Raw genomic sequence first — 144,179 nt, forward strand, 5'->3', positions numbered from 1 at the left:
GTGTGTGTGTGTGTGTGACACAGGCTATGTATGTATGTATATATGTGTGTGTGACAGGCTATGTACTGTATGTGTGAAGGAACAGGCTATGTGTGTGTGTAACAGGCTATGGCCCTCATTCAGGTTGGTTCGCTCCCCCGCACGTTCACACAGGGGAGCGATGTTGTGCATGTGCAGCCACTTTGTGTGAGCGGGCGCGGCAAACCGATTATTTGCCGCCCCGATCGCATGCAGCGGTGTGGACCGAAGCGTGGGGTGGTGGATATGGGTTGAGCCCATGGGAACTCCCATGACGTGGGTGCCGGGGGAGGGCAGCTGATGTCACCGGATGTCAGCTGCCCACCCTCTTCTCGTACAGGAGCGCCACAGATCTAAGACAGCAGAGACTGACTTAGATCTGCGAGCGCTTGAGAAATGATTTGATGGTCGGCGACCGCACTGCCCTGCACACAAGCTGCAAATCGATGATGATGTAAAACATCCGTTCGCATGCGTGAAATCTGAGGTATTTAGATGACCCGCAAAGCTGCAAATTTTGCAGCTTTGTGGTCAATCAGAATGACCTCCAATGTGTGTGAAGGGAACAGGCTACATGGGGCCCATTTATGACGGATCATATATGGAATGCGATCTGGGTGGGACCATACTGCGCAGGATCACATGAGATTAAAGAGGTTTAATGGACATAATCCCCCCTCTCCCTCCAGGTGCACATACCGCTGGCCATCACAATGCAGCTGCTCTTGGCGCCAGATCTGTAGCTTTGGGGGACACAGCAGATACCGGCAGCTCTGCTCGGCGATACTGCAAGTAGTGGCATCTGCTGCTTCTTGCCAGCAGGTTGAAAGAACTGTTGCCGCTTTCCCTGCTGCGTGTGTGAGCTTGGGATCCTTATACTCCAGAGGCGGCGCTTCAAATGGGGATGATCGTGCCAGCCACAGATCTTGGAGAGAGGAGCCGTGGGCTGGCCACCCCTGCTGTATGGCATAGGGGTCTGGGCAGCGCAGGGGGGCAGAGTGTCCCTGTGACGGATGGGCAGACAGCAGTGGGGTCCTTGCGGAGGATGGGAGCTATTACCAAGTTCCCATCCTCCGCAGGGACCCTGCCGCTATCTGCCCATCTGTGGCCACGACCCCTTACTCCCATGGGCGCAACCCATATCCACCACCCCACGCTGCTGCATGCGAACGGGGCGGCAAATAATCGATTTGAATTTTGGCTCATTCTGTGTAGCATAATGTGTAAGGGGAAAGTATAAGGGGTCTACTATTGTTTTGCATAAAGGGTATATGGTGTGGTACACACCCCTATATCCTTTAATGGCCACACCTCTTTTCTGTAGCTCGCCACTCCAGGGGGGCCCCATGACGCTGCTGTACCGGGGCCCAGGATTTCTCTTGGCAGCCCTGGGCGTGGGGTCCCTGGGTGAAGAAAGAAGATGCAGTTTAATAAAATATTTTGGTACTCTTTACCTAGCACGGCGCCCACGATCTTGATCGTGGGCATCGTGAGGTAAAAAATCGCGTCGGTCGCGTCGTATGCGGGCTAAAGATGCCCGGACGCGACGCGACCGACACGATGTACACGATTTCCCCATTGAAAACCATGTTAAACATGGACATCGCGTCGGTCGCGTCGCGGCCGGCCATAAATGTGCACACGATGGCCGCGACGCGATGCCCACGATTTGCCATAGGAATCAATGTTAAAAGGCCCGATGGACACGATTTTCATGTTAAATGGCTCAATGGACCCGATTTTACCATAGGAAACAATGTTAAATGGGCCTTAGAGCCCAAATAGTTACCCTGAACTCTGAAATGGCCCCCCCAATTGTTTACGCCACCCCACGATCAACGTCAACCCGAAGCGTGGCGAGCGCAGCGAGCCCGCGAGGGGCGGCGGTACGCGTCCTCCGACCTTTTTTATACCCCCACTATCCACGTCGGCGTGAAGTTGAGAATAGAATAGTGTGGCGAGCGCAGCGAGCCACCGAGCCCGAAGCGTGGCGAGCGCAGCGCGCCCCGCGAGGGGACGCGGATACCTTCACAGGTAAACGCGTCCCTTCGCGGGCTTCACAGGTGTCCGCGTCGCCATGGACACCTGTGAAGCCCGCGAGGGGACGCGTATAGCTGTGAAGGTATCCGCGTCCCCTCGCGGGGCTCGCTGCGCTCGCCACGCTTCAGGCTCGGTGGCTCGCTGCGCTCGCCACACTATTCTATTCTCAACTCCACGCCGACGTGGATAGTGGGGGTATGAAAAGGTCGGGGGACGCGTACCGCCGCCCCTCGCGGGCTCGCTGCGCTCGCCACGCTTCGGGTTGACGTTGATCGTGGGGTGGCGTAAACAATTGGGGGGGCCATTTCAGAGTTCAGGGTAACTATTTGGGCTCTAAGGCCCATTTAACATTGTTTCCTATGGTAAAATCGGGTCCATTGAGGCATTTAACAGTAAAATCGTGTCCATCGGGCCTTTTAACATTGATTCCTATGGCAAATCGGGAGCATCGCGTCGCGGGCATCGCGGGTACATTTATGGCCGGCCGCGACGCGACCGACGCGATTTCCATGTTTAACATGGGTTTCAATGGGAAATCGCGGGCATCGCGTCAGTCGCGTCGCGGCCAGACATAAATGTACCCGCGATGCCCGCGATGGGCGCCGTACTAGGTAAAGAGTACCAATATTTTAAAACCCCTGTTTCTGTTTTTATTTTATTATTTCCTTTACAGGGGGGGGCTATAGGTACCAGTGGGCCTTTAAGGCCCCACATGCTGGTGCCTGTGGTTCTCCCAAGTACCAGCATGTGGGGCAGGCTTAATGGAACCTGTAATCCTACTGTAAAGGACAATATTACTGTTTAAACCAGCTATCAATCGTGCACCCACCGCCCAAGGGTGCCCGTCAAGCATGTCCCCTGGCTATAACATTACAACACCTGCTAGTGGAGCCTGGTGCTGGTCCACAAAATACGCCCCCCATATTTTGGGAACCAGGGCCGGCTCAAGGTGCTGATCCCTAAATTACAGGGGACATTCACTCACTTTGTCTGCCATATTTTGGGAACCAGGAGCCTGGTGCTGGTTTCTTGAACATAGGGGGACCTTATTTAATTGTTTTCCCCTGGTATTCAAAAAAGCAGGGCTGGCTCAGAGAACCCGGGGCTGGCCATGCTCACGCTATTTTTTTTACATTATTTATTTTTCTATTATAGAAAAATGAAGATGACACTCCCCCAGGCTTTATTCCAACCCATTATTTAAATTTGAAGACTTTTTTTGTCTACGGTCAGGTCTCTGATAGATGCTAACACAAAAAAGCTATTGTATTATGACAAGCACCCCGAGGTTTTCCCAACATTTAAGAGACACCACCTGGCTTAAATCCAGGCTTAACACTACGCAAATGAGGTGATTCGCCATTTCTCGGAGACTGACTGGACAAACACCCTGGATACGATGCTTAAGTCTGGGGTTGCGGAAAGAAAGGCTATATCAATACATTATAATTTTCTCAGACGAATCTTAGATCATGATACTATTAGCACGGGGATGAAGGCTTGGACTCTGGCGATGCCTTCATTGACTTGTGATCGGCTGTCCAAGGCTTTGTTACAATCTAGGAGACTACTTCCCGAAATTCAGTACCAAGAAATGTTCTTGAACATTTTCCACAAAGCGTACTTCTCCCCTTGCAGGCAGTTCCTCGCGGGAATGACCCCTTCGGCTGCCTGCCCGAGATGCCACGCTAGCGAGGCAAACCTATACCATTACTTCTGGAGCTGCCCTATGCTTAAATCATTCTGGTTCCGGGTCAGAAAATTTACCCTAGATCACTTAGTGAATTATGTGCCCTTTACTGATCAATGGGCCTTATTCGGCATATTGCCCGAAGACCAGAGAGTAAGTAGAGGAGGCCGATGACTCTTGTTAATAGTCAGTGCGGTGGCGCGCAAAGCCATTTTGCAGACATGGATCGAGGCTACCACCCTACCTTGCAGCTATTTCGGACCAAGTTATTCCATGTTTTTAACATGGACTGGATTGAATGTCCATTGAACAAAAATACTCGTACTAAGAAATTCTTCGAAACATGGGAGAGCTACATAACATTGTAACCACTGGAAATGAGAAGTAAGCTTCATAACTCATTTAGATACACCCAGTGGTACTTGACGAGAACTCTACTGGGGGATCCTCCGATTGAACTAAACAACTGATGGGAATAGGACCTTTCTTGTCAATTTGAGGTGAGGTGACCCTGAGACTTAATAGATTTAATGAAAGTATTAATATTATTTGTGATTAATTAATGTTTTAGTGTTTTTAATCGATAAATTCTTGCTATTATCTTTATTGTTATCGATTCATTATTGTTATTATCTTTATCATTCTTTTTCATATATTTAAGTAAAAATGATATTTATTTGTTAACACATGTCGTCATTACTGTCTCAGTATGGCTGGTGTGAATTTGTTCCTAAAACACCCCCACTATCAACGCCACCCCGAAGTGTGGCAAGCGGTGGCGGAACACATCCTCCGACTTTTTCATACCCCCACTATCCACGTCGGCGTGGAGAGATGGTCGCTGATGAAAGGGAACCTCTGCCGCCGGTGCCGCAGAGGTAATCAGCTGGTCGCAGGAGCAAGCTCCTGTGACCAGCGATTAGAAAGGGGCTGAAAACAGGAGCGCTCACCCAGCGATTTATCGCCGGGGCACACTCCTATTACTGGCAATATGGTCGCCAGCGACCATATTTCCAGCGATTTTAGCCCCTATTGCCCCCGTGTGTACACAGCTTTAGAAATCTTTATTCTTGGCAGCAAGCCTCAAATGAGGCATAGGAAATAGCCTGACCCTAGTTATTTTTCAGAGAACTTTCTACACCAAATGTCCCACAACAAAAAATCTGGATTATTTGTTTGGTGGAAAAGGGTATATACTTACATTATAGATTTAGATCCATTAAGCAGAAATCATTAAACCCCCTAAACAATATATTAGTCTCAGAGGTAGAGAGCGGCACATAACTGTATGGACATTGGTAAGCAGGGGTTAAAGTGGGGGGAACTGAGTTCCACTACCACCTCCAACTAGTTCACCTCCACCACAGCCCTGCACAGTAATTCCAACAGAAAACCCTATTCCAGTTGCTTCCTTCTCTGTGGGATTTTACTGTGGGAATTATGTGTAAAGGGCACTACTACCATGAGAATTGTGTATAAGTGACACTAATGTTTGGCATATATGTAAAAGGAGAACTACTGTGTAGCGTAACATATATTGAGGGCACTACTGTGTGTCATAAAGTGAATAGGGCACTACTATGTGGTGTAATATGAATCAGGCTCACTGTATGCGGTCTATAGATATAGGGTGAGATGAACTAAGCTTCAAAAGTGATAAAACATTTTTCAAACACTGTGACATGGCAGGTAGGAGCTGATTGGTTGGTGGTTTATCACTCTCCATTTTATCACTTTTGAAGCTTAGTTCATCTGGCCCCTAATGTGAATAAGAACTGTGCTAATTTGAATTGGGGGTACTATTGAACGACCATGCCCTTCCTTAGTGCTCCTTCTTATGGGATCAGCTGTATACGGCTGATGTTAGTAACCCCCCCCCCCCCCCCCCCGAGTCCATCTTCCGGATACCACCAGTTTTAGGGCAGAATTAGGGCTATACATAACCATTTCATCACAGGATTCCCACAGTAAAATCAAGGAACATAACACATCTGTTAAGACTTTGAAAATAATTTTATTCACATTGTGTTACATTTATACTTTGTCACATTGATTTATTGCCACTTTATGCGCCACTTGATCATGTTAAGTCTCACAGGTGAGTCAGCCTACCTGGAATTTAGTGATAACTCATGAGCTAATTAAGGGGGTTAGTCTGGCTGCGAATTCGTAACCTTGCAAATCCACCAAACCCTGCCTGGCGAATGAACGCCCCCCACCCCCCTCACAGCGCGGGTTCGCCCGCATATGCTGCGAATGGATGTTTAGCATAAACATCCATTCGTATGCCTGCGGGTAACCTCCCACATCTTTCGATGGTTGGAGACCATTGAAAGATGTGGAAGGTACACGCATATAAGTGACTTTTAAGTCACTTACATATGCGTGCACACTGGAATGGATATGGGCGCCCCCCCCCCCCGCACCTGCGTCACGGCCTCATTCCCATGAGAACGCCCAGCATTCTCATGGGAACGCCCATGGAACGCTGGGCGTTCTCATATGGTAATGAGGCAGCCCGGTGCCCCCCGGCCCTTCTCCGCCCCCCCACACGCCGTCATGGGTGCGTACACCCAGCGAACCGAAAGTTTGCCGTGGGTGCACTCACCATACATCTGCACATGCGCAGAAACCCGCCTGCTCATGTGCAGACGCACAACATCGGTCCTGCGTGCGAATGGTGGGGCCACACAATGTTGTGGCTATGATTGGCCTGCTACTTAAATCCGTCCCTGCCACAAGCGTGCCCGGATAAGAGGTGTGACCAATGACCAAAGATTAAATAGCTGTTTACCATCCGATGTAGCTGAGTGGCAAAGCCAATATAGAAGAAAGTTTGGGAGTAGGTGTCTAGCTATAGCATTGGTGCAGCAGAGTCCCTGAACACTAGTCCACACACATAGGGCCTAATTCAATACCATTCGGAACGGGGAGATATCGTAATTGTAATTAGGCAGCCGTTAAATGATGCATGGGGCTACATATTGTGAGCTGTCACAATGTATGCAATATTATTGTATTAAAACTGTACTTAATGTAATGTGCACTGGGTTTCTTGTCAGGCATACAATACATTACTGAACCTGAACCTGTACTTTGTATTTTGTAGTGCCATATCCATTCGTGCACTCTACTGTAGTTTTCATTAGTGGAGCAATCACCACCCAGTGGCTGAGCTGTGTAATTACATGTTTTCACCATAGTATACCTAATATAATACACCGCCGCAAAAACCTGGGTTTTTCCCTTGTGGACCCAGGTCAGTGGGGGTGTAAAAGGGATTAACTCGTGCCTTTTTACCCGGGACTTCTACGCAGGTCCTGACCAGGGTAAAACATGGGCAGGACCTGGGTAGAGGGCAGTGTAAACGGATACACCGGGTCATCCGACCAGGCTGCCGTTTAAAGCAATGGTGAAGCCGAACCTCCAGACAGCAGCATCCTGCGGTCATAGACGTGTGCAGCACATTTTATTAGGGGGTGCACCGTCAAAGAGGTGTGCCTAGCACTACCTATTGTGCATGTATAACACTGCCCATTGGGCGTATCTAACATCGCCAATCAGGCGTGTCTACCATCATCTATTGTCACTCGCTACAATATAAAACTCTCTTAGCCACACCATAATCTCCCGCCTATGTCAGTTTTAATATTCTAATTACTATGTGTTACAGTACATGCACATGTAGTGAAAAAGATATATGCATGACACAGGTATGTAGTGATATGACAATGGTCTAATACAATTAACAATGCAAAACACACATAATTGATTGAAGTGCGCTTCTTCTAATGGAATACAGTTCTAAAAAGCAAATGTCTTTGGTAATAGGTATTGCTGTTGTTGCTAGCAGCAAGGAGGTGTTAAAAAAAGTGGGCACAGAATTAGGGTGTGCCTGTGCGCCCCTAACACTCAATGTGCGCACGCCTATGCCTGCGGTCAACATGGAGGTTGGGCGGGGGGCGCACACAGCCTCCGCTGCTGTCTGCTGTACTCTGCAGACAGCAGCGGAGGCAGGGAGGAGTTGAATGGATGCCTGTGTGCAGCTTACCTGGGTGCTGGGCTTGACCCCAGACCGACTATCAGCGGTCCCGGTGGGGTGACCAGCTTCCTGGCACTTGGAGATGATGTCATCTCCAAGTGCCGCCCCCATTTACACTTCTGGTAGGCGCCTCAGTGTAAACGGTGCAATCCCGGATCCGACTTGGCTTGGATCCGTGTTCCAAATGCCAGGTCAGATCCGGGATTTGGGTGTAAAAGGAGTATTAGTGAGCGATCATGGCAGCTCATTTTGGATAACTTTTAAAAAAAAACTTATAGACTGTAGCTAGATCATTCGTTGTTCTCCTTTTGTTAAATCTTTCAGTATTTATGCATCACATCTTTTGTCCAGGACACTGGGGAAGCTCAAGGGAAATTGGTCACCAATGTATTTTAGTGCATACAATGGGGTTATTCTGATTAGATCTGTCCCCCGCACATTTGCCCAGGGGACCGATTTTTAGCGTCTGCGCATGTGGTTATGCGCATGTGCAGATGCTTGGTGCGAGCGGGCATGGCGAACTGCATGTTCGCCATCCTGCTCGCACCTAGCTGTGTGGGAGGGGCATAGCCCATGGTAACGCCCAACTTTTAATGCTAGGCATTCCCATGGCAATGGCCCAGGGATGCAGGTGCGCAGGGCAGGAAGCTAACATCAGTGGATGTCAGCTTCCCAACCGCTTCCCGCACAGGGCGCTCGGAGATCTGAGACACCACAGGGGTCTCTCAGATCTTCGAGCGCTGGAGTAATCATTCGATGGTCGCGGGCCATCAAATGATTTCTCCCCTGCACCCAAAGCTGCGAATGAATGATTATGCAAATCATCCATTAACAGCGGATTACGGTGTGCGAGGGTGGGCGGCTGTGCGTCTGGGCCGACGCTGCGTCTGTGGGACCTGCGAAATTCACAGCTTTGCGAGTCAACCAGAATAAGGTCCATAGTCCAGTGTATATGCACCTTGAACAGTACTAAATTGTGACACGTTGGGTGCCCACACATGGTACGTTTTGGGCTTGTGATGCGATGCGCGCTCCCGCGCACATTGCATAGTACAAAAAGTATGTGCTGCACATACATTTGATACTAGATCGCATTGTATCTAGTTCAAAATGCAGAATGTTGTAGGGTATCGCATGCGTTCTGAACTAGATGCAATGCGATCTAGTTCAAAATGTACGGAGCACATTGCACAGTGTGTGGGCACCTTATTGCAATAAAGTTTACAAAGCAATACACTAGTAACATAATTGTTTTATTACAGTAGCAATTTGCTGCCCCAGTATTATTTTGTTGTAGTGTTTATCATTGAGAATATGTACAGTATGTAGTAACATGCGTCTTCAAGTCCATCTCAAAATAAAAGTAATTTTATTACCATAAAAACTGTATTTAATTTTAAATGAACCTAATTTTTGGAATTTTAAGAAGGTGATCTCTTTTCTAATTCCTTCTATATGGTCATGTAGTATAGAGGAGGGGGTGGAGAGCGGAGATGAAAGGGGAAGGGAATGGAGAGGGGAGGGGTGGAGTAGGCGAGCAGCAGCAGCAGCAGGCAGGATTCTAGTCGCTAGCTTATTTTGCAGTCTGTCTGATCACTGCACAAAGAAAATCATACAGGGGCTTTATGTAAGATTTGACAATTTAGGCTTTTAAAGCACCTATTGCAGCATTTTACCGTAAAGGATTGTACAGGGGACAAAATAAGGAATTTTGAGGTTTTGAACAGGAAAGACCAGGTCGCACCAGGGAATCCAGAGATTTCAGAGTGGAAACACCGATCCGCACAGCTGTAGCTGCTGCTTCGGGACAGAGGATGCGTGAAGCCGGGGGTGTGAGGTGACAGGAGGCTTGTGCACTGAACCAGGGCAATAACGCCGTGATAAAGGTATGACGTGAGCTTGTGTGCTGGATACATCAGCATCCTCCATCTATTCTTCTGCATGAGGGGTGGTGATGCTGCCTGTTATTCTGTGTCTGTACAACGTGCTTCTCGCCTTCTCCTATATATAGACATCCCAGGCACACAGCTCTGCAACAATGGCTCACTGTGGCTGAGTTACTGTGTGGTGTTGAAATACATGCCTGAGCATTTTATCCAATGCAATCACTAGTCACGCAGGATTTTTTAAATGCACATGGGGGGTCATTCAAGTGTGGTTGCATCTGGGCCCATCCTTGCAAAGTACTGATTTTCTGCGAATGCACAAATGGGTCCTGTGGCATAGTACGCAGGCCGGAAAATCAGAATTTCATTGAATGACAGTCTGTCATTTCGGGGACGGCAACAAGATCAATTTGGAAAAACAGAGGCATGTCGCTGCCTTTTTGGGGGTGGGATGAGGTCAGGATCTCCCTCGTAGGACATATATTCTTGCCCATGCGACTGTCAACATGAGTGGCATATGTGCTGCAAGCTGCCCAATGGCGGGTGCTTTGAACCGATGCTGCGATTTTGGACGCAGGTCGGGTTACTACTGCAACAAGACATATATAGCGCTTTAATTGCTGCTTCCAGTAAATGCAACTCTGGCTGCATCTGAATGACCCCCATAGTTACTTATTGCACTAAAATGACATCATCTTTATCCAGCCAATAAAAGCTTCTTTTTAAACAGCCAATCACAGCAATTTGTACAAATTTCCCAACAGCCAATCAAAGCCGCTATTACATTCCACACACTTGTTGGAAGGCAGACCATGGAAGGCAGTGTGAAAGGGGCAGACATGGGAAGTTCCCGGGTCTGAGGTGCAGTGTAAAGGGGGTCTGTTGAGCTGACAAGCTCTGTGCCCTGCCAAAAAAACGGCAAGAAAAACCCGGGATTTTGCAGGGGCGACAATGAGAACATGTTATTATGTATATTTAACCTACATATATTTTAATACTGACATATACCAAAGGTCTGGGCCCAGACTCTCCTGCTTATTTCTGTCTTGACATATTTAAATTGCAAATCAACCACATCCCCAGCAGCTAGAGGATGTCAAATGTCTTCCTCTTTGTACCTAACCGCCAAGAAATAACAACGGTGTCATTTCTAATTTATTTACGATATTGGAAAGCACCAAATATAAGTAACCTTTACTTCCAAATTTTCTTTAATAAACAATCTTTGCTTATGTGCTGATGTGGATAAAGCCCAACCCTCATGTTCTGATTCTCTCTCACGCCAAGGTACACCCAATGAGATCCATATAGTACTTCTATTTACATATAATATACAGTTTTTATTCCTAAAGTGCTTACACCCTGCACGCTTTAATGAGATGCATGATAATGATATATTGTACATATCGTCTAGCTTGTACGAATGATGGGCCTAATTCAGCATAGATCCCTCTGCAAATCCCGGAATATTGAAGAATACGGTACTTATGTAATATCTGGGCTCCCATTTTTCTTATGAGACCGCGTCCCCTCGCGGGGCTCGCTGCGCTCGCCACGCTTCGGGCACGGTGGCTCGCTGCGCTCGCCACACTATATAAAATCAACTCCATGCGTAGTTGGATAGTAGAGTTATGAAAAAATGGGGTGCATTTAACATGGGAGCCCAGATAATACATAAGAACCAAGAATACTTTACATCCGAGCAAATGTGAGTCAAGGTCCATACACACTGGGCGATTTTGCCCAGCGTGTCAGGACAGCGATGATCGCTGAAAATCACTAAGTGTATTCACACTGAGCGATATTTTTTTTTTCCTTCCTCTTTGAATGTCTTTCCATAGCAGGAGGGTACGGAAAGCCATTCAGGCTGCTGGTAGAACCAGCAGGCAGACAGCGGCAGCTGCGATGATGCGGGAGCATCATTGCAGATCGTTCTTCGCCTGCCCATACACACGGGACGGCTTTGGGGCTAAAAGCAGCTCTAACAACAAAACTGAGCTGCTTTCAGCTCAAAGTCGCCCAGTGTGTATGTGCCTTAAGTCTGAGGTTTCCATTAATCTGGAACAGATATCGCGCTGACGTCAGAGATCCACCCCAGGGAGCCCCTTGGCACGCCTGCGTTTTTTTAGACACACCCAGAAATCGCCATGTTTTCGCCCATAAAATCTGGCTTCCTGATGTTCAAAATGTGACTGCTATTTGCTGCACACGTACATTCGGCCGATAATTGATTTGAGTTTTCTGTAATTAGTGATCCATGCTGAATTAGGCCCTATATTGTCAACAGGGCATGCTTCCACTCCATTCTGGTTGTGTGGGCTCGGTAGTTATAAAGGTTTTTTGTGTAATACCCCTTTCGCATGGCAAATGCCGGGTCGTACCCGCACATGGGTCTGCCCTGGGAGCGACCAGCCATTTGCGAGGTGAAGCTGGGTTGCTGACATCACATATGGGCTTGGCGGAGTGGCAGGGGAGGAGGCAGTGCTCGTCCAACCCAGATAAAACCCTTCTTTTAACCTGGGTCTGAATGCCCGATTGCTGAACCCGGGTTTTTCCTTTTGGCGCTTTCACACTGCACAGAGACCCAAGTCAACCAGGGTTATTTGTATGGTGTGAAAGGGGTATAAGTGTGACTAGCTTTATTAATAGGACACAAACATCACCAATAGGACAGCTGTATTTGTTAAATGCTGCCGGAATGCCTTTTACTGTAAGCATTCTTATTTTCTGGGTTTGGTAAGTATAGGGGAGCAGGGGCTTAATTAGATATTTGTAGGCCCCATAGCAAAAGTTTGTAAGGACCTCCTATTTAGGCACTGATGGTGATAAATGTATGTAAAACAGCTCTGGGCCCAATAGCAGCTGCACCCCTTGCATCTATGGTAGTTACTCCCTTGTAGGGGAGGTAAAGATTAGGCTTTGGGGGCTTCAGGGTTAGGCTAGGGGGTTAGGCTGTGGGCAGGATGGTTATGGTTAGGCTGCTGTTGGAGCGGTCGGCAGTGGTTTTGCTCGTCAGGATGCTGCAGTCGGTATTCTGCCAGCATCCCAACCGCCGTTACCATCCCAGGCCAAGTCAAAGGCGGAACTACTATAGGTACAAGGAGAGCAGTTACTATGGGCCCCAGAACTGACAGGGGCCCATCTCCCTGTTAAGCATTTTCACTCGGGTGGTAGATCGTACCCTTACAAAATTTTGCCTTGGGTTCTACTATATATCTAGTTATGCCCATGTCATTTTCAATGCGGTATATAAAGAGTATTATAATGTTACGTAATATGAACTGGAGCGCTGCAAATTGGTAGAATATGAAGTGTCGGTACTATGGTATACCATAAGCTGTGGACAGCACTACAATGACATATTCAATGCCGGTGCGAGCGGCCGGCGAGGGGGTTAAACTGCGAGGATCGCAGAAAACCAGTGATCCTCGCAGTTTAACCCCCGCGCCGGCCGCTCGCACTATGCAACGTTCCGGGGGAATCCTCGCAGTCACAGAACTGCGAGGATTCCCCTAAACTGCGAGAGCCGCGGCTAGTGCAGCAAACTCGCTGTAATTAGCCTCGATTCTCGCAGCTTTTGGAGGCACAAAAAACGGAGGTGAGGGGGAATTTGCGTATGAGGGGGGTCAGTTGAATACTGACAGGGTGAGTGGTGACTGCGAGCAAAAAGTCCTGCTCGCAGTCACCGCTCGCCCACGGCATTGAATATATGCCAATGTGTCATAAGTGTGTCAACACTGTCATAATGTGAATGTGTGTAATGTTGCTATGGCGCCCACAAAGTTCTGGCTGCACCCCCGGCCTATGTTTTACCTGGAATACATAAGCTTGTATGCAATGCACAACATGGTGTGTGTGTGTGTGTGTGTGTGTGTGTGTACACTGTGTGATTCATTACATACCAAGGACATCTTTATCATATAGATAAATGAGCGCTCTAATCTCAGACATTCTAGATGGGTTCATTGCAAAGTTCTAATTACTTTTTACTGGGGCACAGGAAATAAGAATTCTGTATGTGCCATGCTTTATTGTTATAACTCTTATTAGTCTAAAAACTATCATTATTATATATGTTCTAAAGGCCCATACACACTGGGCGATTTTGTGCTGAAAGCAATTCCGTTTCACCGTTTCAACTGTTTTCAGCTTAAAGCTTCCCAGTGTATATGGGCAGGCGATGAGCGGTTATGCGCATTCCTGCACCATTGCCGGCATGTCAGATAAGTCAGATCTCTATAGCTAAATCACACAATTTGTTCATTCCTTTAAATGGTCACTTCATTATCTCCAGGTAATAGTAGCATTTGGATTGGATGTATCACTCAAATCACATTTTTAATGCCATATAGAATATACATGCAGACTTGTGAATATAAGAGCTGTCCTTTTGTGGTGTGAGTGCTTTTGGGTTTATAACCCAGGTGTCCTATCGCACATGTACGGGCATCAACCAGTACCTGAGCGAGCCACCACCAAAAGTTGGTATCCATCCATTTTGTGTTACAAACTCTTTAAACTTAAAGTATCACTTTCTAGAGCTTCATACTTGTCATACATTGCGTCAGATGCACTATGCTTCAAAAGTGATACAATGTAAAATTGATAAACAGCCAGCCAATCAGCACCTACCTGCCATGTCACAGACTGTGCTTTAAAAATGTCAGGCAGAAGCTGATTGGTTGGTTGTTTTTCACTCTCCATTTTATCATTTTTCAAGCTTAGAGCATCTGGCCCATCGACTTGTACTGTAAGTAGCTGTTTTTTTTTGTTTATGTGCTGCAAAACCTTTGTGACCATATAAATGTGGTCAATTTTTATGTTAGTACATCCCATCTTATTTGGTAAACTTGTTTCTCTTTCCTTTTGGACTTTGCTAGTGGTGTTCTCAGTGTGTGAACTCTTCAGGAGGCCTCTGCATTCATAGACATAAATAGCCCAGACCGAGAGACCCGTGTCCGCGCCTGGAAGTCAGGCATCAGTACATTTTAAAAACAGAAACAGGCTAATAATAATCAGAAGTAGCACTGAGCTTTGCTGTCACACTCCTGCACACAGACACCTGGAAGCAGGTAAAACCGTCTGTGAAGAAAATGCAAATTGTGTATTTCACCAGAGGTGTATTCTGTTTTATAATGTATGAGAGAGTGGTAGAACTATTACAAAAAAAAAACCATACACACAGAATTTGATGGCAGATGAGAGCTACTTTGCCCCTTTTTTCAACCTTTTGGGAACCTCAACCCTATTCGATCTTCATATGTGTACACCAAGCACGGACTTAGCCTTAACCACCGCTGAAGGGACAGTATTCCACATGTCTATTACCCTTTCTGTGAAATGTTTCCTTTAATTCCCCCCTGACCCTATCTCCTTCCAGTCCCAGCACATGTCCTTGTGTTCTAGTGTAACACACAGGGATAACGGCAGTGTTTACTGCTGTCGCTGGTAGTTACTTTTTCTAGCATATGGATGGAGTCTTACACATTTGTGGAAAGACTATATTGGGGCAATATGACACTGCACATGTGCACAGTGCCCCCGGATGGATGGTGGATGCAGGTGAGGAATTGTAACAGCCCTCTCCTGTGTATATTGCCTACCAACTCTGCCAAAATGTGGGGGCGTGGCTAGGGGTCGTGGTCTATGCTCTCGATGCTCCCATGAGGCCATGCTCCTGTGTTCGCCACTGTGGGGGCATGACCAGGAGCTCTGTGAGCTCCTGGCCATGCCCCCAGCCTCTCCGTCTCTGGGAATAGACACTGCGCGCATGCGCACAGCGTCTATTCACCGCTGCTTTGATTAGCAGAGCAGGGTCGGGCAGGGGGGACTTGCAACAGCCCCCCCCCCCCACCATCCCGAAAGAGGGATGTGGATGGCCTATTGTTGCAACATAGGGTCTAATAAACAACTTTGCAAAATACAGTTTACTACAACAGACCAAAAAATTTTTCAGCTTTAGTTTAGCATTAATATTTCTTGATGTACTGAGCTTTTGCAGGGAAAGATGGGAAGCAAATAGTGTAGGGTACCAATAGGTATTATAGGTACCAATAGCAAATAGGGTACCAGCTCAGTCTCATAATCAGTACTGTTATAGATTCCTAACACGACTGATAAACAGGTTCAGCTATAAAAGTGTTGGTATTATTCTCTGTTATTTAAGAAGGCTTCCTATCTTTATTTTTGTCTGTTTACTTGTGGAGCATCAGCAAGAGTTTTGTTATGTGTTAATCTTTATTTTTACATGTACCAAAGACTACTTTAGTCCTGTACTAAAGTGAGAAAGTTCTGAAAATAGGCTCTTAGATAGTTTTCCAAAATAGTAACCGCTACAAAACGGATTTCCAAGTACTATAATAATGGTACAAGTAAGTTGGAATAGAACTCCCCATACAGCAAGATTACAGCTAGTTATGACAAGTGACATTGCTAAAATTCCCTTTTTTTTTTAGAACAGTTGCAAATATTTCTATTTTTCTGTATTAAGGTCCATACACGATGGGCGACTATGCTATATGCTCAGGGCCGGCGCCACCACTAGGCAGCTCTAGGCATTTGCCTAGGGTGCCGGCACCTGGAGGGTGGCAGTTCGCCCCTCACCCCCAGCATATAGCTGTCGGCGTCCCTGTAGTGCTGGAGCGGGCAGGGGTGTCCGTGCCGCGGGGGTACCTGCGGCGCTGTCACTGTATAAAGCTGCTGGCGTCAGCGGGGTCCCTGCAGTGAATAGAGAATAACTAGCGCTATGCGCGCGACGGCGCGGGAAGCGCTTCTGGGTTTGAAACCACTTGCCGCACGCTGATTGGCTGAGATTCAGCCAATCAGCGTGCGGCAAGTGTTTTCAAAATCAGAAGCGCATATCGCTAGTTATTCTCTATTCACTGCAGGGACCCCGCTGCCGCCAGCAGCTTTATACAGTGACAGCGCCGCAGGTACCCCCGCGGCACGGACACCCCTGCGCGCTCCCGCACTGCAGGGACGCCGACAGCGTCCACCACAGGTACCACATCCCCCCCCGGGCACCGGGGCGCCCCCACCCCGACTCGCCTGGGGATCTCCGGTGCCTTGCACCGGCCCTGTATGTGCTATGCAAAGCCGTCCTCAAAGCTGCTCATCTGCTGATATAACCAGCAGATGAACGGCTTTCCCGTTGATGATGCGGGAGTGCGCAGCAGCGCTCACCGCTCTTTGCCGGGGCATACACACTGGGCGGCTTTGAGCTGAAAGCCACTCAAACCTGCTGTTTTGTGTGACTTTCAGCTCAAAGTCACCCAGTGTGTATGGGCCTTAAGTCACATACTGTGCACAAATAGGTGTGTCATGGTATAAAGGGTTGACATAGACAAACAGTAACATAGGGTTTTTTCTAGTTCACTCTTTCTGACAAAATCCGTCTTAGATGGTAACTATGCTTCAAAAGTGATATAATGGAAAGTGATAAACAGCCAGCCAATCAGCACCTACCTGCCTTGTCACAGACTGTGCTTTAAAAATATTGACCTTTTCCTGTGTCAACCATTGTCATGTCGACATTTTGGCCCTTATTCTGGTTAACGCGTAAAGCTGCGAAATTCACAGCTTTGCGTGTCATCTATGCACCGCCCCCGTTTGCGAGCCGAATATCCCCACACACATGCGAATGGATATTTAGCATAAACATCCATTTGCAGCCTTGCATGTAGGGATAAAATCATTCGATGGTCGCTTACCATCGAATGATTTTGCAAGCGCTCACTGATGTAAGACACCTCTGTGGTGTCTTAGATCTGCAGGCTCTCTGTATGGGAAGAGGGCGGGCAGCTGATATCTGCTGCCCGCCCACCGCAACCGTGTCATTGGCGCATTTACATGGGAACGCTCAGCATTTTCACTGGGATGCCCATGAAACGCTTGGTGTTCCCAAGGGCGCAGCCCCTTGCCGCCGCCCTCCCACACCCCCCTGCCCGCACTGCTAGATGTGAACAGGCTGGCGAACATGCAACTGACCATGCCTGCTCGCACCAAGCGGCTGCACATGCGCATAAAAGTTTATGCACATGCGCAGTTGCGAACGCGCAGGGGGCAATGCAATCAGAATAACCCCCTTTGTCTGATGTTGACTTTGTGCATGTTGACCATATGGCGTTGACTAAATTCCAAATAGGTGGAATTATTTAAATATAATGGCTAAGGGGGTATTCAATCCCTGCCGATTTAATTCCAAAAATATCTGCAGTTTTGCATATAATAGATCAAAATTTGTGTTTGATCTTTTCAATGTTTTCCAATTTCTTGCAACTTTCGGAAATAATCCAAACATCGGAAAAGTCATGGATGGCGAATTCATGTCTTTTAAGGAGAACACAGCCGCTAATTCCCAAATTTAGCGTATGTTTCTGCAAATGCTTTTAATGTGCCGGCATATCTCAGCTTCCCTCTTCCCAACCAAACTGTATATTACTTGCCTAACCACAATAATAAAAGGCGGCCCCTCCGGAAAAACCCTGATTTATTAAAAGGGATTAAAAAGAATTGTGTGCGGATCCACAACCTCCTCTCCCCCTTTTCCCTCTTATTAATATATCCTCATCACTCCAATTGACCATGGCATTTAGGGCGGGATGTATTAAAATACATCGCCGCCCTTCGCCCCCCCCCCCTGCCGCGATGCCGCCGCATATGTACTAACATATGCGGCTGGCATCGCAATGTGGTGTCGGAGGCCCCCTGCGATACCTGGAATGTGGTGTGCGGGTGGTCTCCGTCACCTCTCTGCCCCCTCCTGCATCCCTCACGCCGGGGACAGCTAAGCAAGCTGTCCCTGGCTGCGTCACTTGGGGGAGGAAGGCGTTACCTTCCGGGTCCAGGAGGACCTGGACCAGGTAAGAGAGGGAGGTCGGCGGGTTTTTCGGCGGAGGCGTCGGGCGGCAAAAAGAAGCCCATAGGCTTCTATAGGGTATCGCCACCCAAAGGTGGCGATACCCTACACTGCGGTGACGTGGCGGTCGGGTAATAGTACATAGGAAAATGCGGTAAAACAGGGGTTTTACCGCATTTTCCCTTTAGTACATCTCGCCCTTAAACCTCACAATGCTCAACTTCTAAAAAGTTACTGTGATGTTTGCAGTGTGCTGCCTGTGTGACCGGGGCTCTAGGTGCTGACATCGTCAAGGGAGACATGGGAACAGCCAATCGTCACCTTTTCCTGATTGCCGGGTTGATTACCCCGGCTCAGACCCTTTCAACACGAGTTTAACCCTGCTTTAAACCCGGATTGAAATGTTTGCTTGCTTGACCTGGGTTATTTCACTTTTGCACTTTTACACTGCACCTGGACCTGACAATAACCCAGGTTATTTTGGCAATATAAAATGGGTATAAAAGTGGCCATACACTCCTTCAACTTCTAGGAGCAGTATATGACCATCCGATTCCCCGTGAACTGCCCGGGACCTTCCTGGGTGGAGGATCACATGCAATACATTGCATACAGTCTTTTCACATACGATGTATCGCATTTGACCCTGTTTCCCATTGCCTGCCCCCCCTGTGGGTCCGAATCCAGTGATGATTTGTGTAGCACATATGATCTCTGGATTCGATCCGATGCACACATGGCCACGAATCGAATTGTATCGGTTTTGAAAACACATCCGATTTGGCCGGTTTTCATCCGATCCGTCAGATAATAACTGCCAAATTGGAACTGTGTATGGGAGCCTTTATTCTCAATGATCATGAACAGCTGCAATACAATAAAGCATACACCTGCTTCCTAGGAATGCAACTAATCCCCTATAATTCAAAAAAGGAAAACAGGGTGTAAATACATGTTAGCCTACATGCCTAAATAAATGGCCAAATTTCAATTAAAAATTACATTTTATTATTATTTAAAATTGCTTTCTAACTATAATAACAAAATGTATGTTATTCAAAGCACATTAATAAGAGCATTGTCCAAGACAACATACTGAACATTAATGAACTGCTGGTGAAATGAAGCCAAGAGACATTACATTATCCCAGCGGTAAATCAGGGACCGCTAGATGTTTATATCAGTCTTCCTTTTCTTTTGACATCGGCTCAGAAGATTTGTGAGGTTATAACAAAGCCTGAAAGGTCTCTGGCTCTATTAATAGAGATAAACTGAGCTTTTTTGTAATACCCTCAATCTGAGGCTGGTTTAAATACTTCTGCTTTTTTACTGGGAAGGTAAATACCTTGGGAACAACTGCAGTGGTTTATCTGGAAACAAAATGAGCATCCTAAACAAACTTTGCATTGTTATTGTTTTGAAAAAAAAAAAATGTAAATAAATATATAAATATCATACTTTTTACTGATTTGCGAGATTTGTAGTCCTTTTCTTCTACTCACTGAGAAATATTTACTCCCAACTGGTTATATATATTTGTAAACTGTTAAGGTGCCCGTACATTTATGTGAATGTTTTTTTTTTTTGGGGGGGGGGGGGGGGGGATTTCACCTGATTTTGATAGATTGGGCCGAGTAACCTTGTAAATAGCGCACAAATCGCATAAGTTTGACATGTTATACCAGCAGTTCTCAAACTGTTGGTCCCGACCCCAAAGTGGGTCCCAACCACCTAAGCGTGGGTTTACGACCGTCTGGCTAATATATCTTATGAGGGGGAAACAGGGAAAAACTCATTGAGTTAACACCCACTGCTTCCCTCTTCCATCCCTCTGTCACCCTTTTCCATTCCCCATTCCCCACTTTCTCCCTGTCACAATAACGGTCACTTTACTTCACTGACCGCACATGTGGCGGCCAATCTGTGGTAACTTGCTGGGGTGCTGTAATCATTTTCTATTGTCTGACGGGGTCTAGAGCAAAATGTTTTGTGAACCGCTGTATTATCTGATGCGCGGTCCTGTGCGGATAGGATCCGGAGATTGAACCTGCTGCACATAAGATAAATTAGATGTGCAGTCTTCATATCCCATGCAATAATGGCACATCAAGTGCCAAATGGGATGGAAGCCCACCCTGGGAGCTGCCGGGAAAGTTCAAGGGAAATCAGGTCCAACTTGTGCCTCAGAGAAGTCCGACTAGTATATGGGGGTCTTAAGATTGTCGACATAGTCAGCATGTTCATATGGATACTGAAGAAATGTTGACCTGCAAACAATGTAGATACTCGACGGTTGCAGAGGTAAGTAGTCTAATCCCAACCAGGGGGCTGTGGTAGTTGCTGGTGAAATTTCACTTATAAAATATCAACGTTTTGCAGATGTTAACTAGCAACATTTTAATGTTGACATCTTACCTGTTGACATTGTACTGTCAATATTATGAATATTGACACCGTGACCATAGACGTGACAATAAATATGCCATGCTTGGGTTCACCCATATTGGTACCAGTGATATGTATTCAAAACAAAGACTTTTGCTGTTGGTTCTAAAAATTATTGCTGCAAAAATGTGTTTATGCAGCAAATAAAAGCATATGGGGATTTTATCCGGATTTTGATAAAAAAATGTACGCTTGCAGCCTGTCGTCAAGGAACCCCAGTTCTCTGCAGGTACCTAACCTAGCATATATGCCCAGCTCACCATTGCTGCAGTTAAATGTTAAATCTCAGGGACAGATGGTAACCTCTATACAGGGGTGGGCTTGTGAGCCAAACCCGACCAGGCAGTTTATAGCCTTGATTAACCCTTTGAGTGACAATGGACGTTGTCAAAATTGCCAAGCAAACCTTTATATTAACCCTTTGAGTGTCAACATTGCTGTGAGATATCCTCAAAATATCCCTGAAAAATGCCAGCGCTACACAAATTGTTTGGGTGCAATAGTTTACTAAACTTCAATGGCATATATTCAATGCCGTGGGCGAGCGGTGACTGCGAGCAGGACTTTTTGCTCGCAGTCACTGCTCACCCTGTCAGTATTCAACTGACCCCCCTCATACACAAATTCCCCCTCGCTCCGTTTTTTGAGCGAGGGAGAATTGGCGTATGTGCCTCCAAAATCTGCGAGAAATGAGGCTAATTACAGCGAGTTTGCTGCATTAGCCGCGGCTCTCGCAGTTTAGGGGAATCCTCGCCGTTCTGTAACTGCGAGGATTCCCCCGGAACGTTGCATAGTGCGAGCGGCCGGCGCGGGGTTAAACTGCGAGGATCACTGGTTTTCTGTGATCCTCGCAGTTTAACCCCCTCGCCGGCCGCTCATACCGGCATTGAATACATGCCAATGAATTGATGATGCTGTATTTGTATTTATTAATACTAGAAGAACAGTCAATGAGAGCAATGCTGGTATTTTTAGCTGATATTTTGAGGTTCACTCCCTGCAACGTTGGCACGCAATGGGTTAAAATCATAATCGTATTAGTCAAAACTTTGAAACCACACAGAAGGGAAAAAGCCCTTGCGGAACCCATCCCTTCAACATGTATGACAGTCAGTGCTTATGCTCTTACAGAACACAATCATTTATGTATTCATGTATAAACAGAACTGCACACCTTGGGCAAGAAGGAAGCCTAATGCCCTGTACCCCACAGCCATCTTTATACATGCATTGTCTTTGCACCCTGGGGAGCCATGATTACAGCCCTGTGTAAGGGAAATGCAGACGGTTGCGAATCCTGCAATCTTTATCCTATATCCATTACTACAACATAGTAAGTGATTGGCACCGGGGGTATAAGTCATAGGGTCAACACAAGCAAAAGGTCGATATGAGGTTTTCACATTCACTCGCTCTGCTCTCCATTCTTCAGGCATGGTGCCTTGATGCTCCCGGCATACTATTGTATTCCCCCTCCATGTCCACTGTGATGGGAAAATATGAACAAATGCGAAAAACGCACGTCGGCCTTTCAGGTCTGCCTTTTTCATAGCGACTAATACTTGACGACCCTTTTTTAAATCGTCCTTTTAGCCATGTCAAATTATTAGTGTATTGACCTTTTGACTGTCGAGCAATGGTGGTCCACCTTTTGCCTGTCAACGTAGACACTGTCAAACTAATGACCACCTAGACATTTTTTCCTTTAGGAAAAGCATTTTAGTTTAATAATGGTTGATGTACTTATCTGTGGTTGTAATACAAAAAAGTCTAGCACTGCAGAGATAGAAACAATAAAGATTAGAGGTGGAATGTAAAAGGCTACACATTTTAAATGACTTCATTGAGATTTTGGCCTTGTGATGGCTCTCTAGAGGCTGAGAAGCCAAGCTACTGGAAACCTGCCTGTATGCTGCCTGTACACTGCATGTATTTTGAATGAAACAGTTTGATGTTGCCGCTGCCAGGCGAGACTGGCCACGTTGGTGCTGTCTCTAAAATATTTATTCTTTTTCTTTCCTTTTATTCAAATTAGGGGCCTTACCTGATATTTTGAAGCGCAACTGCTTTGCCGACCAGAGGACCTCTATAGTTTTCATAGATTTTTTTAATCATTTTTGTGACTTATTTAAATATATCGGCCTATAGATCATGCACCTTTGAAAAAGGAAAAAGTCAGGGCTAAAATTTGTAGGCTTCTTCGCCACACCCCCGCCGAGATGCCAGCGCATATGTACTAACATATGCGTCTGGCATCGCGGTGCAGTGACGGAGGCCTCACGTGATACTTGTACTGTGGTGTGCGGGGGGTCTCCGTCACCTCCCAGCCGCCTACTGCTCCCCTGCAGCCGGGACAGCTCAGTGTGGCTGTCCCCAGCGCCGCCTCCTCCCCCCCGGCTTAATACATCTCGCCCTTAGTATATTCAATCCTCTCGCATGTTTCGTGACATTAGTCTTCGTAGTGAGATTTTATCATTTTAATCTGTTGGTGATTTTATTTTTCCATTATTGTATTTTAGTGTAACCATAAAAAAAATTTTTTGTTTGCATTGTCTTAAACATCTAATCATGAATGGAATATTAGTGGTTACCTGGAATGATGCACCTGTAGCTAAAAACGTGCAGCAGAGCTTAGTGGTTATCCTTCTACCACCGTAGTCACTCAGAAGATCCAGCTGGAGATGATTTATTTTATACCTTGATCCTAGGGATGAGAAGCCTCATTCTCTCTGGCCTATGCTCAGGTGACCACCATCGGGACTATGCTGTATGTTTACACACAGGGATGCTCACCAACTCAAGGGCTGTCTGTACACAAAAGAAATCTGCTATTCCAAGTGTTTCTCAATAGTAATGTTTGGTGGCTGAATTAACTGTAGATTGAGCCACCCTATTACCTGTAGATGTAAGCTCTTACAGTAAGCTTTGCTGTTCCCCTGTGCATTCTTCTCTTTACTTACTTAGCCATCATGTCCTGCCCTTAGAATTAGTTTCCCCAATATGTGTGCTGAGGCCTTTATTTGGATTACAGGTTAAGCCAAAACTGGTTTTATAGTTCTAATGACTTTATTTACTTAGGTGACTAATGTCAGTTTTAAGAATAAAAAGAAATTGTATTCGACCAGAATACTATATTACTGTCCTTCTCATATTGTTCTTATGTGATTAATATTTATGTATGGCGTGAGGATTATGACTGCTGATATGTGACTTAACCACTTTATGTCACAGATATGATCATGAAATGTGTGGTACTGTACATCGCTCCCCCTATTTAACCTTTCCTGGTTTTGGTGGGGATGTAATTACATAGCAGGAATGTGAGCATTTACATCTGCTCCTGTTAGCCTGGCAGATGTTAGTAAAATCTTACAAATGGCTTCGGCTGCACATGGTCATTTACTTAGAACAGTCTGTAAAGAAACACTTTTACTAGAGTTAGGGATTATTCATACGGCTGACGGGAAACTGCAGCGTGGTTCAGGCTTTATGTGTACAACAGCATTCCTGTTATTTCTTTAATTACACCATGATGACTTTCTGAAGGTTTTTTGTTTTTGCATTTTATTTTATTAAGAGTAATACATCAATCATTGGTTACAAAATAGTACACTGCGGCCTGTATTCAGTTGTTATCGCCGCTGGCAGCCGTCTCCCAACAGAGCTATTCAAATGTAGCTCCTTTCAGACACATCCGGCTGCCCGGCCGTTGGCATTTCAGCTCGCTCTCCCTGCTGGTGGTGAGCTGAAATGCATGAAAAGTCACCTGATTCAGCACTGAAACGGTACTCTTCGCTGCATGCCCAATAGTGTGGTTGATTTTAGCTGCTATGCTTCTTGAGCCATGCTTTCTATACTTAGCCATCAATGTTACACAGATAACACCATTATTATGAATACATGGGCTTATAATTATAATTATCCAAATTTGAGTATTCTCCCCTTAACCCACACCCCAAGGGTAAGATTAGTAACATTTTGGAGAGAGCGAGAAAGAACCAGCCAATCGGCCTAATTGCAATTTTAAAGGTTGCAAAATAGGAAATTATGCGCTTATGTTCTTGGATATGTCAGATCATTTAAAATACAGAATACATGTGATCTGATTATCTCTATACCCACATATAACCGACAGAACTTCATCCTTTTTACAACACTTGAACCAGGGTTAATCCTTAAAAATGAACGAGAGAATTAAATAGTGCATTCATTTTTTTAAATTAAATATACAAAGCAAATACTGTATGAGTGATATTCCTGCATACAAAAAGAATAATTATGGATGGCTTATCTGGTGTAGTCCGATGTAAGGTCCCTGACTCACAGCTCTGTGCTGGCCAAGAGTTAATCAGATGTGGAGGATATACAGTAAGTATGTTTTCTGGAGGTCCTCAAATTCATTCTAGATTTTAGGTGATTTTAGGATATATCAGTATCATACAGAAGTGTGGAACTTCCTATTTTAGATTTTGCTAGTCTTTGGTGGGTTTGATATCGCCTTTAGTATTGCTAGCAGCTTTGGGTGTGGCATAGTGGGCCGATAGTCAGGATTCCAACGGTCAGTATAGCGACATTGGAATCCCGACTGCCGGTACTATGACAGAGGGCTTGACATGCTGTGGGCTCGTGCTCGCCACAGGTTTTATTCTCGCTCTATGGGGGTAGTAGATCTGACTAGATGTATCATGCATACATGATCTACATCGCTTAGGGTATACAGGACAATACTTCGAAAGACATTCCTATCACACATACTGTTCTGCAGCTCACTGGACACAGGTAGCAGGGATCCCACATACCAGCCTGTGCTCCCACAGGAAACTGGCATAAGCTGGAGGTTTCTAGATCAGACAATCTCTAGTCAGGCAGTCAATAGTTTGGCACCAAAAGTTTGACATGCATTAGTCAGACATTGACAAAAGTTAGATGTGCACTAGTTCGAAAAATGACAATAGTAAACTGACGACATGGAAGAAGTCGACACATACATAAAATATATATATAAAAAAGAAAAAAACAGACAAAAAAAAAAAAGACAAAAAAAGAAAAAAATACAAGTACAACTGGATTGAATACCTACACACTCCCCACCCCTCTCTTATCTTTCAACTCCTTTGTATGTTTTTTAAGTTTCTGTATTGATGTTCCGTGTGAATATGTATAAAGATAATCAGTGTGATACGAGATAGATATACCAAGATGGTGTACGACAATGGTATGTAAATGCACTGCTTGTACTGTGAAAAATGATGAAATAAAAAAAATGAATGGAAAAAAAAGGAAGAAGTCGACACAAAAAGGTAAAAAAAATTGTTCCAATGTCAACACCTGAGCACATGGACCCCCAATTAGTGTAGCGCTCCTCATGCTTTGTGACACCATTCCCAATTGAAGGCCACGTGGATGGTAAAGCATGAAAAAGTCCAAAAATAAAAGGAAAAAAATTGTGAAAAATTATTGTTTACCATTCCATGTGTCGACCTTTTAATTGTGTTGAACTTTTAAACCCTCTAACTATTGCATGTCTAACTTTTGGTGTTGACCTATTGATTGTCTAACTAGACATGGTCTGTCAGCCACCCGGATCCCGAATAGAGGAGCAGGGCTTAATATTTTAGAATGAACACTTCCATTTATATTCTGTAAACAAGGCTTAAGGGCTATGTTGCAGAGCGATGCTATATCGCTCAGCAAGATCGCTCAGCAAGATCGCTCACTACACAGCGCTGCATTTTCTAAGCGGTCGCTACGTGTGTAGGCCCCATTAGAATAAGTAATCTAATCAAATACATTTACATAAATTCACCCTCCAATTGTCTCGGTTTTTATATCTAGTATATGGGACATTGGACCTGATATATGCCAGGTTACATGTCTGCTTTGCCTTGCCCCATCCTGCTCTGTCTGCCCCCCCTCTATTTTAATGCTTCTCCAACCAACCACAGTGCTGCAGCTGCTCCTAGATTTGCCATATCTCTCTTTCTGTGAGAGCCATTGGGGTCCCAAATTCCATTGCACACACATTGAGGATATGGGAAGATGGGAAAATGAATAACTTTGTTGCCCAGGGAGGGATTACATGCTTGTTGCTCAGGGAGGGATTACATGCTTGTTGCCCAGGGAAGGGATTACATGCTTGCTTCCCTGGGGGGGGATTATTAGCTCATTGCCCAGGTAGATTATATGCTCGTTACCCAGGAGGGTGTATATGCTCATTGCCCAGGGGGCATTACATGCTCGTTGCCAGGGGGAGTTTACATGCTCATTGCCCAGAGCAGAGCAGGTGCACAGATCCAGGGCTTCTGTGCTGTGCCACAATCACAGTTGTCCCCCTAGAATCCCCCCCCCCTGTTGCCAGGCCTGCAATTGAGAGCTGTTTCTTTGGAAATTCAGGTGGAACGGTAGTACAGAGCAGCTCTCGGTAGGATAGCTAGAAGTTAGGCCCCTTACACTTTTGAGATTTCGTCAGATTTATCCCAATTAAAATTGATTGGGCCAATTTATCTGACAAAATCTGATGTGCCTGTCTGACAAAATCTGATGTGTAGGACCCAATGCACAATTCGGTGCGCATTGGAGAGATTGCTCCTCCTGCACATAGGATAAATCTCAAGTCAATCGGTCCAATTTGTTGGACAACAAGTTGGACAAGTGTAAGGGAGCCTTTACACTTAAAAGCTAAGCAGGTCGTAAGGAGAGTGATTTAATAACTCATGTGTTTTCTACACACTGTTAATATAGTAGTAAATTTTATTAGTCCCCTACATTTCCATAATCCATCAATTTAGTATGAGGGGAATTTAAGTAGGAGAAGTAGCATTGGAAGCGAAAAACTTTTTTCACAATTTATACTTATATTTCTCAGATTATTTCTCAGGTTTTACTGGTTGAGTGAAATCTGTGTGTTTTTGAAACAGCTGGCTTTTTTAAAGGATTTATTTTTGTCAAATTCTTTATACTTGTTTCTAGTGGATATTTAGGACTTGTTCCTATTATCTGCAATGTTCTCGCTGCTGTAGTTACAACACTGCTGAATTCGTTCATATTTTTTCCCCTGAAACCTAGACCGATATAGACCTGTGAGGTTGGCAGGTTCCTTATACTACTTTCGGGCCGCAAATGCCGTGTCGCACACGGGATTAGGACACTGGTCCCATCCCCAGAGCAACACAGCAATACGGTCTGAAAGTTCAGACACCGACACGGCATATTGCCGAGTCGGTGACGTCACATGGGGCAGAGCTGGGCGGCGGCGCGTCATCTGGGGCTCGGTAGGAGGCAGTACTTGGAGCTGACAGTGCTGCCTCCTCCATACTGTGAACGGGACACGGGTCGCTCGACCCAGGCACCCGTTCACACTGCACTTGACATAGCCGTTTTCAACCCTGGTCATTACCAGGGTTGAACACCCGTGTTGCTCGACCCATGGTGGCCTTTTCAGACCGCACCTTGACCCGTGTTGGGGCCGCAAGAACACGGCAATAACCCGGGTCTAGAGTGCGGTCTGAAAGCGGTATAAGTAATTGCTGGAATTTACACACGTGCCAGACTTTATTGTATTGACCCCTTAATCTATATTAAAAGATTTTTTGGTACTTATGTAGTATCTGGGCACCCGATTTTAAAATCGGGTCGGAAAAATCGCATCGAATCGCATGCGATTCGATGCGATTTTCCATAGGCTTCAATGTTAACATAGTCCTGTTCATTTCCCCACCATCCAAGTGGGCATAGAGTTGATTTTATATAGCGTGGCGAGCCACCGAGCCCGAAGCGTGGCGCGCGGCCGCGGATTACTTAAAATGTTTTCCGCGTCCCCTCGCGGGGCTCTCAACGCTTCAGGCTCGGTGGCTCGCTGCGCTCGCCATGCTATATAAGATCAACTCTATGCCCACTTGGATAGTGGGGAAATGAACAGGACCTTGTTAACATTGAATCCTATGCAAAATCGAATCGCATCGCATGCGATATCACATGCGATTTGATGCGATTTTGCCGAAAATTTTGTCGAATCGCATCTGATTGTATGCCTTAAGGAAAGGCATACAATCACAAAATCGGGCCCCCAGATACTACATAAATACAGATTTTTTAAATTGATTTGCATTAGAATAGCGGTTCTCAAACTGTGGGTCCTGACCCCAAAGTGGGTCCTGACCTTCTCAGCATGGTGTTGCGACTCCATGTTGTTGATCATCAGTCTGATGACTTTTCTAATCTCAGTCAGTAATTCAAGGAGTCTGAAATATCGGAGTTGTCTGTAATTCCTCCCATAATTTTGTGCCTCCACAATGCTGTCATGTATGTGCCATCTACTGACTACACATGTGATGTGATGACCTTCTTCAGTAACTTGCTGGGGTCCTGTAATTATTTTTATTGTCTAATGGGGTCCCAGAGCAAAAGAGTTTGAGGATCCCTGCATTAGAGTGTTTTGTGTTTCTGAGAGGTTGGTATAAGCATTGTGTTTTCACCACTTCCTGAAGAAGTTGAAGTTTGTGTTACTAAACCAGACATGTCTCCTAAACAATGGTCTAATAAACAGAGTTATAAGGGAATTTTGGGGCAGATTTATTAAGCTTGGTGAAGTGATAAAGTGTCTGGATTTTATCACCGGCTAGTAACTGTGAAGTTACAGGCTTGGTTTGAAAAATGACAGGTATGTGATGATTGGCCGGTGATAAAAACCAGACACTTTATCACTTCACCAAGCTTAATAAATCTACCCCACAGTTCCTTCAACTTTACGTGGATGATGATGACGACAACTGATTTCTAACCAATTCTAGAAATAGGGCGGTCAGGGCCTGTTTGTGACTTTGTATTCTATCTCAATGGTTAGTGTACAAGTCTAGGCCCCAGCCTGATTGACAGACTTAGGGCATTTGGGGTTGGTCAAGGGCAGGTGACCTCAGCACAGAGCTGTGTCCCCACCATTTTGTAGAAGTGCTAAAATCAGTCGGATGCAGATTTATTGACCTCCTCTGTGGACCTGAGGTGGAAATCTGAGTAACCTAACGATTATTCAGATGTCCTGTCATGTAGAGTGATCCAATGGTGCATCTTGAAATGAGTGAATCACCGAAGCAGACAGTAGGTGTCGATTTACACCAGGCACTTCCTGCTGTATTTGCATATTTGCAAATACCTCCCAACTGTCATGATTATCGCGGGAACGGCCTGGTTTTTGGGGACGTTCCTGCATCCCTCCCGGGGCCGTCAGTGTCCCGTGGAGCTGGGGTTATAGCAAGCAGCTCACAGAGCTTCTGAGTCTGCCCCCTCAGCAGTGAAAATGGGGACGTGGCCTAGTGAAAAGGTGGTGTGGCTTGTACTTGCCCCTTATAGCAAGGCCAAAAATGTATGCACGCACCTACGATGCACAAACTGTCCCTCGGTGCTGCATTCAAATGTTGGGAGGTATGTTAGCATACAGTATTGCACAGCCGCTTCCTTGTGATTGTGCAATGCAATATATTACTACTTTGAATAAGACCCACAGGCAGATATTCTGTACATGTGGGACCCATTTCAGCCAACTTGAAATGAAGTTCACCCCAAGGTCTCCTAATAAGTAGTCACTCCAGTGTCCTATTGTGTGGGGAGTGCAATCCTGATGTAGCCCATAGCAACCATCTGACTATAACTTTAGAACATGCTGGACCAATGATCACTAATTTTGGTTATTGCAATGAGTCAAGCCCCATACACACTAGGCAACCTGGCCGATGCCGATATAGGGTGGTCGATATTGCGTGTACACACTGAACGATATTGGTCGCCTATATTGTTCAGTGATGTCAATGAGACTCACTGAACAGGCAGGTCATTTGGCTTATTAGCCAAATTGACCTGCCTGTTCAGCAGTCATCAATCATCATTAATGATGTGTGGGAGTGCCTATCGTTAATAATATTGAGTGTACACACTAGACGATATAGTGAGCGATATCGCTCAGAAAGCCCTTTTTAAGCGATATATTTTACTGTATCCTCTAGCGCAGTGATTTGACCTTGCGGCACACTAAATACGATTTTAAAATTGCCAAGGCACACCATGAGATCCCCAGAGGGCAAAACACATTGGGCCCCCACAGGAAAAAAACAAACCTATTGGCCAACATATAAAAAACAAACACACTGGTAACAATATAAAATACATTGGCCTTTTACATGAAAAGAAGAGACCAGTAAATTGCAGTTGAACTGGTGGTGGCTGTAAACTGGTTTGGGCATCTCTAGATCTGGGGGAACAATTGAGAACAGCTCAAGGCACACGAGTGTGCCACGGCACAGTGGTTGGAAAACACTGCTCTAGCGTGTATCGGGTTTTACAGTGCGTTTTGTCCTAATGTTTATTCCAGATGTCCTCTGGTGTACTGTATATACTTTAACTCAAGTGCAGTACACATGGTAGGATGGACAGTAATGTACATTCAGATTGCGGCACATACTACAATGTGTACTGCACTTGATTAAAGTCTTCATGTTGTAATGTTTTAGGGAAGGCAGACAATATTTATTAGTACAGGCACAGCTGCGGCTCTGCCCATTAGAACTATTCAAGCATCAGCAGGGGGTGTTTATAATGGAACAAATAGCATAACAAATAAGAATAGACTTGAAAGGACTTAGATTTACTCTTGTACTAGAAGAAAATGTGTTTAATGATGGATCAAGCAGATGGAACGGAGAGTGTGCATTATGTCATCATGTAACTGTTTATATTCCTTTTAGGAACACTCTACACACTACATTTCACAAATAGGAAAAACCCCAGATTTAGTGTTTGTGATTATGTTATATTAGCCATTGTGCCTGGCTTTCCCTCCATTTCCACTCTGTCCCCACCCCCCACTTGGTTCTGTCTGCAGTGCCGTGTGCCCCATGGGGATATGGACAGCTGCCCTCCTCTCACAGCTCTTCAGCAACACACTGTATTAACATTTTATTTAAAACATACTATTTCACCAAGGGTAAACCATAACATGGTGAGATATGCACTATATTTCTATTCTAAAAAGCGAAAGCGAATGCACATTGAATGCTTTTAGCAGCATTCGATGCAGATACGATCCCAATGCGCGCTCCCATGTAGTGTAATAGAGCATACACACGGTGAGATATGCACTATTTTTCTGTTTGATTTTGCTTCTAGAAGCAAAATCGAATGGTTTTTCTACATTCGATGCAGATTCGATCCCAATGCGCGCTTCCGTGTATTGTAAATCGAATAGACAAATAGTCTTGGCAGCAAAGATTATATAGTGGAAATCTAATAGTAGATAGCTCAAATCTAATGTGTTGACTGCAGCATTCAATTTAATGTCCATCTCCTGCCTAAACCAGTGTTGATCTAATAGCAAATCTAATAGCAAATCGAATGCTCATCAAATGGAAAATCAAATAGAAAATAGTGGAATAATTGAAAAGGAGTAGAAAAAAACTTCAGAGCAGGTCAAATAGTCCATATCTAATGAAAATCGATTTGAAAAATGAATCAAACCGTGTGTATGCACCATGAAAAATTAGTCATGGCAGCCAAGGCAATGGGCAGTATTCAATGCTCCCGATTTCACCCTTTTTTGGGGGGCGAATCGGGCTGTTTTCACTCCCTGCGGTGAATCTTTTTCACTGAAAATGTGATTCAGCTTATTCAATGTTCACTGTTCACCGAAAGCGACCAGTGTATGCCGGCCAGTTCTCCGTTTCATGCTCGCTGCAATTCACTGGTGTATTTCAATGGGGTTTTCACTGGGATTCGCCGAGAGTGTATTCAATGCTAGGATGGAGAACTGCTTGCAAAAGATAGCGTTTCTGTGATTATCATGCTGCTAAAACCGATGGGTGCCCCCTCTATGGACATATATATATATATATATATATATTTCATTAAAAAAATTTTTTTTTTACACATTCTCCAGCAGGGGCCGGAGATCCGCTTATTAGATATTCACTTCACACTGGTCCCGCTCATTACATATGCATGTGTGGCTCCCTACCCGGGTCCCCTGCCAGCTTCTGCTGCCTGTGTCCCTGGGAGCCCTCCTTCCCCCCACACACATTCCGAGGGAGGCTTCTGTAGACACCTGAAGAGGGTTACCTTTTAGGATGCGGTGAGGTCGTGCTTCCCCGATCTGTCGGGTTCCAGTCGGGAGTCTTCTCGGGATACAGGATGATGACACAGAGCAGTCGACACAGAATTAGGTTGACCTTTTATTCTACAACGGCCACATAAAGCATCAACCTCTTTTACGTAGTGATGTAACAGTAATTTCACAATACAACAAATGCAATATAACCTATGCTAGGCAACAACAGCATTATCACATTCGATACCATACAAGGCCTATGGAGCTACCGGTAACTCTAAGTCACTCCGTACCCGGCCTATCACTGTGGCTCGGGGAGCCAGTACTAACCTCCACTGAACTGCGCGTGGGTACACCACTTACGTTTGACTGCAGTGATAGGTCCGAATGCGAGTGAACCTTACAACACACTGTATATTCACGACTTATGTCGGCAATTCACCATCGAATAAATACACAAGTTAACCTGAGAACCCGGGTGCACCCTCTGTTACCTAAGACCGGTCAGTCCCATTGTAGGGCCTATGCATAGGGCTTGAGGTACTTGATTACTTTCTTGCAGCTCCTATAGGGATCGCAATTCGAGTCTTGGGCCACTGGGTGGCAGTATTGTCCCAGGAAAGGACTTTCTCTTTCACTGCTAAGATTAGCAAACAAGGTGGCAAGGAGGCCCTTTTTGGCCCTTATAGTATCTTATGTTTCCTTACCCGGGGTGGCGGTTAGAGGGGGTATTAGTAAGGGTACTTTCCTAGCTCCAGACAGAGGCTACCTCAGCCGTGGTCACAACGGGGCGGCTCCTACTTGGTATGGCCGAGGAGTTGGGAAGCCTGACAGGCTACACAGTCAATACTACTGGGAGTGGTCCGTTTATGCTAACTCTCCCTTTACTAACACAGGAGCCTCAGCATTCAATGCCCCACGGGCAAACTCACGGTTTGTGGCAGATCCCGATGTACCCTCCTGGGGCCCGGCATTCGATCGGCGGCGTCTGCTGCTGGCACGGTCAGGCTGGCACCACGACTTCAGTTGCGGCTGGTGCAGCTGTCTGGGGCTGCTGTCTCTCTCTCTCTTATGGGGTTCTAGTGGTGGGCAGGATCACTCTGGCTGTCTGGGGAAGTGAGGGTGGGTCACACTGACCAGCGACCAGCCTCTGAGGGCTGTCATGTCCAGCTGGCTACGATGGTGGGGTCAGCGGGGTCACGGCTCTTGCCGCGTTCTCAGTTGCGGCTGGTGGATGGGGAAGGTCAGCGGGGGTCACGGCTCTTGCCGCGTTGTCTCAGTTGCGGCTGGTGGATGGGGAAGGTCAGCGGGGGTCGCCGCTCTGGCAGCGCTGAATGAGCCCGGCTGCCTGCGGCACTCCATCCACCCGCGTCTCCCGCTCTCCTCTAGGGGTCGGCGGGGGTCACCCTGACGTCACCCGTCTCTCTGCTGCGACTTCACCGGCGGGTGGTGGGCGGCCAGCGCTTCCTCTGACTTCGCGCTGGTGCCGCTCCCTTCTCCCCGCGCCAGCCTCCGCTCAGCACGTGAGTTCTCTCTCTCTTCCTCCCTGCACGCTGCTCCTTCCTTTCCGCCCCTCCCTCCTCCTCTCTGCCAACCAAATCCGTTCTCCCTCCTGTCAGTCACGCAGCGCCGGACCAGGGGGTATTAACCCCGCGCGCGCTGGAGTGTGCCTGCCGGGTCTCCAATTAACCCCTTCCTCTTCTGGGGCTTACATCCGCCCGTACTTTTTCGTGGTCGTGTCCTCACGCCACGTTACCGAAGAAACAAGCCCGAACTGTTCGAAGTTCCGAATAAGTAAAGTCTCTTTCCCAGTCCAACTTTTTCAGTAGAACAAGCAACTTGCAAATAGTTACAACCGTGCCATTGTAAACGAACAATCCACATATATATATATACACACACAATAACATGAGGAATGACACAATTCGATTACATTTATCTGAGTATGACTACGCTCTATACCACAACGGCAGCACCCCTGTTGGGAGGAATGTTGCCCACCCCCCATTCGGTGACAGCTCCACTGTACTCTGCAACATGCTCAGGACGAGATTCTGGCCACCATTATCGCTCACTTTGCTGCTTGACTTGAGGGGCAACTGGATTCGGTTGGGGTGTGACTTATGATGGTTGCGATGGATCCGCTGCTGTCGGGTTCCATCTGGATCCCCCACCTGGTAGCTCCTGGTTGTCGACGTAGGTCCCTTAGTGGCCATATAAGGGCGGGTTTTCCATTTAGGGTGTACTTCGCCTTGTGACGGGTCCTCTGTCATCAGCCCGTTCTGCGCTCGGGTATGAGAGTAGCGCTGGCTACATACATACGGCCCCTCCTTTGTGTCTCCTGCCACGTGTGCTGTTTTCTTGGAGTGCATACCATTCCCCTGAGGTTGGTCTTGGGGATGGCTGAGGTGACGTGGGTGGCTCCCATGCCGCTTGTTTCTTGACGCGTATCTGTTGCCTCGAACAGGAGTACCACCAGGGCCAGTGACATTTGCTGCTTGGAGGCCCTTCTCGCCTCTGACGATGTCAAATTCTACCATCTCGCCAGCCCTCAGGCTTCGGTATCATTTCCACGGGTCACTCTTCTGGATGGCGGTGTAGTGGACGAAGATGTCTCGCTTTGGGTCAACACACTCAACGAACCCATATCCACGTTGGACATGGAACCAGATAACTTTCCCTCGACTTTTCATGCGAACGGGAGGGTCACGGCCTAACCTGGCAGATAATTCGCTTACATTTATATGGCTCTGTCTGCCATAGTAGGTCTGCCCGTCTTCACCTGGACCTACTCTTCCTGTTCTCCCCGAGGTTCGGCCCTCACCCTCGGGGCATTGGAGTTTAAAGGATCAGTTGGACAGGCCCTTTCAACGTGCTCCACTTCTTGACACCGCTGGCAAATGGGTCGGTCTTGGTAGTCAAACGGATTGGTTGCCCCTCGACCAGAATCCCGAGGTGGCTCCCATTGGTTTCGGTTTGACTGCTGTCGTTCTGCCTTCCATCTGGCTCCCTCGCTGTCCGACGCAGTTTGCCGTGCTACCTGGCGCATCTCTCGCTGCATCGCGGCCATCTCAATGGCTAGGTCTTCTACCTGGCGCTGGAGGGACTGACCGGGGTCTCCCGATGACTGCTGGCTATGCTGTATGGCCCGGTCCCTTGGCTTCCCAGGCTGTTCTGGGTTTGTTGCCGCTGGTCCTCGAAACCCCACCATCTCCGGATACTCCTCCTCAGGGTCGGAGTGGTTCCCGATGGTGACAATGGCGGTGTTTTTAAAATCGGCAAAGGATTTACCCGGCATTTGCATCTTCAGGAGCCGTAGCTGGGTCTTAATGGTGGGGTTCGATACTCCTTCGATGAACTGTATGGTAAGGGCTTCGTCGCCATTGCGAATTTCATCTTTGTCAGCCGCTTGTATGAGTTTCAGGGTCGCCTGTAGACTCAGGGCGAAATCCCGGAGGGTTTCGCCCGGCCTTTGTTTCCGACCGTAGAGTTGCACCTTCAGCTCCGGGAGGGTGGCGGTCTCGAAGATCGTGGCCAGCCGATTCAGAATCTCGTCGGTGCCTGTCTTTTGGTCGTCGGCCCACGATTCGACCTCACTGAGGGCGGAGCCCGTGAGTTGGCCGATTAGAATTTGTACCCTCTGTTCTTCACTCGGGGTGTAGAGCTGGTGTATGGCCTTCAGTTGGTTCTTAAACGCTGTGAACGTGGCGCCCTTGTTGGGGTCCCCACTGTAGGTCAGCATCCATGGGGCCCCGAAGTAGTAGGGTAGGGTGATGGGAGCATGAGGGGTCGCTGCTGGAGCAGGTACTGCCAATGCAGGGGCAGCCTGTTGGTCGCCGTTGGAGGCCACGACAGGTGGCTGTCCACCCCCGACCTGTACTGCGTCCATCCTGGTATCAGATTATACTCCGCGTCGACTATATCCTGTTCGTGACGCCAGAGAACTGTAAACACCTGAAGAGGGTTACCTTTTAGGATGCGGTGAGGTCGTGCTTCCCCGATCTGTCGGGTTCCAGTCGGGAGTCTTCTCGGGATACAGGATGATGACACAGAGCAGTCGACACAGAATTAGGTTGACCTTTTATTCTACAACGGCCACATAAAGCATCAACCTCTTTTACGTAGTGATGTAACAGTAATTTCACAATACAACAAATGCAATATAACCTATGCTAGGCAACAACAGCATTATCACATTCGATACCATACAAGGCCTATGGAGCTACCGGTAACTCTAAGTCACTCCGTACCCGGCCTATCACTGTGGCTCGGGGAGCCAGTACTAACCTCCACTGAACTGCGCGTGGGTACACCACTTACGTTTGACTGCAGTGATAGGTCCGAATGCGAGTGAACCTTACAACACACTGTATATTCACGACTTATGTCGGCAATTCACCATCGAATAAATACACAAGTTAACCTGAGAACCCGGGTGCACCCTCTGTTACCTAAGACCGGTCAGTCCCATTGTAGGGCCTATGCATAGGGCTTGAGGTACTTGATTACTTTCTTGCAGCTCCTATAGGGATCGCAATTCGAGTCTTGGGCCACTGGGTGGCAGTATTGTCCCAGGAAAGGACTTTCTCTTTCACTGCTAAGATTAGCAAACAAGGTGGCAAGGAGGCCCTTTTTGGCCCTTATAGTATCTTATGTTTCCTTACCCGGGGTGGCGGTTAGAGGGGGTATTAGTAAGGGTACTTTCCTAGCTCCAGACAGAGGCTACCTCAGCCGTGGTCACAACGGGGCGGCTCCTACTTGGTATGGCCGAGGAGTTGGGAAGCCTGACAGGCTACACAGTCAATACTACTGGGAGTGGTCCGTTTATGCTAACTCTCCCTTTACTAACACAGGAGCCTCAGCATTCAATGCCCCACGGGCAAACTCACGGTTTGTGGCAGATCCCGATGTACCCTCCTGGGGCCCGGCATTCGATCGGCGGCGTCTGCTGCTGGCACGGTCAGGCTGGCACCACGACTTCAGTTGCGGCTGGTGCAGCTGTCTGGGGCTGCTGTCTCTCTCTCTCTTATGGGGTTCTAGTGGTGGGCAGGATCACTCTGGCTGTCTGGGGAAGTGAGGGTGGGTCACACTGACCAGCGACCAGCCTCTGAGGGCTGTCATGTCCAGCTGGCTACGATGGTGGGGTCAGCGGGGTCACGGCTCTTGCCGCGTTCTCAGTTGCGGCTGGTGGATGGGGAAGGTCAGCGGGGGTCACGGCTCTTGCCGCGTTGTCTCAGTTGCGGCTGGTGGATGGGGAAGGTCAGCGGGGGTCGCCGCTCTGGCAGCGCTGAATGAGCCCGGCTGCCTGCGGCACTCCATCCACCCGCGTCTCCCGCTCTCCTCTAGGGGTCGGCGGGGGTCACCCTGACGTCACCCGTCTCTCTGCTGCGACTTCACCGGCGGGTGGTGGGCGGCCAGCGCTTCCTCTGACTTCGCGCTGGTGCCGCTCCCTTCTCCCCGCGCCAGCCTCCGCTCAGCACGTGAGTTCTCTCTCTCTTCCTCCCTGCACGCTGCTCCTTCCTTTCCGCCCCTTCCTCCTCCTCTCTGCCAACCAAATCCGTTCTCCCTCCTGTCAGTCACGCAGCGCCGGACCAGGGGGTATTAACCCCGCGCGCGCTGGAGTGTGCCTGCCGGGTCTCCAATTAACCCCTTCCTCTTCTGGGGCTTACACTTCCATCTCCCTGACTGCTGCCGTCCCCCAGCGAGCCCCTGCGGTGTTGAATAGGGTGACAGGGAGGGCTGGCAGCGAATGCTCCAGCCCTCCGGAACCCTGCGAATGTGCAGCGTCTCTGGGAGTCCAAGGTTTCTTCATGCTTGTACTAATTTAACCAGTATATTTGTAGTGCTCCTCACCCCCGGCAGACTCACTGTGCAAGTCCCAGGGCTCTATCACATCCCATAGATCATGTTAATAAAATTAATAAATGCGTTGTACCGTAAGATAAATTATTAACAGAAAAAGTTTATAGGGGAAGAAACAAAGGTCAAGCTTCTTCCACTGTATTTGGGACAATATGACATTTTCAAAATGTCAGGCCTGTGCATCTCTGATACTATTACACATACTGTATCCATATCCCAGTGGTTTCCAAACATGGTGTGTCTGGGTACTTGCAGAGGTGTCCTGGGTTGGTTGTCCAGTTCTAATTCTAAAAATGTATGGTCAATGTAATTGGCAAAGCCAGTGCTTGTTACTTCCAATCATAAAATATTTAGACAAACAAGCAAATTCTATCCCTCACCACATAACTGAAAGTATAGATGACAATTTATTTATTGTAATCTTTTTCAGCAAAGAAGGTTTTGGCATATGGTGTACGATAAAAAAAAATCTGTGTCGTGAACATAGAAACAGAGAATTTGACCGTAGATACTGTAAGAACCATTTGGACATCATGTCTTTCCATTTCTGTATCCATTTTGTTACCTCAAACACTATTTGATTCTTATTTCTTTGTAAGGATATCCTTATGTCTATCCCATGCATGTTTAAATTGCTCTACTGTATTAGCCTCTACCACCTCTGATGGGAGGCTATTCCACTTGTCCACTTCCCTTTCTGTGAAGTAATTTTTCCCCAGATTTCCCCTGAACCTGCCTCCCTCCAGTGTCTATTCATGTCCTCGTGTTCTAATACTTCTCTTCATTGTAAGAATGGTTTCCCTCTTGGACCTTGTTAAAATTTGAATGTTTTTATCATGTTCCCCTATTCCTTCTCTGCTCCATACTATACATATTGAGATTTTTCAGTCTTTCTGGGTAAGTTTTGTGATGTAGGCCATGCACCATTTTAGTTGCCCTTCTTTGTACAGTCTCTAATGTATTTCTATTCTTCTGGAGATATGGCCTCCAGAACTGAACACAGTACTCTAGATGAGGCTGTACCAATGACCTATACAGTGGCATTATTACTTCTTTATTTCTGCTGCTGATTCCTCTTCCTATGCAACCAAACATTCCTCTCCCTATGCAACCGTAATACAATACTACCACTTTTCAGTGTTCAGGTGGCATTTATGCTATGGGATTGCACCCAGAGTGACAATTTTGCATATATATATATATATATATTTTTATAGATTTATTATATCTAAAAACCTTTACATCACTTAAGTCTACTGCGCCACTTGTATGGTCCGTCAATGTTATCTTATATTTGACATGATTTACATGATTCTAATCTTATCCATGTCACATATAAGATAACATTGCAATTGGAAACCGTGATAAACCAAACTGGGTAGTAACAGACCAATATTGAGGTAGGAGGGCCCTGCTAGCAAGCTTACAGTGTATTGGCAAGCTTACAATCTACTAAAGTCTAGATTAGGCAAGCCATTATTCTGGCCATACTGCCAACTTGTGTTGTGTTTACATATGCAAGATATCTGGATTCCATGTAGTACTGCTTTTCATACAATAAAGTGCTTGGCCATTTTTAGTTGCCCTTTATACTCAGACACCCAAAACACAGTCACCCCCCTTTCACCCATTTGCTAGGGTCCGTTGTGTCAGGATCACTGATAATAATTATGCTTTGTACACAGTTCATCTATTTATTGATCACTGAGCAGTACTGATAATGTCATTTTGCATTAGGCTCATTCACCCCCATGCTTAGCTGAGTTAGTTTATCCATAGGAAAAATGTACTGTAGTACTGTGCAAATGTTGCTCTTGTAAGTAGAATTTTTTTTATTTAGATCTGCATTTTGTATTTAACAAAAATTTAGTTTTTTCTTGATTGTGGAACTTGAGCTCAATCTTCTTTCATCCAGTTTGTTGAGCTACAGTACTTTTAAACTCATATTTTTGTGCTTGAAGTACAATCAGAGATATAAACGTTAATAAACAGAGGCTGGGTGAAGGTGAAATGCACCATAACTAAAAAGCAGAACTTGCGGTCACATTGCAAAAAATATGAATGCAGTCTAAGGGCCAGTTGGGGCAGTAACAAAGCGTTATGGGTAGGCAACTTGATGTTGGAGGGGGCACGGTCCGGACAGCGCAGGCATGTCCAACCCATTTGCAGGGTGGGCCGTGGTGGCTGCGTGACATCACACGCAGCCGCTGCAACCTGAAATTGGTGGCCCTGCGTCTGGCTATGCAGCTAGGGTGTTCAGCCAGGAGGCTACCAGTAACATGTGAGTGCTTTGCTGTATAGTGAAGTGCTTGCATAATAGTGATCGCATCGCGGGTCGGGACCCAGCATGCTGGCCGCTGCCCTCCCCCCCGCATGCCGTCTCCAGGGGATGAAGTTTTTGCGAGTAATCTCAAAACTACTACCCTTACTGAATCAGGCCCAATACCTCCAATAGATGTAACGTCTATGTATTGATTGATTTTTATATACTTTTTAGATTTATGTGTAATAAAAATACATACATTTTAAACTATATGCATGCTGTTTTTATATTATTGGTTTCATTACAATTTACTATCTAAAAATAGCCACACTACCTCTTTTTAGATGAGCAAAAATAAGAACTAATAGGGGAAGGAAAATTATATTAGGAGTTTCTATATTTGTGGACAGTTTAATCTATTTGTGTCTGCGAGTGAGAGTGGCATTAAGGTTCAGGGTAGATGTATCAGAACTTGGAGAGAGATAAAGTGTTTCTGTGGTTCCCTATAGCCTCAGCTCCCCCGCTGTCTCTGCAGCAACTGCAGGAGGAGCAAGGATCTTCTCCCTGCTCCTCCTCATGGCAACGGCAGCAGCAGTAAACAAAGCTCCTTAGCCTGGAGAGGAGACACTGATGAGCACTTCAGAGAGCAGGGACGTCCGGGTGTAATCAAGCCGCGCAAAATGACTCGATTTGTGTCATTTTATCCCCACCCCCTCCCCAAAGTGCCACAGTTTCCAGTATTTTTATCACCAGCCGAGAGGGGTGCTGTGGACCAGGAAGAATACTGGAGACATGCCCACCTTTCCAGATGGCCCATCCAATTATCGGGAGCCTCCCGGGCCAGGCATGTGTGATGTAAAGTTTGGTGGCTGTGAATGCATTTATGTACATCGCTGAATCATGCCCTCTGTACTTTAGTGGAGCTTTAAAAAAAAAAATTTGAATGCAGAGTGGCAGGATTGTGTAAGTGTCATGAAGTTGTGTTTAAGTTTCAGTGATTTGGTATGATTTACTGTACTGTCCAATTACACTTTGCTTCCCTTATGCTATACTGTAATAGGAATAAATGCTCCGTTATCTGTGTGAAATCACAAACTCTTCTCTGTAAGAAACACAGATAATGTTCTTAATGTTTAGCTACTTCCTGTTAGAGAGGAAGCCACAGAAGACATGTTGCTAAGGTGTGTACAAAGTAAGGCAGAATTAACCCCTTTAATGACATACTGTATGCCTGCAAACTTACCAATATGCCTGCAAAGTTACCAGCATTATGATTAAAGAAATTATATTATTTGATTTTGTATTTGCTCTCATCTTCTAAGAGAATACATGTTCTTACCCCTTCCATAAACCTTCTTATTTTTACCTCCAGCGTAATCTAGCCGAAAGCAAACCTTTGATGTCTTGTGGGTAATGGCTTTGGTAGCGTTCTGTTATATCAGATTAAATGTGCAAAATTTACTGTGAGTTTTTGCATTAATCAAGCCATTAAAATAGCCATTTAAGTTGCAGTCCCGCCCCCCGCCCTCCCCAAAAAAACAACCCTGAGAAATTGTTATGGTTTTATGCGATTGAATTGAGTCAAGAACATCTATTTAGAATTTATCCAAAATGACGTTATTAAAAAAATTGTAAAAAAATTAACTTTAGTTAAAAACCAGGTTGTCCGATATTGGTATACCACCATTTTAACATTGTGGCTTTGATTTCCCTAGGGGTTAAGCGGCTGGGTAAGTGTTTTATTTTCCAGTCTGCTGCGTCTCTGTGTCCCAGGAGAGGGGGAGGTCCTACTGTGCTGACCGATCTGCAGTTGTGGGCATCATGGGATACACTGGGGGAGGAGGATGCAGGGGAACCGGGTGGTGCCTCTGTGATTGGCGGTTGCATAATGTTATCTTCCCGCAGCCAGTCACTGTATTCCTACTTGGTCACATAATTTGCGACCAGGTCTGCTATTGTTGCACAAGATGGAACCACTCCAGGTAAGTGGTTATAAAGCTCAGGCTTAAATCCTAATGTCCATTGTATAAAGAAATTCCATAGCTTCTCCTTCAGCTCTGTCACTTAGTGCAGGTGACCAGATTTCCATGAAATTCTGTTGACTTTTTTAAGATGATCTAAATCTGTAGGAACATTATTTGCATTTATTTAGATATAATGCAGATCCTAGTTTAAATATTAATTATGATACGGGTCTAGGCATCATTATAAGAAGATTACAGGTGATGTGGTATCAGCTGAACATTCTATGGGGTCTGTCTTGGAGAGAGAATTGTGGATGAAGATAAATTCCCAACTGCTGTAATTTTTTCTAACTCAGCCTGTATCATGGCAGCTAGGAGATGATGGCCTGGTACTTTATCTCCGTACACTTTAACTCTCTTCAAGGCTTAGAACATAGAACCCTATATTTGCATACGAAAGCTTTTTTATTTTGTCTACCGATGAGATAAGTATAATGTGCGATTGAAGAGATTCCCAAGTTGGCTGGCATATTTATTTAAGCTAGTAAGTGGAAAGACCAGGTAAGTGCAGAAAAATAGTTTAGCGCCTTGGGGTCCAGCCATTTTTTTGCTTTTATTTTTTATTATTTCTAGTTTAACTCAAATCTCAGCAGCTGATGTGCAATGGGATGCTCAATTCCCAGAAGGCTCAGAAAAGAAAAGAAACTAGGCAACAGCGCTTGAGAAAATGGTACATCCAAATTTAATAATTAATATATTCAAATCTAGAACAGGTAAAATGAAAATAAAAACATTTATAAAAAAACATTTCCATTAAGATATAAAAGAATTATCATATACTCTGTTTTTAGTAAATTTAAGTAAATGATCACTCTAAAAGATTTTTTATTGATATACCGTCACACAGATTTTTGTAGTACAGTAGGTAGTCCTTCTGCCTTATATTGATGTTTAGTAGTTATAGTATTAGTGAAACTGTCTTTTTTATTGTATAAGTTTGTAATTCAAAGTGAAACAAGCTGTTAGTATGGTCTATATTGTCAGTTTCCTAGAATTAGTATGCACAATAAATTGTAGTTGGCCATATAAATAACAGGTACCTGTTTATGGTTTTGTTAGAAAAAACCTTTTAGTGTGCACTTCTGTTCTCCATGTCTCCCAGCTGCTGGCGCTTATTAGCCAAACACACAGCTATTTCCAGAGTCCATAGATCCAATAGGTATCCTTGGTTGAAGTGCTAGTTTGATCAAAAAAATCAATCAGGCTCTTAAGTATCTCAAGAGTAAGCTCTAACGCATTTCTCCGCCTTCCCCTCGTCTCAGCGGCTTCTTCAGAGAGAATATCGATATTTACTGGGTGTAAAAAAAAGTGTGGTTATTCTTAACAACCGGGGCCCCCATTTTTTGCTAAGTAAATTCAATGTTAAACACACATGATTATGGATCGTTGGATAGACAACAACTAGCTCGACACCACTAGCTCGACATGACTGAAAGTCGACGTGGGGTTAGGTCGAAAGGGTCATTAGATCAACACAAGCATTAGGTTGACATGGGGAAGGTAAAATCATGTGGAAATGGTCAGTTCACAGGCTCCCAGGGGAGTGCACCTGCTGCACCAATGGCTGTTCTTCTCCTGATGGGTAATCTCTGTACAATCAATGACAGCACTTATTTGGCTTTATAATTGCTAAATCTTTGTATATACACTTTTTAATATACAACATATTTATATTTTTTTTCATTAACTTGGTAAAGTAAGCATCCGAAAATATCAAATGATTACTACACCCAAAACAAAATGACTTTTTTTAATCAGATATTACCCCAATCCAAAAGTCCACTACGCTACTCCCTCATATGGCGATGGGCCATTCCAAATATGCACAGAAATAGTGCCCCTTCCCCTCGGGTATGGGTCATTGGGTTGACCTTAGCCATGTTGACTATGTCATGTGTTGACCTAAGCCATGTTGACCTTCAGTGGTCGACCCAATCCATGTTGAGCTACCGACCGTATACCATCCCCTCTTGGACACTGCTGCTACCTGCCTAAAGGAGCCCACACACGCACCGTTGCCGGCGGTACAATGCTGTACGATGGGGTGCGCGCTCCCGCGGCACCTCATCGTACAGTACAAAAAGTATGTGCTGCACATACTTTTTGTACTAGCTTTTTCTAGCATAGCATCGCATTGCATGCACATCATATGCACAAGGCATACGATGCGATGCTATGTGTGCTAGTTAAGCCCACAACGCACGCCGGGATCGGTGCGTGTGTGGGCTCCATTATTCATGTAAGCCTCACTGCTGGACTCTATCCAAAAAAGAAACTTAGCTTTATGTGATGTACATTTAGAATCTGACACTGTAACGTATGTGGCTGTACTGTGTGATAGAAATATAGATCTCCAGAAAGAGTATTTACATTGTGCATAATAATGCTAAAACACGGTATAGAATGAATAAACTGTTGTTATTCCCCAGGGTCTCTGGGGGTTATTCTGGTTTATTTGCAAACCTGTGAATTGCGAATACACCAAACCCCGCCTCGTGAATGGTGGCCTGGGCGCCACCCATTTGCAAGGGCGATTCCCTCGCAGGGCCTGCAAATGGATGTTACACAGTAACATCGATTCGCAGCCTAGTCTGATCCACCCACATCATTCAATGGCGAAGGTGTGTGCATCAAGCCACTCTCAAGCAACTTACATATGCTTGGACACTCGGAAGGAAGTGGGCGGGCAGCTGACATCCGGTGATGTAATCTGGCTGCCCCCACTCCAGTGTCATCGGGGCATTTGCACGAGAATGCCCATGAAAAGCTGGGCGTTCCCATATGCAAATGGCTCGGCCCGCCACACCATGATGTGCATGCGCCCGGCGGACACCCTGTTTGTCGTGGCCGCATGCACCCGTCTGACCCCTGCGAACGGAGGGATCCGAACAAATGGACCTGAATAATGCCGGCCACACATCAGACCAACTTTCCTCCAACCATCCAACTAGATGGTTGGATGGAATAAAAACCTGGTACTGGATAGGAGCAAATATAATTTGTAATTAAGTCATTTGTTTCCCAAATCGGAAAATGGATAACAACTGTCACTCAGACAATGTACTGTAGTTGGACCTATTTGATTTAAACATGCCCCCATCCAGTACCAGATTTTCAGTCCAACCAACCAACTAGTTGGATGGTTGGAGGAAAGTTGGTCTGATGTGTGGCCAGCATTAGGCCCTCTGTGTATATTTGCTTTTATTCTGTTGCATTCAGAAATGCAAAAAAAAAAAACACTTAACAGCTGTATATCCTCAGTGTTTAAGACCATTAGGAAAATGAAAGCATGAATGTCAATTGAAAAAGCAAAAAAGAATACAGCAAACAGGCGGACATCCAAAGTTCATAATGTAGATTGCTATGACATTATTATTCATTCCTATGTTCAGAATGTACTTTGGCAATGGATTAACCACAAACTCTGTCCTTAATTTTAACATGCAATACTCTGTCAAAGATGTATTTAATTTCTTTAACTATTTGTCTGCACATCTATTCAGCTGCCCTGGAATATGCTTTAATTCCATTGTGAAATATATATATAGGCTAAGAAAGCCCCCACAGGAAAAAATAAGCAAATGCACAGGCCTCCATAGTAAACAAAAAAAAGCATATTGGCCTGCAAAGGAAAAATCCCGTCAGACCCCACAGGAAACAAAAAACACATTAGACCCGACCGTAAACAAAAAGCCCATTGGACCCCACATGAAAAAAAAGATTACATTGGCCTAACAGGAGAAAAACAAAACATTGGTTCCTTTTTTTTTTTTATTCTTTATTTATATTCAACATATCAACATAACAAAATTCTTCACATAAACATGATACAGATTTTTTTAAATTTAGAAAAATCGTCACCTAGCACATCACACAAGACAAACTCCCCAACTAACATACACGTTCACCACTCTGAGTACAGTATGCCCCATGTGTATCCCTTCATATTTTCTATCATACCCAAAACGCATATTAAAACCAGCCTTTTACATAGGCCCTAACATTTACCTTACTCTAGCCCTCCTACCCTACTACATCGTACCTTTTAATTTACTTTTCTTTCCCTTTCTTTACCCCCCCTTTAACCCCTACAAATATGGTACCCGATCCTAATTTTACTCTCTCACCAAGGTGAGCATTGAATTTCCATTGCTTACTTCCTTTTAAATGCAATAAATTCTTACATTTATACCGTGACTTCTTTTATTTCATGCATAAGTGCCGCCTTCTGCATATCTATATTTTTTTAATCGAAAAACAAAGTGTTCTTAAGAAACACAAAAAAGATATATATTTCATGTTGTCTAATCAACCCTATCGATTTGGTGCTCTACCTTTAACTGTGTATTACGATAGCTATTTCTAGCTAATTAGTGCTTACTTACTTTAAACTATTTGCTAATTATAACTTCATAATAAACTGATCGGTTCCAGTGCCCCCAAACCCTATAAAATTTCTGGATCGAGCCTCAGGATGCATATACGTATTTCTCATGTTCACTGGTAGAGTTTACTAACATTCTTCTTCAGTCCAAACAGACTGACTGACTGACTGGACTGTGATTTTTTTTTATTTCCATCTCCATAGTCCATAAATAGTCCCTATAAAGCTATGTACAGACATAAAACAACCAAACCACACAATTTGATATTAGGCGCTGATTTGTTATTCAGTACTGCTGCTGGGCCATAAGGGGGATTACCAAACCCCTTCGTGGAACAATAATGCAGAAAAGAAAAAGAGTGGACAAGCGCTGTACTGAATATAACAATATAAATTTATTAAAATATAAAAGTATTATATGATCATCATTTTTCAAATATAACAATTGGCCATTTTCAGACAAACAAGACTCACACACATATAGGACAAACACACCCCTTGGCGGTGAACTGGTTAGGTTATTTCATGCGGTTAGATTTTTTTCGTTATCAGATATATCGGTTAGTTGGGTTAGTTCTTATATAGTAACACAGTCCCCACTATATGTGCACATTGGTTAGTGGTATAATAAATTGTAATCCAGGAAGGACTAAATGGCTTACTCTCACTTGTAAGTTTCTCCGACCATATAATTTTCCGGTCTTATCCGAGAGGTTCAAGTAGATTTGCGTATTGTAGCTTGCCAGTGTCCCCCTGGTGTCACCTCAACGCGTTTCTCCGCCTGGACAATATCAGCGGCTTCCTCAGGAGGTATATGTGGTTGGTGGTGCGCTTCCGCCTTTTATGACGGGATTTCCCGCTTTGCGCATGCGTGTTGCGTCATGCGGGTCGCGCCTCGTTTTCATTGTGCTTCCGGATGTTATACAGCGTGAGTCGCGTCATAGCGCTGCCGGATGTTACACAGCGTTGGTCGCGTCATTCTGGTCATGTCACGCAGCGTGATCGCGTCATACTCGTCATATCCCATTCTCATTGGGCTAACAGATATTAGTGCAGCATCTTTGTATCATGCGGTACAAGCCTCATTTTCGGACGCGATTTCGCCAGACAGTCTATTGTATCTGTCATTATCTTCTGCGTGTCACACCTCATTCTTAGTGTTAATCTTCCATCATGGAATGTCTATCAGTCAGCTCCAAGCCTCGTTTTCAGTGACTTGATATTAGTATGCCTGTTCGGCCACTATTTTTATTTTAAAGAAGATAATGACAGATACAATAGACTGTCTGGCGAAATCGCGTCCGAAAATGAGGCTTGTACCGCATGATACAAAGATGCTGCACTAATATCTGTTAGCCCAATGAGAATGGGATATGACGAGTATGACGCGATCACGCTGCGTGACATGACCAGAATGACGCGACCAACGCTGTGTAACATCCGGCAGCGCAATGACGCGACTCACGCTGTATAACATCCGGAAGCACAATGAAAACGAGGCGCGACCCGCATGACGCAACACGCATGCACAAAGCGGGAAATCCCGTCATAAAAGGCGGAAGCGCACCACCAACCACATATACCTCCTGAGGAAGCCGCTGATATTGTCCAGGCGGAGAAACGCGTTGAGGTGACACCAGGGGGACACTGGCAAGCTACAATACGCAAATCTACTTGAACCTCTCGGATAAGACCGGAAAATTATATGGTCGGAGAAACTTACAAGTGAGAGTAAGCCATTTAGTCCTTCCTGGATTACAATTTATTATACCACTAACCAATGTGCACATATAGTGGGGACTGTGTTACTATATAAGAACTAACCCAACTAACCGATATATCGGATAACGGAAAAAATCTAACCGCATGAAATAACCTAACCAGTTCACCGCCAAGGGGTGTGTTTGTCCTATATGTGTGTGAGTCTTGTTTGTCTGAAAATGGCCAATTGTTATATTTGAAAAATGATGATCATATAATACTTTTATATTTTAATAAATTTATATTGTTATATTCAGTACAGCGCTTGTCCACTCTTTTTCTTTTCTGCATTAATGTACAGACATAACCATTACCGTTTTAGAGTACTAACACATCCTAAGATAATAGTCTTATGCTTTTTTCTTAAAACAAAAATCAGGTTTCTGTTTTTACTTAGAACCTTGCATTTATAGAAGTTTACTAATACCATATTTGCCTACTTTTGTTTTCTCTTCTCTGGAAGACACGTTGGGCACACTGGGTGGTGGGGTTGGGCTATGCTGTAATCAAGTCCTGCCCCATTCTCCAAAATTCTGCAATCCCCAGGAGTTTTTCTGGTTGAATATTTTTGTCATTTAAGGCAAAAAGTTCTAGTTGTGTACATACCTGTCCAACAGATTGGCATATTCGCCGACCTATCTAATAAATGTTAAGTGCCTACATGCTTACCAATCATCCGCCTTGTGTCACAAGTGTGTCTGCATTTAAATGTGACACCGATATCAATCACAGAGGGTTCCTGCAGAAGTTGTACAAACAGTAGGTCAGCCGCATGTAGACACAGCCAGATGCATCAATATACTGTATCTGTAGATATATCTGCCATTGGCTGTGTTGCTTGGTTATTGCTATATGTGTCTATCACAGACATATCAAGGGTACACACCATCCGATAGTCTCAACATACTGCCTTGCACCATCTGAGCTGTTCATATCTAAATCTGCTATATGATTGGTGCATATATGGACTATCTTCACATCGCCATGCCAATGTATAGAACCAGCCTGGTTGAAAAAAACTGAACATTTAATCCACTTTTAGGAGATGACTTCAATTTACTTTCTAGGCTCAACTTAGTCAAAAACCACTACATTATCCTTGAATGTAATGTGTGAACAAATAAAAGGCAATTATCTTTATAAAAATATTGATACTTTTTTCTTGTACCTGTATGAGCAGAGATCATTAACCATTGGATTGGCTGGTGAGTCCACCAAAGGCTGGGCTTTCCCTGACATGGTTGCATTGGATGCAACCAGTCAGAAACCTTCTCTGAGCTCAGAGGGACCTCCTTTCACCCACAGCTCCTCCCCTTATGTCTGCTGATCACTGCTGGGCACAGTGATGAATATGCCCAGTGGCATATGGTCGACATACCCGAGGTCGACTTTGTCATAAGGTTGACACGCTTATGGTCAAAATAGTCAACATGAGTTTTTCACCTTTTTTTTTTTTTAAAGGCGGGTTTTCATACCATACTATCCAAGTGGGTATATAGAGGGTATATAATAGTGTGTCGAGCGCAGCGAGGCACCGTGTCTGAAGCATGGCGAGCTACTAGAGGTATCCTACCTATTAGCCCACTGGGAGCTGTGATGCCATGTAAATAAATAATATCGGGAAGAAAAAAATACCATATTGTTGCTTCCAGATTATAATCCTAACAGAATAGAAAAAAAATCTTCAACTAAGCACAAAATACAACTGACTGGTCAGGAGGCTGGCAGTGGCCAATCAATATGAAGCACTTCACAGAGCATGGGAGAGCCTCTGCAATTTGTGGCAGCTAGACTCTACTATGAAATAAGACACTTTGATACATTTATTTATGTCACTTTATTGATACAGTGTGGATGAATGACTAATATACTATACAGGGGGGATGCGGTCATCTATTAGAATTAATTTAGGTCTACAGTCATTAGGTCGACCCCACTAGGTCGACTGGCAGGAAGGTCGACCTGACTTAAGGTTGACATGGGCCAAGGTCGACATGACTTAAGGTCGAATTTGCATAAAGGTTGACATGAGGAAGGTCGACTGGTCATAAGGTCGACATGGGGTTTTTCACTGTTTTTTGAGCCGACATGTGCCGACAGGCGGTATTTCATGCCCTACCATCCACTAGGGCGTGGAGGAGGTTATTAAAGCTGTGGCGAGCGAAGCGAGCCACCGTGCCCGAAGCATTGCGAGCGAAGCGAGCAATGCGAGGGTCCGATTTTCATTGCCAACTGTGTCCATGTCGACTGTGTCGATATTCGGATCAAAAAAACAGTGAAAAACCCATGTCGACCCTATGACCAGTCGACCTTCCTCATGTCGACCTTTATGCAAATTCAACCTTAAGTCATGTCGACATTGGCCCATGTCGACCTTAAATCAGGTCGACCTTCCTGCCAGTCGACCTAGTGGGGTCGACCTATTGACTGTAGACCTAAGTTCATTCTGATAGATGTACGGATTCCATACAGGGTCACCTACATCATAAAAAATAATTAAACCCTTTTTATTTTGCATTTCATGTCTGTGTTTTGGACACATATCTTTACAAATTCTCATCTGACTCACTGCATGTCTATTATTTCTATATAATATAATTTTTTTCAGGGTGAGGACATGTTTATATTCATCAAAAGGAAAGAAGATAGCAGACTGGAAGTAGTCTCAACAAAATGACCATGGGACCATAGGATCTGGATGAAGTTTAAACCAAAAAAAAAAAGATTTAGTCCACAAAAGTAGCAATTTTCTTGTTCAAATAAAAAGTAAAGTGCATATCATGTAAAGGAAAATGCTGCCTAATTGCCCCAACCAGGCATTTCTTATAACTAGGAACAGCTTTGCCCTTCGGCTGTTCACCAGATGTACTAGATTTATTTGTCTACCAGGAAATGGAGTCTCTTCTATTCTGCAACATGTAGGAAGGCGCCTCCCACAGCACTAATCACTAATGCATCATTTTTAAGCAGTGATTTAAACCTGAACATCCAGGGCCTGATTAAAGGTTTCAGGTGCCCTAGGCCAGTGATTTTCAACCACTGTGCCGTGGCACACTAGTGTGCCTTGAGCTGTTCTCAAGTGTTCCCCAGATCTAGAGATGACTAAACCGTTTACAGCCACCACCAGTTCAACTGTTATTTACTGGTCTCTTCTTTTCATGTAAAGGGCCAATGTATTTTATTTTTGTTACCTGTGGGGTCCAGTGTCATTGTTTTTTATATTGGGCCAATAGGTTTTTTTTTTTTCTGTGGGGTCCAATGTCTTTTGCCCGGATCTCGTGGTGTGCCTTGGCAATTTAAAATCTTATTTAGTGTGCCGCAAGGTAAAAAGGTTGAAAATCACTGCCCCAGGCTAATACATATGTACTAGCTCCCCTTGTACTCCTGCTAAACATGTGTATGGGCACTCAGAGACTCGCCATTCATACTGCCCATGTGCATGTAACATAGGTTACACTAATGGCATGTAGGATCTAACGCTCGTGGTGTGGGACGGAAACGTTGGCTTTAGGCTGCCCAACTGGCGCTGTAGCACAGTGTACACAAAGGAATGGTTCCATCATCAAGTTACATTGATATGCATAAGGTCGACATGGCTTAGGTTGACACATGCAATATATCAACATGGCTAAGGTTGACAGGGTAGGAAGGTCCAAACAAGCATTAGGTTGACAGTCAAAAGGTCGTCATGAGGTTTTCATGTGTTTTTTTTTTTTACCTGAATGTTGACCTAGTCGATATGGACACAGTAAAAGTGTACTGCTGTGCTCACCATGCTTCGGGCACGATGCCTCGCTACACTGGGCACACTATTCTATTCTCCCTCCACGCCCTAGTGGATGGTAGGGCATCAAATACCACATGTCGGCACATGTCGGCTCAAAAGAAAGTGAAAAGCTCATGTTGACCTTGTGACCTTGCCATTGTCCGCTTAATGTGTTGACCTTCCAACTCTGTAGACCTTAGCCATGTTGACCTATTTCATGTGTCAACCTAAGCCATGAAGACCTCCAGTGATCAACACGATGCATGTCGACCTCATATGAGTCGACCTAATGACCGGATACCCTGCATGATGACAATATTTCCTTACTAGCTATAGTGAATGGATGTCTTGCTCTGTGTTCCCTATAAGGAAATGTCAATGTGTATTATTTTAAGAATACTTGCCTAGCCTACTGGATTGACCCTTGACCCCTCCGCATCCCTCTTCTCTTTTATTTACCAGACCTGGGGCCAGATTCTCTAAGCTTCAAAAGTGATAAAATTGAGAGTGATAAACAGCCAGCCAATCAGCTCCTGTCTGACATTTTTCAAACACAGTCTGTGGCATGGCAGGTAGGAGCTGATTGGCTGGTTGTTTATCACTCTCCATTTTATCACTTTTGAAGCTTAGAGAACCTGGCCCCTGGCTTTGCCTTTAATTGGTTCCTGCATCTGTGTCGCTGGCAGCACAGTGTTAGTACACAAGCGCCTGTGTGCTGGTATCTACTTTCATCCCGCTCTGGCTTTCCCCAGAAGGTACAGGGCTTCCTGGTTGGCGACAAAGGGAAATTTACTAAGATGGGAATTCTACTTCACATGGGATGTTGCTATGGGCAAATAATCAAATACTGTCTATTATCTTCTAGAAGGTGCTACATAAATAAGTAGCTTGTGATTGGTTGCCCATAGCAACATCCCATCTGAAGTAAATTTCACCCAAAGTGAATGTGATCCTGGAGTGTTGTTTCACTCAGCTCAATAGAGGCCGTACTTCATCAGCGACATGTGCATATGGGTTCGCTTTAATGGTTTTAAGTAGTAGAGGGGTTTGTCAGATTGGTTCATAAATGACGGTTTCTTATTGGGTGCTATAGATGTCAATATTCTGAATGGAGAGATTCACTGTTAAACTAAAGAAAAAGACATTGGCAGCATGTATCACGTCACATGCTAGATGGCATAGGTAGAGGAATTAATGGCATAAAGGGAGAGGTAGTTATGGCATAGGTAGAGGAATTAATGGCATAAAGGGAGAGGTAGTTATTGTATAGATCTTTGGTTAGACATTTGCCTACTCCTACAACAGCTAAGAGGCTTCCAACAATCCAAGTGAAAGTAGGAGGTCTGGGTGGCCAGTGACGTGATCTGCACTGAATTGTGTAATTGTGCAACCTTCCCTGCATGTCAGTAAAGCTCTTCCTGGCGTGCAACAGCCAGGTAAGTGGTTAAACCCTATTTATCCCTCAAGTGTGAATATTAAGTGGAACTACACATATAAAAATGTAGAGGAGTCACAATCTATATATACCTAGCTCCCGCTGGTATCAAGTTTGGAGCCAGTAGTGCAGGAGATGGTGGAAAGGGTCCTATCTCAAACTTTGGGTGAGATTTAATAGGATGAGATATTCAGAAAGTGAGAGATTTGGGAAGAAATCTCTAGTTTTTTTAAAGCGGCAATCATTTACCCTGCAAAACCAGTTTGATTTTGAAGTGTAGATGATTGCCGCTTTAAAAAAAAAAATGGAGATTTCTTCCAAAATCTCTCACTTTCTGAATATCTCATCCTATTAAATCTCACCCTTTGTGTCACAACAGATCAGTGTCACAACCAGGGAAGAGTGCCTTACCCTGTAGAAAACTAAGGATGTCCTGGTACACTTCAGTTATCTTTGCTTCTGTAAATTCATGGGATGTGCCTCTGTAGTTTTTGTCAAATGAACACAAGACAGTGACGCCCAACACTACACAAACCCTTACATTATGTCTTGTTCAGGAATTCTATTATTTTTATTATTAGACATTTTATGCTTTAGTTTAAGATTTAGTTTTAGATTAGTTAGATGAAAACTATAAATAAACAAAAACTATAACTAAGTACTTCTCATATTCTCAAGATTTCAGTCTTCAGGTCGACTGGGTAATCTGGGAAGATCACAGCTAACCGAGTCCCAGAGTGCCTGCCCCGCCAAAACCCACCCTTATTATTTATTTATTTATTAACAGTTTCTTATATAGCGCACACAGATTCCGCGGCACTTTACAGAGCATAGTTATAATCAAAAACACATAACAAACTACAGTACAAGACAGTTTAGACAAGTACATCGTTAATATGGATAGTTGCACCAGGGGACAGGACACTGAAGCAATTATCAGGGTGGCAGAGGTTTATATATTCTAATAAAGGCACATAAGGAGAGAGGACCCTGCTCGTGAGAGCTTACATTCTAAAGGGGAGGGTTAGACAGACTGGGGTGACACAGAAGGGAAAGAAGTGAGCGTAAAAAGGTTAGGTTGAGAGATTGTCAGGTTTTATGCAGGAGGGTGGGAGGAGGTCAGCTTAGTCTTTAATATTTTAAGTCTAAAAAAGCGCTGGGTCATCCAGGAGTAGATAGCAGAGAGACAGTTGGAGATATGAGTGAGGATAGAGGGAGAGAGATCAGGAAAGGATCGGTAGATTTTAGTATTATCAGCATAGAGGTGATAGTGGAAGTTAAGTGAGCAAATAAGCTCACCCAGAGAGGACGTATAGAGATAGAGAAGAAGAGGGCCAAGAATAAAATGTTGGGGGACACCTATTATCAATGGAAGAGCAGGAGAGGTTAAGTCATTAGAGGTACAGCTGTGCATTTTCAAAACATATGCAAGCAGAAAGAGTAATATTCAAAGTTTTAGCAGTTAAGAGTTGCACTTATGTTGATTGTAGTTTCTGTCCAGTTCAAGTCCAGGCTAAGTCTAGGCTGACAGTATGCGGTTGTATATGTCCAAGTCACTAGTCAATTTTAAGTCACTATCTAATTTTAAAAAGAAAGAAGCCAGATTTCTATAGCCAGCCAAGGCTTAGTCAGCCTCCTATACTCTAATAAGTAGGTCTGTAAAAGCTGTTTCTAACTTCAGTAATTAAGACCGCACCCAATGCCCCTCTCCCACTAGAGAAATTGAGCAATAAAACTGAGATAAGCAAATGGTGAGATGTTACAGACCATGTCCAAGTCACTAGTCAATTTGAAGTCACTATCTAATTTTAAAAAGAAATTTGTACTTTTACCTAGACAATGCAGTATACTAATCACAGCGGAAATAGTTCAAATATGACTGTTGCATGAATGGTATTTTACCTGCAATGAGAAGAGAATAAGACGGGAGTGATGCCACAGCAAGTCCAGGCTAAGTCTAGGCTGACAGTATGCGGTTGTATATTCCTACTTAGAATCTTCCTACTTTGAATTCTGACAAAATTTCTAAAGCCAGATTTCTATAGCCAGCCAAGGCTTAGTCAGCCTCCTATACTCTAATAAGTAGGTCTTCCGCCGATGTGTTATGAAACACAACCTTGCATGTGCCCTCAGCAGGAGAAATCATTAGACCGTGGCAACCATCGAATGATTTCACCTGGGCTCACTTCACAGCCGCACTTGCCTGGGAACACCCAACATTTGCATGGAAGCGTCCATAAAACAATGCCGTTCCCATCTCCCAGTGTCGCCACCCCCTCCGTGCAAATATGCGAGGGGACTGAGGAAACCAGAATCAGAGCCTTAGTTTTCTTGCTGATACACTGTTGTCTTCCTTTGTTCATTATGTTTGGATCTTCCACCAGTTTCCTAGTACTTGGTAGCCACTATGAAGCTTTCCTATCCCATTCCATCGTTCCTGATATCCTGGTGCCTAATTGTAATTTTTCACTGTCCATGGCCTATTTGTGCCTCATTGGCATTTGTTCATTTGACCAATTATATGCTCATCATACCCCACTTTTATGTGTTCATTAGGGTAGTAATCTCACACCTCATTGTCAAGTGTTCATTATGGTAGTGATATCTTTGTGCTTATTGTCATCTGGAGTGTGAGAATATCCTCTTGGTTCATTGTACTTGGTGTAGTTATGTCTCACATGGGACGGGATGCATTAAACCTAATTTTGCGGTCAAACCTCCAAAACTGGCTGTCGGTGGTTTGACAGCATTTCTCCTATACCCCAACCTTTGGTAATTCAATACATTATGACAATACGACCAAGCAGACCATGCCATCTGTACATGGAGTTACCTAATAGAAGCCTATGGTCAGGGCAGCCATCAGGGGGGAGTGAGGGGACTCCATTCCCAGGCCCAGACAGAAAGAGGGCCCAGAGCTGGAGTTTATAAAGTATAATTTGTCATAAACAAAGTTCACATTTCCCTTGAAGTAAAGTAGGGGTGGAGTAGTGCGGCCAGTGCTGAAGACACAGGTCTCACTGGCATTCCAGGTGTTCAAAAAAGGGAAAGGGTGTCCTGCCTATTTTGTCAGTCCCGGGCCCCACAGTTTCTGATGGCAGCCCTGCCTATGGCAATGTTTCCTGAATGGGATCCTCCCATTCTCCCCTACACGTTTGTGCATCAGCTGATGCATGTGCAGGTAGGACTCTTGGCTCATATACATGGAAGTCCTATCATTGCAAAGTACTGCACTTGTGATTTTCAGTAAATGCTGTTATGCTTGGTGTGATTAATCTGCCTGTGTTTTGTGACCTATGCAGAGGTAGCAAATTGCATGGTTCTAAATTGTTCACAATTCTGACACATTTGTCCTTTGCATCACATCATACCTAACAAATCCAAAATGGCCACTGAATATACAGAGGCTTCGTAAAGAAAACTAAATATGATTAACATATATGGATTTTATGGAGTGAATAGCATAATTCTCATGGGAACGAACACTGTTAAAAACGACAACTTACTATTTTCCATTACTTCACACATGACCGCTCTCAAAGAGGAAACTTCTGGCGACTCTCCCATGTGCTACAGTGCCAAATGTCCATTTTGTTTGCTTTTCTTTTAAAGTGTACGTTTATTTTTGGCTACAAAATTATAGACTTTAGGGTCAAAACTTGTTTTCCTATGAAAATGATGACTCTAAAATTAGGATTTTCCACTGAAAATGGAAACTTGAATCTATATATATCGAAAGACATTAGAAAATGTATACACATATAGACCACTGAGACAATACTAGCAGTACAATCCTGGTAAAGCAGGAATGCGGTACTTCGGAACCACTGCTTATAACATGAGACATGTCAGACCTGTTTGCTAGGCTGTGTATGTTCGCACCAGGTAAACAACCGCCCGCCCCTCCCCTCTCAAATACCCTCTCTAACATGCGAGGGGATGTGTACTCGAACACATCCTCTTGCGTGCGGCCGCAAGGAGGAGAAATCATTTGATAATCGCTCACCATCGAATGATTTCTCCTGCTTTAACTAAGAAAAGTCGGCCTGGACTGACTTCTAGCGCCCGCTGTCCTACGAATTCAGGGCGAGTGCTGCTGACGTCATGTGATATCAGCATCGCCATGCCTATGAAACACTGTGGGCCAAATGTAATAGGGTGAGAGTTTCAGAAAGTGAGAGATTTTGGGGGAGTTTTCCCATGTTTTTTAAAGCAGCAATCAATTACATGGCAAAAATCAACCTGGTTTTGCAGTGTAATTGATTGCTGCTTTAAAAAAAGGGGAAAACTCTCCCAAAAACTCTCACTTTCTGAAACTCTCACCCTATTACATTTGGCCCTGAGTGTTCCCCTGCTCCAACCCCCTACACGCCCCTTCCCTCCCACTATGGAGTGAATGGCAAGGCGAGTGTGATATGGAGCGATACCTTCTGCGGTCCCTCCTACATACATTTTGGTGATATTTAATATGTTAGGCTGCATCAGGACGCCAGCAGCAGAGTGAAGAGTTTGGGATCCTGGTCTCTGTTGTCTATTCTACATTGTATTTAATTTAAAGGCAGAGATCTGTTGTATCCCTGGCTAACAACAGTTATCTCTGTCTGATTGTAGAAAGTGGCACCAAGACAGCACCAGCAGTGCAAGGCAGTGTAGTAGTAAAACTCACAGGGCAGGTATGTGCAAGCCAATCGCCAATCATTTACAGTTATTTGAAAGTGAAAAAACCCTTTTTAACAGTATAAACTAAAAACTTTGCCTCAATGGGTGTGTTTTAGTCACTTTAATGCAATCCGATGTAGCCCTGCATCTGTCCTTATCATCTATTCTCAACTTGCACCAGGGTGCTTGCAAGTCAGCCACCTTTAACTTCATTAGTTAAAGAGATGTGCATGCTCACTAAAACAGTGCAATTTGCAGAAAAATAGCACAAATCACATTTATTATACATAACTCTGAATGAAACATGTAACGTGCATTTAAATCTGGTTTGGCTATATTGTTGCCTACGGCACAAAATATCATTATGCAGCTTATAGGAAACCAACAATAGCCTATGGGTATATTTCTGGAGGCCAATCGGATCCCGGGATTTTGGCCTATAATTGTCAGGATTTCAATCCCGGGATTGGAGCTTCCAATCCTGTGATTTCAGGATTAGCGAACGTATGCATGATGGTTTATTATTTTTAATACAGGGCAGCTCCGCTTGGTGCATACAGTAGACACTGACCGGTAGCGGCCGGCTGTGTGCTGCGTGACCTGATGTCAGAGGTCAAGCTGCATACCACGCTTAAGGCGAAGCACCTGTACAGCAGCCACATGGTGGGTGGCACTGGCACTGCATCTGTCAGTTTTAGCCCAGCGTGAGATACAGTGTATAGTTTCTCACACAGGGGTGAATTTATGAAGCTTGGAGAAGTGTTATCTATCCCCATAAAGAATGTTATGAGCAAGGTGATAATGGTTCAGCCAATCAGCTCTTACCTGTCAATTTACATATTGTAGCTGATTGGCTGAACCATTATCACCTTGCCCATAACGTTCTTTATGGGGATAGATAACACTTCTCCAAGCTTCATAAATTCACCCCTCAGAGAGCACAGTCAGGCCACTTTTAAATTCAGAGGGGTCAGATTTAGGCACAAGGGGAGAAGGAAGGCTCACACTCTACAATATTGTATACAATATCGCATCTCTGTTTGGGTGTGGTATAGGGGTCCGACAGTCATTATCCCGACAGTCATTATCCCGACAGTCATTATCCCGACAGTCGGGATCCCGACTGGCCGGACCCAGACAGCATGGCGAGCGCAACAAAGCCCATGGGCATGCGGGCATGGTGGCTCGCTATGCGAGCCACCTATTCTATTCTCCCTCTATGGGGGTCGTGGACCCCCACGAGGGAAAATAGCCGGTGGCCATCAGGAACCCGGCTTTCGGTGTTTTGACAGTCGGGATCCTGATGTCGGGTGAGTGCCTGTCAGGATCCCGACTATCGGGACCCCGTCCGGTGCCCCTTTGTTTTGCAATGAGATCTAGTACAAAAAGTATGGGCTGCACATACTTTTTGTACTAGATCTCATCACATCTCGATTTTGAGATGAGATGAGATGTGATATTGTATGGGCACCTTTGACTCCTGGACTATAAGGACTGAGTGCCTGCCAGAACTCAATCCGAATACCGGGTTTGGAAAAAAGTCCTGGGATTGGCCTCCCTAGATATAATTTAGTGTGAAAGGCAAAAGGATGAATTTCTCCAACATGGAAGAAAACTACATTTAAATAGTAGAATGCTGTGGGCGTATTGATACTTCTAAAGACTTGAAAGCAGAGAGGAGTATAATAGGTAGTTCTTGTTTGGCAAAATAAGATGGGCAATATAGTTTTGCGTTTAACATGACATCATAGTATAGTCCCCCATACTCAAATTTCCGAAACACTGAATATTCCAAAATTTGGAATTGTTTTAGCATATTTCGATTCTGATGATTCAATGTACACAAACTTTGTTTCATGCACCAAGTTATTACAATTATTTGTATACTATACATTGACCATCAAGGCATTGGGGCACATGTACTAAGCCTTGAAGAGAGAGAAAGTGGAGAGAAAAATACCAACCAATCCGCTCCTACCTGTCTTGTTAAAGGATGTATTTTTAAAGTTTTGATCTCTGATCTCTCTCCAAGGTTTAAAAAGCCTGCCCATATGTGTATAAGGTATTTATGAAGCATAATGCATTGTGTGTATAGACTTGGTTCCCATACCCAAGAAATCTTATTAGTATGGAAAATCTTCTACAAAATACTTCTGGCCCCAAGAATTTTTGACATGGGAGACAACCTCTAGGTTGGTATATGCATAACTGTCCCGCATCACACCCAGGGCCGGCAGTGTCTCGTGATGGGGGGCAGTTGGTAGTCCCCCCGCCTGCCACTGATCTGTCCATCCACAGCATCTAATCCCGCAGACAGACAGGCAGGGGGAATGACCTGCAGCTAACACAACGTTGGCCATGCCCCCGTGCAGGAAAAAACAGGGGCGTGGCCTCATGGGAGAGATGTGATTTGCAGGCCACAAGCTAAATTTCGGTGCTTGCAGGGGTCCCACCATGTGACTTCATAAAGTTGGGAGGAAGGTATATGGACAACTGTGCGATAATGTACTTTGCATGCCTGCTGCTCCGCACAGTCTGGATAAATGGGACCGTTCACTGTTAAGTTGCAAAATAATGCTGTCTCGGAGAAAATCTAATCAAGATCCAGCTAGGTCTCTAGGGCACAGGAGCACAATGTGTCCTTGTCCGCCACAGCCCATACACATCTGTTATGTTGCATTCATTTATTGCTCAGGATAGTTTACTATGAACAGCATTGCTGTATTACAAACTGAGTTCAGTAAAGATAGGTAGTTTAAACAGGCATAGCTCATACCTCCCAACATTTTCATACACAGACTGGGGACCTCTTGGGAGCCTATAGTGCATTCTCCTAAAAAAGGAGTATGGGTTCCTGGTAATGCCACAGTCTTCTTTCACAGTGGGAGCACGCCCAGTGCTCTTTGAGCTGCTGGTATACCCAGTCTCTCTTTCTCCTGGGACTGGGGGCGTAGCATCTATTCACTGCTATTCTGCTGAGGAGGGCAGCGTGGGACAAAGGGGTCTCCCGACACTGCCCCCCCCCCCCCCCCCCACCCCCCACTGCGGGATACTGCTGATGGGACTGTTCTAAAAGTCGGGACAGTTGGGAGGTATGCTTAGCTTGTCATATAAACCTAAAGATGAACTAGCAGAGTTGTAAAAATACCTATTTGTTGTATATCTTCACTATACATGAAGTCGCACCCAGATTGCACTGAATATACAGTTAATGATGTTTAAAAATGGTATTGTACCTGCGCACTAAAATGGTACTGGTGGTGTGTCATCAAGTTGCTGCACTATAGTATAATTGACGGAACAGCCAGGAGGCTCTCAAAAACCATGTGCTACTCCCTGCCCCATGGAAAGATAGGCAAGTTTACTGCATGGTGGTGCACCCTCCCTCAGCCATCTACTTAGAGTGGGCAGTCCGAGGGGACCCGATGATGTGATTCATGCTGATTCTCATCATCATGGCTAAAAATCCATTCGCAGTTACTCACCATTGTATGATTTTTCTACTGTGTGCAGGCTTTCCGTAGCCCCGGACTAAAGCTGGCCATACATCAGAAAGATCAATCTTAAGATCGATTGCGCTCATAATTGTGTACAATTTCCCTTGAAATCCCCGGCAGTCCTTGGTGGTTTTTGGACACACAATCTACACACAATCCATCTTACAATCAGTCATACAATCCATCTGCTGTATGATTGTGTATACAAGATGTGCACACAATCTGCATACAATCCATCATACAATCAGTCATACAATCCATCTGATGATTGATTGTATGATTTGTGTACACAAGATGTGCGCACAATCTGCATACAATCCATCTTACAATCAATTGAGATTGTATGATTGGGTACAATATCTTTCTGATGTATGGCCACCTTTACTCTGCAATAAAAACAGGCTAATCGTGGCCGGAGCTGATGTCAATTTCCCTGAAAACACTTGGGCACCCCATGCGTTTTCCTTGACACTCCCAGCAAATGGCTAGTTACCACTCCCAAACGCCAGCTTCTTGTCAGTCAACTTGTGTAATCTTTACATTATTGCCCGGCCTGCGAATTAGCAGCAATGCGATCAGGTCTGAATAATAACCATAGTACATTTAAAGAAAAGGATGACACAGGAAAAAATTGTTACCACATTGACAAGAATACATACGTATGACTAGCAAACAGGATGCCAGCCGTCACAATACAGACATCTGCATCGCCATGGAGAGAATCCTGACTGGAATCCTTGTAATTTATTTTTTACCCCCTCCCCCCTCAGCATAACCCTCCCCGTCAGTGCCTCATCTTAACCTTCCTACCCAGCAGCCTAATCCTATCCTCCCTCCCTAAGTGCATAACCCTCCCTGCATCCTAACCTTAACCCCCCCCTGCAGCCTAGCCCTAAACTGCCTACCCCCACAGCCTAACCCGAAATCCTCCATTATGACTAAACCTAACACCCCCCCTCCCCCCAACCCGCCCTGCATACTTCCGATCGTGATGCTGGCAGTCGGGATTCCCACAACAGCATCTCCATCAGTGTCAGGATTCCAGACCCAGTTTTCTGTCTTCAGGTCGGAATTGTGACGCCAGTATTCTGACTTCTGACATCTTGATGGCCGCATCCTCATTGACAATATATTTTTTGTGCAGTAGCTGGACATTACAGTGCATTGACAACTGTTGTATGTGATATGTATTCTTATTTTAATTGATTGGCTAATTTAGTTATGTTTCTTAATCTGTCGTTGTTGTAAAGAATATCTAGTGTGTGTATGTATGTATGTATGTATGTATGTATGTATATATATATATATATATATATATATATAATTTGGGCTGTGTGTCCGTCTGAATGTTGTGACTCATTTGATGTAAACTGTGTCCTCATCAGAATTGTTTTCTAGACAATGAGCATGCACTCGATGAAAGTCCGTTCATTGGGACCCCCTCCCTCTGTGATGTCCATAAAAGGCTGTCACATTGGGAATCGTCCCACACACATTGCTGTCCAGTGATTCACCATGTCCACTTCCCCTCCCTCTCCACAGTCTGGTCCTGCTTAGCAGTGTGTCACACAAATTCTGCTTTGCCCAGAAAAGTTACAGTAGTTATAAATTGTATATGTTATTTTAGGTCTGTATAAATGAAAGAAGCAGTAATTCCCAGGCTGCAGTGCTGACCTGGACTGGATAGCAGCGGGGTGTACTGTGCTGAAGACCATTAAACATGTTATAATGCGTATGCCTATGTAAATAGATTTCATATATTTGTTTAAGCATTTTGTCAGGTGCTTCAGAAGCCTTACAAATAGACGATAATAATAATGTGTGTATGTTTATTATAATCTTGACATTTTGGGGTACAAGACAAGACCCAGTTATAATATATATATATATGTGTGTACATAAATACATACACACACACACACACACAAACACACACATACATTACCGTTCAAAAGTTCAGCGACCATCGAATGATTTCTCTCACCTTCAGCCGCGTGCAAGGGGATGTGTTCTCGTTCACATCCCCTTGCATGCTAGGGAGGGGATGCTGGCGGGTGTTCGGTGGGCGTGTTGACCTGTTCGCTAGGCTGCACTGACCATTTACATAATTTCTCCAAGCATCCTTATAGGGATAAGGTGTTATTGATTGGCTGGAGAATTATTTCAGAGTAGAGTTTCCCAGGATGTCATGTGAGTGCAGGCAAGATGGCAGCACCCATGTTTGAGAATTGGAGGGAAACTCTGGATGCTGAAAGCATGGCTGTGGCCTGTGACTTTAGCAATGGAGATGGGTTCAGCGGAGTGTTGTCAGAGGTAGCGGAATGTAACAAAGCGGTATGCGCCAGTATGACATGATCAGCGATTTCTGAGGTAGCGGAATGCGGCAAAGTGGTATATGCCAATGTGACATGATCGGTGCTGTTAGATTGCAGGAGATACCGGGCGGACATGGGGCCTTCATAGTCCATTTACCGCACCATGACCTTCTATAGCACTTCAGAGCAAGCATAGAGAAACACTTAGAAGGTAAGAATTTGTTTCTCAGACACCCGATAATGACACTACCGGTAGCTCGACCCCTGATGACTGCTCTTCCACCCGCCCGTACTGCTCTGCCCCCACACTGCACCTCCGCTTCTACGGTTTCTCCACCTGCACGACTGTACCACTCCTCTAAGTGCTCTGTGCTGGCCATGTCCCCAATACCTCTATAAAGTGAATAAAAGCTGTGCACGTGTTCTTAGCATCTATTCAGCGCTGCTTTGCAGAGCAGCGAGTATGACATGGGGAGAATGGAGAAATAATAAAGGATGTGGGGAAGTGTGTTAAAGATTGTTCACACTAGTTCTTATTAATAGCATTAATTACATGACATCTAAATCACATAGTGCTAGGGAGTAAGCAAAGAAACTTTCCAAACCCTAGCCCACGGATCTCTTATGCAATTTGCAGATGTCTCATAGCCAAATGCTAAGTAATGCTGCTTAGCAAACATAAAATGTGCGAATGGAGGAACCTATAGGGGATAGTAGGCTGGAGCCTTGCAATATATTTTGAATAATACTTATTTAAAAAAAAGTTTGTGACCGTCACTGGCTAAGTAGCTTTGTTTTAGTCTATTAAACACATTTATACACTGAACTCTCAAACATTTATAATGGAAATACAAACACGAGACCAGCGATCAAATTGCCAGTGATCAGATGACAGACAGGGGCACGGTAAGTATACTTACCCTCTACCCCTAATCCCTTCCTACCTGGTGCCTTCCAGCCACAGCCCAATCCTAATCCTGCCTGTGGCACCAGCCCTTCCCCCACATCCTGTCCCTAACCCTACCACTTGCTTAACCCTAACACCCCCCTTTTAATATCAAACCTCTCCTTTTCACAGCCTAAACCTAAAAAACCCCATTCCGCCTAACGCAAAGACCCCTGGCATGCTTACAGTTGGGATGCCGGCTACCAGGATTCCAACATCAGCATCTACAGTGAGGCTGAGGTTCTGGCACTGATATTACAGCTGCAGGTTGGGATTTCAGTTCTGGGAATTTGTCTGCAAATGTAAATCGACCTTCACTAGGTCAACAATTACACAATGTGGAAACAAGGAAAAATTTGACAGAAAATGTCGACACATGAAATGTCGACATGCGTTTTTTGTGGTTTATTTGGTGTTCATGTTGACATCTGAGCACGTGAACCTTCACTTTTTGTAGCGTGTTCCCTCACATGGCTTGCTTCTTTTGCCATGCCTCGGGTATTTACTGTTATACTTATGGGTATGGATAATTGGATAGACAGCAACTAGGTTGACAAGCATTAGGTTAACATGCATGAATGTCGACGTGGGGTTAGGTCGACAGGGTCATTAGGTCGACATGCAGAAGGTCAACAGTCAAAAGGTCGACATGGGGGTTTTTTTTGTCCCGAATGTCGACAGTGGTGAGAGAACATTGGGGGTGACAATATTTATGTTCCCTGCTCTTTCTTTATTCTAACAGTGATAGCGCTGCACAGGGCTGCAAACCGCTATCACTGGCCCCTTCACACAGCGATGTAGGGTCATTTTCTATGCAATCTAGACAGATCACTTAGAAAATGGCTACAAATCCTTACGTGTGAGTATGCCCCATTTTTATTTGCCATCGGAAGACACATCCACCAAAATGGTGACTTTTTTATTTTATTCTAAGAGCGCTTTTTGGTACGCTGCGGTTCGTGTTAGACAGGGTCTGCTCTTGTATTTTTGTTTGCATCTTTTACAGCATATTCTTGAAATGATCATAGATTCCTTTTTTAAATGTTATTTCTGTTCTGCAAATGTTTTTTATTTCCTTTGTCCACTACCTCTATTAATAAAGTAATTGTTTTTGTATGTGGTTTTAGGGAGGAAAAGAGTGCCTAGTAACAAATGTATTTCTGCAGTATTTGGAAGCTGCCCCTTCTCAAATAAATCAAGCCGTATCATGGCACTGGTGGAGACCACATCTGCTGAGCTGTTTCCACTCAACTTGGAGCGACTTAAGGACAGTGATCTGCTCAATTGTTACAATGGTCAATGGTGACATACCAAATAGTTTTTTTTAGGAATGACGCATGAATACTTAAGGGAATAACTGCATCCCTATTTCAGAGATCAGATGTATGTAGACAGTTCTGTGGTTGTTTTCATGTACTAAGTGGCCACATACTGTATCAGCAATATGTTTAAAGCGTTAACGTTCCAGAGCAAGTTTGACTTAAACATTAAATAAAAAGTCTCTGAGTCTGAGGTTTGTGGATTCCCGGTTGTGATGGATTACAGATCAGGAGGAAATAAGCTAACTTGGGAAATATCCAAACCAATGTGTACGTTAGACATTCATATATGGCTGTACAAGAGCAGTAGCTCTGTGTTGGCAGCCGCTCAAAGCATACGCCAACTATGATGCTATCATTTGTATATCGTGGTCATCGGCATTAATGGTTTATTATTGCAGTATGCTGCCTGGCCTGTTAACCAAGCAATGGCAGCTCTGTGTGATTTCAAGTGGTAGTTTCTGTATGCAAGCGGCCAGCCTTTGTCACTGTGCTCCTGTTTAGGCCATGTAATGTGATTGCTGTGACCTTTTAAGTGTCGACCATGTCCTTGTCGACCTTCTGTCAATGTTGACCTATGGTATGTCGACCATATTTAGGTGTCAACCTAGTGACTGTCGACCATTAGTGGTTGACCTAGTGATTGTTGACACCCTGTACCATAAAAGAAAAATGGGGTGGTTGCGCTATACAATGCTAATCTATCATACCTGGATTAAAACATGGATATTTATTTTGATTAAAAAATATATTCAAAAGATTATATTTTCAGTGCACATTTTAAGTCAATGGCTTTAAGAGAAAAAGAAAATTGGTAATAAAATAATATAATGTAGGTATACAAGAAATTAGTGCTGCGGCATTCTGTAGGTGGGGATAATAGTCCCAAAAAGGTCACCTCAGTTCAGCTGTGTCCGGTCCTCTTTTGGGCCCAAAAGGAAAATGCTCCCTGGTAAAAGGGTGAACAGTGGAATGGGATGGATGTGCCACTGTATTGCCTCCGTTGTTGTTTTAGGACGGAGTCACCCCAAGAATGGTTGTGGATGTGGGGTCCTGGTTCGGCAGTATTACAGAGGTGGCTTTCCTCCACAAAGGTGGTATTGCCCGTCCTAGGGTCCCGCACTCCAGAGGGTGTATGTAGTCCCAATGTTAATTTTGGTTTTTGGAAGCAGTGCTTGTAGGCACAAACTGAGGAGGATGATAAATGTAGAAAAGCAGCTGGATGGATGTACCAAATTCCAACGTGTTTCGCTGCCCCTGCAGCTTTTTCAAGGTCCCCATTTTTCTTTTTTCGTTGTAAGGGTGTGACACCCCTTTTTCTAGGTTGCAGCTTGGCAAAGCACGCTCTTACTGGCGCACTTCACAGATACCTAGGTATCAATCTCTGTTCTTTACGCTGTACCATAACCTCGGAATCTGTGACTTCCTTTGTCAGCTCTAAGGGTCAGTTGGGAAGCTGCAAAAATACGGGATTGCAAATGCTTGTTTATGGCATGCACCTATGCTGTAATATATGTTCCTCCTATCATTGGTAGCACATAAATGAGAACATGGCACCTATGCATTGTTTTAGGTACATTTCTACTGCACATTCCAGAATTACAGGGAAAATGGCAACGGCAGCCATTTTCCCAGTGATTTCTGCATCTCTACAGCCAGAAGAATAATTATGTGGGTGTGTGGTGTGAGGGGCCTAGGTGCACCACACAGGGCACCCATTAACAATTGCAAGTGTTAAGGCCCCCATACATTATTCTCCGAGTGGTGAAGTCACCCACAATCCCCACTTTAAGCCGCCCAAGACCTTCCTGGGCAGCAGGATTGCATGCAATATACCGTATGCGGCAGAGCCGGCCCTAGGCATAGGCAAACTAGGCAAATGCCTAGGGTGTTTGGAATGCCTAGGGGCACCAGCAGCTTCTGCTGATTAAAATGATATGCAGCATGCCTATATTCTGTGTGTGAGTAAATGTGAAATAGTGTATTCATGGGAATCACTGTAACATAGCATTCCATATTCAGGTACGGCCACAGTCGCACACAGAATATAGGCATGCTGCATAGCATTTTAATCATCGGAAGCTCCTTGTGTGTCCTGGTCACATAACAATGCAAATAAGACAAATTTGCAAAAAAGGCACCCAACATTAGCAGAACTGGCCAGGAGCTGCATGGCCTATTGAGGCAAGATGTATGAGGAAACATCTGTATCAAAGCAGAGGCAGAGGTCATTGTGTTAGCGGCTGTGCGAGTGCTGTCTGCGGGTTGGATGGTTGTGCAATAGTGTTTGGCATATGTGTTGGTTGTGCAGGGCCGGCAACAGAAATCTTGGGGCCCTGTAAACTGATATTTCTGGGGGCCCCCCACATTATCCAGCTCTGCAGCAGCCCCATTGAAGTACCCACGGGAGTTACAGGCCGCACGCAGCAAGCTATGAGTGCGGGCCCTGCCCTGCACAACCTGCAGGCAGCCCAACTGTACTCGTCATGGGTAGCCTACTCCACCACTCGCGGGCCGCAGCTGCAAGCTATGACCTGGGCTGGACAGTGGGCCCCTAGGATTGTAGGGCCCTCGGGCAACTGCCCATCAAGCCCATGTGTAAAGACAGCCCTGCCTGGCTCTCTCTGCAGAGATGAGCTCCAGGCAGCTAATTGCCTCCTTCCCTCCTCACCTTAGTCACCTATACTTTCAAGGTCTGGATCCAGGGGGGCCTTTCTGACTTCAATTGTGGACTTGTCTTCTCCAACTGTCCCGTCATGCTGCGCCTCCATCTCCTGCTGTGACAAGAAGGCACTAGCAGGGCAGAAGGGAGCCATCGCACAGAATCTGGAGCAGATTTGACAATGGGGCCACACATGTGTAGTAAGGTATGTGCGCAGTGCAACAGGAGATAGCCGACTCAGCCTCCCTGCGATGAGTGGCTGCTGCTGCCTGCTGCACTGTAAGCGTGGACACCGGTCACAGACTCTAATCTCCCCTCCAGTCCAGACTCCAAACACTCTGACACAGCAGCCGGAGAGACCCGGCGGTGGCGCGAGGCTGTACACAGTCGGACCGAGCCAGGCAGCACACTTTGTGCACACAGACATGAGTCGGGGGCTGGGCGGCATTAACAGACTGCAAAGTAGACGGCTGCAGGGGTAACACTGCCTACAGACAGGCCCCGGCTGGGCTCTGGGGCCTTTCAGATCCCCGGGGCCCGTCACACATGTCCCCCTTGACCCCCCCTGTCGCCGGCCCTGTGGTTGTGCAATAGTGTTCGGCATTATGTGTGTCATGTATAAATGCATTAATAATGTGCGACATATGTGTAACAGGCATTATGTGTGTCATGTGTATAACGGCATTAATAATGTGCAACATATGTGTAAGGGGCATTATGTGTGTCATTATGTGTATGAAGGGCATTAATAAAGGTTGGCATAATGTGTAAGGGGCATTATGTTTATAAGGACATTAATAATGTGTGTCATGTGTGAAGGGGCATTACTGTGTGGTATTATCAGGGGTGCCGAGAGAAAGGGGTATGGGGTACAAATTACCCAGGCCAAAGTCTGATGGTGGGGCCCCAGGCCCCCTCCACTTAAGTGACAGCAGCATTGCTTTGTGCTGGGTTGCAGTGTGGCCATGGAGGTGCGTAAAATACAATATTTTCTCAGGATTTTTTTCTAAGGGTATAATGTGAATAATGTGAGGAGTTTTGTATATAAGGTAAAGTGGTACTACTGTGTGATGTAATTTGAATAAGGGACACCATCGCATGATATGATGTGAATAAAGTTGCACTACTGTGTGGCATAATGTGAATTGGGGGTACTATTGTGTGGCCATGCCCCTTCCCAGCAAGAACACACCCCTGTTTGTGCTGCGCACCGAATGTGTGCACTGTTTCTATTTAAAATATTGCAGGTAGGAGCACCAAAATGATGACTGCTATGATGAGGGTTGATGGTGCTGGGATAGGGGAGCAGGGTCAGAGGCAGAACTAGTGGCGGTGCTAGGGGGCACCAGCCAAAATCTTGCCTAGGGCATCATTTAGGCTAGGGCCGGCTCTGGTATGCTGTCCTCTTGCATTCAATGTATCGCATACGATTCCAGCATAGCCTACCTGTCTTTGATGCGATCCAACAGGTTGTGATGCACACGGGACCCTGCATTGCATTGGACCAGCTGTCAATCACATGCGATTTGGACACTTTTAATGAGATCACAAAGACCCCAAATTGCATGTAAATGGCCTAGCATGTGGCCCACAATAGGGACCACAAACAGTAGGTATTTTAATGTAAGGTAAACAGTTTAAAAAAATTATATAAGTTACTTCTTACAGTTAGTAAAATCTTGTCACAAAGTCCCATCAGTCTTTGAAGGTTCTCTGTAAGAATGAAACAAACACAAAACAATTCTTCTGGGAGTTATCTATCTGTGAGCCTGTTAAATTAGTTTTATTGTACCTCATTGTAGAGAATGTCTGTCCGCATGTGACATGTGTAAGGTGAACCAACAGATGCATTATTGCATAAAAATTTGTGTTCATTCTAGCACCCACCATCTTTGTAAACCCATGCAGTTCCTCTTCTCTGCCTGGGGTGTTGCTGTCTGCTGTGGTGTTTTAGCACAGGTCTGGTTTGCATATCAGTGCAAATCACAGACCACACTGTGCTAGAAGCAATACAGCAGACAAACACCCCAGGGAACTGCATGTTTTTTCAAAGATGGCGGGTGCTAGAATGAACACTAAAAAAGATTCTCCATCTTGTTTTAATGAACAAAGAGGAGAAGCCCAAAGGGCTAAATAGGAGCGCTGGTTCTAATGTATTTGAAGGGTCGCACTGCTGTGCACCGTTGCTGCCCCCTGTCAGAGTTTGTGTAACTCAAGCTAAACAGGGAAAGAATAAGAACATGCAGTTTGCACTATCATGTACTTTCAGGGGGCGCAGTGGTGTATAGCACAATAATGAGCAGTAAATTTTACTCAGTATAAAAAATTATTAAAACAATATAAAAAACAATATAATAATATTCACATATATGTGCACTTTATAAGTTTTTCATAGCAATTGCATAACAAGACATTGTTTTAATGAAGTAGCTAGGAATTACCATTGTGGCTGCAGAGACTCTACTGTAATTTGGTAACTATAGAGGGTGCAGGAGATACAATTGCTACAGGGGGGGGGGGGGGGGGGCTAAGGCCCAACAAACAACCCCACCGCAGTGTGTTGGGTTTTGGGCCCAGTAGTTTCCTTCCATCCTTGCCGGATGACCTCCCAACAGTCAAGTTTCCGACAGTCATTATACCGACGTCAGAATCCAGACTTTTAAAATCCTGATTGTCGGGATCCCAACTGACAGGGGCTTTTCTACTACATGGGTGTCCCCTCACTTCCTCATGGGGGTCCTAACCCAGTCCTCTCTGTTGCGCTCACCCCATTGTCTGAGTCCCAGCAGTCGGGATTTGTGTCGTACTAATGACTGTCAGAATCCCTACTGCTAGAGTGCTACACCCCACGCCTCCTCATTAGTACTGTACTTCTTCCCTCTGGCCACCATCGCTGATCCCTCACCCCAAACATGAACATCTTTGCTGGACCCCTGAATTGCTGCTCCCCCATTCTGTGTGTTTCCCTGCATCACATCTCACCCTCATCCCAGTGATGAACTGATCTCAACCCAACAGAGAAAATAGGAGAGTAGCACCACCGGGAGCTGCAGGTCGCGCACTGGCAGACCTTTCAGTGCCGGAGTCTACTCTCCCTGCTCCTGTTTGCTCCTTGCAGCCGGGACTGAGACTCTTCCTCCAACAACAGACATTGTTAAATTTGTTCTAGACAAACAAAGTACTGTACTATCCTGTATGCATTGTACAGTGTAAATTCACTGTTTTATATTTTAATATATGGTGTTTTTTTTTGTTTTGTTTTTCAGACACTGACATGAAGAAAGACATTGAGACTTTAATAGCATTGGAAAGAGCTGAGATAATCAGCAAATATGAGAAGGTAAGTACAAGATGCTCAGATATTACAGTATAAAGAAATGTATTTTACATGTTGTCACCTACTTCTGAAACCTGGAATAGATGCCAGCTGCTGCAGAACTCCTGTAGGAATTTGATAACTGCTGATGATTGATGTACAATAGCAATACCCTATTAAGCTATTCTGCTTTGCATTCTTGAAAGTATGTCTGTTAAAGTTTTGCATTCCTGTAAGTGTAAAAAGATAAAGGTTGGAACTGTTCAACAAGTAACTGATAATGCCTCACGTTCTTTAATGTATACCAGTAACAGTTTGCACTCTTGAAGACATATGCCATGCAAGAATCTATGTTGAACATAATTAACCCTTTGAGTGCCATCTTTGTGATAGATGCGCAAATTATGCACCAAAAAAGGTCAGGGTCAGTCACATTTGAAAAAATCTCCCCGTAAATCCGCGAATGGGTTTACTCACTGGTTGGTTTTGTTTTTTAAACGATTGCCGGTTTAACAATACAGCCATTCTCAGAGAAAATCCCGGAACTCTGGCAACTCAGACCCTATTACATGTACACCAAAATATTTGTGTTTTTTATAAGTAAAGAATCCTCATTTTTGCTTTTGCTTTGTAAATGTTGTGATGTGTTAGAATAAGTAAAAAGTCTCATCGGAGAATTCAGTTCTGCTGCGCACCTCCTGTTGGCCGTCTATAGTAATGGGTGTCTATCGGAGCTTTCCGATTGTGACTCCAGTCAGATGCTCTTCCCGACGTTTTTTTTTAAAGTAATGTTTAATATCTGTATTTTTATGCAAAGCTTCAATAATTAAAAAGGAATTTGTGAACAGTATATTATATTTTAAGTTCCTGGTTTTCTTAATAGTTTTAAGTGTGTTCTTCACTCTTAGGCCAGTATTCAATGCTCCCGATACACCATTTTTTTCCCGGTTATCACTTCTTGCAGTGAATCTTTTACACTGAAAATGTGATTCACTCTGTTCAATGTTCACTGTTCACCAAAAGCGACCAGTGAATGCCGACCAGTTCTCCGTTTCACACTCACTGCAATTAGCTGGTGTATTTCAATGGGGTTTTCACTGGGATTCGCCGAGAGTGTATTCAATGCTAGGATTTTAAAATAAAGGTGTTTTTTTTTTTGGTGGGGGGGGGGGGCAGCTTCTGCTGCCTGTGTCCCCGGGAGCCTGCCCCCACAAATTCTGGGGCAGGCTGGGAGGCTTACATCTCCCTGCTGCCGTCCCCCGGCTCCATATTAAAATTCGCCGTAAGGGGCAGTGAGCCCCTGCAGCGTTGAATAGGGTGACAGGGAGGGTTGGCAGCAAATGCTGCAGCCCTCCGGAACCCTGCGAATGTGTAGCGAATCCTAAACTGCACATTCACTGCACATGATGAAAAAACACATTGGGCAGTATTCAATGTAATTATTGGCAATGTGCAGCGAATCCTGTTTAGAATTCGCTGCATAGTCGCCGTGCTCTGGAGGGCTGGAGCATTCGCTGCCAGCCCTCCCTGTCCCTGTATTCAATGCCGTAGGGGCTCACTGCCCCTGACAGTGAATTTTAACTCCTGCGGTGAATGCCGCAGGGAGCAGAGGGAACCCGGCAGGCAGGGAGATGGAAGCCTCCCTGCCTGCGCCAGACACTGTGGGGCAGAAGCAGGGCTCCCGGGGACACAGGCAGCAGAAGCTGGCAGGGGACTGGGGTAGGGAGCCGCTGCACTGTGCTCCCGCTCTGCATATGTAATGAGTGGGAGCAGTGAATATATGAATATCTAATGAGCGGCTCTCGGCTCCCTGCTGGCTGTGATGTGTAAAAAAAATAAAAATTAAATTCAATATATATTCATGTGCATGAAAAAAAATAGCATGCCCCTTCACAGAAAAAAAATACATATTTGTTTACACCAAATAATAAGAAAAACACCCTTTTATTTAAAAAAAATCAGTTCAGTTCATCATAAAAAGATGGCGATTGCTACATGGCGACACATGGCGAAAATCACTTAGAAAGCAATTCGCCATCTGATCATTGAATACAGTCACGGCGAATCACATTGAAAACCCATTGAAAAACCACAGTGAATTACGGCGACTATCAGGCGGCGAATTGTCCGTCATTTACTGTTCGCCGTCGGCGAATAGTGCATGTTGAATAGGGCGAATCAGTTTTTCAGTAAAAAGATTCACCTTAGAGCACGAAAATAGCACACATTCGCCGTAGAACATGGCGAATCAGCCTCATTGAATACTGCCCTCAGTAATGCTCTTATATAAGAATATCGCTAATAAAATACATTTTAAACCTGTATTGCTGATTCCTATTTGTGCCCTCTTCTGTAGGGAAGGCTACCGGGAGCTGACATTGACCTGTGGGAGGATGCCGATTTTGCCCTGTACAAAGTTACCGATAGATTTGGCTTCTTACAGTAAGTACCTGGTTATTGGAAATAGAAGTATGATAACTGAAAAACCTTTAAACACTTGAAATGGTATCAGCAAGTTTTACATTTATATTGTGAACTTACCTCCACAAATTTCTTTGGTACTTATGTAGTAGCAGGGCGCCCACTAAGCAATTTTCTTAGTGGGCTATACTGCGTAAGAAAATCGCATTGCATGTTCCGTTTTAGTGCCGTGCGATGCGACCTTCCTAAGTAATTTATTCACTGCCCTCTCGCTCCGGGCTTATAGCATTGCATGCCATTGCACCTCACGCAAATCGCATGCGATCGCATACGATTTTTTAGGGTGCGATGCCATTAAATTTACTACACTGTAATGACATGCAATGAGATTTTTAGGAACCCCCCCCCCCCCACACTATTCACGCCACCTAAAGCGTGGCGAGCGGCGGCAGAACGCGTCCTCTTCATAACCTTTTCATAACCCCACTATCCACATTGGCGTGGAGTTGATTTTATATAGTGTGGCGAGCCACCGAGCCACTGAGCCCGAAGCGTGGCGAGTAATCACAAAGAAATAGAGGGAGTCTTTTGTAAGAATTGGAAATCACTATAACAGTCTCCAATCATTGGAGAATCAATGCCATCTCCATCATTGGAGAACCAATGCCACCTAAACCAGTATTTATTTACAGAAAGGCTCCCTCTTTGAAAGACCACTTAGTAAAGAGTAGCATAGATTTGGAAATCAGTCAAATGGCCTGATTCAGCAAGGCTCGCTAAGCAGCGTTTTTTTGCTGCTTAGCAAGCCCTGAAACGACGATCGTCCACCCCCCTTCCTATCATCCGCCCCCCTGCCGACGAATTCCCTTGGTACCATGCGAGGGGATGTATTCAAATACATTCCCTCGCATGTGGCCGAAGGGGACAGAAATCATTTGATGGTCGCCAACCATGGAATGATTTCTCTCCCCTTCGGAAATAAGTGTCAGTCTAAACTAACTTTTATTTCCGTCAGAATCCATTGAAGAGGGGGCGGGAGCTGACGTCTTGTGACGTCACCCACACGCCTCCATTTTTATAGGGACACCCAGGGCCGGATTTAGGGGTCAGGCCACCCCGAGGCAGCACATTTTAGGACGCCCCACCCCACATGACCTGAGACATCAGTTAAAGTTTCCTGGACACGAAGAGCAGTGCATGGCTGGAGTACCTGGTCAGCCCATCCCCGGTGTTCAGTCCCGCTGCCCAGCTCAGCGCCACCATTGGTGGTTCAGCCTCTCCATCTGCTCCCGCAGCCGACAGTTTGCCTGCAGGTCGGTGACGGAACGGGGAGAGCGGCCCCGCCAGCCTGAACACCTCTTCAAGCTGCCTCTCCACATGGAGCCGGAACACCTTCGTCTCCGCCTGCAGCCCCTGTCATCCAGAGGCTACTGCAGCTGACTGCCGGCCACACCGACACCTCTGCACCTCAGGTACCGCCTGACATCTGTATGAGCAGAAGCCTCACCCGACACAGGTTACTCGCTCTGAGTCTCTACGGGCAGCTGTGCAAGGGGTGATGTCAGTGCTGCCACTGCCCGCTCAGCCATCCAATGTCTATAGAGACCCGGAGCTAGTGACCTGTGCTGGGCAAGGCTCCTTGCTGCCTGCTACCCCTAATTTGTGCCGCCCCTAGGCCCGTGCCTCACTGGCCTAGTGGCAAATCCCGCTCTGGGGACACCCATATAATGCTGGGCATTCCCATACAGCTGCCCCCTGCAAGCACCAGCCCTCCCTCCCTGCAGCAAATGGCTTGGTGGGTGTGTAACTCGCCAAAGCCATTCGGAGTTGGAGTTTGCATATGCGAAGAAATGCATATGCGCAAACCCCGACCGTCGGGCTGGGGTCGAATCCGGATCACTACGAGCGACCCTGAATCGGCCCTGAATGTACAATTAAAGGGTTTTCATCATTGCGGTATTTGCAAGGTGGTTAAGTGCACAGAAAGCAAGATGACACAATTTTCTGTGAACGGCAAGAGTTATGGTAAGAAGGACTTTATCACGTGCCACTCCAAAAACATAATTTATGCATTGCAGTGTACATGTGGTAAGTTCTATGTGGGAAAAACCTCTAGTCCCTAAGTGTAGCATGTGTAGAACATTTGATAATCATTATGCACCTACACTCTTTCCGCTCACTTTAAAACATGCCATGGATCTAAAGGACGTTTTCTTAAAAACTTCTGGGGGATCCAACAAGTCCTTTTCAAAATGAAGAACAATTGATATAGATAAAAGTCTATCTCAGTCAGAGATGCAATGGATCCACCATTTAAGACCCCTTGTTCCCAAGGGACTTAATGGTGAATTTGAACTTAAGCACTTTCTATTCTCTATGGAGATGATAGTTTGGGAACCTCTGGTGCTGGAGGACCAAGCGGTTGTTATTATACGGATTGATCTCAATATGTCTCTTACCATCCTTTAGCACTTTGACACCTTGTATAGTATATATCTGATATCCTTTATAATGTATTTTATATGTGATATTTATTCTGTGATTCTAATTTTTTTTATTGATGGACATGATAATATGGACCTTTTAGGGACTCCTTTGTGGACTTTTGTACTGCCAGTTGCACCCCTTACGTTTCGTATACAGAGATGCTCAGCCCAAGTCGGGAAGTAGACCTAGGTCATATCTGGTGACACAAGTGCCTGAAAAGCGCACATATCTGGTATTTTTGTACTCAGCATAAACCTTCTGAGTATCTAATGGCTGGAATGTTAATAAGCATCTAATCAATATATTACTTATCAGTATATCCCAGATAATATTAATGCACAAACATGCAAAGGAGAAAGAATGGTGGTAAGCAACCTTACTGCTCGCCTTACTGAGCCAGATGCATGCAACTGCACAGTGTCACAGAATAGGGTGGTGCATTTCAGAGTCCTATGCATGTCATTGGTGACAATGTACTCACATGGAGGATAAGCATTCTGAGGGCTTTTAGAGATGGGCAACGTAGGGTATAGATGGGAATTGCAATGCCATCTTATAGGGAAGGGACGAGGGATACACAGATACAGCCCCCTCCCAAAGGCCATATTTTAGCTCATGTGATTTATCATTGGAATTCAGAGGTAAAGGTACATTATTCGCCCAGACTCCGAGCCACACACTGTTTTTCCCATCCCTGCTATCACTTAAGCTCATCTGAAGCAACATGTTGGGATTCTGTGAGAGGCTGGAAGTGATTGTCAGGAAGATCTCTGTGCCTTTGTATATACTTGATATGATCTCCCAGCTTCTCTAGATAATCTCAGAGCAGCATTCCAAGCATCAGATCCAGGCCTGATTCATGTTTATATGGAACTGCAGCGGAGCAGTTCGGTCTGATTCAAACTCTAATGCAGCAGGAGGCATCTGTAAATGCCTCCTGTTAGCATTGGTGAGGATCCAAGTGTCCTCGGATCACCATTGCGACTATCGGTTACAGCCATCGACTTTCTTCGTTTGCCTGTATAATCTGAAAACCGCGGTCCAGGAAGACTTTAAGAGTTTAAGAATCACTGCAGCTACATAGTTGTGGACAACCGGTGGCGATCCACAATATACAGATTATGTAATGCTCAGCATTACTGCTTGGAGCACAGTGGTTATGGGTTGGATTGCACCACAGCCTTACTTGGGTGGAGTTTGTATATTCTCCCTATATATATGCAGGGCCAGCGCCACCACTAGCCAGCTTTAGGCATTTGCCTAGGGTGCCGGCCACTGGAGGGTGGTAGTTGGGAGCAGGGAACCCCCCACCCCCGGATGGAGGTGAGTGGCTGCCTGTCACTCCCATACCAGCAACCTCGATCCAGGAACCCCCCCTGGATGCAGGTGAGCGGCTTCCCCACCCCCAGCAACCTCGGCGGCTCCCGCCGCATCGCCCCCTCCCCGTGTAATGAATTGGTGCCCGAGGCATCGGCATCGCACCCGACAACCCGAACCCTCCACCCCCCCCCCCCCCCCCATAGCTGCATCACAAAGCCCCCCCCCTTCCCCCCCGTGCCTAGCACCGGCCCTTCGTATATGTGAACACGCAGGGGAGCGATTCAACTGCAATCAGCTCCATTGTCAGTAGGCCATTTTTATACAGGGTAGGCTCATATAGTTACACCCGTTGTCATTAAGCCAGTGTTATACAGGGTAGGCTGCTATAGTTACACACATTGTGTCAGTAAGCCAGTAGGTGTGAGCAGTGTGCGGCGTCCCGCAGCACTGCTCCTTACCGTTCGGTGCAACGGTAAGGAGCAGTGCTGCGGGACGCCGCACACTGCTCACACCTAACTTTGACTGTCAACACAGTAATCTACATCACTGTGTGGAGCAGAACATCAGGAGCACATGGGACACGGAGAGACATAAGCCAGTGGGTTTATGGTAGAAAGGGGTCTGTTGATCCCCCGATCCCCTGAGGGGCTCTCACGTGTCCCAGTGTGTACCCAGACTTTGCCCAATCACCCCCATACAGACACCCCATTTACCTTTATTCTCACTTTACTTACTGTGATTTATATTTTTAATAAACAGAATTTACATTCATATTGGGACATCCACTTTATTTTCAGTAGACAGACATACACAGGAGCAGCGCTTAAGCCCACCCATCTCTTTATCTGTATACTCAACACACAGGGGGTAGGGATACCCCTGTGGCTGAGCAGCGCTCCAAAACACTCTCAAGGTGAGCGCAGTACACCCCACCCGCAACCTATACACACGTATTTGCCTGTGTGGCTTATGTTAATGTCTGTGTGATTAGGGGCGGGATGTTGTAACATCCGCAGCCCATTATCGCGCCCGTTCGCCGGCCACCGCATTTTTAATAACGGCATATGCTGTACCATATGCGGTTATTAACGCAAGGGACAGCTCTTGCGATAAGAGCTGTCCCTTGCGATGCGGTGCTGGCACTGGACTTCCTGGTCTGTGACCCGGGAGTCCATCTGCGCATGCGCAGAGTGACGCGCCGTCCGCAGGGCATGCTCGGGTGGATCCGTGACGGATCCTTCAAACAGCACTGCGGTAAGAAGCCCATAGGCTTCTGCAGGGAATCGCCAGCTTTTGCAGGGATTGATTGATTGTGGGGTTTTTAACGCATTTCTGTCTAAGAGAATCGACCCCTAGATCACACTGGTCATATGATGTCACAATCCCAGCCAGGGAAAGCAAGCAAGAACCACCGCCTCCCTGTGTGAGGAAAGAACCACCGCCTCCCCGTGTGAGGCAAGAACCACCACCTCCCCATGTGAGGCAAGCACCACCGCCTCCCCGTGTGAGGCAAGCACCACCACCTCCTCGTGTGAGACCAGCACCACCGCCTCCACATGTGAGGCAGGCCACCTCGCCATAGAGGAATTCGCCCCAGCAACATCTCTGAAGTGGCACGCGCCCCCCAATCAACACCTCTGGAGTGGCACGCGCCCCCAATTAACACCTCTGGAGTGATATGCGCCCCCAATAAACATCTTTGGAGTGGCACACGCCCCCGAATCAACACCTCTGGAGTGGCACGCGCCCCCAATCAACACCTCTAGAGTGGCACGCGCCCCAATCAACACCTCTGGAGCGGCACGCGCCCCCAATCAACACCTCTGGAGTGGCACGCGCCCCCAATCAACACCTCTGGAGTGGCACGCGCCCCCAATCAACACCTCTGGAGTGGCACGTGCCCCCAATCAACACCTCTGGAGTGGCACGCGCCCCCAATCAACACCTCTGGAGTGGCACGCTCCCCCAATCAACACCTCTGGAGTGGCACGCGCCCCCAATCAACACCTCTGGAGTGGCACGCGCCCCCAATCAACACCTCTGGAGTGGCACGCGCCCCCAATCAACAACTCTGGAGTGGCACACGCCCCCAATTAACACCTCTGGAGTGGCACGCGCCCCCAATCAACACGGCACGCGCCCCCAATCAACACGGCACGCGCCCCCAATCAACACCTCTGGAGTGGCACGCGCCCCCAATCAACACCTCTGGAGTGGCACGCTCCCCCAATCAACACGGCACGCGCCCCCAATCAACACCTCTGGAGTGGCACGCGCCCCCAATCAACACCTCTGGAGTGGCACGCGCCCCCAATCAACACCTCTGGAGTGGCACGCGCCCCCAATCAACACCTCTGGAGTGGCACGCGCCCCCAATCAACAACTCTGGAGTGGTACGCGCCCCCAATTAACACCTCTGGAGTGGCACGCGCCCCCAATCAACACGGCACGCGCCCCCAATCAACACGGCACGCGCCCCCAATCAACACCTCTGGAGTGGCACGCGCCCCCAATTAACACCTCTGGAGTGGCACGCGCCCCCAATCAACACGGCACGCGCCCCCAATCAACACGGCACGCGCCCCCAATCAACATCTCTGGAGTGGCACGCGCCCCCAATCAACACCTCTGGAGTGGCATGCGCCCCCAATCAACACCTCTGGAGTGGCACGTGCCCCCAATCAACACGGCACGCGCCCCCAATCAACACCTCTGGAGTGGCACGCGCCCCCATTCAACACCTCTGGAGTGGCACGCACCCCCAATCAACACCTCTGGAGTGGCACACGCCCCTAATCAACACCTCTGGAGTGGCACGCGCCCCCAATCAACACCTCTGGAGTGGCACGTGCCCCCAATCAACACGGCACGCGCCCCCAATCAAGACCTCTGGAGTGGCACGCGCCCCCAATCAACACGGCACGCGCCCCCAATCAACACCTCTGGAGTGGCACGCGCCCCCAATCAACACCTCTGGAGTGGCACGCGCCCCCAATCAACACCTCTGGAGTGGCACGCGCCCCCAATCAACACCTCTGGAGTGGCACGCGCCCCCAATCAACACCTCTGGAGTGGCACGCGCCCCCAATCAACACCTCTGGAGTGGCACGCGCCCCCAATCAACACCTCTGGAGTGGCAAGCGCCCCCAATCAACACCTCTGGAGTGGCACGTGCCCCCAATCAACACGGCATGCGCCCCCAATCAACACCTCTGGAGTGGCACGCGCCCCCAATCAACACCTCTGGAGTGGCACGCGCCCCCAATCAACACCTTTGGAGTGGCACGCGCCCCCAATCAACACCTTTGGAGTGGCACGCGCCCCCAATCAACACCTCTGGAGTGGCACGCGCCCCCAATCAACACCTCTGGAGTGGCACGCGCCCCCAATCAACACCTCTGGAGTGGCACGCGCCCCCAATCAACACGGCACGCGCCCCCAATCAACAATTTGGAGTGGCACGCGCCCCCAATCAACACGGCACGCGCCCCCAATCAACACCTCTGGAGTGGCACGCGCCCCCAATCAACACAGCACGCGCCCGCAATCAACACCTCTGGAGTGGCATGCGCCCCCAATCAACACCTCTGGAGTGGCACATGCCCCCAATCAACACCTCTGGAGTGGCACGCGCCCCCAATCAACACGGCACGCGCCCCCAATCAACACCTCTGTAGTGGCACGCGCCCCCAATCAACACGGCACGCCCCCCCAATCAACACCTCTGGAGTGGCACGCGCTCCCAATCAACACCTCTGGAGTGGCACGCGCCCCCAATCAACACCTCTGGAGTGGCACGCGCCCCCAATCAACACCTCTGGAGTGGCACGTGCCCCTAATCAACACCTCTGGAGTGGCACGTGCCCCTAATCAACACCTCTGGAGTGGCACGCGCCCCCAATCAACACCTCTGGAGTGGCACGCGCCCCCAATCAACACCTCTGGAGTGGCACGCGCCCCCAATCAACACGTCACGCGCCCCAATCAACACCTCTGGAGTGGCACGCGCCCCAATCAACACCTCTGGAGTGGCACGCGCCCCCAATCAACACCTCTGGAGTGGCACGCGCCCCCAATCAACACCTCTGGAGTGGTACGCGCCCCCAATCAACACCTCTGGAGTGGCACGCGCCCCCAATCAACACCTCTGGAGTGGCACGCGCCCCCAATCAACACCTCTGGAGTGGCACCCGCCCCCAATCAACACCTCTGGAGTGGCACCCGCCCCCAATCAACACCTCTGGAGTGGCACCCGCCCCCAATCAACACCTCTGGAGTGGCACGCGCCCCCAATCAACACCTCTGGAGTGGCACGCGCCCCCAATCAACACCTCTGGAGTGGCACGCGCCCCCAATCAACACCTCTGGAGTGGCACGCGCCCCCAATCAACACCTCTGGAGTGGCACGCGCCCCCAATCAACACCTCTGGAGTGGCACGCGCCCCCAATCACCACGGCACGCGCCCCAATCAACACCTCTGGAGTGGCACGCGCCCCAATCAACACCTCTGGAGTGGCACGCGCCCCAATCAACACCTCTGGAGTGGCACGCGCCCCCAATCAACACCTCTGGAGTGGCATGCGCCCCCAATTAACACCTCTGGAGTGGCACGCGCCCCCAATCACCACGGCACGCGCCCCAATCAACACCTCTGGAGTGGCACGCGCCCCAATCAACACCTCTGGAGTGGCACGCGCCCCCAATCAACACCTCTGGAGTGGCACGCGCCCCCAATCAACACCTCTGGAGTGGCACGCGCCCCCAATCAACACCTCTGGAGTGGCACGCGCCCCCAATCAACACCTCTGCAGTGGCACACGCCCCCAATCAACACCTCTGCAGTGTCATGTACCCCCAACACCATCGGAAAGGTGCTTGCCGACATAATGTATTTTATACAAATGCAACTTGTGTAATAAAGTTAGTGTTGTATAATGATACTGTTTCCCTTTTTTTTTCCCCAATTGGAGCGTCTCTATGCTGAATGAATGCTTGGCAACTGCAGTGTCATAATATGTAAAATAACACAGATGTACTTTTACTTGTTTAAGTATCCGCTCTGTAACCCATCAATTTCCTGTCTACATACATAGAGGTTTTTCTTGGTTTGGTCCATACAACAAGACAGGGAGGGCTATTAAACTTTGCCCAAATCACATCTGCACTGAGAAGAGCACAACAATAAAAAAAAAAAAGTACTTGTGTAATACCACGGCGCCCGTTACGTAGTTAGTGTAGCCTTCCTGTCAGAATCAGCCTAGTTCGCGCAGCCAGCGTAGTTTGCGTAGTCAGTCAGAAGTAGCGTAGTGTTCCCGCGGCCACTTAGCGTAGTAAGCATAGTCCGCGTCCCTGTCAGAAGTAGCGTAGTGTTTATGCAGCCAGCGTAGTCAGCATCCCTGTCAGATTCAGGGTAGTGTTCCCGTGGCCAGTGTAGTCAGTCAGCGTTACGCAGTTACCGTAGTCAGTCAGAAGTGAAGGTGAAGTGACTGCATTATTTCTGATGCTCGTATAAGCTCCTTGTTAATTAGGAATGGCTGCAGAACCTCTCACGAGGTTTAACCTGCCGCAGACAGAGGAGGAGTCAGTGGCATTTTTTCAGCAGCACCATTTGCTGCCACTGACACAAACCTGTGTTAATGGACACCAATGTGTTTGAGTATGAAGGATTATACTCAATCCAGGATTATAACGCTGCCACATTAAAACCAGCCAAAAGAAGATAAGTCTCCATTGGTTTCTGGGGTGTCGTATCCCATTTCTTACCCTCATCCGTTTTATTTTTTCATGGGCAGAGGAGCTCACAAGCATATAGTTTTGTGAGCGACAACTAAAGTTGTTGAACAAAACCACCATGCTGTATAATAACCTTATGCGGGAGGCCTGCACCGTGGATTTAATGTCGCAGCCCCAACGCCGGATTGAGGGTCTGGGAAAAATAGTTGAGATGGACGAGAGTCTCTTTGTAAAGAGAAAAAGTAATGTTGGACGCGTGCTGCCTCAACAGAGGTTGTTTGGAGACATATCCAGAGACACTCCTTTAAGATGCACTTGCGCCCGCATAAACCCCTTTGTGCATAAGCGGACATGGGCAGGGTTGCCGCAATAATTACTGAGACGCAGGAGCGTCTGAGATGCACCTGCGTCTCAGACAGATGGAGCGCCTCTTTGCTGGCGCCCGCATGATCCCCTCTCCGGCGGTGTCCGCTGTCGCAGGGGATCTGGTGGTTACCGGCGCTGTGTCAGAAGCGCTCACAAGGCTTGCCATGGACACCGGAAACAGAGCCATGGACACCGAAGACAGAGGCGGGCTGCCACGGAGTCACTATGCTAACTATGCTAGGCAGCCGTTGGGCTGTCACTATGCTAAATAGGCCATTGGGCTGACACAGAGTCACTATGCGAACTACGCTAGGCAGCTGTTGGGATACGCTGAAAATGTGGCGTAGCCGGGCGCCGTTCTATTACACAAGCACAAAAAAAAAATCAAGAGCTAAATCAAAAATCTGAGATTTTATTATCAGAATCCTACAGTGATGCAACAGGACATTTGCTTGTAAAAATATAGCTCTGTCTCCAAGGTACAGATGAAGCCTTCTTCAACTAGCTTTCTCTGGATAGCCATGGCTCACCAAGGCCTATTGTTCTCAGGTGCAATACAATACATAGAACAATACAGGGGATTAGTATAGGATTACGTCTGACAGCTCTGGCTCACTTAATCCAATTAAAGGGCTAGATGAGGATGGCTCTATCTATACATGTATATTAAGTACGTGAATTTAAAAATGGCGACTTTTGGTCAGTAATGATGCTTCTACCTAATCCCGTATAGTCTAAATTCCAAGATTTCACCTGATCCCATCAGATCGGACAGAGCAGTAGGCACAAATCAGATTTGTTTGACATCCCCCTTGGGTATTGTGCGCATCGAACCTGAGTTGGTGGTCGGACCTGCTGCCTGTCCGATCTCCTATTTGACCCCCCTATCAGTGTCATGTGATACATTGCATGCAGCTTGGGTAAGTCTCTGGGGGGGCTCAGAGGGGTCGGATGGCTATACACTGCTGCGATACATCATAGTAGTGTATGGCCACCATAAACCTTTTAAACAAGCTGGGAGGGTCATGAAAATGCTACTCTGATTTATTTACCATAGCAGTGGCTCACAAGCATGGACTTAAGAATATCAGGTTTTAAGAATATCCATGCAGCAGCTCGATGTTGTTGTGCACAAGCATGGATAACCTTGAAACCTGGATTGTGGAAGTGTTTTGAGGACAGAGGGCCAGATCAGTAAAGCAAAAAAGCAAGTCTGAAACAAACCACGCTGCCATGAAAGGGGAGAAAATACATTTATATTGTTTCTCTGCAGGGTAAATACTGTCTGCTTTTGCATGTAGCCCATAGATGTTAGACAGCTTTATTTTTAGACTGCAATTGAGATTTCAGTCTGAACACACCCCACCCAAATCTAAAGCTGGTGGTTTGGGACCTTTTTCCCCCTTGGTTCCACATTCCATGCACACGTGGAGTTTACAATCTATGGGCCTGATGAATACAGCAGTTGCACACTAGGATGATGTTAGTGCAGTTGAGCAATTAATCTGCTACACTGCACAGGTGCCAAAGATCTTCACCATTGGTGCACACAGGCCCTTATTCTGATTGAGTCTAATGGCTTCGTGTTCGGTCGGACAGCAGATGTTTTGTGTTTGCGCATGTGCCGAGGTGTTTCTGCCCATGTCCGAATGCCGCGCACGTCCAAATACGGTGTGAATTCCGTACAGAAAATGATCGGTCGGAACAATCCGAACAGGGGGTGGAGAGGTGTGTGAAGGGCTGTTTGGGCTCATTACCATATGTGTACGCCCCGAGTTTCATGGGTGTACGTATGGTAATCTGGCCGTGACGCACGTGTTTGGGACGGATAGCTGACATAGCCGGATGCCAGCTGCCCGCCCATATCCCTGCTTTCGCACGGAGAAGTGTCCGAGTGGTCTGGAGCACTCGGTGCTGTCTGACCGCTTGGTCCATCATTCGATGGTCGGTGACCATTAGAGGTTGGGGGAGGTTACCACAGATGGGGGAGATGTTCACATGAAACATCCACTCGCGGTCCGTTCGTACCGCATTTGGACGGTGTGAGCGATCTGTATGGTAGGCGGGGCTAAGAACACTCGGTGGCCGTCTGAAAATATGCATCCGTCTGAGTCAACAAGAATAAGGCCACAGTGAGGAGTCATTCGTAAAGTGATTGGCAGGAAAGGTGTTTGCAGGAAATCACAGGGATTGGCAGCAAAAACGCAAGTGAGTCGCTGACTTTTGGGGGCAAGTCTTATCTACCATCCTGAGCACATTTATGAATTTATGATGGCTCCAGTGTCAGTGCACGCAACCAATCTGCACAATCATAGAATTACTCAGATAATATTAAGCTCCACTGGGGCAGTGACTAATGTGAACGTACAAATTGTCTTTGTAAAGCGCTGCGGAATATGTGTGTGTTATATAAATAACTGGTAATGAATAAAAATGAATAATTATTACATATCCCCAAGAGAGTCCAAGTGCGGTAAGACATTTTGCAATGATGTCTCTCAGTTTCTCTAAAAGTTTCTCAGATTTCTTATCTTACTGAAACCGTTCATACCCAGCATAGCTTGCCTAGGAATGAGTTGTTGTTTGTGATATGCTTCTGCTGCTGTTGATGGTGGACTGTCACAGGCATTTAGTTCATACTTTGTCCTGTTCCACTTGTCCACATGTTGGTGGTTAAAAGGATAACGGCATGAGGAAACTAATGACACTTTTTAAAAAAATGTTCCTTATACAGTCTGGGCATTGCGTCAATCAACTGTGTAAATTCCAATGCAGTAATGGCGGATATTTGATGCACGTCTGACACCAGCATAGTTGCTATGGACTCAGTAATCCGCTTTGTGACTGGTTGACTGCTGTCATAGTTCATCTTCTTTGTTCCTTGTAAAACTAAATAGTATAATTGTAAAAATAGGTTGAACTCGATGGGCTGATGTCTTTACAAACTTTCTAAGTGGTTGACGTCCTTACCACTGCTTACTATGGGTTTGCAAAGGCTGCATATGGCTTGACAGCTGTAGTCTGGATTTGGGTAGAAATTAAAAAAAATAATTCCAGACAGAGGTGGATTTTGGGACTTTATCATCCTATGGGCAACAGCTGTCTCCAATGTTGCCTTCTTTGAAAAACCACATCCTTTTCTCTACTCTATACTAATATACTCTGTAAAGCGCTGCGGAATATGTGTGTGCTACATAAGAAACTGTTAATAACTAAATACAATAATCCTCTCTACTTTACACTGCAATCACCCCATGTTAATTTATGTAATTTCTTCTAGGGGTACCCTATTCTACCCAGGGTAACCCTAAACAGTGCGCCCAAGATGGCTGCCTCATCTGGTACCTTGTTAGTGAAGAATACACAAGTGGTGGCAGTTATTATTAAAAATGCCTGCACCAATCCTGCATTTAGCTTTCTCTCAAGGTTTTATGTTATGTCTCTGTGACCTACCTATTACTCTACTACCCAAACCCTATGTATTGTGGGCATTTTTTTCATGTCTGTAAAGTGCCTTGAGTCCAGTTGGAGAAAATGCGCTCTATAAATTAAAACTTACATCTCCAGCATCAGAATCCTCATCCTCAACATTTTAATGATGATGCCAACTTCACCATTATCCTCCTCATCCTAGTGTACTTCTACAGTGATCCTCAATCCCAATGTCATCATGTTGACTGGTGCTACTCTTCCCAACACTTGCAGAGGATGTGCAAAATATTTCTACCTGAATTGCCACCATCAGTTTAGCTGCATGTCTCTGAATGCCTTTTCTGCCACGTCATCAGGCCACCTTAAACTCAACATTTCCAAAACAAATTAATTATTTTCCCATCAGCCAATGTAGTTACCGTACAGTATAAGTAGGGTCAGGTCATTGCAAAACCGTGGGCACACTCGGACTTGGAGATTTCTGATATCTGAATGCACAGTTCGTTCGTGTGCTTTTACAAGCTTCATATACATTTTTAGAGAGGGAGGAGGGATGAGCAGCTGAACCAACAGTCATGAACATAGGTCGTGGCCTTAGCCTTTCCTTGCCAATTTGTCTTGTAAATAGCTTGCTGTTAGGTTAGCATTTCTCTTTATTATTATTATTATTATTGTTTATTTACATGGCGCCACAAGGGTTCCACAACGCGTGACAATACGTAGATGAGCAAAAAGACAAAACAAGAAAATAGTGATGTACAGTATAAATGCAAATCAGGACAAGTACATGGTAAATAAAAGACAGTCGCAGCAGCGGACATATATATTCTTAGAAAAGCACATGAGGAGAAAGGGCCCTGCTCGTTATAGCTTACATTCTAAAGACTCTTTAGATAGTTAAAATTGTTTTGGGTTATATTATTATTATGTTTTTAGGTTGTTGGATTTTACATTCTTTCTATGACATTGTGCATCGGCCTGAGCAGATTTATGTTGATGGACTTGCACATCGGTGTGATGACTGGTGCGAGTAGCTTCAGCACTAGTAGTAGGAATTGTTTCCTGATCTTTTACTGTTTGTCCTCCCTTCTGTATACTGAAATGTGACAGAAAAAAAATTAACTAGACCCCTTTCCCCCACACTCAAATGGGCAGGATGGAGGCAAAGTCAGATCCACAAAACTGTCTGCACTTACGAACTGCAGTAAATCAACTCCTAATTAATGTCTCAATGCTACTTTCTGGGGTTTCAGGTCCAGAAGACATCTTTTTAAGAAGTTTATGTTTGGATTTGTTGGGGTCAATAGACTAATACAGGCCAACTTCATTTAAGTGTTTAAGACTATCAGGTCCTCCTAGACAAAAGTTAGTTTATCTTTTCCAAAGTCTATTTTCACCTCTTTGCTGTCTTCAAAACAAAACTAAATTAAAACATAATCCCTCCTATTGTACCAGATGCTGACCACATGTTGACGCGGTTCTCCTGGCTCTCGGCACACACACCACAATGCTTCTTTTGTTGTGGTCACCGCACACTGCTTGGGGCCTTGTTTTTAAAACTGCCATCCTGTCTGTCACTGCAGTGCCACTGCTAGATGTGGCAGGAGTTTGTGCCGCCCACTTGTGTCGCTTTCCTGATCTTTTATTGTTTGTCATCCATTTGCTTCAATACAATACAAAGCACCCCATGGCTTATACGACATACTTAGCAGCACCCCTGGGATAATACAACAGACAGAGCAACTCTTTTTATATTTTGTGGGGCCAAAACAAAACCAATTCAGCCACGGTTAAGGCAGACCCTGTCGCTGAAATGGCGGTTAATGGTCTTCTTAAACTGTGTATGTCCTGTTAATACAACATAAGGTTGGATGGGAGGACCCAAGGACAATTATTTATTTATTAACCGTTTCTTATATAGCGCATACATATTCCACAGCACTTTACACAGCACTTTGAACACTCACATCAGTCCCTGCCCCAGTGGAGCTTACAATCTATATTCCCTACCACATGTACACGCACACACAGACATTCTAGGGTTAATTTTGTTGGAAGCCAATTAACCTACCTGTATATTTTGGATTGTGGGAGGAAACAGGAGTAACCGGAGTAAACCCACGCAACTACGGGGAGAATATACAAACTCTGCACAGTTTATATCTTGCGCCTATTTTCTTTACATTATGTGCTCTTTGACTGCCATCCTGTCTGCCGCTGCCACTCCTAGATGGGCCACGTGTTTGTGCATCCCACTTGTGTCGCTTAGCATAGTCATCCAACTACCTTGGTGCAACCTATTGGCCTAAAAACAGTATTGTGAGGTATGAGGTGTTCAGAAGACTGGAAATTAGTGGACATTACTGTTATTGAGGTTAATAATAGTGTAGGAACAAAAAAAACATCCACAATCTGTGATTTTAGCTTTCTATGTTTTTGTTTTTTTAAATACAGATCCAAAACCCAAACCCAAAATGGTGGTTTTCCCTAAACCAATCCAGATCCAAAACGTGACTTGAGATCTAAATCCAAAACATGAAACATGCACACCCCTAATTTAAACCTACCTATACCTTTTATCCCATTTGCTGTAGAGTAAGTTTCCTGGATTGTTTTCGACAAAATGGTTTGTTATAGTTTTTCAAACTGCCATCCTGTCTGCTACTGCAGTGCTACTCCTAGATGGGCCAGTGTTCCTGCCACACACTTGTGTCGCTTAGTATAGTCATGCAGCTACCTTGGTGTAACCTATTAGCCTACAAGCAATATTGTTATGTGTGAGGGCTTCAGAATAGACTGGAAATGAGTGGCAATTAATGTTATTGAGGATAATAATAGCGTAGGAAATAACCACCCAAATTATGTGATTTTAGCTGTTTTTTGGGGGTTTTTAAAAAACAAATAAATAAATGCAGATCCAAAACCAAAATCCCGAACGAGTGGTTTTGCCTAAACCAATCCAGATCCAAAACCAAAACATAAAAAATGCTCGGTGCAAACCCCTAATTTAAACCTATACCTTTCCTGGATTGTTTAGACAAAGGTTTGTGAGGAGATTGAAACAATTTTTTTTTTTTTTTTAAACTCTTTATTTATTCATAATGAGAGAATTGAACAGGTGAATATGACAACATCAGTAAACATATATCAAGCAGTTCTCAGTTTTCAGTTTTACATTGTGTAAAATAAAATAATAAGAAAAAAAAAAATATATATATATATATATATATATATATATATATATATATATATATATATATATATATAAAAACCGTGAGACTAAAGACAAGGAATGGAAAACAACTAAATTTAAGGATAAAGGTAAAATAGGGTGGGGGAGGAGGGGGAGGGGGGGGGGGTCACATATATATATAATGAAAAAAAAAAAAAAACATAGCAGTAGAGAAGTATAACAGAGGAGGGATAATGATATGTGAGAGCAATAGTAGGGTTACAGTGGAACGGAGTATAAAGTACAGACTGTAAGGGAGGTCTGGCGGAGGACCCAAGAATAAATCCCTCTAGAATTGGGAGCTGTTTTAAGGCAGATGACAGGCTTTAAGTAGGGTGGGGAGGGTGGGCTGAGAACCAAGGGTCCCAAACCACGTTGAATTTATGTGGGCAGTCGTGGAGGTGATACGTAATTTTCTCCATACCAGCAATATACCACACATAACTGGTCAAGGCTGAAATAGAAGGAGGGGAGAGCGATTTCCAATTTCTGGCTATCAAAGATTTTGCCGCTGCTAATATGTGGGAGAATAATTTGTTGAGTGATGGTTCTAGGTTTTGGAAAGGGCGTGCTAATAAGAAGACCCAGGGATCTAAGCTAAGTGCTATGCCAGAGAGGGACTTTAGTAGATTGAGCACTTGGGACCAAAAGGGAATTATGATAGGGCAAGTCCAGAAGATATGTAGTAGAGTGCCTCTTTGACCGCAGCCGCGCCAGCACACCGGGGAGGTTGATGGGTAGATCCGAGATAGTCTATCTGGTGTGAAGTACCACCTATAGTAGAGCTTATAGGAAGTTTCTTTTATACGTGTTGAAATTGAGCTTTTAGCGATTCCCTCTCTCACCTCTTTCCATGTTGCAGCATCTGGTGGCGGTGGTGTCTTTAAAAAAGGATAAAAGCCTGGTTATAAACCCAGCAGATAAGGATGAAGTTGTGTGGGGTGGTGGGGTGCCAAAACTAATCCAGATGCACCCCGAAGGTTAGGATGCTGGTGGTCAGAAGGCATTCAGACACCCAGGTCATAAGTATTTTAACCCCCCCTCTGCAGCCTTGCCCTACCCTTCCCCATGCAGACTAAACCTAACCATAACCCCATAATATCTATCATTCCCTTCTTAGTGCCTTACCCTAGCCTTCCTCCCCTGGTAGCCTAACCCCAAACTCCTCTATAATGTCTAAACTGCCACCACCTCCTCGGCACTTAACCCTAACCAGCCCTGGCACCCTTATGATTGAGAAGCCAACAATCCATTCCGATGCTGGCATTTGCTCTGTTTCAGAGTTCCGGGGCTGGTCTTCTGACTGGTGTCGGTATTCTGGCATCTGTATTATAAATGCTGATATCCTGAACGCCATCCACATCCACAGAGCATAAACAGTGACCCCTTGATCACCTCTAGTCACCGGCCACTACCTGGTGTTGGTCGCTTCTCCCTCAACACAAGACTAGTCTAATTATACATCCTCCAAAGCACTCACCATCTATTTTGTCACACCCATGTGAACCAACTGTTTAGCTGTGTGTGCAGGAATATGCGGAAAATGAACCCTGTCTTGAACAAAAGTCTGCAATTTTTCTGTTATTTATTGCTATTGTGTAATTATATTGCCGTGACCTATCCTATTGTACCCAAAAAGCCGGCATGAAAGCAGTGCGTTATCTGGGATTTTGTTTAACCTGCCTCCTGCAGGCAAATCAAAATCCCCAAAAGCAGAGAGTTTTTTGTGAAAACATGGTTCGATATGAAGTATGCTTATGAAATAAATCTTGCAAATACATGAGGTGTTCATACAGACTACAGTGTGGCAGTTGTACCCAGCTATGATTGCTCTGGTTTTCCACAAGATAACTTAACTGTGTTCATGTACATCATGGGTCCTCAAACTGCGGCCCTCCAGATGTTGTGAAACTACAAATCCCAGCATGCCTTGCCACAATTTTGCTATAAGTGAGTGTTAAAACTGTGGCAAGGCTTGCTGGGATTTGTAGTTTCACATCTGGAGGGTCGCAGTTTGAGGACCCATGATGTACATCCATGTTCCTTAGCTTGTGTTACAGCATCAGAAACTAACAACTGATCTATATATTTTACTTTGTCTTGTGTAGTGAACAAGAGTTGCCTTTACGGACGGCTCTTGAAGAAAAGGTATAGTATGACCATTTTTCTGTGGGGTTCGTTTTACTTTAACCATATATAATTTATTGTTGTTATTTATATGTATCTTCATTCATGCAGCCAGGTATAATGCTGATCATCGGCACCCTTGGTTCCAGCACTGTGCCGGATTGCATATTTTGCCGTATTATCGGTGGCACTTACAGCGACATACCATTGGCTCACCATCCCGCCCCCCTCCACCCCAACTACAGAATGACTGCAGTAATCTAATTGTGCCCTCTCACAGTCTAACTACCTCTGCCCGCAGCACCTAAACCCTATTCCTGCCCTATTGCATCTTGACACACCACACTCCCTTCCCCCACACAGCCTGATTCTACCCCACAGTGTAACCGAACCCATCAGGTGTCGGATAATCGAGGTTGTACCTGTGTATCTGGTTTTGCCATGTTGTAACTCGCTGCTTATTTTCTAACAATCAGCAAAAGCAGCAGGAGATTGAACGTGTAGACAAATGGCTCAAGATGCTGAAGAAATGGGAAAAGTACAGGACCAGTGAGAAGGTATGTGCAGTCTGGGTGATGGGAGCTTAATGTAAAACCCTTTATTGTTATGCTGTTCGTTTTAGTGATCTTGAGATGGTGGCTATTTATTTTGGTGAGTCAATAGAACGGTTTTGGCAGTGCTGTGAGTACATCATTTACCACAGGATGTAGCAGCCACATGTACAACTTATAAAATACTGACTAGATGTGTTCTGCAGTTTCCTGCTGGTGTATGAGAACCGACACTGCAATTTTCATTCCTAATATGTACTACATGTTTTACAGCCGACAACGAGACTAAGCACTGTATTTTACATGCAAATGCAATGTATGGTGTTTAGTTGTCCTTTAAATCCCAGTTTAAAGCTATGAGTGACTACATTGTTTAATTCTCTTAGTCTAACTGAGGTCATTTAGTAGTTTGCTCTTTTTTGCTCTTTCCAGTACACAGAAATGATTTACACAAAAAGATTCTTTGTCCATCTTAATAAGTCCCTGACTAGTGAGAAGCGATTGGACTCCAGCGCCCCCTGCTGCTCATATTTGTATGAGTTGTGTATTATACAACATTGTGGTGCCGATGTGTACTGCATGCTTTTTTTTTTTTCTTAGCATGCATCTACTGAGTGTTTTTGTATTGTTAACTTAATCTACAATTGCCCGAAATCCTGCTGTTCCATTTAGCCCTTGATCTTTATCAGTTGCCTGCATCATATCCTTCATCGAACATTCCCTCTAATATACTGAAACTTTGAAATAATGTGCTCATAAATTTCATATCAATAATTTGATTTGTATTAAATGAAGTGTGCCTGCCCTCAGATGGACGGAATGAGGTCATTGGGTAGTCAGTGACTAGGTTGACAGTCAAAGGTCGACCACTATTAGTGGTCATGAAAAGGTCAATACAAGCAAAGGGTTGACATGAGACACGGGGCGATTTAAGCCATATTTCTAAGTGATCTGACTAGTTCGCTTAGAAATAAAACACAGATTGTTCTGTGTGTACACCATACAGGGATGGCAATGCGCGAGCGTCGCTATCACCCACAGAGATATACAGTCCATGCACTGTCTATCCTGCTTAGATCACAGTGTTTTGCCTATAAGCATAGGCACAACACTGCTCCGCACAGATCGCAGATGTATTGCTTGTGTGCAGTGATGTTACGCACAGCAAAAGTTGCTTAGCTCCGTACAAGAGGTAAAGGACACACAAACAAATTGTCACAGGAAATTCTGCAATTTTTTATAAATACACAATTAAAACATGAGGTCACCACAATTATCTGAAGAGTACAAAGAAAAATGGGCCCTCCTCGCAAACACCCACTTAAAATCTAATGGAAAAATGGGGGACACAGAAGGAAAAAAAGGGTAGTGTAAATGAAGGAGGGGGAGGGGGGGGCAGCTAGAATAAGAGAACACGTTGTAAGGGTATGTTTGAGGGCTAGGAGGCTGGATGATGGTCTTATTGAATACGAGAGGATATTCTATAGTTTAGGACTGGTCTGGACGAAATCCAGGAGGGCTTATAGTCCACCAAAGTGTTTCCCAACCTCTGGCCTCAAGGCACACCAACGATCCAGGTGCTAAGACAACCTTACTTGAGCACAGATGATTTAATTAGTACCTTGGTTATTTTGTTTTAACCATCTCTGCTTAAGCTAGGATATCTTAAAAACCTTGACTGTTAGTGTGCCTTGATGTCCGATGTTGAGAAACACTGGTCTACCACATTGGTGTATGTTAATGCATTTGTGTTATGAGATTTCTGCTTTAAACAATTGTGTCAGGTGATAAGCTGGATGCAATTTACCGTCAAGAAAATCTGACCTTTATGTTTTTAGTTGTATGATTATTGTATAAAGATTGCGTTAGGGGTGTATTCAATGATTTTTGCTTGGTGTCACAGCTCGCAGGGTCAGTATTCAACTGACCCCCTGCACACGACGTTTCTCCTTCACTAGGTTTTTGGAGTGAGGGGGAAATGGTGTGTGCGGCCTCTAAAACAGCGAGGCTCGCAGCTAAATGCAGCATAGGGTGGTTAAACAGCGAGGATTACTTATTTTTGGCGATCCCCACCATTTAACTACCTCGCCGGCCGCATTGAATATGGCCCATAGTCATTCAAATAAATTGGTGAAATCATTTTGATTTCACCAATTTATGCAATTACTGTTTTTGTCCATTTTACAGCGTTTAGGAGCAAATGGTTGATTGTAATTTATTTATATACATTACCAGTTTTTAGTTCCAACTAGCCAGACTGGAAAGATAATCTTATAGTGTGTATTCAGTTTAACATTTGTATGTATTAGGAATTTGAAAACGTAAGTGTAGATTCATATTGTATGCAATCTCTCGGGGCAACAAAACTTGCTAGGAATGTGGATTGTTGTAAGGTACTATGTTTTACCAACAACAAGCATTTTGATTTGTGTACTCAAACAATAGGCTGCTTACTCACATGGAAATGTTTAATACAAAGTTGGTAATAGCAGGTGTTTTCCTGTAGTAAGTTCTATTTTTGTATTGGTATGTGTTGTCCTTGCAGATGTTCCGCAGAGTTTACAAAGGAATCCCTTTACAAGTGAGGGGTCAGGTCTGGTCACTGCTTTTGGATGTGGAAGTTATGAAGTCTGAGAATGTGGGGAAATATGAGGTATATCCTTTTATTTGACTTTTGCTTATGACAATAACACTTGTATCTTACTTTTGGGACACCATACTCTCAAAATAGACACAATCCTATATATAAATGGTATCTTCTTAAATAAATATAATTTAAATATTATAGCACAAAACAATAACTTTTTTGGAATCACAAGAAAAAAATCTGTTATTTGTCAATTTCATTTTCAATGTTTACAGACCGATGTGCTGCCGATTTCCCTATTTAGTTTGGCATAGCTGCTAGATGTTTGAGGTACATGAACTGGGGCAGTGGGAACAGCTTGGGCACACACTTTGTTGGGGTGTGCCCAGTGTTAATTAGTGTCCATTATCGGGTGTCGTGAAGGGAGGTAAAATCCCTTTTAACTATGACCAGACCCAACGCTTTTTTGGTGCACTGTGCCAGAAAGAAATTGGTGACAACAGCTTGGTCACACAAAGAGGCGAGATCTACAAGTGAAAGTAATTAAAGCAGATAATTGACAAGTGACACCAACCGCACCCCCTACTTTGCATCGCTGTGCGCATACCCGAGCGTCCGAAAAGGGGGCTGGGCATATGCAAATGAGGGTGCGGCTTATGCTAATTAGCCACAACCTCATTTTCATACGAGAATAGACGCTGTGCGCATGTGCACAGCGTCTATTCTATTAGATTGGGGGGTCTCCCAACTGCCACCCCCCGCAGCGGGACAATGCCTGCCGCGGGTGGGACAGCGGGACAGGACCCGAAAATCGGGACTATCCCGCTGTAATCGTGACAGTTGGGAGGTATGCTGTGCGCAGTGGGACATTACTCACCACCCTAGTTACGGCCCTGATTAGATCAGACCTGTTTTAACGTTTTTGTTCAGTTCAGTTCGATATTGACTTGTAACAGTATTAATGTTAGTTGCATTGGCATTTTTGTAAACTTTTTGGAATTGATGGTTTGGGGGTAGATTATTCAAGTGTGTGTGACAATATATATGTGTGTGTGTGTATATTTTTTTTATTATCCATCTCAGAACCCTGTTTCAGAAATACATTATAAGCATACATTCAATGTTCCCTGCAAAATATACAATCACATTTTAACAAAAGCATGGGTTGTTGATGTATTGTTAGTTAGATTTGTTTAGATATAAATGATCTTTTCTCTTCCTAGAAAATGAAAGACCTGGCCAAGATTTATTCAACAGAGATCAAACAGATTGATTTGGATGTAAACAGAACATTCCGCAATCATATTATGTTTCGAGACCGATATGGCGTCAAGTGAGTGGTAAACATGTTAAGATTAATAGGATTTCTTTATTTAAATATAGGACAAAAACCAATATAAAAGGAAGGCCCTTTTGTGGGCTGGATATGGCTGTACATGTCCTAAAAAACAAGGCCACCCTACTATAAGTTTGCAAATCATAGCCTACTTCAGTGGTTTCCAAACTGTGTGTCATGGCACACTAGGGTGTCTTGGGTACTTGCACGGGAACCCTGGTTTGGTGGTCCTGGACCAACTCAAATTCTTCATGATCTATGTATCAGGCAAAACCAGTTCTTGCAGCTGCCAATCATATAACATGTGAGCAAGCAGAAGTGAATATTGTCCCTCACCATATATTTGAACTTAAGGATGACGTAAAAACTTATTTTATTTCATTTTACGTTTCTTTTTTTAAAGTTTCAGCTTAGGGGTGCCATGAAAAATAAAAATTCTGATACTCGTCTAGGGCGCTGTGATTCCGAAAAGTTTGTGAACCACCGGCCTACTTTATACTTTTCTGGCACTGCATTCACTGAGCCAGAATCATCATTCTGCCTGTTTGACCAAAGCTTTGGGGTGGTGATGAGCAGTGTTCACCTCCATTGTGGGGGAGCATGCTGATGCTAGTGACTGCGACTTCTGATTTATCTTAGTTGCACTGAACGTTTTGATCAACCTTAAGGTTACTCAGATGCCCCATGGTCTACACATACTGTAGGCCCTGATCTTGGCTGACTCTGTAAGCTGTGAGACTCGCAGCTTACCAAGTCTCAGAAAGGCTACCCTGTGAAAATGGCCCCTCCCCCCCTGCTCAGGTCATGTGATGTCAGCTGTCTGCCCCCGCACCCTATATCACGACTGGATTTACATGGGAACGGCCAGCGTTTGCTTGGGGACGCCCATGAAACGGTGGGCATTCCCATGTTAGGGCGCCGCCCCTGTCCATGCTGACAGTGCCACCTCTCGCACAGAAGCCCTGCACATGCGCATAACCAAATATGCGCATGCGTAGGGCACAAATATTGGTCTGATGTAATTAGAATGAGGACCAAAGTTCCTGATGTTGATCCAATGCTGCATTTTTAAAGCATGCAGCAGATCTGAGCAGGTGGTGGGCGTCGGATTGCAAGAGACGGCAACTGCAGCATTCTCAGAACAGCTGTTACCAAAGATGTAGCACCGTTCCAAATTGCATCTGCTTCTGAATTAGGCCCATTGTTATGTCTCCACCTAAAAGAGATCACCGTGTCACTGGTGGAGAAGCCTTCAAACTTGGCCAAGCTAGCACTAAGGATTGATGTATTTTAACCTACATGTGTATTACAAATTGAAGAGCAATTTGTATTTGTATTGTGCATTGGCTTTCATGTTTCAGCTGAACCCTGTTTTCTGTGTTCTATTCTCACATTATGAATTCCTTTAAATATGCACTTTTTTTCTAATTCTTTTTTAATTGACCCCCCAGGCAGAGGGCCTTATTTGATGTGTTATCGGCTTACTCAGTCTACAATACGGTAAGTCTGTACTTTAAACCTGTCCTCACAGCAGTGTTGAACACAACCATCATATTTGTACCCATTCATAAGTATGTAGCTATGTTCTTGTTATTCTAATCAGTGTACAGCGGTGTCCTCCTACACCTAGCATCTGTATGCCACAGAACAAGAGATGCCCGGCATATGACTGAGATGCTAGGCTGCCACTTTAATCACACAGGCATTGGTATGACACGTTCCAAGTCACAGATTAAGTGCTCTTGCACTACCTACAAACCCCTTGTTGCTGGCAAGGTGTTTGCACACCCATATTCTTGCAGAAATTCTTTAGTCTTCATAATTTGACCTTTGTGAACATGTACGTCATTTACCAGATCCTATGTCCATGCAGGCATATATATTGGTAAGAGGGTTTGTTGACTAAGTGAATAAATACTTTGAAACATTGAGATAGTAACTGCTTGTACTGTATTATATTGGATCTAAGTGCTGCCCTCATGGAGTATATGGGGTAACTTTACTAAGAGTGGAAATTCTATTGAACATGGGATGTTGCCCTAAGCAACCAATCAGATTCTACTTCTTATTTATTAAGCACCTTCTATAAGATCCTAGATGGACTCTGATTGGTTGCCCATTGCAACATTTCATCTTCAATAATTCAAGAGAACTCCCATCTTTGTAAATTTACCTGTGTGTCTATCTATCTATATCTATCTATCTATCTATCTATCTATCTATCTATCTATCTATCTATCTATCTATCTCTATCTATCTATCTATCTATCTATCTCTCTATCTATCTCTCTATCTATCTCTCTATCTCTCTATCTCTCTCTCTCTCTCTCTCTCTATCTCTCTGTGAGTCGTTCGCATGGGTAGGGGAGGGAGGGGGGGCATGCAAGGGCCAGAGCAGGGGAACTCCCTGCTGGGGGTGGATGACTGATTGGTCCTGTATTTAGATGATCACTATTTCATGTCTTTGTTACTCATCAAGTCTGCCTGCTCTTTGTGCCGCTCACGCACCCAGTAGCCATTTCTGACTACAGGCCTTTTACTCAGACACAGTTTTTTTCTGCTGGTTCAGTCTCTGCTTTCCTCCAACAGTTCACAGTACAGATGTTTTGCTAATGTTAGCACCACTGCTACTGTCCATGTGCCAACATGTCATGTTCAAAGTCTGCCAGATAACATAGTTTACCCATTATTTTATATACCACTTTGAAACCAAAGATCCTGGGTTATTGGACATCATTTAAAGCTGTGTCTAGTTGCTTGAATCCACATTCACAATGCAGGCTAAACCCAGGTTATTGCCGGGTCTTCCCTGTGTCAGCGATTCTTGTCTTTGTCTTTTGGGAATCTGATCAAAGAGAAACTTTCTATGGCCGCACCATATTTTCTTTGTATCTTTCCATATTACACAAATACAGTTGTTTCAAGACAGGCCCTCTATTCTATTTTGCTAGCACAGAGCTTTTATATATGCACTTCATTCATTTCACTACGTTCTGTGCATTCCATCCTTCTTACAATAACATCTCTCTTATAGTGTGTACACATGGTAAGATTTGGCTTCCGATGTTCCCGATATAGTGAACATCGGAAGCCATATCGCATGCAAATCGCACGCTTTTTTAGGGCTTGCGAGCCTGACGCACTGCGCGCTCCCGTGTGAGCGCAAATCGGCAGCCAGATAGAGAGGACAGGCAACACTATATAGTGCAGATCTACACTATATAGTCTAAATTGTACCCCTCTAGCATGCCGTGAAATGCGAGTCCCGATGCGATCTGATCGCATCGGGACTCGCATCTCACGGCAGGATCTGCCGTGTGTACACACCTTTACAATCAGTATACACTTTTTAAGGTGAGTTCTGTGTTCTGTATTTATTTTACTAGTGTAACTGTAAGCATGTTGTCTGCATTTACCACTGAGAAATGTAATATTTAAGTTTTTTGGCAGTGTGCACTGTTTATCGGGGTTCTGGAACCTAACCCTCTGTATGTGTCCTTCTGTATGTTAAACCCATTACTATGGGTTTAGTGTATTAAACATGTCAACTTGTTCATCATTTTGACATTCATCATGTTGATAGTCAATATGGTAAAAATGTAAACATTTCCACCGACGGGACCCTGTTTTCTCTCCCCATTTTGCCCATTTCACTAGGAAGTGGGCATAATGTGGGAGGGGTGCACACTCTCCCGTGGGACTACCTGAAAAACTGTGCGTCTGCCCCAGGGTCCTGGAGATTAGTCACATATGGAAATATAATGTTATATAGTATGAATTTTGGCACTGTAATGTGTCCCAATATAAAGTAGATGAACAATAGTGTGGCACAATATGAACTGGGGGCATTGTCATGTGACATAATATGAACTGGAACACTATGTCATAATGTAACTTTGTGGTACTGTGTTGCACTGGCAGCCCTAAAATGATACATTATGTGAACTGGGGCACTACAATACATTCAGAAAAAATAAGGGCACTACCATGGGGTATAGCATTAACTAAGGTTACTAATATGGTTAACAAAAAATGAACTAGGGCACTATTATGGGGCATAAAATTAACAATTGCTGCAGGGAGGTGTCTCTCCTTAGAGGCCCTTACAATATGTAGCTATGGAGCCCGCAAAGTTCTGGCTACGCCCCTTTATGTTTTCACTATTTCAAAACATACGGTAACACATAAAAGGGTTATTTACAAATCATAAAATGATCATATGAATAAAACAGATGGATTAAGGTAAATACTGGATTCTGTGTGTAACCTTTTTGTATGCAATAATATGCAGAGGCATTAACCATTGATCTACCCTGTGGTGTGGCCCCTGTGACATTAATGACAATAGGTCTGATATGCTTTATGTCTGTAATCCACAGGAAGTAAGTTACTGTCAGGGGATGAGTCAAATTGCAGCTGTGCTACTTATGTACTTGAATGAAGAGGATGCATTTTGGGCTCTAGCTCAACTGCTAACCAACCAGAGACATGCAATGCATGGTGAGTACATGGGTGCAAAATAAGAAAAGAAGGTAATTTGGGTTAAAGTTTAGTTTATAGTCCTTTGTCAGTAGGAAGGTACAAATCTAATTCTATCTGCACAAGTAACATCTACACCACCTGCAGTGCACATGGTTTTGTCCATCTAAGAAGGATTTTGTCAGAGTGAACTAGAATAAGGCCCATAGTACATAGAGTAACATGACCATTAACTGTCCGAGTGATCTTTTAGTTATTTTATTTGTCTATTATTATTATTATTATTATTTACATTAGTAGAAGAAAATGGCACTTTTTAAAAATGCTTTATTTTTACATTATTTTTAAACAGTCCGGTAAACGCAATAATTGTACAGTAGTCATCCTTTAGAGTGCATTTTCCAATATACAGTAGGACTTTAGTGTCCTAGGTACGCATAGTTTCCATATTTTTAACAAAATAATTAAAACCTGCTTAGCTTTGCTAGTAAAAGATCTGATCATTTTTGAATTGGCCTCATCCTAATGGTCTCTGTTGTGGTCACTGACCATAAAGGGAATGGTCTCTTTTTGTTGGTTCCAGTTGATAGATCTAGTGGAGGACATTTACCAAGAAGGGAGTTCTATTTCACATGAGATGTTGCTATGGGCAACCAATCAGATACTTCTCTTCTAGAAGGCACTAAATAAATAAGAAGTAGATTCAGATTGGTTGCCCATAGCAACATCCCATGTGAAAATGAAGTCTCATCTTAGTAAATTTCCCCCATTGTGTCTAGATAGTCAACAGGTCGACGAGGTCAAAAGGACAAAATGAAAAGGTCAACATGAGTTTTTCACAATTTTTTTTAAAACATTCTCATACTGTTACCATCCACGTGGACTACAATTAAGGACGGTAAAGAGTGCTGAGTGAAGCAAGCCATGCGAGGGTGCTTTTACACTAATTGGGGTTCCATGTGGACAGGTGTTGGCATTGACACCAAAACAGAGGCGTAGCTACCGTAAGGCAGCCACCGCGGCTGCTTGGGGGAGCAAGCGCCAGCGGGGCGCCCCCGGTGCCCGGGCACTCTGGTCAGACCCCCCCTTACCCCTCCGCATGCCGCCGCCACCGCATTCAGTCCGGCACCGCAGATAGCCTCCGGGCTCCGTCTCCTGCAGTAATGAAAAATGACACGACAAAATGGCTGCCCCCTAATAGCAGACAGTTTTTAAGGATGCTAGAGGAGGCCAGCCATTTTGTCGTGTTATTTTTCATTACTGCAGGAGACGGAGCCCGGAGGCTATCTGCGGTGCCGGACTGAATGCGGGGCCGGCGGCGGCATGCGGAGGGGTAAGGTAATTTTTTGGTGGGGGGGCGCCACAATATTAGTTACGCCTCTGCACCAAAAACATTTTTGGTGTCGACCTATTGACTGTCTAATCATGCACACCCCTTTATTGCACACTAGCCACATTTTGTCTGCATAAGCCATATCCCATCCAAACCAATGCAGTCACATCCATAGTTGGCACAGTGTTCTTTGTGCAAGGTTCCCTCTCTGGAACATGTCCACTTAGGAAAGGGCCCGTCCATCATCCTCAGTGCCGGCATTTAGGGTTAATGACTGATATGTATGTGGTTGGTGGGGGTAAGGAGTATAAATTGAAAATACATTTTTTTAATGTGAAAATAAAGAATATTTCATATGATAGAAATGTGTGTGCCATTATGTGTTTTGGATTTTGCTTTATGCCTTTGTTGCAGTATGTTATACTGTACAGTAACTATAATAAACCACTTGTGTTGTCTTTCCTTTAAAGGGTTTTTTATTCCTGGTTTTCCAAAGCTCCAGAGGTTTCAGAGTCACCATGAACAGATTCTCAGCAAGTTATTTCCCAAGCTGAAGAAGCACATGGTAACGTGATCTGTGTTCTAACAGGATAGACCCAGTGTGTGACAGTATTGTCAGGTGTAAATAATGCTATCATGAGCTACAGTTTGGCAAGACTGCTTATTATTCATGATCACCGAATTTCTGGCTGCCCTTTCTGGCAGAGACTGTTCAGGGCACAAGGTACTTGTGATTGCATCATTGTGGCCACGCCCCCACTACACTGTGCTGCTATTACGGGCATTGTAGCGGGTTGGGGACACAATGATGCGATTCAGCATGAATCCTGTCAGATGGTGCCCACGGACCTCCCTGTAGAGAGTGGATTTCGGGGGACTTTACGGGGGGGGGGGGGGGGGGGGAGGAGGGGCACCTGATTTTCTGGAGCCTCCCGGTAGTGTAGGAATAGAAGTATACTATTATTCCGTATACCAGCAATCTTTGTTACTCATTTGCCAGTATAAAACACTGGTTTTCCAGTTCTCTACAATTCTGTTTCTATAATGTCCCCCACGTATAGTAAATAAGTATTTTATGGCGTTATAGAAGAACAGGGGCATCTATTCTAGATTGGTTTGTAGTAGTGAACATTAAGAGAATTATTTAAGGACATCATTAGTTTATGCTTTCATACGGCTCAGCTGCTGTATCGTTCTTAAAATATGTATGTAGTTTAATTTGTAGACTTCCTGTGCTCTGATTGTATTTGCATCTTGTTTGTTATATTTTACAGGACAAGGAGGACATGTCCACTGGGATTTATACAACAAAGTGGTTTTTGCAGTGCTTCTTAGATCGGGTAAAGACATGAATTCAGCTGGCTTTAAATTGCACACAAGCATTATGCCTATTGTAACATCTATAATTTCCTTATATCAGAACAAATACGTTCAATCTGATATTTATCTCTCAGTTTGATGAACAGCCCATGGGAGTCTTAGTTATGGGTAGTACTTATCATGGAGTCTTGCATTAATTTCCGGTGTAGTATTACATGTCCATATTCAGAATTTCGACACCAGAATGTTGACATTGTACATGCTGAATGTCAGCATATCGATATAGCATTTGTATAGTTTATAAGACCTGCACCTGACACTGACAAGTACTTTTAACATTCACAAATTCGAGTAATGACCATGTCAACTTATTTGACCCTGTTGACATTCTGGATGTTGACGTAATGACTACATACTGTAAATTCAGACAACTCATATAGGCCAGTGACGTTTTGTACATACTATATTCAATTCACTTGATTTACCCTTATTTATTTTCTTTATCCTTCGTTTCCAGCAAGTGCTCCCCTCCCCTTTTTAATAGGGTATGGGTCATTGGGTCGACGGCATTTACGTCGACATGCATTGGGTCCACCACTGAAATAGGTCGACATGGCTAAAGTCACCAGGGTAGTAAGGTAAAAAAAAACATTAACAGTGGGAAGGTCGACAGTCAAAAAGTCGACATGAGTTTTTCATGTTGTTTTTTAATGTCAATATAATCAAGAGTACCGTGTCCCCTTGCATGGCACTATTTTATTCTCCCACCATGCTGTAGTGGATGGTAGGGTATAAAATACCGCCTGTTGGCTCAAAACAATTGAAAACCTCATGTCGACAATGACATTCCCATTGTCGATCTAATGCTTGTGTCGACCATCCAACCCTGTTGACCTTAGCCATGTCAACCTATTTCAGTTGTCGACCTACGCCCTGTCGACCCAATGCATGTAAATCTAAATAGGGTCCTAGTGACCGTATCCTGTTTCTTATGCCTAAAACAATAACTAGAAAGAATAAATAAATACTGTGTTTGTGTACAGAGCTGTGCTGCTGACTGCCCACATGTTTTATGATTGGCAGCCACTGGCAATGGTTTTGCCTATCACGGACTATACATAATGTGATTTGGTCCTGGACCGCAAACCTGTGGCACCCCTACAAGAGCATTGGAGCACCCCAGGGTACCTAGGCAGACAGTTTGGGATGCACTGCTGTAGAAGAAGGTGGAGATAAATAAAATGAATAAACTGAATCAGCTTGTAGAACAGAAATACTGTGTGTCTCACCAATAGAAACTGGATTAGCAGTACCGTGTATACCACTTAGCAGGAATGGCTTTCCAGATACTATGGACCTTCTAGTCAGCATGCTGTACCTTGTAGTTTTACAATAGCTGGACAGCATAGATACAGGGCCATCTTAATGTATGGTCTTATTGAACAGCTGTCCAAGGGTGCCCTAATTCTATGGGCCTTTGAGCTGGGGCAGATTGTGTTGTGGGCATCTGCCTCCTCAGCTTCTTGGGAGGCGGTAGATAATGCTTGTGAATCACACGCAATCAGAGCAGCATTCTGTTCCTGCTTCACAGCCTGCATCCAGACAGTGAATGGTTTAGAACATACCGATTGGTGTATGACTGGAGCTATCCACCAATCAGAGACCAGCATTCTCTACCTGCCTCCCAACTGCAGCCAATCAGTGAATGGCTGTCAGCATGATGATTGGAGGATGCCTGGAGCTATCCACCAGAGTGCTGACAGCCATTCACTCTATGAAAGCAATTAGAGACATGGCATGAGACCACAGGACGGGTGTGTTATGGTTTTTTTTATATATTTTTTCCATGGATGGGCCCCAAATGCATTGCTTGCTCCAGGGCCTACAATTCTGTTAAGAATGCCCTGCATGGATATGCAATCTTTGGTTCCACAGCTTTTGTGTTACTATGGGCATATGTATGGGAGTATCCTGTTAATTGTAAAGACTTGGCTTGCCCATTTAGCATGGCATAGTAAGTACCTGAGTCAGCTGCATGTACTGTATTAATATTTATTCTGACAAAGAGGGAGAGTGTTTATTCACCTGTGTAGCAATTTCAGCTCTTCCCCTTTCCACTGGGTTGCTTTCAATTCCCGGCACTTACATGCTTTCTGTGCATGTGGCGGTCAAATTACTCCCAGTGTGCACAATTTACTTAATATTAATAATTAGTGGCTGTTGATAGAGATAGCTGCAGCTGTGGGATCGGACAGTGCCACTGACTGTTTGTACATTTACCTGCACATTGGAGCACGATCATAAAGATAGGTGTGACAATGACAAGGACAATAGGGCTCCTGGCGTTTGACAGATAATGTGTGATGGCAGCGGTATCTGTGGCACATTACGCGTGCAGATATCGCTGAGACACAGGCTTATTTTCAAAGATGTGAGTTCTATGGGCAACCAATCAGTATCTACTTCTTAATTTAACACCTTCTAGAAGAAAATACATTGGTTGCCCATAGCAACATCCCATAAACCCCATAATGTCTCTTCATACATATACGCATGTGAATCCTAGCCTATCCTGCTGAGGCTAGACATTACTCGACATACCCCACGTTCCTGCACACCAGATGCTGCAGCATTAGCCCTGTGGACATTGGCAGGGAAAGGTGCCTAGGTAAAGAGCAGCATCAATTGGGGGAGAGCTGGGTTACATAAAGATTGGTATGTAAACCTGAGTGCATGTGTTTTATGTTTATCTTTACAGACGCCGTTTACACTTACTCTGAGGTTGTGGGACATCTATATCTTGGAAGGCGAACGAGTCCTGCCAGCCATGGCTTACACTATCCTAAAACTGCACAAAAGTAAGACATGCTGAAAGAGTATAGTTCATGGGGAAGCAGTGTGTACACTTTGTTGCTGAACAGACAAACACAGATTTACCTGCCAAAAAGGGTTGGATTAACCCTTTATGACCCATTTCTTATTCCAGCCGGCGAGGGGGCTGGATGGCGAGGATGGCTTTCCTCACTAAAAAAAACATCCTCGCTGTACAAACCTTTGGCATTGAATATACCCTCTAGTGCAGTGGTTCCCAACCTTTATTCTCTCCCGTACACCTTGATTAGACTTTTCATTGATGAGTACCCCCTCCTCTCAATTTAAAATATAGACAGTACTTATGAGTGGAGTGGAAGTGAGCGGTATGCGTATCCTCATGCATGTCCTTATATTAAGGAGTAGCGGACAGGAATCGTGCCCTTCCGTGTCTGGCCACTGGCTGTGTATTGTCTCCAGGGTTCCCAATAACACCTGTAGGATTAATGCCGCTGCTTCTTCCACCCGTGTCAGCACAGGCAGATGATCGCTGATGTCTGAGGGCAGCATGGGTAGCTCCCAGTGTATTGCTGGTCAGGCAAAAGCACAATGAGACGCTGATGATGCTGAAGACAGAACCATATGTGACACAACATGGTTCTTCTCCATAGCAATGGGTCTTCTTCTTCTGCCATCAAAATACTTTTTTTTCATCTTCCGCCATTACCAATATTATTTTCAAGTACCCCCAACTGGTCTGCAGAGTACCCCAGGTTGGGAACCACTGCTCTAGTGTATACCAGTGATGACCCTAAATCAGAGTACCAACAATTACATTTTTTTTATATCATTTTCTTCTGTGTTCTTGCATATGGATTTTAACGGTGATTTTAATATTGGGTGATACTATTTCAGCAAAAGATCTGTGTGGCTGCTTAAATTGCGCAGTATTGGAATTTCAATTCTTGATTTACTTTGTAAGGGTTCAGTTGTGGTCCGATTGTTTTTCTAAATGAGGTGGTGTCTTCTGTTTACCTGTCACATATAACTCAATTTCACTACTGTAATAAGCTCAATCTCCCATTGCTAATTGTTCTTTGTGCAGAACGCTTGCTAAAGATGTCCATGGAAGATCTTCGGGAGTTTCTCCAAGAGAGAATCGCACGCTCCTTGAGCTATGATGATGATATAGTAGTTGAACAGTTACAGACCTCTATGGCTGAGCTACGGAAAATGAAACTTGAGCTACCACCACCAGGTATAATAGATCAATATAACTATGTCTGTACTTAAACCACATGTGACCCCAATTAGTGTACTGCTTCACTCGCTGTGCTTTGGGCAGGTTGCTGTTCCCAGTTGTAGTCCACATGGATGGTAAACCATGAAAGAGTTGGAAAAAAATCAATACCCTGTGTAGAAAGTTAAGTAATCAGTGCGCATAAACCCTTTGTGCAGCTAGATCAGTTCACAAGCAAATGACATCAAGCATTTGAATACAGCATGAAAAAACAAAAAAGAAAACTGACACCATAGCGCTCAAAAGGAGACCATATTGTATAAGATGCTGCACACCAAATAGGGAAATAAAAGTGTACTGTCCCTTTAAATTTTGATCCAACGATGATAATAGCAGCAGTATCCTTCAGCAAGGATTTCATTATGTGATCTCCCTATTTATAGCGGGGAGATCAAAGACACAAATAATGGTGCAGATCATTTAAAACCACAAAATGTAATTTAATAAAATGCACTCACAAGGTATTGACATTAATGACCGCATAAAACAAAGTAGCCCAAGGCAGACACTGCTCACAGGCCGCCAACCGTTCTGGGATGGAATAGAGTCACTGCATCAATCCGGATAGGCAGGAGTCCTCCAGGCAAGTTGGTGATGGAGACAGGTGGGCAAAAAATACAGATGGAGCCACGCTTTGAACCTGTCAACCTTTGTTCCATTTCACCTTAAGCACCGTCGACCTTTTACATATCAGTTTATTTAATATGTTACCTTAATGCATGTCCACCATATGGGGCCAACCTAATTACTCCCGCCCTAAAAGACATGGGGTCCATACAACCTCTGTCTATTATGTACAAATAATCGCTACACCTAATTTTGTTTTAATTGAACAAAATAGAAACATTTCCCTTTTTGGCCTCAATAAATGTACCGTATATACTCGAGTATAAGTCGACCCGAATATTAGCCGAGGCACCCAATTTTACAACAAAAAAACTGGGAAAACTTATTGACTCAAGTGGGACCCTCACTCCAGTATAAGACGAGGGGGGCTTTATCAGCATAACAAATGTTCTGAAAAAGTAGGCTTCATGTTACGTTTAGAAGTTTTTGAGATATTTAGAGTTAATGATACATATTTAGAACTTAACTAAACTATTAGACATAATAGTCTGTTTACAGATATATTTTGTAGATAAAAGTGCAACATTTAAAATAACATTGTTACTATGTCAGTTGGGATCCTGACTGCCGGGCATTTAAACAGTCGTGATTCCAATGTCATTATACTGATAGTCGGAATCCCGACTGTTGAAACGTCATCCGGGATCCAGCAGTCAGAGTCATGACACAGAATAAGGACAGCAGGGTCCCAATGGTCAGGATTTTGTACCCAACCCAAATATGTGTTTAATGAAACTCTTCAAGTGTCTAGTGACATCTAGAACATGCAGTAGGGAATATATGGAATTTTCATTGTAGTAAGGGCATGACTTTAATTAGAAAAGATGTTTTGGGACAGCTCCACCAGATGTATGAAGAATGAACAGATGTCAGCGATATTTCGGAAACTTCTATTATTTTAATTTGATGGATGATAGTACTTAACCCTTTGAGTGCCAAGTTAATTTGTCAAAATATGTGTGAAAATTGCCAAGCCAACATTTTTAATCATCATAATGACCTGTATTTTTACCTTTATATAGGAAATATAATCTTATTTTACACATTTCTTATTTGAATTTATATAACAAATGTGAGAGACACTGGTATTTTTCGCCAATATTTTACATATCTCTCACAAATATGTTGGCACTCATATATTTTGTGCATCTCTCACAGAGATGTTGGCATTTTTAGCAGGTATTTTTGTGCAATTCACAGATTTTGGCACTCAAATGGTTAAACATTGATGACCCTTTTGGCTCAGATAAGAATGTCCAGCTGCAGTACCCCACTGATTCCTTTATTAGGAAAGGGCATGGCGGTAGGTTATATACCCTGCATAGTATCCAGGTGAACAAGGTTTATAGTGAATGTGAGCTGGGAAAAATTACATTTTGGGGGAGTCTTATCCAGACTGCCAATTCTATACCTTTTCTATATCACACATATTTACTTATTGCACAGTCTGCAGAAGACAACTGGCATAATATATCTGTGTGGAAGTGCCGGATTCAATATTGTTTTGTTACTCTTTTGCAAACACATTTTAAGTTCGCGTTTCTCCGGTAACAATTTTTCTATATAACGGGTATATATACAGTAATTGTCGATCCATCCCATTCAGTCAGGTCCTTTATTCCCCACATGTTAAGCTTTTTTCTTGCAGCCTCAGGAGCTGCAAGGAAAGGTCTTCATTAGAATGCGCTTTCTTATATTTACTGCATCGGAGGCCCATGCATTCCACATTCTACTAAATAGGCAGAATAATTGAATAGCTCTGGGAACGAAACCCTTAACTTTCATTGTACTGTAAGACTGCACCTCATTGGATATACCACTAAGTGATTTTGGAGATGGTATTTCAAAAGATATATCGATCTCTACAATATATTCATTTTTAATAGCGCTCTCATGGAAAGCCACAAAATTAATATTTTGTTTGTGGAGTTCCACGTTCGGACCAGTGCTGGCCAGCAACTAAGGATCTATCCCCTTTTATATGGTTTTATGGGAAATGTGTTGGCATCTCTGTACAGCTAAAAGTCACGTTAAATATTATCAGGGTACTTGTGGAGTATCACGGCTCCCATCGTATGGCATCGTATGCCATATGTAGTGGCATACGATGCGATGCGATGTTTTACCGATTTTTGCGCATTTTTGCTCAAAAATCGTATGCCATCGCATGGCATCGTATGCCATATGTAGTGGCATACGATGTCATACGATGCGATACGATGTTTTACCGATTTTTGAGCAAAAATGGTCAAAAATCGGTAAAACATCGCATAACATCGTATGCCATATGTAGTGGCATACGATGTCATACGATGCGATACGATGTTTTACCGATTTTTGAGCAAAAATGGTGAAAAATCGGTAAAACATCGCATGGCATCGTATGCCATTGATGCGATACAATGTTTTACCGATTTTTGAGCATTTTAGCTCAAAAATCGTATGCGATCGCATCGGATGCCATACGATGGCATCCGATGCGATGCGATGGCACCCGATTTTGCACTGAAATGCATCAGAATGCATTGAAATGTGTATTAAAGTAGTGAAATGCCCCCAAATGCCATTTTTCATAGTGCACCACCCCCACTATCAACGTCAACCCGAAGCGTGGCGAGCGCAGCGAGCCCACAAGGGGCGGCGGTACGCGTCCTACGACCTTTTCATACCCCCACTATCCACGTCGGCGTGGAGTTGAGAATAGAATAGTGTGGCGAGCGCAGCGAGCCACCGAGCCCGAAGCGTGGCGAGCGGACGCAGATCCCTGTAAAGCTCGCGAGGAGACGCGTATAGCTGTGAAGGTATCCGCGTCCCCTCGCGGGGCACGCTGCGCTCGCCACGCTTCGGGCTCGGTGGCTCGCTGCGCTCGCCACACTATTCTATTCTCAACTCCACGCCGACGTGGATAGTGGGGGTATGAAAAGGTCGTAGGATGCGTACCGCCGCCCCTCGCGGGCTCGCTGCGCTCGCCACGCTTCGGGTTGACGTTGATAGTGGGGGTGGTGCACTATGAAAAATGGCATTTGGGGGCATTTCACTACTTTAATACACATTTCAATGCATTCTGATGCATTTCAGTCCAAAATCGGGTGCCATCGCATCGCATGCCATCGTATGGCATCCGATGCGATCGCATCCGATTTTTGAGCTAAAATGCTCAAAAATCGGTAAAACATCGTATCGCATCGTATGACATCGTATGCCACTACATATGGCATACGATGCCATTCGATGTTTTACCGATTTTTGACCATTTTTGCTCAAAAATCGGTAAAACATCGTATCGCATCGTATGACATCGTATGCCACTACATATGGCATACGATGTTATGCGATGGCATACGATTTTTCAGCAAAAATAGTCAAAAATCGGTAAAACATCGCATCGCATCGTATGCCATCGTATGCCACATGCGATGCGATGCGATGCGATTTTTAGCATACGATCTGCATACGATGCAGGTCGTGGGAGCCGTGATACTCCACAAGTACCATTATCAGGAGCAAAGAGAGAATGGTTAGACTAGTACGGAGAGGATTCTTCGCTCATTAATACTTTACAATATTTATACCCAACAGAATTTGCTGCGCTATATAAGAAACTTTAAACAAATTAATAAATACCCAAAAGGTAGCTACTTTAATGCATTCCGATGAACAATGTTATTAAATGGACAAAAACCCTCACCAGAAACTAGTGTGATTGGTGATGGTGCACTTGACTAAAAAGGCTCCATGTACCCTATGTGCTTTTTTTTTTTCTTTAAATCAATTCTCCCTGTATCATTATCCATAGCAATGTCAACATGGAATACTGCAAGGACTCATCGAGGACTCCAACAAATACCCTCCTAGGTTTTATTTCCCAACATTTTCCCATATTCGCATTAGTGATCAAAGTCAATGAAATTATTGTATTATATTGTGTAGTGTTTTTTTCTCTATTTATCTCTCACTCTTTACTTATTTTAGGAAAGGCTGAAGAGTTCCCCAAAAAGACCTTGGGTCAGGATGTTCTAGTACACCTACTGCCAGTTATACAAGCTGTGGAGTCCAATATACAGAGTAAGACTGACAGTGAGGGTGCACAACAAAGTCCCCAGACTCCCGTGGATGTAAATGAGAATAACTCAAATACCAGTGATACAAGCATGACTGTTACATTTGCTGCTCAGCAAAATGGAACTTCCAGACTTATGTTGGAAGGAGGGATTGACATTCAGGGCACAGAGAGGCAGTCTGTAAATGAGGCAGATCCTCCTAAGCATGTTGTAAAACTTATTTCTGGAGCAGAGACAACAGCTGGCACAAAGTTTCAAAATGACACATTTATCGAAGAACTCCCAGAAAGTGTAATAGAAAAGGGTGCGTGCACAAAAGAGGTTCCTGGATCTTGTATCATACAGGAAGGTAGTTCTCAAGTACAAGGTTCATCCATCTCCGATACAAAAATCCAAGATAACACGATAACAGACAATTACAACTTGAGAGATGTTACTAACCGAACACAGTCACAGCAACTTTTGCCAAGTGACTCTACAGACACCACTCTCACACTCCCAATTTTAGAAGACCATAACCCATACCAGCCTAATTCAGTTGAAATCAGTCAGACTTCTCAAAGTGAGAGTGTGACCTTATCAAATAGTAAGGACTTTCCTTCACATGATTCTTTGTCTCTTCCTCAAGAAACCGAATATATTTCTAGTCCAGAAGAAGAAAGCACTGCCCTCACTGATACAGGACAACTGGTCTCCCTCTTGCCACCTGGTGTACAAACCAGAAGATGTTCTTCACAGTATGATAACATGTCCCATTGTGATCAGGAAGAATGGCCTCCCTGCCCCACCGAATCCTCCTTGGATGATTTGGAAAGAGAGGGAAGGCACTCTGACATATGTAATGCTCTGGATTTGGTCACAGAACAGCCTAAAGATCCAGGTGAGATCCTGCAACTCAAGCCTAAAATTTCAAGTCACCAAGGACCATCCTGCAGTGTGCCCACATTACTTATCACTCAGTGTGACCTGAAAGAGCAGATCAATTCTCTTAGCAACTCCTCTCCATCTTTAAATAGTACTTATAGCCCTTGCCACGTTATTAAGACAAAGACCTCTATTCAAGTTTCTCATGCAATCAGCCAAGGCATCGTTGATAGCAAGCAAGCAGCACTATCGTTAATTCAAAGTCCGAAGCATCTCCTTGCTCTTGCTAAGCATAATGCACAGGAACAAGATGAAGACCAAATTGCTTGTGGGCCTCTTGTAAATAATATAAATGGTCCCATGAGTTCATGCAAAAAAATCCCATCTGAGAGCTCAAAGCCGATGCTACAGGAGAAACGTCCAGTTATTCCTAAATCTCTTTCCAATAACAACTTCTACTCAAGCAATCAAACCATGGCTCAAATGCCTAAGTCGGTAACTTTCTAGAGAAGAACAGAAGATGATGCATGGCACGCTATTGTATTTGCTTCATTGTGCTGTGCTGTGTGTGAGCCATTTTTATGCGGGACATAAAAACGAGGCATGATCAATAGCATAGACACATGGAAACAGGACTAGACTTAGCATTTTCAGCTACACTGGTTTGACTGGCTGGATTTTGACATCTTTTATTGTTTTGTTTTTAATACAAACAGATCACAAAGTGCTTATTTTTTACTATTTTTATGATTTATTTTTATTTTAAAAGACTTGCATTTAATTAAGTTCTGGACTGAGAGAAATCATGGAGAATGGTATCTTAAGGGGGACAAAATATTTTCTCACCTAATTGTCCATTAAAAGCACATTTGTTTAAGCTCATTAATGGTATATTCAGGTGGATTGTGCTATAGGGTTGGCATTGACAACTCTCATCTTATTAATTGAATTTCTCTAGGGAGTCCAGATTTCTAAATGAATGTTTTTCCATAAAACCCTACATAGTCTCTGACTATCTTTCTGTATAGTTTCCTCGTAGTTTGTTCATTGCACGTATATAGACTACGACTCACATAGTTTAACTGATGACTTAGAATAGGGAACATCATATGTTTTGTTTTTGTTTTTCTCGGGGGGATGTTGCAATGATTTTTCATGCTGGCAATCCACTTCCATTGTTATGTATAAAATATGCATCTATTGTATAATTTACTAATGGCAACCGGTGAGGAATATTCTTTAATGATTGTTGCTTATTTATAATATTCAGTGATCCATCTTTTTTTTCCGTATTAATCTGTAAAAAAAAATATGTGTTTTTCCATGATACAAAGGTTTTCTGTACATAAGCATCTTAGAAAACAACAACTATGCAATAATAAGCAATACAGTATTCAGCAGTAAAGTGCATAGTGTATTCACAGTAGTTAAAACATTTAAATAAGAGCATTTGGGCTTATAACAAATAGGCCAATGCACCAGTTAAGAAAATGAATTGGTTTATTTCTAAAATAATTATTTAGTACTTATTTAAACAGAAAATTAATTTTATATATAGGTGAAACCAAAGGCTCCACAATTTTCACTATTTTTTTAATGTATTTATTTCTTTTTTTTTTAATTGTTCAATATTGTAATCTCTAAAGGAGGTGGAAAGGTACACAAGTTTTTTTTTATCGATTTGTGTGTTTTGAATAGCTTAGGTTTTAATATGTTCATTGTCCTTGTCAATTCTGCAGAAACATTATTCCACAGGTTCTCAAACTCTGTCCTCGGGACCACACACAGTGCACGTTTTGGATCTTTTAAAATGTGTCCGTGAGTAATGAATGCACCTGTGCACCTGCCGGGTGACCTGGAAAACGTGAACTGTGTGGGGTCCTGAGGACTGAGTTTGAGAACTCCTGCATTTGTCCATATTTGTGAAAACCCAGATTGAGAATTTCAGACATTTATTTTCACAGCAACTTAGGTGGATTGTACTCTTGCTGAAAATGCTTTCTTCATCGTTCCTGCTTAAATCATATATCCTATATCCTACCCAAGACCTATCTAGTTACCAGTATTGGGAAGCTAATTCACTAGTATTTATGCTTTTTGCAGGGAATATTAGTATGTTGCAAGCCACCCCTCATAGCGCTACAGTACGGTTCTACTACAGCCCTGTGGATGGACTGATTCATCCACTGCCAATATCAAAGACTTCTAATCCAGTAACATGAGGGCTATTGGGAGGAGCACGTGCAAGATTGATCAGGAATGATTTGAGTACTTTAATAGGTTTTCTACAAGCACCTTTTGACATTTAACGTAGTCTGTTTGCTTCAACCTACTTCAAATAAAAGATTTTTTTAATGTTTTTGCAAATTTTAGACCGTAATTGCATACAATTACCTTTATGGGTTAGGGCCAAAAAAAAAAAGAATTCTAGATCAACATGTTGTAAATGCCTTAGGAATCCAGGAAGCTAAAAGGGCATAGAAGGTTGTGGTACTTAGTGTATGTGTTCACCTGCTCACCTGCTTGTGCTGTACAACCTGGTATGCAACCCCGTGGATCTGTTTCAGGAGATGTAATTGCTGCTTCTTAATTGTAGACACCCCTCTAATAATCATATCACATATGGATTGTCTGAGCATAGGGCCTGATCCACAGATGGTTTATAATGTAAGCAACCATTGTAGCCACTCTCTCAATAGCTGTTGCTGAAATGTGCAAAATGCCTTCTGTTTGTGCTCCCCCATGTTATTGAATGTACGAGCACTGAGTTGCCAACTTTTAGGTCCTGAGGCCTGTGCTATTGCGATATAGGGTTTGTAAACCCACCAAAATTGCTGGAACATCAGTCGCACCATTGACATTATGTGGTAGCTACTCCGCCCAATCAAACTAAACATGGCACCTGCTGCAGTTGATTTGCAAGTGGAAAGGCTATGTAGACATGCCAGTGACACTCTCATAGCATGGACCCTTTATGCAATCCCCTTCCAGCCTCTAAAGTCTACCATAAGAAGACCAAGTATCACAAAGCTATTCACAAGTATTAGCAGACTGTAAATAATTGTGAATGACATCGGACACTATGGTTTTCGTGTGCACAGTAAGGGAATGAAAGACTTTTTGTGCATATGCAGTAGTACGGAAACATCGACACTGCATCGGTTTCAAAATAATCCCATAGTTCCAGCACTCCAAAAAATGCAAGAGGATCACACAGTTGTGCAATACTATATAACATACATAATACCTTTAAGTAATGGGTGGATTGTATGGCACATGAAGGTCCCAGATTTAACACCAGACAGTGATGCTCAATACCATTACACAGCAAGCTACAGTATTATACACTGGACTTCTATTCGCATCAGTGTGTTTGCCTGGGGTGAAAGCAAATGGTTTTCAGTTTTAAATTATAATTATGGGACTTTTCACAGTTGATTGTTGATCCTTAAGGCCCACTATGCGATATGGGAACGATTTCACCCGATTCGGATGAATCGGGCAGTGAAATCGGCCCAAATCGCACTTGTAGACATCCCCTCCGATCTGATGCGCGGTCCCATGCGCATCGGATCGGGGTCGGGAGGTCGGACGGGCTGCACATAAGATTTGCCAAATCTTATGTGCAGCCCAGCCCCGGAGCCGTGCGGGGGACAGCAGCGGGCGGGGGATGCTGGCTATAGAGAGCCAAGCAGGGGGAGGCTGCTTATGGCGCCGGGCTGGAGGAAGCTGTGTTGCGGTGGGGTGACAGCGGGAGGCGAGCAGGGAGTACTTGATGACATGACGCTGGCTGCCGGGCAGCGCCGCAGCAGCGGGAGCCGGGAGAAACCGATAACTTAAAAAAAACAAAAACGCACATAGAGATGACTAGCAAGCCATTGATTGGCTGAGACCTCTCTCAGCCAATCAATGGCTTGCTAGTCATCTCTATGGGCGTTTATTTTTTCCAAGTTATCTGTTCCTCCCGGCTCCCGCCGCTGCCCTGCAGCCAGCATCATGTCATCAAGTTCTCCCTGCTCGCCTCCCGCTGTCACCCCACCGCAACACAGCTTCCTCCTGCCCGGGTCCCTATGTAGCCTCTCCCTGCTCGACTCTCAATTAGCCGGCATCCCGCTGCCGTCCCCCGCACGGCTCCCTCCTCCTGCAGCTCCCCGGGGACTGCATATGATAAATCCATGTAATTTATCATATGCAAACCTTGGCACATCAAGTGCCTAATCGTGCTTCCCCCTCCCGGAGAGCTGCAGGGGAAATCAGGTCCGACTTGTCCCTAGGACAAGTCGGACTAATGTATGGGGGCCTTTAGTGACAGCAGGTTTGCTCCTGGGACACAATCCGGCAACTCCCTGCTGTTATGTACTATTATCATCCCGCAGATCAACATCTTATCAGCAGCTTGTTTGACATTATCCTCCCACACTCTTGGCACTGCAATAAACACTTTGGAACTTTGGGTCTCAGTTTGACTACACACATTAATATGTAACATTGTCATTGATGCAGACATTCATACGGACCATTTATACATAATTAACAATGCAATGGCCAGTCATATCCATAGACCGACACAATCTTAGGGGTACATTTACTAAGGCTTCTAAAAATGTAAAAATGTGATATCACCCATAGCAGCCAATCAGATTCTGTCTGTCATTTCTCTATTGCATCCTAGCCTATTATTCTATTCTTTCCTTAGTGTAGCACTTTGCTTACCTATAGCAGATTATCCCATTGAGGGCTCACACCTCACAAAGGGCCTGATTCAGCAAGGCTTGCTAAGCAGTGGTCGTTCGCCCTGAAATGCCAGACGTCGCCACCCTATTCCCCGGCGGATCCCCTTGGTACCATGGAAGGGGACGTATGCAAACTCATCCCCTCGCATGTGGCCAAAGGGGAGAGTAATCATTTCTCTCCCCTTCAGAAGAAAGTCAGTCTGAACTGAATTTTATTTCCTTTGGTGTCCGCGGAAGAGGCGGCAGGTGTTGACGACATGTGACATCAGCCGCCTTTCCCCGGCAGGTATCGGCCTGCCTGCGATCTCAGGGGAACGCCCAGCATTTTTATGGAAACACCCATAAAATGCTGGGCATTCCCCAGCAGCCACCCCCATTCCTCCATCCCCGCAGAAAATATCCCAGTGAGTATATTACTCGTCGAAGCAGTTCGGTGCAGGTTTGCACACGCGCAAACCCCGACCATCGGGGCTGGGGCTGAATTCGTATTGCATCGAGCGATCCTGAATCAGCCCCAAAATTCTTGAAGGATTGTAGAACAACTAAAGATTCTAAAAATGAAAAGTGATGGTGGTGTTAAAAATAACAACCAATCAGAATCTTTCAGTTTATAGGATGCAATGCGGAATTCATAGCTCTATTGTGATTGGTTGACATGGGCCATATCACCAGTTTTGTTTTTTTTTGGAATCTACTACATTCCTTCCCACTATACCAACTTGAACACATGCCACTACCTTCACCAACCTATTAGCGTATTGTATAAAGTCTTACAAGGCAAACCGCATAGGTAATGCCATATTTCTAAATGTCTTGTAACGCTGTTTTAGCAAGAGAAATCCGTAGTCATTGGGTTAACACAACTATCAATGTAAATCATTTTCAATTAAATTCAAATGATTTGCAAATTCTAAAGAATTACAAAATATTTTCTTTTGATATAGAAATGCGGTTGAAAGATTATTTATTTTATTTAAACATTATCTTAACTCATGTTCATGGTGCAATGATCATCTAATCATTTCTTCAACTACATTGTGTCTTCCTACAGAACTTCTGAATGTTACCTAATTCTCAGACCAAAATAAAGAGTTGTTAATAGAATACTGTTTATGCTTGAAAATGTGTTTATAAATCATTTTAAATGTCTTCTGAATTTACAGACCCGAACATAAGTAGATTCTTCAGTGTATACAGCACATCATTATACAGCGTATACAAAGAAATCAATCTGCCTCTGTCATAAGAACAGCAAGGGGCTTTGCCTATTTTTAATAGTCAAAGCTCCGCAATCTAGGGGACCGCACATTATGTATCTAAATTGGTATTGGAAAACACCTAAGATAGGCTGGAGTGGGCTTTTATATAGAAAACATGGATATTGGGGCTAGTAAGAGTCCTAACCACTGAATTATCTGTAATAACCACCAAGCAGTACAAAGAGAGAAGTTGCTTATGGCATCCAATCAGCAATGAGGTAACATTTATCAAGCGCATTCTATAAAATGTTGCAGCTGATTGGTTGCCATTTGCAGTGTCTAGATAGACAGTCAAATGTCTACCCCAGAAGGTTAACATGCAATAAATCAACTAGGTTAAAAGGTCGACATGAAAAAGGTAGGCACATGACTAGGAAGCCAATCCCGGGGCATTTTTTTCAATCTCGGGATCCGGGATTGAAAAATGCTCAATCCGGGTGTTTCCTGGGATCAGCTTCCCTAATAATAAAAAACGCCCTGGCGGCCCGCATATTTACTTTTTACATTTGCGGAGCCAGGTTGCTGAGTAGGCGGCCGGGCTGATTGAGTGGCCGGGAGCAAGGTGCAGCCGGGATACGGGTTGCTGGGTGGGTAGGCAGGCTCGTACGGCTGGGTGGCCGGGAGCCGGGTGACTGAGGTGGGCTGTGCTGCTGTGGCCTGCGCACCCTGCACAGTGCTGCACTGCTGGCTACAGGAGAAGCCGGGCAGCGTCTGAGCTTGCCGTCTGACTGCACATGCGCAGTCTAATCCCGAAATCCCGGGATTGAATTCCCAGCGTTTCGGGGGCCAAATCCCGGGATCCCGCCCTACATGTGACAAGGTCGACATGTTTACTTTTTTGGGTTGACCCACTGACTGTCTATCTAATATTCCACACCCACTAAATTTTGGAGGACTCAAATTGTGTTCCAACTAGTAATCTTTTTTTTTTTTTAACTGAGCATGTCAAGGGACACACCGTGCAATATAAAATGTGGGTGCTTTTTAGTGAAAAAAAGCCTAAAAAAAAGTTAGATCTGATTAGTGGCATCATCTGGATGCACAGAATTCATCATGATATCTATCAGCGTTTACAGTTTCATGAGGTGTATGTAGAACCAGGGCTGATCTGGTTATCTGTCACTTTTGGTAAATGTCAGAAGAGTCGAAGGCCTAATCGAGCAGCTCTGCATCCTAGTACTCTGCTCTGCTACCCAGCATACAGATAGATGGGGTGGTGCCCCGGGACTCATGGCATGCCTCTGTGAGCTGTGACCACAGGGGCATGCCAGGGCTGTTTTATGCTGGGTACACACCAGGACGACTAGGGCCCGATCCCCTCAATCTAGATCCAATTCTGACCAATTGGATGTAGATTGTGTGCTGATTGGGCCCTTTTCTGTCCTGGTGTGGACCGATACCGATCCGATGCGCGGTCCCGCGGGTCGGTCGGTCGTTATTGAGATCCTACCTGCTGCAGGTAGGATCTGAATGACGACCATACAGCCGGGTGCGGGTCGCCATCGGATCGGACCCGCTCACGGTGCACATCGTGAGCGGGTCGTGCCCCCCCGCGTCACCATGAGCGGGTCGGACGAGACACTGACGACCCGCTCATGATGTGCATCGTGAGCGGGTCGTCGTGGTGTGTACCCTGCATTAGAGTCACAATCCGTCCCTGAGTACAACAGTATAAACATATCTGGCACATCTCTTGCTTTATTTGCATTTCTAAAGATTTGTGATGCTGACGGTGTAGCACTTTCTGTGCATATTGTCTCTCTTGTAGCTACAAATGAATGAGCTACAGTATGAGAACAAGGGAAAACCTGAGAATATTGTTTTCAATTATTGGTTTTATTATAAAGGGCTATTCTTACCAGCAGGAGTGTAGATATTTTTATGGCTATGTACGAAATTATTTTGCACACATTTGGCCACATTCAGGCGTACACCGTAATCAGATTCAGTTGGCATATGCACATCCCCATTGTGGTTAATTATTACTTAACAAGTATGGTTGTATACATTGATGATCTGTTGTCATTTAAAAAGGTAAAAAGGGGAAAGAGGAAAAGATGACTCCTCTTAGTCCACCAGGTGGATTAAGAGGATAATCTTTATCCAGTTCTACAAACCTTGCCACTACCCTACTGAATTGGATCCGGATCAGTCGCCACACCCAGAGTCTCTCCATGACCAGCGGTCACCACTTGGTTCATTCCATTTGGAGCTCATTTACGCCCTAACCAGGACCGAGGTGATACAGAAACGGGAGAGTGCTACTCCATGAGAAATACCTACCGCAGGCCTTTTTGGATACAAATAACCAGTTGATAACAAGAAGACATTATAGGAACGGATCAACTAGTGGACTCTATAAATACGGTACCGTATGAACTGGACTTAATTGATAAATTCCTCCATTTTTACTGCCAAATCCCCTTTTAATATGGTATGTCATGTTACATGTTTTTAATAAATAACTCTGTAATTTTCCCCCCTAATTTTATTGCTTAATGCAGTGTACCCCTCTGTTTTCCTTAGCCAATCAGTGGCTGCCCATTCCTTAGGACAAGTCAGACTAATGTATGGGGGCCTTTAGATCCTGGATCCCTGGTTGCCTTGTCGGTGCCCACCATCCCGTCTTTCCCCCTTCCCTGCTCTCTGGTCGCAGGCATCCCCTGCCCGCTGCCATCCCCCGCCCGTCACTGGGCTGCACATAAGATTTAGCAAATCTTACGTGCAGCCCGTCAGACCCCATGTGTGGTCCTGTGCATATTGGATCAGAGTCGGGAGGTCGGCCTAATTATTACTATTATTTATTTATTTGGCACCACAAAGGTTCTGCAGCGCCTAACAATACACAAATGAGTAAAAACAGATAACTTATTACAGTACAAGACAATTTAGGACAAGTACATGCTAAATATGGATAGTTGAATGAGGGGACAGGACACTGAAGCAATCATCAGCGTGGCAGAGGTTTATATATTCTAAGAAAGGCACATGAGGAGCGAGGGCCCTGCTCGAGAGAGCTTACATTCTAAAGGGGAAGGTTAGACAGATGGGTGACACAGAAGGGGAAGAAGTGGGCATAAACAGAAGGTTAGGATGAGCGATTGTCAGGTTTTATGCAGGAGGGTGGGAAGAGGTCAGCTTAGTCTTTGATATTTTAAGTCTAAAAAAGCAATGTGTTTGAATTACTGAGCAGGACTGCGCTTCTTAAAGCAACATACACCTTGGTGTCGGTCGCTTATCTCTATTTCTGTCTCTCTAAAAAAGGCCACACACCTTTTGGTAAGAAGCTGCAAATCCTACACAGTGATTAAGAAAGTGTGGTGTGTAATATCACACTGTGAATCCATATAGGAACGTTTACATATAATCTAATATAGAATAAAATTGTTGTGGCTTTGTGATTTTGCACAGCTAGCGCTTTTCAGTAGCCCTAGGGCTACTATTCCTTTTTTTTTTTTCAGCCTGTAACTTGCTGGTTAGGAGCTGATTGGCTGTAGCATTATCACGTCATCAGGATTAATAAATATGCCCCAATGTGTACCCATCTTATGTTCAGGGGGTGGGTTTGTCGTGACCCTCCGTCACAGTTTCTATGCACCCCGACCGGCCCTGATTGTGCGTAACTCCGCCCATTCCACGGCTAACGCGTCCATTTGCGCTTGAGGAGAGAGCCGCCTGCAGTTGGGAGGTAGCAGAGCACAACCGGAAGCGAAAGAATCTTCTTCCGGAGACTGCCGCGACCGCACGTGACAGCCGTGGCAGTGCATCATCTCACCCTTTCCGCTTTTCCGGGAACAGGAGGACCGGGGGGTGAGTTCACGCAGAGGCCTCTAGCGCATGGATCCGTCGGTGTCACATACAGCTCAGTTACCCGGGCATGATGACCCTGGATCTCTCCGTAGCCCATCGCCTAGCATCGCCAATTACCTAGTATGCCCGGCTGTCATTTACTGAGCCCCTCCCCCGTCACCTTGCTGCTTCGGCACATGGAATGCAAGCTCCTGTGTCTCCCCTCGTGCTTCCCGCAGAATGCAAACTGCAGTGTAGTCACTCTCTGTCACTTCACAGCTTCCTAACTTTGTCATACACTGTAAGCTCCTATGTCTCTTCACACAGCTTCTCCACCTACTACTGTCATTAAACTGACCTATTAACTGCAATTTTCTGTGACTTCCATAGTCTGCAAGCTCATGTGGGCCCCTCTTCACATCCTCCATGTTCCCCAAATAGACTGCAAGCTCTTGTGAGCACTTCCACAGCCCCAATTGCCTCCCATAGGGCCAGATGTACTAAGCTTGAAAAGTGATAAAATGGAGTGGTAAACCACCAACCAATTAGCTTCTACCTGTCGTTTTTTAAAAACAGTATGTGATATGGCAGGTAGGAGCTGATTGGCTGGTAGTTTATCACTCTCCATGTAGTACATCTGGCCCATAGAGTGAAAGCCCCGGTCAGTTAACTTGTCTATAGGCTGCGGGACTATGTAACAACCGGACCCGGACTAGACTCTGGACCGCCGGACAGGACATCAAAATCTGCAGTCTAGAGCTTGTATGGGCCGGTCCGGGGGGGTGCCTTGTCCGGGGAGGATGCCTGTGATAGCTATAATTAGGGACATGGGGGAGGGGAGATTACAGCCTCCCCATGTGATCTGGTGATCTGGACTGTCCGTTTTTTTTTTTTTCTTTTGCTACACGCCCGGACCATACCTGGAGACTTTATTCTACTCCTCCTCTACCTGGTGACAGGTGTCACAGGCACAAATGTTAGCAAGTGGAATGGGAACCGGTCTGCAGCGCTGGACAATATGAATAAATTTACTGGAAATCCCAAAGAGAAGCAGTCCACTCCGTAGTTTCAAGGTAAAAAAAAGTACTGAATGCTTTATTAAATAAAAAGTCACATAAAAGGAAGAAAATTTCCTTAAAAAATCACACAAAAACAGTCTAAAAGTATATAAAAAAGGATTCACTCTCTTCTTTGCATAGGAGAGAAAACAATTTAAAGGTAGCTCACCAGATTCTTGGAGACGCAAGTATCCCTGTATACTCCAGACTGCACTATAGGTCCTTATGGTGGGTACACCTATCTGGGTGTATGGGGTGTTTCAGGGCTGGGAGGCCGTTCTGCCACTACGGTTACCTCTCTAGTCCTTATGGATTCCCCAGATCTCAGCTCCACCCGGACTCACGGTATTGCGCTTTGGGTTCTGGAAGCCGCACTGCCACTACGGTTATTCCTTCCTCCTTCTGCGCTCACCTGCAGATCTTTACTGTGTAGTGTATCTGGATGGGTACTTTCAGGACAAAGGAACCGTACTGCCACACCGGACTTAGGACCCAAGTGGCAGTACGGTTCCTTTGTCCTGAAAGTACCCATCCAGATACACTACACAGTAAAGATCTGCAGGTGAGCGCAGAAGGAGGAAGGAATAACCGTAGTGGCAGTGCGGCTTCCAGAACCCAAAGCGCAATACCGTGAGTCCGGGTGGAGCTGAGATCTGGGGAATCCATAAGGACTAGAGAGGTAACCGTAGTGGCAGAACGGCCTCCCAGCCCTGAAACACCCCATACACCCAGATAGGTGTACCCACCATAAGGACCTATAGTGCAGTCTGGAGTATACAGGGATACTTGCGTCTCCAAGAATCTGGTGAGCTACCTTTAAATTGTTTTCTCTCCTATGCAAAGAAGAGAGTGACTTCTTTTTTATATACTTTTAGACTGTTTTTGTGTGATTTTTTTAAGGAAATTTTCTTCCTTTTATGTGACTTTTTATTTAATAAAGCATTCAGTACTTTTTTTACCTTGAAACTACGGAGTGGACTGCTTCTCTTTGGGATTTCCAGTAAATTTATTCATATTGTCCAGCGCTGCAGACCGGTTCCCATTCCACTTGCTAACATTTGTACCTTTTTTGGGTGTTATTGAGATTGAAACACCATTTGAGAACCACTGCAGCAGAGGGATTAAGGAGCGCTAGAGAATTCCCAGAACTCTGCTTTTTTCACAGGTGTCACAGGCAGCCCCCGGGACAGGACACCCCCGGGTTTTGTCCTGGTCCGGTTTTTACCCATACCCGCAGGCTCCGGTTTCCCTCTCTACAGCTCCAGTTCCTACTGCCAGCTTGCACTGCACAGACAGTGCAAGCTCTTGTGAATACAGAATCTGCTGCCCAGAGTCGTCATACTAATGGGTGCCTATGTTTGTTTAAACAACTAATCACTCAACATTAGGGTAGAATTGTGAAATATATGCCTTAATCTTTTATTTAATCGCCATCTGAACAGTACAGGTTGTCTGAGTCCTGTTCATTGTCTGTGCAAGGTTTTATTCTAAAACTTATCCCTTAAGCGTTCTCTCTTGATGCTGCATTGTAAAGAAAAACTTTGGTAGATATGTTAGTTGGGCGCCCACTATATTTAGTACGCTCATACCCCCACTATCCATGTTGGCATGGAGTTGATTGTATATAGTGTGGCGAACGGACGCGGAAAACTAAGCAAATAGCTTAGTGGGTGCCCAACTAACATATAAGTACCAAAACTGTTTTTATGGTCCCTAAACACTTTCTTTGCTGTAAAAATGCATTTATTGGCTATTTCTGCAATATTTTATTAATTTGGTAACAATCAGAGCAATCTGTCGGTTTGTTCTGCATGTATTTGCTGTATTTTGTGTAAAGGTTTTATGATACACTTAACCTCTCCTCTGCTACTGTAGTACTGCAACATGAGTGTGTGTGAAATGGTACTTATGTTAGTTGAGAGTCCACTAAGCTATTTGCTTAGTTTTCCGCATCCCCTCGTGGGGCTCGCCACGCTTCGGGCTCGGTGTCACGCTGCGTCATATAAGTACCTGTGAAACTGTTACCGATTGTCTAGGAATTATGTTTCGGCCATGGGTGTCTATTTTTGCACACTTAGTGGGGACTTTAATTACTAGAAGGATATGTTATCTTATGTAGAACCCTTGATTATTAATACACCGCATAATAGTTCCCACTATTCACGTTCCGTTATACAGTAGTGCTGTTGACATACATACTGCCACCAGTAGTGGCGCGCTGACACACACCATGCCCACGGCAGTAGTGCCACTTACAGCAAAAGTTCAACAGTCATTAGATGGACACAAGGAAAAGATCATAAAATGAATTTATGCTTTGCTCATGCTGCCAGTGCTTACATTTCTGCGTGCAGCCTTCCTGATCTTGAGGGCAAAAAGTTAGAAAAGTTTTAGGTTTTTGCTGCACGGCTAGTCATGATGCTTTTAGGCACGTCAACAGAAATGGAAACCTGATTGGAGCAGCAATGGTATTACTTGAAAATATTGAATCTCCTCATGATGCTTTCTATGCAAATGGGGAAAAAAAGCAAATGAAGCTAAATCTTCTGGTAGCACTTCTTATAATGTATTTGCAGGAACGCCCCCTTTCCTTGGATACAGGTTGTAGTCCTTCTTAAGTTTGCTGCTGTAAGTCAGTAGTTTTACAGGTAGACTATCAGAAAGCATGACAATGAGATTGGAGCATGCATTGGATATTCTGTGTCTCAGGACAGCAAGATTTTGATACTATTTATGAATTAGATTGCCCTCATATCTTGCTTTTATGGAACTTGGTTGATTTATGTTTTTCCTTTTTTATGTATTTTTTTTATATTGTCTACAGTGGGTCAGTGCCATGGCTAACAGCGGACAAGGAAGAAATGGGCAACATCCGCATAATCTTCAAGGCCTGCTGCAAATGGCCATCGAAGCTGGCACAGAATCGGGCACCACTCACCAAGTAGACCAGCTTTCTGAAGAGGTACAAAATATTTTTCTGGAATTGAGTTAAATCGCTAGTCATATGGGCTATAGCACTTCATTAGCTAAGTCCATGTGAAGAGAAAATGTCTCCTAGCCAACTCCTAAATAGATTGCTCCTTTCATGGTGTATATAATGGTTTCGAGTGGTATCAACCCACGCTATGTTCCAGTGCATTGGTGCTGACATGCAGGGTGATGTATGAATGGTCAGCAACGCTGACTGTTCCAACTCCTGCAACTGTAGATGTCGACAGCTGCTGGTGTCATTCCCCTATTTCCACAGCTGGGACAGCGATTTTACTTTTATATTCTGTCTTCTTTTACAAGGTCCTGTATCTCTACATTGGAGCCAACATATACATCAGGCATTCCCAACCACGGTCCTTAAGGCACACCAACAGTGCAGGTTTTAGTGATATCCAGGCTTGAGCACAGGTGACTTAATTAGTAGCCAAGGAATTCTGATGAAACCATCTGTGCTGAAGCCTGGATATCACTAAAACCTGCACTGTTGGTGTGCCTTGAGGACCGTGGTTGGGAATGCCTGATATACATGTTAGGGTAACCTGGCCTTTCTCTCTTCCCCTGTGTTAGAGGCGGCAATGGCTTCAGCAGGCTATGAGCAGTGCCTTTGCAGGCCAGGTGGATGAAGTGCAGCAAATGAAGGAATGCCTGCAGGAGCTTAACACTGAGACAAATGATGGAGACGAGCGTAAGGAGCGTGCACTGGAGCTGCTGGCAGACCTTTGTGAAAACCTTGATAATGCTTCAGGTAAGGACAGCTGGTGACCTCCCTACTGTAAATTACAGTCAGAATATATGGTACTCCTTTCAGTTCTAAAACTTTCTCTTCAATACCCCAAACTGATTTTACAGCACTGATGTGTCCTTATACATCTTTGCTGCAGTTGTGCCAAACAGCCCCTGTTGGCATGCCAGATCTCATGAGACTCTGCCAACGTCGGATGTCCTTTTTTTTTCTCTCTAGATGCTTCGTTCCGGTTAGGACTCATGCTTGCATATGTTTGTGATGGGGTCTGCTTACAAAGTGCTACAGTGAGCATGGCCTTTTTCCTTTGTGTTTCATGTATATCTGTATGGGACTGTGTAAGTGTTGCTTATCAAATTAATCAGCACTATCTCCTGTTGTGTGCTGGTGCATTGTAACTAAAATGCATTTAGGTAAAATAAAGATGTCCGACGCTCAGTTGCTCACTTCCACCAGGCTGTGTGGTGTATTAAGGCTAGATGTATTGTGGACGCACCTGTATCAGGATATCTTTATGTAACCTCATCTGATTTGTAGTGCACGCTATTCCACACATTCTGTTGGACCTGGTTCTTATTGAGAATCTCTAACTGCCTAAAATTTTTTATTTTAAACAGACCATCTAAACTCTGGAATTTTGCTCTTTATAAGCTGATCATCGGTATAGTACTGGTGTATGGAAATGCTGTCATGCTCTACTTATAATGCCAAAATGTGTCTTCTATTATTCATGAGATCATTCTCCTGCCTTAGATTTCTGCAAGCTGGGTGGGATGGAGTTGCTGTTGACTCGTTACTTGAGTTGCCCTGAGGCCAGTCTGCGCTGGAGAGCTGCTGACCTGATTGGCATTTGCAGTCAGAATGTGCCCTTCGTTCAGGAGGCGGCACTGTGCCTTGGCGCTATGAAAAAACACCTGCAACTGTTGGACTTTGACAGCTGTGAAACAGTCAGAATAAAGGCCCTTTTTGCAATCTCTTGTAAGTGTGACGCATTCTTTTTTAAACAATGTTCATTGGTTGATGTAAGAAGATACTGGGCAGTATTCAACGTGAAAAATTCTCCGTGCATGGCGAGAGATTTTTTCTCTCGCCATGCACTCGCCCTGTTCCGGAGGGCTCGCTGCCTCTCCTGCACCCACTATTCAATATGGTTAAGACTCGCCACCACTCGCGAGTCTTAACCCCTGCAGCGGACGAGTGTCCGCGGCAGGGAGCTAGCAGGGAGCCGGGGGACGGTGGCAGCCAGGGAGATTAAAGTCTCCCTGGCTGCCCCAGAACATATGGGACCCAGGCAGCACAAGCTGCCCCCCCCCCCCCCCCCTATAGCCAGCGGGGGACCCAGTATTCACTGCACCCGATCGTGCATATGTAATGATCGGATGCAGTGAATATATGAATATCTAATGAGCGGCTCGAGAGCTCCGGCCCCCTGCTGGCTGCTCTGTGTAAAAAAAAAAAATTTATTTTTTTTTTTAATTAAATATATATTCATGTGCTATAAGCACATGAATAAAAATAACATGCCCCTTCACAGAAAAAAAAACCTGATTTTTTTTTTTTTTGACACCAAAATTTAAAAAAAAAAAAATTTTAGTTTAAAAGTTCACATTCCAGTTCTCCATGAAAAGATGGAGAATTGCTACACGGAGAGACACGGCGAAAATCACTTAAAAAGACTGCGAAAATATCACATTAAATAGGGTGGTTCACTTTTGGAGAGCAAAATGCTCCTTCCAACGCGAAAACAGCACAAACTCGCCATAAAACAAGGCAAACTTTTCTCTTTGAATACTGGCCACTGACTGGAGCCACCGTTGTTACGTCTGTCCAAGTGTCCTCTCTGGAACATGTGTTTTTCCTGTCTCCTAAACCTCTGTACTACTTTCTGTACAATGTCCCTCATGAACATGACTATTGTCACTATGTATTGTGTTGCACAGGCTTGGTGCGGGAACAGGAAGCAGGGCTGGCTGAGTTTGTGAAGATGGATGGTTTTTCTGTGCTGATGCGGGCCATGCAGAGCAACATAGTCAAACTAAATATAAAATCTGCCTTCTTACTCCAGAATATTCTGGCTAGTCATCCAGAACATAAAGGTAAAAGGTTATAGTTATTTCCTGCTGTCGATCTCTTCTAGGGTTTTATACTAAATCAGTGCAACCATCCCCCTCCCACTAATAGAAATGTAATACTGTAAATGCATGAATGTAAAATGTACCTTAATATTATCCCCTAGACTAGTGTTGTATCTTTTTATAACCTGTGAGTTGCATTTGTATATATGCAGCATTAAAGGACTAATGTCCTGTGTCTTTCTCCTCTAATGCTGGGTCAGTTTTATTACCCGTCATTGTCTTACATATATTATACCATGGATCAGCCCCTCTGGGTCAAGGAGAATGCCTGCACATCAATATGTCATGTACCTTTTGGGTTAGGTAGGACCCCAAAATATTTCAATGCAAGGGGTGCTGCTCCTGACAGTCTGAGAGAGGGAGAGAGATATGACACAAGGAAGAGAGGGACTGTATTAGAGGGCGCACTATGTAATTAATTTAAAATGTTACTTTCTAGTAATTGATGATAATTCCCTTTTTTTTCAGTTTGGGGAATTGGTATGGGATGCAGTCAACTTGCCGGCGGTCGGAATCCCGACACTGGAATCCCGACCGCCGAAATCCCGAAACTTTCTCCCTCCGTGGGTGTCCACGACACCCATAGAGGAAGAATAAAATAGCGTGCCGAGCGTAGCGAGGCACCGGGCCCGCTGCGTGGCGAGCGCAGCGAGCCCGCAAGGGGGGGCGCTCCACGTCCCCCCCATGTCGGGATTTCGGCGGTCGGGATTCCAGTGTCGGGATTCCGATCGCCGGCATTACATATCGGATCCATTGTTATACACATAGCATTGAAATATAGAGGTTAAAACTATAGAGAAAAAACACATATTCAGAATAGAATAGATATGTTAAAATCACTGGTTGGATGTCTGTATTGTCTGAAACCATACTGGTTGGTTTCTAGCTCGAAGTCTAATTCTGGTCTTCAGTACCCTTCCTAAGATTTATCTTCTTTCGGTGTTTTCCTCAAAATATATCTTTATTCCTTTTTAATACACAAATCATGTTGTGGACACTCTCTTAATAGATGCTAAATACCTCTGCTGCCACCTAGAGGTTGTAAATCTCTCTGTAATAGATATGAGAGCCACTAAATAGGGGTATATTCAATGCGGCCGGCGTGGGGGTTAAACGGCGGGGATCGCCGTAAAACAAGCGATGCTGGCTGCTCACCATATTTTACATTCCAGGGGAATCAACAGCAAGGATTCCCCCAAACAGCGAGGCTCGCGGCTAATTCAGGGAGCCCATGGTAATTAGCTGCGAGTCTCACTATTTTTCACTCCAAAAACCTAGTGAGGGGGATACAGCGGGGGTCAGTTGAATAATGACAGGGCAAGCTGTGACAGGGAGCAGTGAGCACTACTCACTGACACCGCTCACAAAAAACATTGAATACACCCCTATAAAGTGCCCTCAATTATGACATGCATTGAATTTACCAATTGTGTATTCAAAGATAGGTATCATTCCTTTGCTGACACCTGGTGGTTAGAGAACATATTGGAGTAGATGTATGAAGCAGTGATAAGGGAGGAGAAGTGATAAAGTGCCTGGTACTTTATCACCGGCCAATCAGCTCCTGACTGTTAAGTTACAGGCTGGGTTTAAAAAGGGACAGTCAGTAGCTGATTGGCCGGTGATAAAGTACCAGGCACTTTATCACTTCTCTTCCCTTATCACTGCTTCGTATATCTACCCCATTGTGTGGTGTTTGCCACACTATTTAGATTCAACAAACTGATCTATAATAGAACAAGGTTTGGGAGTGATAGATTACTATCACAAGGTGGCGCTGTTTTACCACAAAGTGAAATTTACACAGTACTGTGATATCACTTGATTTAATAAAAAAGACACATTAAAATACAATTCATATACACTCAAATATACATACAAAGTAAAAACAAATAACATATAATGGCATATATTAATTATGCAGAGCGAGGCATTATCAATGTATGAGGCTTTTGATACTGTTCAGATGTATTTTGTGAGGCAATATGACCATAATTACCAGTCCCTTAGATGCTGTTCCTTTGGGTTTTGTATAATATGGAGGTATTGTCCACTTAATTCCTTTTTCTGAGCAATTCAAATGGGTCCTGTAATAGTTGGACCGGCTCCAGGTACAAGTGTCCAATTTGTAACTCCTTTTTAGGCTCTCTTAGCCAATTTCAGCTCACCCAATTTCAGCAGTGTGTAAGGCTGGTAATTGCAGCGTGTCAGGGTGCTGGTACCGGGCTGTAACGGGCTCCAATACGCGTTTCTCCGCCTTAGTAACGCTCGGCGGCTTCCTCAGCTGGATGCCCAACAGCACTAAGTTCTCCCTTTTTATGCGGTGTCCGTTCGCAGGGATTCTCCCCGGGAACTTCCGCATTGTGCGCTCCAAGCCTCGTTCTCGTGTCCTCTATTTATAGAGTACCGCGGCCATTTTTATTTTTGCGCCTCAAGCCTCATTGTCAGTTCTTCTCATATTGCATTATACGGTGGCCATTTTTATTTTTCCAAGCCTCGTTTTCGTATTGTCGCCATTTTGTAATCCATTGCATATATATTAATAGTAAAGCCTCATATTTAGATGTTTCCAAGCCTCGTTTACAAACCCGGAAGTCATTTATAGCCTCATAGTTAGAAAAATGCCTCTTATTTAATCCATATGCCTCGCTCTTATATACATATAATTTTTACAAAAAATATCAAATATAGTTATATATTCTTAATCTTTCATGTGTGTACAAAACATGCACTTGCTCAATTAGCAATTTTTATCATTTTTAATTAATATAATTTTTATTATTATTATTATTATTTCTTCACCATTACTTATCATCTGCACATGCGCACACACATGATTTTTTTATTACGTTACAAACATTAATGAGTATTCTAGGGCTTAACACCCATATTGACCCAGAGTTGATTATTAAGTCAAAAATAATTACATACAAATAAAAGTTACTTTTTATTTTTATGTAATTATTTTTGACTTAATAATCAACTCTGGGTCAATATGGGTGTTAAGCCCTAGAATACTCATTAATGTTTGTAACGTAATAAAAAAATCATGTGTGTGCGCATGTGCAGATGATAAGTAATGGTGAAGAAATAATAAAAATGATATTAATTAAAAATGATAAAAATTGCTAATTGAGCAAGTGCATGTTTCGTACACACATGAAAGATTAAGAATATATAACTATATTTGATATTTTTTGTAAAAATTATATGTATATAAGAGCGAGGCATATGGATTAAATAAGAGGCATTTTTCTAACTATGAGGCTATAAATGACTTCCGGGTTTGTAAACGAGGCTTGGAAACATCTAAATATGAGGCTTTACTATTAATATATATGCAATGGATTACAAAATGGCGACAATACGAAAACGAGGCTTGGAAAAATAAAAATGGCCACCGTATAATGCAATATGAGAAGAACTGACAATGAGGCTTGACGCACAAAAATAAAAATGGCCGCGGTACTCTATAAATAGAGGACACGAGAACGAGGCTTGGAGCGCACAATGCGGAAGTTCCCGGGGAGAATCCCCGCGAACGGACACCGCATAAAAAGGGAGAACTTAGTGCTGTTGGGCATCCAGCTGAGGAAGCCGCCGAGCGTTACTAAGGCGGAGAAACGCGTATTGGAGCCCGTTACAGCCCGGTACCAGCACCCTGACACGCTGCAATTACCAGCCTTACACACTGCTGAAATTGGGTGAGCTGAAATTGGCTAAGAGAGCCTAAAAAGGAGTTACAAATTGGACACTTGTACCTGGAGCCGGTCCAACTATTACAGGACCCATTTGAATTGCTCAGAAAAAGGAATTAAGTGGACAATACCTCCATATTATACAAAACCCAAAGGAACAGCATCTAAGGGACTGGTAACTATGGTCATATTGCCTCACAAAATACATCTGAACAGTATCAAAAGCCTCATACATTGATAATGCCTCGCTCTGCATAATTAATATATGCCATTATATGTTATATGTTGTTTGTTTTTACTTTGTATGTATATTTGAGTGTATATGAATTGTATTTTAATGTGTCTTTTTTATTAAATCAAGTGATATCACAGTACTGTGTAAATTGCACTTTTGTGGTAAAACAGCGCCACCTTGTGATAGTAATCTATCACTCCCAAACCTTGTTCTACTAGCAGAGGAACACAATACCTCTGACAGGAGGCGGCAGTTATACCCAAAGGGAATACTAGATTTTATAGGCACACACTATTAAGAGTTTTTTAATTGTGTAGACACATTAGCGCTTCTGTGCGACCCTAGGGTCACCCCTTTTCTTTGATCTATAATAGACCTTACATGATAAGTTTGTTTGTGTGTGACCAGTATCTTGATATATTCCAACAATAGAATCTAGATAAACCACACATGGAACCACATAGTATTTGTCCACTGTGAAGTAGCATGCCAAAACTTGTAGTAGCTGGCTTTATTTGTTATAATATGGGATATCTATAAAGTTTCATTTGATATCAGTATTATTCTCAAACGATGTGTTAATGGGTGGTACCTCTAGTGCCACCTAAAGGAGATAGAGAGATATATCTATATATCTCTATCTATATCAGAGTAATAGCTGTGGGAGCTACTAAATAGTGCCCTCAGTTATAACATGCATTGAATTAGCCAGTTATATATTCAGAGATTAATAGTCCTGTGTCTTTACTGGCGTGTGTTCGTGTGTCTGCGAGTGATATCTAGGGCCCCATTTAGGGACATTTAGGATGGATCTCATCCACAAGTGGATGGCATTAATGCCATCCACTTGTGGATGAGATCCATCCTAAATGTGCTTCCCTTCCACACCATATGATGCCAATCACACAGAACCCTTCATACACATCCATGTCACTCACGCAAGACAGGGTAGTTGTGTACACTCATGCTGTTGCCACCCTGAAATGCGCCATTTCACAGGAAAAACATTCCGACCAAGGTCTGTTTGCGTCAGAATAGGCCGGAGAGTCGCAGAAATGTGTGAATTCATTCTGCTCATGTATGCAGAATTTACCTCTGTATGTATATTTTGGTACTTGTGTATTATCACGGCGCCCATCGCATCGCAGACCATAAGGCATGCGATGCTATGCGATGTTCCCCAATATCATACAATGTTAAAATTGTATGGCATACAATGCTATACAATGCGATGCAATGAGATTATAAATTGTATAAGCACCCTAATGGGTGCTTACATTGTTAAATGCACCCCCACGCCACCCCAGTATGAACGTGAACCCGAAGCGTGGCGAGCGCAGCGTGCCCGCGAGGGGCGGCTGTACGCATCCTCCGACCTTTTCATACCCCCACTATCCACGTCGGCGTGGAGTTGATATAGAAGAGTGGCGAGCGCACACGCATTACTTCACAGGTATACGCGTCCCCTCACGGGGCTCGCTGCGCTCGCCACACTATATAAAATCAACTCCACACCAACGTGGATAGTGGGGGTATGAAAAGGTCGGAGGACGCGTACGCTTCGGGTTCACGTTCATACTGGGGGGGGCGTGGGGGTGCATTTAACATTGTAAGCACCCATTCGGGTGCTTAAAAGCACCCATTCGGGTGCTTATACAATTTAACATCGTATAGGGGGCTTACATCGCATCGCAGTGCATCGGGTGTATGGCATGCGATAAAAAATCGTGCGACTTAATATCGGGGGCGCCGTGATAATAAACAAGTACCTATATTTCCTTTATGGAGAGAATCCCAATTTACATAACTACTTTCCCAAACCAATGCAGCTCTTCTATACCACAGTGTGATCTGTTAACCACCCTTATGCAAAGGTTCTACTGCAGTGATTATCCACCTCGGTCCTCAAGGACCCCCAACAGTGCACTTTTCCAGGTCAGCTGGCAGGTGCACTCATTATTCACTGACACATTTTAAAAGTGGTGGAGCTAATTATTTAACTGTGATGCTGTGTGGAGACCTGGAAAATGTGCACTGTTGGGGGTCCTTGAGGACTGAGGCTGAGAACCACTGTTCAACTGTGTAGCATTCAGCGTCTGTTTGTGAAGTATATCATTGCCTTGTTGACTGAAAATGTACATACTGCAAGCTTGTCTGAACAAGAGCAAAAAGGATTTAAAATGACCATTTTTACTTCGCTCTAGTGCTGTGGGCAATGCTGCAATAAACAACGTTATTGCAGCCACTAACATTAATTGAGTTGGCACACTATGTATGCATGTTGCTTTCTCTATATACTGGTGTCATTTCTGCTCTCTGCCTAAACTCGCATTGCTATGTGAGGAGATAGGAATATACATAATGGCATTACCATAATTATTATTGTAGGTAAATGTATGCTTCATTTTGCTTTACCAAGAAAATCGCTGTTTCATCCAGGACACAGTCACCCATTCCTTCAGTATAGGGAAAACTGCAAGATAAGTTGAGCAGTTTCTAAAATGTAACTGTCTTTGCAGGTACATTGTGTTCCATGGGGATGGTCCAGCAGCTGGTGTCTTTGCTTCGCACAGAACACAGCCCTTTCCATGAACATGTCCTCTGTGCCCTGTGCAGGTAAGGTGTGCCCTGCGTTTCAGGTTATTACTTATGCTGACCAATAACTGACGTATTTATCATCACTGTTTCATGTTGTATTCTTCTGTATGCACAGCTCATGTGCTATGGATCCTATCTAGAGGATCTGATTGCAAATTGCATTGTTGTCAAAACAGACTTTTGCTATCTGTTTTAACAATAAAAAACTGCAGATCTGCGTAGTAAATATAACAGGAGGTTTTGTTATGTTTTGGCTATGGGCTGCAAGCTTTAAATATTTTGTTCAAAATATGACAATTACCTGTTTCCTTTTTTAGATTTAAATATAATTTGTTATTGTTTGGTGGCAGCACGGATGGTGTAATGGTTAGCATTACTGGCTCACAGCACTGAGGTTCGATTCCCATCATGGCCCTAACTGTGTGCAGTTTGTATATTATCCCTGTACTTGTGTGGGTTTCCTCCGGGGGCAAAATCCAAAAATATAGAATATAGATTTTAAGCTCCACTGGGGCATGGACTGATGTGAATGTCCAAATATTCTCTTTAAAGTGCTGCGTAATACAGTATGTGTTCGCTATATAAGAAACTGTTAATAAATAAATATGGTTTCTACATGCATGCAGGTTTGTATTTTATTGTTGCCACTAATAACAAGTCTTTCTACTTAGTATACATATATGGCATCAATGCTACCACACAGCTGGTGCCATGTACAATATGGGTAAAACTGAGCGCGGGCAGATTATTTATTTTTTGTATCCTTTTTCGGTTGTCCTTACAGACATAGGTTTAATGTTGATTATTACAGACTTCATTCTAATATATGCCGTTAGCTAAGGTGCTACTCCCAATTATTACCCCACAGTAGATACAGGAGAAGAAATATAATTGTCTGGAAAATACCTCGTGGGTTGGGATAAATTACAGAAATTCATGGGGTAACCTCAGATGGCTGTTTGATGCCCAATTTAAAGGGCTGAGCACCACCTGGAGTAACTGACAGATGACATTGGCATGACAAGATCATTTGTATTTATTAGACACAAAACAAACATCTTATTTGGGTTGGATTTGTGTAGGAAACCAATACAGCAGTAATAGAATCTGCAAATATCCACAAAAGGCATGACCTATCCTGATCTAACAGAAAAGAAAGGTTAGTTGGCAAAACTCAGCTTCCTTAGTAGTTGCCCCAGCCTGTCCTTATACTGGTGTCTCTTTTTCCTCATTTCCTTCTTCCTTCTATTTTTATTTATTTTCTCTTCTGTGGCTCATACTGATAAGATGGTCATCTCCGCTTTGCCTGCCTATAACTTTCTCTTCTCTCCCCAGTTTAGTGACTGATTTCCCACAAGGTGTAGCTGAATGTCGAGCTCCTGATTTAGCCTTGGAAGAGTTGCTCAAAGAGCGTTGTCAACTGGTCCAAAAGCAGGAAGAGTTTCAGGTACAGTCTGCACTTCATCTTTATTGTTTGAAATGTCTGTAGCATCTATTAGCATCCTTTTATTATACAAATAGATTTATTAAACGCTAAAAACAAACTCAAAGGCAAGTATTCAATGCCGGTGCGAGCGGCCGGCGAGGGGGTTAAACTGCAAGGATCACAGAAAACCAGTGATCCTCGCATTATTGCTCCCCTCCTAGAGCAGGTAACCCCTTTTTGGTGATTTTAGGATTTGTTTTTGTTTGTTCCCGCTTAAAAACATGGTCATCGCGACCTATATGGCTGTGGCTATCATTTATTACATACTATAAATTGTAAGCTGGTATCTCACTGGTTGCTGTGTTCATTTGTGTTTTATAGAATGTTTAAAAAATTTGCCCTAAAAAAGAAAGATGGATTTTTGTACTGAGGATCACTGCACTGATACCATTACATTCTGGCTCATAGGTTTAATGTCTGTGAGTTATCATTAAGTCCCCCTCAGCCCCTCCCACCTCCACTTATCCACATGTTCCCTGTTTAACAAAGACACAACTTGGGAAAGGGGGAGATAAAGGACAACAATAAATGCAACAGCCCTCAAGAATAAGAACAACACATTAGGGAGGGATTGCAGGGTTATTCAGATGGACACTCAAGGAAGGAATTTTACTGAAAGTACAAAAATCCAACTTTCTCCAGTATCCATTTGGAGAACGTGTTAGCCATTACACCTTGGACTTCCCAGAGCAAGGTAACAAGGTGAAGGGCATCTGCCAGCATGATGGCACACATTTGACAAAAACTGGTGTCCCATATACCAAAGGTATGGAAATGGTAGAAAGTAGTAAGATATGCACAGAAGACCAGGTTGCTGCTCTGCACAATTGCTCCACGGAACCTCCACAGTGCACTTACAAGGTCCGTACCCAGAATATACAAGGAGATTTAATGGCAGCAGTGACCCACTGAGCAATTGTGCCTCTGGAAGTGGGCCAACACTGTTTTGGCACATTACAAACTCCAAGAACAGAACGACATATGTACGCCATAAATCAGACACACAATCAAAGTAGATCTGAAGAGCTCAGACCGCATCCAACAGGTGCAGAGCGTAGAAGATGGACAACACCAATTTAAAATCCCCAAAAGGGACATAAGGGGGCTAAACATCAGTAACTGATGGAAATTTTGACATCTGAAAATACAGCCAGTTGCTGCTGTAAAAGAACAGAAGAAGCCGAAACCTGTCCCTTGAGGGTAGAGAGGCAAAGACCCTGTGACAAGCCATCCTGAAGGAATGAGACTGGGCAAGCGAAAAACTGCATCAAACAGACTTGACACTTTTGCACCAGGAGATGTATCATTTCTAGACATGAGGGTAAATCCCGGTAGTGACAGGCTTATTGGCCACTGAACGAGAGAACCACATGAGTTTTCACAAGATTTGGGTCTCAATAGCTATACCGTCAAAGCCAACTGACGCAAATTTGAGTGAAGGCAGGGACCTTGTAGAAGGAAAAGAGAGGAGGGACTGTTCAGGGGAACCCACAAGCAAAATATTAAAATATAGCTTTTATTAGTGTTATTTTAATATTCCCTATATCAGAATTTGGAAAACCACATAAACAGCAAAAAATAGAGGATAAAATCACATACACTACACAGACCTATACACATATAATGGGATAAAGAGAGAAGAAAAGAAAATTATAATGTGTTAAAATCACACAGGTGTCTTGGCTGAAAAATATCTGAGTACAGCCCAAAATGTTGACCACTAGGAATAATTATTGATTTCCGTGGCTATTGTATCCTTTTTGTGGCTATATTGAATACAAGTTAATGTTATGTCCTTGTTACAGGACAATGTTTCTATTATCAATATATAGGGGGGTATTCAATCTGGGATCACGGCTGTTGATCCCCGCCGACAGCCGTGATCCTGGCCCGTTTGCGGTGAGATCGACCACAAAACGACAGATGGGATTCAATGTCCCACCTGGCGATGGGCGCAAAGGGGGCGTGGCCACGAAAAACGGCTGTGGATTGACGATCTGCGGCCCAGATAACCACAATCCACGGCCGTTATCGGCAGAACGGGCCCGACAGCTTCTGAAGTGGGGCCCGTTCTGCGGTGATCCCGCATCAATGCTGTCAATGCCAGCATTGAATAGGGAGCTGCCACTATTTCCCACGTCGGAAAGATTCCCATGGCCGCAGATTGCATACCCCTTTATGCTCCTTTCAAAGTCTAGCATAATGCTTTTGAGCATTTGACAATAGTTATTGTGACCTGAGAGTATTAAATTTGTTACCAATTAGTGACACAAATTATAATCCTTTTTGCCCTCTTTTGGTCACTTCATGCACATCAATCTGATTTTCTGGTGTGCTTCTTTGTGTATAATGTATAGTAATTATAAGCCACATTACTTCAATAGTCACACTTCCAGGATGTCATTTCTACTACCCCTTTACATATAATAGTATTTATTTATAAGTATTAGGTCAACATTTTAAATTTCAGCTTTTTCAGGCTAACAGACCTTTCAGACATGACACATGCCAACACATGTGTTTTAACTGTTTAACAGTTTTTTCAAGGCCCTCTTTTGTGTAAAAATTGTCTACAATAGACTGAAGGGAACAGCACCCCCATTACCAAGTCGAAATGTTGGGGTCTCTCTACTTTTGTAAAAACTAATTGATGAGATTGTGTGGAAACATACCACGCTCCCTAGGGAGCAAACCAATATATAAAGAGGAAGATGGCATGGCTCTGCAGCCAGCATGATCTAGTGGAGAGTACCACTAGAACACAGATTAATATAAGGGCAGAGACATAATGGAGACTGAAGTATCATGGAGCTATCATGGTGTCCACGAAGGCTCTGTGGTGGATCTTTATGCAAAACATCCATTAGCAGAGTGTCTGGTATCTTCGCTGGGCGGCGGGCCGCGATACAATGCAACCAGAATCGGGCATTGTCAGACTGGAAGGCCCTGCAAGGAAGTCTGAGCTTGTAGAAGTGCATAATGGATTGCACGCAGTTCAAGAATGTTGATGGACAGAACAGACTGAGGGAGACCAGAAGCCCTGGGAGTATTGGCCTAGAAACACTGCACCCCATTTGATCAACCTGGCATCAGTCATGTTCCAGATCAGAAATTATGAACTTCACATCAGATTGTAGAGTAGAGCCACCGCTGAAACAACTTGCTTGATGAGGAGACAGCTGAAATAACTGACTGAGATGAGGACCTCTCTTGAACAAACAAAGAAGAATCTGATGTTGAAGTGGTCTGGTTTGGAATCTAGAGAAGGAGAATGCCTTGAAAGCAGCCATAATCTTCCCTTGTAGGTACATACATTGGAGAACAAAGACCCTCACCCTGATGCAGCTGAAGGAGAGACCCTTCCTTGGATGGAAGGAAGACACACTCCGACTCTGTATCAAAAATAAGGTCCAGAAATGCCATCTATTGAGAAGGGAGGCGGTTGGATTTTGGAAAATTGATGAGCCATCCATGAGCAATTACTCCATCTTGAATTTGTGTAGAAGCTGACGTGGGTTTAACTTTTAAATTCAGGATATGATGGAAGGCACCATCTGATTTGTCCACCAGAAATATTGGGATAGATTCCCTGGCCTTGCTGGGGCATGGGAACTGGCAGCACAACCACTGAAAGTAAATGGACAGCCCTGTAGTAGTGCGCATCGCCTGATTGTATGCTGAGGTAGAGGAGTCGCAAAAACATGGTATGGCACAGTGTTTGCTAAATTCAGAAACCCCCCCCCAGTCACAATGCCTGTACCCACTTAACAAGATTTGTTGGAAGCCAAACA

At 44.5% G+C, this 144,179-nt stretch overlaps 2 protein-coding genes across 2 annotated transcripts in view; both read left to right on the plus strand.

Annotated features, from left to right (window-relative positions):
- The first annotated feature begins 9,320 nt into the window (after positions 1-9,320).
- LOC146046118 (uncharacterized) lies at positions 9,321-119,333 on the plus strand. The gene is made up of 14 exons (XM_083165310.1): positions 9,321-9,676; positions 73,227-73,300; positions 75,633-75,718; positions 94,377-94,416; positions 94,872-94,952; positions 97,492-97,599; positions 98,757-98,866; positions 100,321-100,369; positions 103,249-103,369; positions 105,152-105,246; positions 105,956-106,021; positions 108,760-108,859; positions 109,918-110,070; positions 114,712-119,333. Exons 2-14 carry the CDS (start codon positions 73,235-73,237, stop codon positions 116,169-116,171), a joined length of 2,535 nt encoding a protein of 844 aa, XP_083021436.1. The 5' UTR covers positions 9,321-9,676; positions 73,227-73,234; the 3' UTR covers positions 116,172-119,333.
- Positions 119,334-125,285: 5,952 nt separating this feature from the next.
- Positions 125,286-144,179, plus strand: part of HSPBP1 (HSPA (Hsp70) binding protein 1) — a 19,626-nt gene continuing 732 nt past the window's right edge. Inside the window, exons 1-7 of the mRNA XM_083165602.1 lie at positions 125,286-125,466; positions 129,328-129,465; positions 130,062-130,239; positions 130,990-131,214; positions 132,177-132,332; positions 138,824-138,920; positions 140,238-140,349. Coding sequence (XP_083021728.1) covers positions 129,340-129,465; positions 130,062-130,239; positions 130,990-131,214; positions 132,177-132,332; positions 138,824-138,920; positions 140,238-140,349 — 894 coding nt within the window. The 5' untranslated portion in view covers positions 125,286-125,466; positions 129,328-129,339. The remainder of the gene's footprint in view (positions 125,467-129,327; positions 129,466-130,061; positions 130,240-130,989; positions 131,215-132,176; positions 132,333-138,823; positions 138,921-140,237; positions 140,350-144,179) is intronic.

Source organism: Crinia signifera, chromosome 11 (assembly GCF_055691185.1).
Source record: "Crinia signifera chromosome 11, ASM5569118v1, whole genome shotgun sequence".
In the NCBI taxonomy this organism is placed as follows: Eukaryota; Metazoa; Chordata; class Amphibia; order Anura; family Myobatrachidae; genus Crinia; species Crinia signifera.

What these genes read in the sequence shown, in the direction of transcription:
- LOC146046118 (XM_083165310.1), top strand. Translation starts at nt 73,235, where the DNA reads ATGAAGAAAGACATTGAGACTTTAATAGCATTGGAAAGAGCTGAGATA. An exon ending in CTTACTCAGTCTACAATACG is followed by an intron (nt 100,370 to 103,248) that starts GTAAGTCTGTAC and finishes TGTAATCCACAG; the next exon opens with GAAGTAAGTTACTGTCAGGG. An exon ending in CCAAGCTGAAGAAGCACATG is followed by an intron (nt 105,247 to 105,955) that starts GTAACGTGATCT and finishes TATATTTTACAG; the next exon opens with GACAAGGAGGACATGTCCAC.